General features: G+C 45.2%; 3 protein-coding genes and 1 long non-coding RNA gene across 4 annotated transcripts in view; 2 read left to right on the forward strand and 2 right to left on the reverse strand.

The window, feature by feature from the left end:
* The window catches only part of LOC121835526, a 3,040-nt gene extending 814 nt beyond the window's left edge, over positions 1 to 2,226 (forward strand). Inside the window, exon 2 of the long non-coding RNA XR_006077632.1 lies at positions 269 to 2,226. This is a non-coding gene — a long non-coding RNA (uncharacterized LOC121835526). The remainder of the gene's footprint in view (positions 1 to 268) is intronic.
* A 10,743-nt stretch (positions 2,227 to 12,969) lies between these two features.
* LOC115316344 lies at positions 12,970 to 40,864 on the forward strand. The gene is made up of 7 exons (XM_040207732.1): positions 12,970 to 13,113; positions 22,529 to 22,603; positions 25,207 to 25,339; positions 27,702 to 27,766; positions 31,502 to 31,579; positions 40,037 to 40,169; positions 40,830 to 40,864. Exons 1-7 carry the CDS (start codon positions 12,970 to 12,972, stop codon positions 40,862 to 40,864), a joined length of 663 nt encoding a protein of 220 aa, XP_040063666.1.
* Positions 40,865 to 41,969: 1,105 nt separating this feature from the next.
* On the reverse strand, positions 41,970 to 59,838 carry LOC8036734 (kelch-like protein 10). The gene is made up of 6 exons (XM_040207737.2): positions 59,639 to 59,838; positions 54,616 to 54,939; positions 52,808 to 52,986; positions 51,760 to 51,879; positions 42,110 to 42,253; positions 41,970 to 41,980 (listed from the first exon to the last, which is right to left on the reverse strand). Exons 1-6 carry the CDS (start codon positions 59,836 to 59,838, stop codon positions 41,970 to 41,972), a joined length of 978 nt encoding a protein of 325 aa, XP_040063671.2.
* A 33,872-nt stretch (positions 59,839 to 93,710) lies between these two features.
* On the reverse strand, positions 93,711 to 100,249 carry LOC121837420 (kelch-like protein 10). The gene is made up of 3 exons (XM_042293048.1): positions 99,893 to 100,249; positions 94,076 to 94,225; positions 93,711 to 93,947 (listed from the first exon to the last, which is right to left on the reverse strand). The coding sequence occupies exons 1-3, from the start codon at positions 100,247 to 100,249 to the stop codon at positions 93,711 to 93,713; spliced, it is 744 nt and encodes a 247-aa protein (XP_042148982.1).
* Between the last annotated feature and the right edge of the window lie 37,226 nt (positions 100,250 to 137,475).

The following is a 137,475-nucleotide window of genomic DNA, read 5'->3' on the forward strand; positions in this document are numbered from 1 at the left end:
TTTATCAGCAGCTGTGTTGGCTTTGTCATATATATATACATTCAAAATGAAAATTAAAAACAGCGTAATATGTCAATGTTTACTCTTCTCCTAATTGTTTTTTTAGCAATTTGATTTCCAATTCTGCACGCTGTGTTTCCAGTTGAATTAAATTTTTTTGGTCCTCTAGTAATTTTTTTGACTGCTGGTAGAACTCCTCGGCAGCAGTTGCTGCTGCAATTGTTGCCGTGGCAGCTTGCTTAACCATTTCTGTGCTCTCCTTCTCCAGCAGGAGATTAGCTCCCTCGAGCTGCTGCTGCCTTTCTGTCTCCTGCAAGAAGCGCTGTGAAGCCTCCCGGCACCAACGTCGGCTGTATGGCACATTTGTTGGAGCCCGCTGCACCGCCTCCAGCGGCCGACTCTCGTGCAGCACTGCCGCACTTGCTCCGCTCCCAGAGGGACCAGGCTGTGGATCTATTCCCCTGGAGCTGTCACTGCGACAAATGCATGTGTAAAAAGTGGTCAGGTTTTGTTCTTGTCAGCATGGGCAAAGAGAACACACTGTGCAAAGTTTGTAACCCTGATAAAGACACCGATGCTGCGCCAAAATTCATTCATACGGGTTGGTACAGAGGACAAAGTTTGTGAGCCAAGTTGGTTTATACACTGACGCACAGGCTTGAGGTCGGAGCGCAGTGTTGTTACTTCTTGCACAATTGCCCAGTACATGGTGTAGGAAAATGTGCATTTGGTTGTGAAGAGCATTTGGTTGTGAAGAGCACACAGCTGCATTCTAAAGGTTAGAATGCAGCTGTGTAGCTATGCGATTAACAGTTCATAAATTTAGTGGTCACATGTCCAGTCAAACCACAATGCACTGCACATTTATAGGACAACCTCAAACATTACAGCACATAGCTTCACTGGTATTGATTTTACTCACACAGGTTACCATCATGGGGGTAGTTAACTTCCTGACCAGAATGAAGTTAATGTTTGAGCCAATTTTCTAAGTTGGTAAAACAAGCAACAGGATGGTTGTACTGTGTGTGATCTTTTAATTTGCATATTGAAAGCGTGCTACAGTTAGCATTAAAAAAAAGCCATTGCCACTTTGTTGCATTTAATTTCTATAAGATGGTAATAAACAGCTTTACCACCTGATTTCTCATTGCATGCCGTGTTATTGCATGAATTTGTAGCTTCGGTGAAACTGTTTCAGCCTTGTTGAAAATAATTAGAAATGTGGTAGCGCTGGTGCCTCGTCAGATCTTAGAGTGCACTCTGGAAGACGGTTTCGTGACTTATATTTCGAACCGCCTTTGAGCTTTTGTTGTTGAAATAGAACTGAAGCCAGATTCCCGGAACTTTCTTACGACAAAAAAGTTAGTAGATTTATCTTATGACAAATTTACGAACTTTTAAGTATTCCCGAAGCACAAAGATCGTAAGTTTTGCGCAAGCTACGGATTTCGTCAGAACTTGCGCAAAACTTACAAACATTTTGCTTCGGGAATACTCAAAAGTTTGTAACTTTGTTGTAAGAAAGTTTCGGGCATCCGGCCTCTGGTCTTTATATGAAAGTACTCGGCAGCAATGCCATTCAAATGGCAACATGCCCATCTTCTTATCATCATTTGTCCTCGTCTTTTAGAACCTCGCCTGGAACGACAGTTCTGCATTACTGTGACCGGTTCCTTAAAACCATTTACTCTTCACACAATCGGGTCTAGAAACCAGTCACCTACTCTTCCGTGTCACCTATGGTGGCCTCCAACCCGCACAGGTTGGGCGAGTCCTCGCCGATCACTTCGAGGACGGCCTCGACGAGGGGCGTCAGGACGTGGGGGTTTGGCCCAGCACCCATGAATTAAGGCGTAGTAATTTCGTCTCGACTCTTACTTACTCGAGTTACGAGCAAAAACAGAGGAGGTGGGGTTCACTGTTCAACCAAGTATGTAAATGGAACTTTCATGGGAAAATTAAAATAAACAAATACTGCATGAGACATTCTTTTAAACATTCATTAACTGCTAGATAACACTGCTGAAACTGTGGACTGTGTAATCGTGCAATTTTTACTTTCTTATAGTTTGGCCTGTCGGCCTCTACCATTGTGCTCTCTTATAATCTGTTTTATTATTTTGTCCGAAGTTTTGGGTCTTCCACTGAACTGTTTTACAAGTTCCATACAGCCTGTGCAGAACTTGTACATAAACTGGAATAAATTGTTTTCTGATGCTGTAACACTGCTTTTGCTGCTGTTCAAGGAAGGTGAAAAGTCGACTCCCAGCAGAGGGCAAAGGTGAACGAATATACAAATGTCCACATTCACGTTTCTAGGTTTGGTTGCTCATGTATTATCACTAAAGCAATGCAATATCTTTTGAACTTAAGAACACAATGAACTTACCGGTGCGCTGTTCATGCTTCTTGAATAAGCTGTAGAGTTGTCTAGTCTTTTTTAGGAGGTTTCTCCAGCACTGTTGTAGCTGGTCTGGGGTGCGCAAACAGCCCATGGCTCTGTAAATTTCGTCCCATGCCTGCCTTTTGGTTTGGGTCGTGACCGTAGCACTGAACTTGCCCATAATTTGATATTTCCTCTCCCCCACTGCCCGAATTAGTTCTAATTGTTCATCCAATGACCAATTCCTCTGCCGTTTCATGGTGATGCTTGCATTCGCCTGACTCATTTTAGATTTCAGATTGGTTGTGATCGTCTGCTACGTAATTATGTCTCTCTTTATAATCCTAATAAGACATCTAGTTATCTGAAACAAAATAAATTGAAGAAAGACAAGTGCGAGAGAAAATATGCACACTTCTTTTCCGATAGAAGCTTTGTTTATTTCCCAGTTGTACAAGTTCGCAGACGACAGTACCGAAGTTCGATCGAATGCCGTGCCGGCATCCGTGCTGGCAGCTTCTGTTGAGGTAACGGATCTTTGCTTCTGAGGGAAGTTTTTAGTTTGCATCTTGCCTTCGTTGAACCGTTTCCCGCTAAAGGGGGTCGTCGGTGTTGTGGATGCGCTGCAAATACAAAACACGACGAACTGTACTATAAACCAGACTCCGCGATTAGAGGCCGTTTTTCGGAGAGAGATTTGTTGCACTAACATGCGATTGGGGCTCGAGGTAGGTTTTAAAAGTGAAAAAAAGAAAAGAAAGCTGGACGTTGATTACAACGCAAGTTCTGCTGACATGAAATTTTGATAGCGGTACAATCTCATAACTTTCTCGTGAAACATCGCGGCACTTACCTAGGATATACGTTTTGAAGATCCCGCTGACTGTAGCATTCAATAAAACAAGTCCACTTCAGAGGGCGGTGCGTGATGTTATTCAAACTCGACGAAACCAGTCAGGCGTGGCCCTGCTCCCACAGCATGCTCGCCGTCAACTCCGACAGTAGACTTTGTGTTGAAATGTCCTTTTCGTGACACGAGGGTGACGCATCTTCGTAAAAATAAATGTTCCCAAGCGTGGCGAGCGGCCGTAGCAGCCATATTGGACATATTGTCTGATGCTAGTTACTATTTTACTCCGGCGTCCCTACTCTGCAGGTCACGTGACCTAAAATTCCCCCTCGTAGGGAAATCCGGTTAACCGCGGTTAGTTAACCAGCTTCGAGCAAACGGGCCCTGGTTGTACGTGCTTCCGTCTGATATCTTCCAACTCTGTACAAGCCCAAAGGAGGTGATACTGGTCGACACGAGTGACGGGGTCGTTACAGAAGTTGCAGTGGGATGCTGTGGGTCGCGTAGACCAACGTGCCATGCGCGCCCGTGTGCATGCTGTGTTTGTTACGATCCTCCGGAGCAGCATTGTGTTTCCCCTGTCCATCCCGCTCGGGAGCGGATCTACACAGGGAGTCAAGGCCGCCCTCACGGTCTGTCTTGAGGTTTGTTTGGCTAGTTGCTTCGCCTCCTCGGGATCGTAGTCTGGTTCATCGCGATCTTCACCGAGCTCCGGCGCGAGCGAGTACCTGTTATCTTGTAAGTGACTCTGCACACTCTTCGGCTCGCGGGGGATATCCAGCTGCGCGCTAGCCTGAGAGTGAGCTTGTTCATTGCCTTGTATGTCCGCGTGGGCGGGCATCCAGTACACCTTCATGGTTGTGCCATGAACAAGTAGTTGAGAGGCCATCCGCCGGATCGTCTTAACCCTCTTGTTCGGTGATTGACGGTTGCGGCACTCCGTGAGGGTTGCCGCAGAGTCTGTAAAAATGTGGAGGTGTTTGGGTCGGACCCCCCGTCGTATGATGACGCGTAGCGCAAGTTGGATGGCTTCAAGTTCTCCCCCCTTAACCGATTTACTACCGGGCAATTTCTCCGCCATAGAAAGTTTTAGGCGGGAAATTACAACCGATACTGAGCAAGCCGGCGTGAGGGAGGACTCGAAGGCAGCGTCAATATACACTGCGAGTCTTTCGCTGGTGTCCGTTCATTTTTTGACGAGTTTGGAATGTTGACGCACTAGGCATGCTTGCTTGTCAGGACGGCTGGGTCCGGCTCCCCTGGGTACCGGTCGGTCGTCCCCAATGCAGGTGTCGTCACCCCAGGGAGGATGGATCTCTGAAAGTGAGGGAAGGGCTCGGTTGTCAGAGCCTACCATTTCGAGGATAAGACGTCCGGGGGCTCAATGCTGAAGTCGCTCTGGCTGAGGACGGGCTTCCTCTTCTACGGTTTTTTGGACCGTGCTGAGCCTTGCGTGTGCCTTGAGGTTGCTCAGCGGGGTGTAACGGGGAAGGCCGGTGATAACGCACGCTGCGTTGTTGTTGATGACTTCCAGTTTTTTCCACTGTGTCTTGGTGAGTCTGTAGTGGAGGGCACCATAGCAAATCCTGGATACCATGAGGGCTTTCACCATTCGGCAAGCCACCTGTTCGTCAAAACCACCTCTGGTGCCACAAAGCCTTCTTATGACGTTGAGGGCCGCCTGGCATAGCTGGGTGATCGTTGTCACCCAGGTCTTGGAGGTGCCGTTTTCGTGGAAATAAAGTCCTAGAATTCATACCGAACTCGCCGAATTGGTCTGGCGGCCGTCAAGGGTCAAGTGAAGACGAGAGCTGACGTCTGCATCTCTTTCTCTTCTGGGGGCTACGACGACGTAGGATCGTCTAGTCCGGCGAGGCGGTTGAACCTACGCTTTGAAGGTTACTTACCACGACCTCGAGACCACGCTGAAGGGTCTGTTGTCGTTGAATGTCACCCCGTACTGTCCAGAGTGAGTTGTCGTCTGCGTATAAAGTGTAGCGGAGATTGGGAACCTGTTGGAGTCGACTAGGGAGGCGCGACATTGCCAAATTAAAGAGGAGTGGGAACAAAACAGAGCCAGTCTGAAACCGATGCCAGTCTGAAAACCTGTCTGGGCCGGACCAAAGGCTCCTGCCCGTTTTGTAGACTCGGACTCCGTCAGTACTGTGATGATGTTGCTTTCTTTGGGGGTCTTAATGGAGACCATCTCTGGCTTGAGACCGAGAGGGCACGTGATGGCCTTCATTAGTCCTCTCTTGGGAAGGGCTGTGACGTCGATTTTGCTGCACGGACACAGAGTGACGACGTAGCGCTCACGAAATTAAAGGGCTGGCGAGTTCTGTCCGGTCTTTGGGACTGGATGTGCACTCAGGTGAGCTCTCTTGGTCACATTTCTGGGAAGTGCTGCTGTCCATAGACCTCCAGCATCTTGATTTGCTGCTGTTTTATCAACGTCAGTTGAGAATGCATGCGACGATGAGCCTGCCGTTGCGTCTTCCGACGAAGGCACGCCGACAAAAGTCAGCGTGGTAGTCGTCGTCTTTGGTTGCTCCGTAGTTTCTATGTTTGCGGTTTCAAGTAGAGTAACCACCCGTCCCGCGACTCGCGGGACTGTCCCGCGACTCGCGGGACTGTCCCGCATTGAGGGCTCGTTTCCCGCTTCCCGTAAGAAATACCAAAATGTCCAGAATGCCCCGCATTTTACAGTGTTGTAACGTTCACTATGCAAATTATGGCACTTCCGACGAACAACGGGGCACGGGGAAGCGCAGAGGTCGCTGGCAAGCGTGTGAATCTCGATGGTATGACATTTTTTATCCAAGCACTGCGGGAAGCGACCGTCCGTCTTGCAGGAGCCAGACGCGCATGGCCACTCTGCCTCTCCCCTTGATGGCAAAATATTGCAAGCGAAAATTGCTCGCAAAAAGTTGAAAAATAAACAATTGGAATTATTATCACATCATACTGTGTCATGCGTAAAGCTCTTGTAAAAAGCTTATTATTTTTTTTGTGAAGAGCCTGCAACCCCGAACGGTCGAAAAATAACAAAGAAACACAAGGCCGTAATTTTGTGTAGGAGCACGTTAGTGTAAGAGTAATTATTGATAGGAAACAATTAGCCGAAAACAAAAATTACGGTTTCTTAGTTCCTTTTGATGCATTGGGGACTGCTGCAGTTGATTTTTATGTTTTTAACTTAGAGACCTTCAATAAAATATAAACTATTACAATTTTTCAACACAATTTTACAGTTGTAGAATATGCTTTTGGGACAGCACAGGATTTCGGGGTGTGTGTGTTGATGAATTTTCTGTAATACTTTCTTCTTCAGTCGTGGAAATAACGTCCTCCTCTTTTAACCCCCCCCCCCCTTTCCCTCTTCTCCCCGGGTCAGGGTGTACCGCATTTGGACGGCAGGAAGGTGGTCACTCTAGTTTCAAGTGCTCTAAGACTTCCCACCGCACCTGCGCTTTGCGGTCTTTCTCCTGTTGGTGGAGTTCCCTGCAAGACATTACCATACTTGCAGTGAAGCTGGCGATTCAGCGTAGCGTTACTTCGCTGTGACCTTGCCGTGATGCCCTTCAAAGCCCATTTGGAACGGAGTTCCGATATAGCGCTTTGGAGGCAGGCATGCATATCTGCATCGGATGTTTGGTCAAGGCAGCGGCTTACCACAGTCTTGCACGATTTCAACATACCATGTGGCGGGCCAACAGCTGGCCGGCTTGGAGGTGTTGGTGTGGCAGTGAACACTGCCAGAGCTGGGTCCAGCTGGAACCATGGTGGAGTGGTAGTGGCAAGCGTTGCGGAACCTGGGTCCTATGTTGCGCTTCTTGGACTCCCACGGCGACTATGGAGAAGGAAGTGACGTCAACAATACAGCAAACGCATACTGGATGTTGATTGGTGAAAATCGCTGATGACGAATCTTCAAAAAAAAAAAAAAGCTCACCTTTTTTTTTGTTTTTTTCTGCTAAAATTTGCCACCAGCCACTCTCACCAATCAACATCCAGTATGCGTTTGCTGCGTTGTTGACGTCACTTCCTTCTCTCTAGTCGCCATGGGAGTCCAGAAAGCGCAGCATAGGGCCCCTGGTTCAGCCAAAGATTGGGACCAGGTTTTGCGTAGAGCTGCAGCAAACGTGGCTGCAGCGTTATTTATTATAGCCGATCTTGATTTTCGGAGCGAGCTGAAAACCTATCTTTTGATGCTATCATCATACTTTATTTTTCTCGTCTTCTTGTATATAATTGGAACGTGTCGTGACGTAAATCAGTCTTCCTGAGAGCTCCCACTGGACTGATCGTTCTTGAAACACGTCCCTACACCCGGGGACTTTACATTAATTCCTGGCGACGAGGAGCTCCTTGGACCTGACCGTTCTCCTGGGCAAGCAACGGCTCGGTATCCAGTTTCGTCGGTCGGGCCCCGGCGAGTGATCCTGGTAGACCATAGCCATCTTTATACTGATAACGCCTGCGCAATGGTTGGCTTCCCTATGCTTCGTCGTCATTGCACCTGCTTCACATATTTGCAACTAGAGGCGCCAAAACCTTATACAAAAATGAAGACGACGCTTCTCCGCTGCCCGCTCTTTCAGTCCACAGTGATGCCGTTTGTGAATTGAATACATCCGTAACTTGTGCTACATAGCCAGCGCAGGACACCGTCACTATAGTTTTCATATATAAAAGAAGTCTTAATCTTTCTATACAGCTTTCCCATCTTGGTTTTGTGTCTCTGTTAAAATGTTACCAGACGTCTGGCGCTTGTCATAGCGATAACAGAAATAGTCAATGCTAATTAAAAAGGAGACAGACAGGTTGGCGGACTTTCACGATGTTGAAACAGCGGCCACTTAGTGTTTTTACTGCTTCTGGAGCAGAGCCGCAAAAAGATATGGCCCGCGGACCACATGCAGCAGTCAAGTGGTTTTTCTCAGTACCGCGAACGAGGCCCTGCTGACCGAAAACCTGCGCACCCGTCGGCAGCACTCTGACCGGGCATATTAAAATACATTTCAATTTGTTTTTTTTAAGCGCACAGCTCCTTGATGTTTTTGATTGGGTTCTTCTGGTCCGCACTGTTTTTCACGTATGCAATTCTAGAGCTTTAGGGGACTCCCTAGTGTTAGCGTCAGCATTAGCCTGATGGACATCACGGCCTTTGAGTATCCGCCATAGTGTGTTTACCGATACCTTCGAGGCGGTCGGATGGGCATCCGGCTCGCACCCAAGTTTCCGAGTTTGTACCAATATACGTTGTTACAACTGTTCCTAAAATAAACTCAGTTTTCTATTACAACCAGAAGTGGGATGCAACTACCGCTTACATCGATTGGCGACGAGTTCCGGTGGGTCGTCAACAACAACGCTGCGAAGCCTAACTGCGAACCACGTGTAACGCAGTGAGACCACGAGTGACCTATGATGTCGAGGAAGGACGTCAAGCCCGACCCGTCAGTTCGGGACAATGCTCCGGCCGTGATCGAAATGATGGTTCAAGTGTTTCGCCAGAATCAAGAACTCATCGAACGCCTGACGCTGTCGCAGATGAGTCGACCAGCGCCTTCAGACGTCGCCTTGCGGGTGGCTCCGGATACGTTGGCAGCGGTTTCCAAGTTCACGGGACTTGAGGGTGATATCGTGGCCAACGAGTGGATCACGGAATTCATCCAGGTTGCCTAGTCGGCAAGATAGAACGACGACGAGAAAATCACTGTGGCGAAGCTCAAGTTGTCGGGACCCGCGCGCGATTGGCAGAAGTCCACGGGTATGGCATGCAAAGCCTGGTCTGCCTGGGAGGCCGCGTTTCGGGAAGTGTTCATGCGCCCATCTACCAAAACGAAACGGTGGCGGATCATGCAGCAACGAGTCCGGAGGAAAGGCGAGTGTCATAAAACATACGTTCGCGAGAAAGAAAAATTCTGCGTTCGTCTCGGGCTTAATGTGGACGAAACGAAGGAAGAGATCATCACAGGACTACTCTCGAGAGAGCTGAGTTACGCTATGCGGAATCGAACACACCACTCTGTGAACGACCTCCTGCGTGACATAAAAAGCTACGCGCACTCCGAGAAGAACCGAGATGCGAATTTCGCGTCAACTGGAACCTCGAGACCCAAGCAGTCAGCAGAGCTACCGTCCGTGCCGCAACAGAACAAAACGACAACACGCGGCGTCAAGTGCTACAATTGCCAAAAGCTTTGACACTACGGGAAGATTTGTGACAAACCCCCTCGACCACGAGCGAGCACGAGGTGCGGAGGAGAGGGCCATGATACGAGGAACTTCCCCAAACGTGAGTCGGATGCACCACAAGTGATCACAGTGCGTTGTGAAAACAAGACCTGTTCGTCGGAAAGCTTCAAGCAGGTTGAAATCGAGGGAGAACCAGTGATTGCTCTTCTGGACACCGAAGCAAAAGTGAGTCTCATGAAGGCGCAGTGTGCCAAGCGTCTCAGTAAAGAAATTCAAGGCAACACAGAAGTACTAAGAGGAGTGGACGGTGAGTGCATGTCACTGGGCCAGGTGCGTGTCAAGATTCGCTGCGATGAGCACGAGGTGGATGAGATCACAACGCGCGTTGTCGGAGACAACGTTTTCACTGGACCCGACGTGATTATAGGCACTGACATCATTGACCACACTCACCTTGTATTGATCAGGAAGCATAGACAAACTTCACTGGGGGATGAGCGTCGCTATCCATTTCTACGAAATTTTCACGTGGGGATGGACGACCACAGAGTAGTGCTTCGAGCATCAGAGACTGTGACAGTCCCAAAAAACTGCATTCAGTGGGTCACAATTACGACTGCGAATGAGACAACGGAGAGACCACACGTCCTATCAACGGGTGGGGAAATCGATATTCTCTGCGAAATGAGAGGAGGTAAGACAGACATCCCCGTCGTTGGTGCTGTCGACTGCGACGTCACTCTGAAGAGGGGACAAGCCGTGTCACAATGCCAGTCTTCACCGATGAATCCTGACGTATCTGATGTATACAGCGCGCTGCAGCAGGTCATCAAAAGCGAGCCTGGAAAACGGGAGAAGAGACTCGCACCGATATGAGCAGAAGAGGTCAATGTTGGTCCCACCATAACCGAAGACGAGAGACGTGAGCTGTGCCTAGTCATCAATGAGCACCGAACATGTTTCGTACAGAACGTGACTGAACTGGGACGTACAGATGTGGTTACGATGAAAATCGAAGAAAAGCCTGGAAGTGCGCCTGTTAAAAGGCCGCCGTACCGTGCGTCGTGGAGTGAACGCAAGATTCTGCGCAAGATTACAGACGACCTCCAGGCTAATGGTCTCATCCGCGACAGCAACTTGGAGTACAGTAGCCCTGTTCTCTTGGTGAAGAAACAGACTGGTGAATATCGTATGGTAGTCGACTACAGTCGCCTAAAGGCCCAAACCGTGAAGGACAGCTTTCCACTGCCACGGGTTGATGAAGTATTGGACCGGCTCGCTGGAAACACTCTCTTTAGTGTTCTAGACACGGCCCACCGTTACTTCCACAATTTCCATGGATGAATCGTCCATCCACAAGGCTGCTTTCACAATTCCAGAGGGACATTTCGAGCCCCTGCGTCTATTGTTTGGGCTGGCTAACGGACCTCTTGTTTATCAGCGAATGATCTTAATGGTGCTAGGACCACTAGGCTGGAATGTAGCAACCTGCTACCTAGATGACATCTTGGTACCCGCCAAGGACTGGGCAGAGATGCTGGTTAAGCTACAGCAGGTGTTGGACACAATTTGCAAGGCCGGTCTTACTCTGAGACTGTTTAAGTGTGAGTTTGGGAAGACAGAAGTCGAGTACTTGGGAGTCGTGTTGACACCTCAGGCGATTCGACCAGGAAGCAGAAAACTCTCGGCGATCATCGACATGCCCAGGCCGACCAGTGCGACCGAACTTCGACGTTTGTTGGGGCTCGTGAGCTTCTTTCGAAAGTTTGTACCGCAACATGCAAGCGTCGCCGCACCCCTGCATAGGCTGCTAAAAGCCGCAGCAGTTTTTGAGTGGTGCCCAGAGGCAGATAAAGTCTTCACCAAGCTTAAGGAGAAGCTGGTGTCAGCTCCCGTACTGGCATTATATGATCACCGTAAGAAGACCGAGCTTCACACTGATGCAAGAAACAAGGGACTTGCAGGCATGCTCCTGCAAAAGGCGGATACAGGTTCTTGAAAACTGGTGTACTGCGTTAGCCGCAGTACAAGTGGGACGGAACAGAAGTATCACTCCAGCCGACTGGAATTTTCGGCAGTTGTGTGGTCAGTGGGACGGCTAGGCTGTCTCCTGCTAGGAGTGAAGTTCACTGTCGTCACAGACTGCAATGCCACGCTGTGCCTAAACGCATGGAAATCTGTGAAACCTCAGATGGCCCGCTGGTTCGAAGAACTGTGTGACTATGACTATGTCATACGGCACAGACCAGGAACTCAAATGGAGCATGTGGATGCGCTTAGCGGTGCCCCAAGTGATGAGCGCGGGCTAACAGCAGATGGCGATGAGGACAAAAGTCCAGAACTGTGCATCACACCTGTCTACTACACAGTACCCGTTGAAGAGAAAGTGACTATGATTCAGGCACAAGACGCAGAGATGAGAACTCTACTTGAGATACTGCACAAACCTACAAGTGAGCGTACCTCGTCGGAAAGATGTCAAGTGCACAATTTCGAGGCGCGCCAGGGAATCTTGTACTACCAGCTCCAAAGCGGAACAAGCCCACAGAAGCTTTTCGCGCTCCCACAAAGTATGCGGAAGTTCATCACGGTGAAGTTCCACGACTTTGGTGGTCACTTCGCTGTTGACAAGACTGTGGCTAAAATCCGCGAGGAGTTCTGGTTTCCCGCAATGGTGGCGTATGTGAAGCAGCATGTGCGACAGTGCATCGAATGTTTGTTCCTCAAGCAACCAGGTGGTAAGGTGCAGGGAGAGCTAAACCCTATCGGACCAGGTGTGCGACCGTTCGAAATCGTCCAAATGGATCACCTGGGGCCTTTTGTGAAGAGTACACAGCGCAACAACGTCCTGCTGGTGCTTGTTGACAACCTCACGAAGTTTGTTCGGTTACGTGCATACCCCAGCAGAGAAACAAAGTATGCGCTCAGGTTCCTGGGCGAGTTCATCTGCGACTACGGTGCCCCTCGCCGGATCATAACTGACCGAGGAAGTTGCTCTACCTCAAGAGACTTTGAGGACTACTCTCTGACAAGAGGGATCAAGCACACATTGACTTCCACACAGCGATCTCAGGCAAACGGCCAAGTCGAACGGATCAACCGAATGCTGATCCCAGCAGTTGCAGCACTAACACAGTACCAAACCCCACGTGACTGGGACCATCATCTGCAGAAGGTACAAGCAGACATCAACAACACTGTCAGCAAAACCAGAGGCCGTTCCCCATTTGAACTTTTGTATAGATTTATGCCAGCGTTAGGAACCAACCTCCAAGAACTGGTCCCAACTGACACAGAGCACCGCTTCCACGATCTGCGAGAGGATGCCAGGCAGGCGATTCTGGATTCTCAGGCTACTGCTAGACGGTATGACAAGAGACACCGTGATGCACTCCACTTCGCAGTAGGTGACGTGGTGGTGGTGAAACGAGCACCTGTTTCTACTGGAGAGTCCACCAAGCTGCAGCCTAATTACTGAGGACCCTACACAGTTGTGGAGGTACTTCCATTGGATACCAGCCGCGTAAGCAACATGCCTACCGAACATCCAACAAACCGCCAGTACACGACAATAGCCCATGCAAGTCAACTGAAGCTGTTTAAACTGGCCCCCGAAGAGAAAGCTTCAGTCGAGTTCCCAGACGGCCACAACAGCATGGACAGTGATGTACAAAAGGTTAACCCTTCATACTCCAGCTGTGAAGAAGCAAGTGACAGGGATCAACCAAGTAGTCCCCAGTGTACCTTGCGTCAGTCAAAACGTGCAAAGCGTAAACCTGTGTGGTCAAAGAAGTACGTTAACTGAGGACAGTTAAAGGAGCAGGATGGTCGAGTTTGTACCAATATACGTTATTACAACTGTTCCTAAAGAAGCTCAGTTTTCTATTACACAGATAGCGGCTCGTTGAAGCAGATCTTTTTGAGGTCATGCCTGTCAGTCACGGGTTCGGAGTAGTTTGTGAAAATTGGCCTGAAATACTTAGTACGTAGGAGTTGGAGGCAATTTTTGTAATGATTGACATCTTTCTCTGCCTTTGCGTTTTTCAAGGCCCCATGGTGCATAAGTGTATCCACCGCAGTGTCAATAGCTGCATGCAAAGTCTTTTTCAGCATACCTTGTTTTTTCAGTAAAACATCTACGGAGTTCTTCAGCGCATACACACCCTCACTAGCTTCTTTGATGGATAATATAGACCTCCACTGTCCTGGTGCCTGATGATGGAATTACTGGGAGCCAAAGAAGCCTGCTTAGTGACCAGTAGGAAGCAGTCACTGCAGTTGACATGTTCCTTCACTCCCGTGCCAAGTATCCACCTACCATAGATATGGCCGATGTCTCCGGGGTGGGAAGGAAGAAGTGTGTTCACGTCAAGTCAGCTTCAAGGACAGTCTTTGCTTCCTTGGGGAAAGGATTTGCTTCGTCCTGCCCTGCGCTCTTGCTTCCAGATAGAGGGAGTGTTTGACAGCTCGACGAGTGCGCCACGTTGCTTTCCTTGGTGGCAGAGATTATCCCTGTCTTCATTATTCTCTCCAGGCGAGAAATGGCAGCCCTCATGTCCATCTGGTCGTTGCTGCCAACAGACCTTTTGAAGCCACCCAAATAACGATTCTATGGATTCAGAAGAGAATTTCCGCGTCAAGACGAACCTGAAATTTTGTTCCGTCAGTAGGTAGCGGATGTACTCCACATTGGAGGCAGTAGTTACGTGATCAAGTGACCTATTTGATCGCGTAAGATCACGTTACCGCGTCACCTAACATGGAAAACTTACGCTATCCTTAACGTGATAACGTAGCTTACGCTAGGTACAGTGAACTGTAGCAGCAGACAGCGGGCAAACGTCGTCTGCATTTTTGTATGAGGTTTCGTGCGTCTTTAGTCGCAAATATGTGAAGTAAGCGTGACGAAGACAAAGCAACCATTTGGCAGTCATTTTCAGTATAAAGGAGGCTATAATTAGACCAGAGGCCCTATGTTGTGCTTTTTGGACTCCTATGGCGACCAGGGAGAAGGAAGTGACGTCAACAACGCAGCAAACGTAGATTGGATGTCGATTGGTGAGAGTCGCTGTGACGAATTTCCGCAGTAAAAAACAAAGAAAAAATGAGCTTTGTTTTCTTCTGCGGGAATTCGTAATCAGCGACTCTCACCAGTCAGCATCCAATCTGCGTTTGCTTGGTTGTTGACGTCGCTTCCTTCTGCCTAGTCGGCGTGGGAGTTCAAAAAGCGCAACATAGGGCCCCAGCTTTCATTCGCCCCAGCAACAATCAAGATGGCGGCTGAAGAGAACGGCCTCCACTCAAAGCCATTTCAACAATGACGTCCGGTATATGACTTCCTCAGGAGTTCTAGACAAAGCTGGGTCCTCCGCCCGTTTCACGGGAACAGATTCAGATGTTTGACTGATATCTGATGGCCACCGAAACGTGAGACTACGACGCAGAAGGTCGCCAAGCTCTGGTACTCAAATGTCTCGGTGAGGCTGGTCAACAAATGTTCGACCCCCATGGCTACAGCTTGCTGTTGAACAGATGACAGCAACGTCGGCAGCAGCAAGCGGCGAAGATGCTGTCCGTCAACCTGCGACAGACGTTTACCCAGACACTGTAAAGCTTCTGGAAGTTGAGTTCACGCAACCCACGAACGTAACTCCGCACCAGCTTCAGTGCCACTTCCGGAAACAACAAGCGGGTGGGTCGCTCAAAGACTTCCTGTCGGTGCTTCAAGCACTCGCGATCCTGGCCACCTTTTGGAACCAAACCCAAGAGCAGGTTCGGAAGCAGTTTATTATAGACGCTTTTCAGCAACTGTATATGGACGCCGTCATAACTGACCTTCAGTTTTTGTTTCCACTTATTTCGTTTATTTCACTTCATCATTACCATAGCAGGCAAGGTTATTGCCATATTAGATTCAACTGTGTCCTTTTCTAAAGCATCGGCCTTTGTAGAGGATCGTCAGCTACCGTTTCAGTTGCTCGGCATCTCGGTAGGACAAGAGAAGGTCAGCAATGGCGGCTGCAATTTGGCGCGTGTGAAAAGCGTCTATATGCGTCGCGTTGACCGACATTCAAGACCGTATGGTTCTGAATGCCGCATTCCATTTGACGTGATCATTCGAACAGTTCTGAACCTTGAACGCTCACGACCTGAGGTGCGACAGTGGGCGTCACTAACAACACCGACCGCGAACCCTCAAGCGACTAGCCAGGTCACCACCAGAAATAGGGTATTTGAAGCAAGATCACCGGCAAGATAAGACGATTTATGGTAACTAACTCTGCCGCCTTCAAAATATGAGCCACCTCGAGAGGCTCAGCGCCGTTTCAGCCGTCGTCCTCCTTCCGGGCATCAGCATGCAGATAGGCGAAGATCGTCCTTCCGGAACATGCGTGGCAGATTTTCATCAGCTGCTCCGTCCTTTACAGCCTGTGGCGGTATCGGCCGCGACCAAGTTTCTGGAGTTGGAAATCCAGGTTGTATACAGTCGTCGTACCGCAGAGTGGTCCAGTTCACACCATCAATCTGTTCGCGGCAAGACTTCGCGAGACACCAGTCTCCCCGGAGGGACTACACAAAAAATCATAGGTGCACTTGCTACAATTGCGGTCAGGGTTGGGAAACTTGCCACTTGCCTAGCACGGAACCTTCACTTCACCAACTGTGGCCGTCGTGGCCATTTCGGCGATGTATTCAGAAGTGTGCGCCGAGCTCACGCTCAGTGGCAATAGCGCGAGCAAGTTGAACAAATGTGATCAGCTTTCGACGACGACGAGGGCGAACCAGGGCTCGTAAATCACAGAACAGAAGCCTCTAAAGGCGAGTCTTTTATCAGAGTAGAAGTGTTTGGGACGACGCTGTCGTTCGTGTTAGATACGAGATCGTCCGTCTCTATAATGTACAAGTACACCTTCACTCAGCGATTCGCCAGGAACGGAAAAACAGTGCCACCACCTGTCACACTGTTAAATTTTCTCGCGAACCCATCGACGACCTGGGTGCCTTCATGGCTACAGTAACGTTCAAGAGGCGACAGGCACAAGTCCTGTTCTACATCGCAGAGAGAATCACGTCGCTACTTTGCGTAGACGCTGTAGTAGCACTGAACATCCAAATGAGTGGAGCAACTAGAACGTGTTTTTACACGGAGGTGGACGAACCTGACGAACCGTTATTAAGCCTACCAGAGCGTTCTTTGTTACAAACGCAGGCTGACGATGTTATAGAAATTCTGCAACCAGAATTGTCACTATGATCAACAAGCGTAACGTTACCAACGGATAACTTTTCGGCAGCGCTGGAGGAAGAGGGGGCGGCTCGTCTACAGCCGCAAGCACCAGCGACAGTTAGCCACCTGCTGCAGCTGCGCCGGCAAAGCATGCTTCTTTCTTTCCAGCCGATGCTTTCTCCGCGTCTCGGGCACTTCGATTACCTGTTCACCCCTGGCCTGGGTAGAGTCAAGGGAGTCGAGTGCAAGGTGAGGACTCGTCCTTTAGTTCCACGTGTCAAGCATCGCATGAGGCGAATTCCATAAGCATCGCACCAACCCGTTTCGGGAGAGATTAATCGAAGAAGAAGGGGTCATTGAACGCTTCAATGCCTAATTATGGCTGTCACCTATTGTGGTAGTCCAAAAGAAGGACGGTACCATTCAGATGTGCGTTGACCTCCGATGGCCAGAAAGCGGTGGTTATTGACAGTTACCCCCTTCCACTCATCGAAGAGCTAGTGAGCGCGCTTCACGGCACACATCACTTTTCAACATTGCACTTTGCTGCAAGTCTTCATCAAGTGCCATTCCATCCGAACAGTCGTGATATAACAGCGTTCATCACACACGAAAAGCTGTTTTACTTTAAGAGAGTATGTTTCGGCTCGGCCTCCGCACCAGCAAACTTTCAACATAGGATGTCCAAGATCCTGCATGGGTGTCAAGGCGTCTTGTTTTACCTTGACAACGTCGTCGTGTTCGACAGGACACCACAAGAACATCTGGAACGTCTGCGGGAAATGCTCCAAAGCATTTCTGACGTGAGCCTGACGCTGAACAACATGTGTGCCTTCGGCGTCACAGAACTTTCTTTTCTGGGACACAAATTAGTGGAGCCGGAATCGCTCCTTTGCAGCAAAAGGTGGATGCCCTACAAGCTGCTCCCATTCCAACAGGTCTGACGCAAGTGTGATTTTTCTCGCGATGCTCAAGTATTATTCTCGTTCCCCACCTCATCTTGCTTCGGAGGTGGAGCATCTGCGTAGGCACCTCCGAAAGGACACGCCATTCATTTGGGACCAAGATGCGAATCAGAGCTTCTGGCGCGTGAAGAGGTTGCCCTCATCTGCCAATATTCTCAAGATGTTCAATCCAGGCCTGCCCATCATCGCAGCCCCCGATGCTTCTATCTATAGACTTGGAGCAGTGCTGCAGCAGCTTCACGGCAAGGAAGTTCAGGCTGTCGCCTCCGCTTTACGTAGACTGACTCCGGCTGAGCGCAAGTGCACGGGAGAGTGAGAAGCCCTTGCCTGTTCGTGGGCGTGTGAGAAAAAGTGCGCCTACCTGTGGGGTCGCCGTTTCACCTTACGCAATGACTACCAGCCTCTCGCGTCCTTGCTGAGCACGCGAGGAACTGAACTTCGTCCACTTCTAATCACTGGGTGGTGGACACGCCTTCTAAAGCATGACCTCATTGTGCAATACCAGCGGGCAGCGAAAATAAAATAGCGGACGCCCTTTCCAGGCTTCCTGTACCAGATGACAAAGGTGCCACAGATTTCGACGAAGAAATCGTCTCTTGCACCGCGCTGGACGACGAATGCATCACAAATGCTCAGCTTCAACAGGGGACAGCTGACGACCCCAAACTGACTGCCGTGATGTCCGTTATCACCTCGGAATAGCCACCTTGAAGGAGCCGTCTTCTGACGAAGCCATTTTCTGCAGCATCAAAGACACTCTCTGTGTACGATAATCTACTGCTGCGGGGTGATCAGTTCGTAGTTCCTGCAAGCATGAAAAAAAAACACTGATCTCGCGAGCGCACGAAGGTATCCCTGGCATCATCAGGATGCAAACTCATATTCGTGGTCTCCACTGGTGGCCACGCATGAATGCAGACGTATGCTCACTCAGCGATTCGCCAGGAACGGAAAAACAGTGCCACCACCTGTCACACTATTAAATTGCGCCGAGCATACAGTGTTTGCAGAAGAGCTGTCAATAGCGCAAAGACATCGCCGACACCCTTTCAACCAGTCTCACTGCCTGAATGCCGTGATGAAACGTCGGTATCGATATTGTTGGTCCTTTTGAGAGAGCACCACCGGCTTTGCTCTACGTGACCACGATGGTTGATTACTTCTCCAAGTGGCGGAGGTACAGTTCTAGCCTAACGTCACCACAAAGACTGTGACAAATTTTCTGCATAGTCTTTACACGCGAGGGGTATTCAGACAGTGTCGTTTATTGACAACGGGCCCAAGTTTATTTCCGAATAGTTCATGAAGTTTTTGGCCTATCGCGATATAAAGCACCAGCTAGTCTCAAACTACAACCCGCAAGCCAGTGGACAAGTGGAAAGATTTAATCGCACATTCAAGTTCTATGTACAGTGCGCTGCACTCGAAAGCTGATCGCTGCAAGCCGCTGTCCTGGAGTATCCTTTCATTTACCGGTGTACATCCCACGGCACTAACGACTTTCTCGCGCTCTTCTGCTCCACGGTCGCAAGTAGCGCAAAAGGCTGCACATTCTAGGACTCTCGCACACGGAGTTCCTCAAAAACCCTATTGGGGAAATGCAGCGACTCTACGACCACGTACGGCAACGACAGAAAAGCAGGCGCTACACCGACGGAAGAAGGGCGGCGACACAACGCGTTTTACAGTGTGCGATCTCGTTAGAGTAAAGAAGCCTGGCCATATACGCAATGGAAGCCCATCGTTCATTCATATGCGGACGGGGAAATGGACGTACCAACTTGAGGAGGACAGATATTAGAACACCTGAAGGTTGTCAATCCTTCCAGAGCATGAAATGATTACTCACGAACAGAACAGGCCAGCAACGAGGAATGATACACTTGAACAGCCCACTTCAAGTGAAGCCAAAAGAGTTCCCCAAAGCGGAACCCCTTCCGAAGGTGCAAGATGTTGCCACCATGACTGGCAGACATCCGCTGCTACTCACACGCTGTGGCAGCGAAAACATCACCAACCACGTACACAGCACGCCGTTGCCACTCTGATGCAGCGGCAGCAGCATCGACCACATATACATCCTTTAATGGCTAATTTGATATGGCAGCAAAGGCAACAGTGCCGACTGTATACTGTATACACCGCCTCCCTTCGAAACCCTAAGACGCCCGCGTGAACTCAGGATGGAGTCCTGTGCAACGCCGTCGAGACTTTGCTCGGCACAAAGGAGACAGTCACCGGCCGGTGAGCCATTCCTTTCCGTTAGAGCAGCACACTCTCCAGACGGTGCTATGGAAACGCCCCGGCTGCCAGGACAGAGAAGGCCTCAGCGAAACCGCCAACCACCATTGTCGTACGACGATTTGTTTTTAATTACCGAAGTGTAAATTTAGCTCATGGAATCTGGGAATAGGAGTAAATAGAAATTGATGCGTGTGAGTAAGTCTGATGAGTTTTTATATGTCCTGGCCAGGAACAGGTAAGTCTGAATTATGTGAATGCATTTTGACGTAATAATTTGAGACTGAGTTGACATGTGTTACTGATTGTAGGTTGTCATTGTGTCTTAAACGCTTTGTCCTGTTTCTTATTCTTCTATTTCTTTTTCAAATGTATTCTATTCGTTTTTCTTTTTGTTTACTTGTCGGTCAAAAAAAGGGGGGGATAAAATTGTGTTGTTCATCATATTTGGTTTTTACTTTCTTTGCTTCCCTATGTTGTCCAATCTTTTGATGCTATCGTCAATATTTTTCTTCTTCGTTTTCTTGTATATAATTGAAATGTCTCGGGACGAAAATCAGTCTTTCTAAGAGCTCCGACTCGACTGGTAGTCTTTGATAAACGTCCCCACATCCGGGACTCTGCAATGTCCTTAGCATCCAGCAAAAATGGCTCAGAAACAAAGCAAAACATCTTCGCACTATTTATCCACACCTGAAACTATTTGAGTATTAGTGAATTCTGCTTGGCCTGGAAAGAACGCCTGCCAATTTTTAATTGTTCATGAACAACGTATTTCAAGGCGTTATGCGCACGCGTTGTGGCATCGATGAGATCATGATTGCAGGTAGAGATAGGGCGGAGGGCAGCCAAACACTGGGACTGGTTCTGCAAAGGCTGTTTGTTTATAACTTATACTCAGAGAGGAAAATTGAAAGGAATAAAAATATTTGATAATACAATTTTAGTCATTTTGTTAGTACTAGTTTTTCGCTGATTGAACTGTATATTGTGGACCAGAAATTTCACTCTAATAAAAGCCAGTGCATCGATTTTCCCGCACAACACTCGGAGAGCCAATCACCGCAACTTGCGGAGGCAGCTCAGCGAATGACGACGCCGAAATATATATTTACCCCCAAAACGCACTGTCTTGTGACATTAAGCAATGCAAAATGTCACGCTTGCATTGCTTATTGTCACCATTCAGACTGCGTTTTTAGGGGCGAAGCTCCTTAGGGGCTAGCACGGTGGGGGCTCGCCATGTCCGTATGTCCGTCCGTTGTCGGGTGCACGTGTGCCTGCTCGTGAGCTCACGCGCTCACATACTCACGCGCATGTGAGCAGGTGCTCCCGTGGTCGTGTAGGGCAAAAAAAACACAAAAAAACAACCGCTTCTCCACGTGGTGAATGATGTTGATTGGGGCGAAGCACTGGTGCTGCTTGTTTGCGTAGACGGTGAGCCGCAGCATGCGGAGCCTTTCGTTCGTTTTCATCAATGCCAGAAAGAGAATGTGTGGTATGGAACGTGGTTATATACGCATTTGAGCATTTGAACGCAGCGTGACATGGATGAAAACGAACGAAAGGCTCGGCATGCTGCGGCTCAGCGTCTACGCAGACAAGCACCACCAGAGCTTCGCCTCAATCAACATCATTCACCACGTGGAGATGCGGTTGTATTTTACTCTCCGCTCTTCCTGGTGAAATGATCTCTAGCTGCGGTCTCAAACTTAATTGAGTGTAAGGGCCAGATGGCCCACACCCAAAAGGTTGAGGGCCAACTGGGGGCGAAGGGAAATATTGTTATTTTGGGACAAAGAAAAAACTAAACAAGCAGTAGTGGTGTGTCGCGTTGCAAAGCAGCCGACTGTCCCAGCGACACTCTAGTGCCTTGCACTGGAGTGTCGCTGGGACAGTCGCTCACCGTTTTGCCATCTGCAGCTTTTGGTTGCATATTCGATTACTTTTGACACACCCTTATGCTATATAATTTAAAACGCCAACATACTGGTAGTTTTCAAAAGAACGAAGCAAGTTGGTACAGCATCACATTAGTACGAACTTCTGAAGAAAGGACAGCATTAAAAATGTGACTACATATGGAAAAAAAGCGTTCGAAGCAACAAAATGTTGACTGTCCAACAACTAATTCACGTCATATTACAAAAAAAAAAAAAAAGTTCTTAGGGTGGCTTGGGAGGCATCAACAAAAGGTCTGAGAGCTGTGCCGTCTCAAAATATGTCATATGGTGCACAAGTAGCACATTAGAAACTTGGCTTTCAGATAGACAGCCGTAAAATTAGTCAAGTTCTGCTGTCTATCTTATATCTGTAGCATTCTGCTGCTAGCCTAGATCTAACAATCTATATTTAATTTTGCATCAGTTATGAAATCTCTGCAAGTGTTTTGTATAGCAACCTAAAACGGTGTTCATGCAGGTGACCAGCTCACCTGCAGGTTGCAGGTGAGCTGGTTAAGAACATATTTTTTAAACCTTAGAGCGTGAGGATACAAAGGGGCAGGACAACACGAATCGTGTTTGTGTTGTCCTGTCCTCCTGTTTCCCCACTCTCCAGGGCTGAAAATGTCACTAAAATGATATATATAAACAATATTTTTTTTTTATAAAACAAAAATCTGCATTTGACAAGATATTCTTTTATTTGTGTTTCAGGTGATAATAAAAACTCAGTGCAATAAAACTTGCGATGGAAAGCTCGTTTATGCGGAGGAAAATGCATTGTGCTTTGTAAGTCACACTAAAAATAGAGCCCTTATAACACCGCTTCATGAACACCCTCTTTTCGCTATCTGTCCGCAACAAATCATGTTCCTCAATTAAAAAAAAAAGATTGCTCTTGATATGGCAGCGCTCTTATGTTTAGAAAGAAAATGAATATTCCTAAATAACTTCGGTTATTAATCTTACTGATTGAGGGTGAAGTAATGAATTCGAGAATGTAGCAGTTCGTTAAAAATAATAACTTCGCAGCTTCAATACCTTTTTCAAATCTGTTACTTTTAATGGTTGTTGCTTTGTTGGAAGGCGTGTCTAGAAGCTGTGGTATAATAGATTGTGGTCTAGTGGGAAATTTATTTTCCCCTTTTATGAGTACATCCAGCGGCTTTCTATTTTGTTATTTGAATCGTGTGAACCCTGACACTTTCATCGGCCCAGACGTACAGTTACTTCTATAATCAGAACACTCTCACAATGAGTAGTTGGTTTTGCAAAGGGATATCAGTGGCCGAGTAGGCTAGCGCACACCAGCTCGGAGCACATGGAGCGAAAGCTCGCGCTGCAGAACTCGAGAATTCTGTGTTCAACCCCCACCCCTGTGCATCCCATCTGGATGAGCGTCATACCGGTACAATGTACTAGAATAGTACCGGCGTGCGGTCGTGTATCACTACGGAGTGGTGCACCTTAAGACGCCAGGCTGGCAGTTTTACCACACTGGCTTAAATGCTCATCTACGGCTGAGAGACAAGTCAACCGTTAAAGCAGACTAAGGTCAGACTGTATAAGCGTACACACAAACACAATTGATTGTGAAATTGCGCAGTCGTTTAGGTATTGTTAAAATTTTTGTTTCTTTCTTGCTAGCTTATTTCGTCTCGTGTAAATATGCTTCTTGGCTGTTCAAAGAATTAACTCAATCCCTTCATAAATATAGTATATATAAAATTGTGTTGTATTTTCGTTGCTGTTTTCTTTTTATCCGCACCATGAATATGAGAGCGGAATCCAAGTCTCAAACTCCCTGGGAGCGCTTACGGTGCAAAACTATCGTAATATTTATTAGACCAGTGGAAGCGCACTGCTCTGTTACACTTGAAAATAAGGAGAGGGAAGAAAGTATCTTACGTCCAAAGAAAATATCATTAATGAAGTCAATGTGATAAACGCAACTAAACCAAACTACGAGAAGAATCGCACAGAAACAACGAAATACACAAACAAGTTCAACGGGTGATAGAAAGTATTTAACAAAACACTGAATAACATCTATTACGACGCAGATCACGTAGATAAGGTATTCACATCGCTCGCCACAAAATAATGGCGCCTGCTTTTCCTGGGTTAGCCTCTTGAGTTGAACTAAGGCGATAAACGTTTCTTTATAGATATGCCTTTTGGAGACGATTGGGTTTTCTTTTTACATATATTTAAAACTGACATAATTATGAAGAGAAACTAAAAAGGACCAACAGGACGAATAAAAAAAAAAAAGACCACTAAACTTCTCAAGGTTTTTCTTCCCACGCAAATCGCTCACGAAGAATATTGTTTATTGTAGATTGTTCGCCACCTACGTTACGGAGAAGCAAAGAATCTTCAGGAAAAACAAAATACACTCTGCATTACATTAGATTAAGCATGTTTGATTAGAAAATTTATTTCATTCTCGTGATTTGCTAGAGTTATACATCATAGGTCCAAGAAGCAGTTCAGTAGATGCTCTGATAGTTTCAACGCCACTGCTCCATCTGAACATAAAAGCACTGTTAAATATTTAAAAAAAAAAAAAATACAGAAACAAACGAGGTGCAGAATATAGTGTAAACATTATTCAAATACGGCTGCCTATTTGTTTATTTATTTGGACGCTAATGCGACTCTTAACTAAGAAGCAGCCCAGGAAAGGCACGATTCTTAGATACTTAAAAAAAAAAAGAAAAAAGAACACGGAAAGTACGGTCTAAGAAACTATATTGTTAATTGTTCAAGTAAAGCTAATGAGTAAAAAAAGCGTTACCAGGATACCTCTGAAACAGATGTTTATGATAAATGGCCCAGTGAAATGTTCGAACATTTGTAACAATTATTGCTAAACCTGAAGTGCTTAACTTGATCTCGTGTATTTCATTCTTGACTAACTGGTGTTTAAAAATGGTAGAACATTCGACAGTGGAAGTATTGAATTTTCATAAAGAAAGGTATACAAATCGGTGATATTTCATTTATAAATGCGCTTGAATCTAACGTTTTAGTATTTAAATGTGCTATCCTAACGTGTGTTTCCTGATTGCGTTAAGTGAAAATCTTACACGCCCCCCTTTTTGAACGTTATTTTAATTTCTCATTTTATAAGACGCGTAGGAAATCAAAGAGGCTTTTAACGTGGCAGAAACACTGTTTGAAAAGGCGAGAGAAAAAAGTTGTTCCGAAACTCATATTTACACTAAAGTTGTCTTCCTATTTCTTTAATGAAAATTTAAATGTTTCTTCGTATTGAAAGAATGGGGTGGATTCAAAAAGCACAAAGTGCAACAAAAGATTCGCTTTCTGCATATAATAATAAAATACATATATTGAGAGCCAACTAAATTTTTTTTTCTTATTTTTAGTTGAGATTTAAGAGTATTTACTGGACGGCTACAATTGAATCTGGAAAGTGTGTGAATGGGGAATGCAGAGAAACGAACGAAAGCGAAATCTACAAGCGAGAGCTTCTCGAACCTTTGTATGATATAAGAGATCGTAAGTTATTTCTGGATATGTATTGTTTTACGCGTAACTGCTAATATACAGAAAAAGTACTTCTCTTGTGTAATTTTAATAAATTAGGTGAAATAAAATGTCTTCTGAGGCATTTTTTTATTTCTAAGCTTCACGTAATACGTCTAAGATTTTATATTGTTTGAAATTCAGTGACCTAACGCTATTTATGCGTCTGCCTTTTCTAAAAAAAAAACAATGTTTTATCGCAGGTGCATAGAAGTGCTCTTCTAAATCTGGAAATAAATATTTTCATTCACCAGTAATAAAAGCCGCATTTTTCTTGAAAGTCAAACCACCAAGTAGATAGTCAAACCAAATAACTCCATAAACAGAAATAATCGAAGTATACAGCCGTTTAGTTTTTTATTTGGAAATTATGCTCACGATTGGATACAAAATAGTGTTTTTTTATCTTCAGTTGCAAAGGTGTGACATCAAATTACCCGTAGATTTATAGTCTTAACTGACCATCGCCTCGATTTGTCTCACCGAGAAGATTTGCCCCTTCACCTGCGGTAGCTTTGAAACTCGTTATTAAACTCGTTTTAAATACAAAAAAAATGCACCGTGTTTACCGGCAACTAAGCCTCACCTATGCGCGGTCAGCCCGGCGAAACGGAATTAAAAAGCCCGCATATGTGCATTAAGATCGCCATATATGCGCCAGCGAGACTACGCTTCAATATTCTCGTTACCGAATTGAAGGAGAAATTACCCCCGTGGCAAATGTTCCCAGTAAAGGTGCATACATTGACTGCGGGAAAAAATTAATATAAATTTTATTTCGCAATCGGAACACTGTATATGACGCACCGACGGAAAGTTTGAAAAGACACCGGAGCTTATATCAGGGGAAATTATGGTATTTTAGTATGAACTCTAAGGTTCAAGCGAAAAGGAAATGAAGCATACGTCTAGCTTCGATGCGTTGTGGCGTCATCTACTCCTTTTGCCTCCCCCCCCCCCCCCCCCCCCCCCAATATTGGCCTGAGAAGCATTTTGGAGAACCTAGAACAAATAAATAGCCAATACATAAAAATAATTAACCCCAACACAATCTTACTACCAAGACCCCGATTGAACGATCAATTTGGACGGCACAGCATATCGTTAGGCGAGTGTATCAACAAATAACTTGCTCTTTCCCGGTTTCCGTGTACCAAACACGTCACGGTGTCATGCATTTCATACAATGACATGTAGTTCTGCATAAGTTTGAGGCCTTGTTTGTCTTATTCGCTCAAAACTCCGACATTTTCAATAGTGTCACAATGAGATTTCTTCGAAAGAACTTACCATTTTGTGTAAACTGAGGCCGAAAACCAAATAGACGGTTAATGAATCAAATAATGTTGACTCGGGTGTAACCTTTTTATGAACTTGCAAGAATAAGAATACTTTAGTGTTTTGTTCTCGCATCCATATGAAAGTTGTGAGGAGAGAGTAGATGTGGTTTTTAGTAGCTTTTATTTGGACGACCGCCAGAAGGGCGAGGGCGAACGCACTTTCTGATCTTTAGTAGAACCAAACATCCGCTCTATCCTTGATGATGAGATCCACTTTATTTTAAAACGAATTATGACTATTTAATAAAACAATTAAGCATAAAATGTACGTAAAATATATTATTTGTCGCACCTAGCGTAAAAAAACAGAAAACTAATCACTTTACTTCTTGATTTTTAAGCCATCGTTAAAAAAAAATCGCTTCAAGTTCCGCAGTGTTCGCACATTGCCACCTCTACAAGGCAGCAACGCAGTACCTGTAAATTACGGGAACAGGGATGTATAAAGGCGGTAATTTTCTTAGGGGAGCCTGATTTTTGCGTGTTGAATTTTCCTGAATACGGCCTTCTCTTATGTCGTCCGCGCCATTCTCAGAAAATGATAACTAATGTAATGTGCGCTCTGCGATGGACCATTATTATTAAAGAAAGGAAGGGAACGAGATACCCTAATAGCTTGACCATACCTAGTCTAGCTTGCGCTTAAGGGCTTAAACTCGTGAATAGGCAGCTCGGATACATGTACGCAGGTGGTATAGAGCGGGTTTAGTTCCTTCCATAATTACTGAAATTATCAAAACTATTACGCTCCTAGTGTTTTAAAAATTGGTAGGAAGATACTTGACCCTGAATTTTGCATTACCGAAAATGTTTGTTTTACGTAGCTAGGCAGATGGATAAATTCCTGCAGTAGAATTGAACAGAGGAAGCTATTAAGGTTTGATAGCCATTCAAATGCATACAATAATAATTTCTTTCAAAATGACGGCAAATGTACTTTGTAGTATTAATTTTTTTTGCAACACAAATTCAGGTACTTCTTAACAACTTTATAGGTACACAATTGATAAAATGGCCTTTCAAATGCCAGTTCACTAATATCCAGGATAAAAATGACGCGGTAAGTATTTCGCTCAAATAACAGTAAAATTTAGATTAAGAATACAAGATCCTGAAAGGGAATACTTATAGGTCTTTGAAGACAACTTCGAGCGTTGCGTTTAACAATTAAACTTTTGTGATATGAATATAACCATCCCAAAATATTTTCTTAAAATTTGTGAAATTTTTGGGTATTTCCTGGCCTGATTGGGGCCAGTGCGTAATGTATTACTGCATAATTATCTGTGACCTATCAGAACGCAAAATAATTTGGTCATTGCAAGAAGTTTTTTGTTTAATAAGAAAACATATTTTCACTGACAGAATAAGAACGGAAGGGAGCGTTTTTCGATCGCCTGGCCTCCTGCACGCGCTCTATGCCTTCCGCCATGCTTCGGCTGCGCGCGCGTTCGAGGTGCATGGTACACCAAAGCGTTGTGGAAGATAAGAAGCTCGGCCTGGAGGAGGTACTATAGATTTATTACGCTGTACTCTGGAGTTTCAACTGGCGCTAGTGTCTGCGCGACTGCTGGGATGCAAATTGAAGCAGATATACTTCGTTTCACCTTATGTTGTGCCGCAGCGAAGGCCAGAAGCGCGAGCTCATATCGTTGGCAGCCGCTCTTAAGTCACGAGAGCTTGTGCCGCCGTGATGTGCCCCAAAGCAAGGAGCTCGCGCTTGTAGCCTTTCCTGCGGCACATCATAAGGTGGAACAGAGTATAGTAGTCTACATTTTCGCTGATCCACTTAAATCTTTAGGGAAAAAAAGCGTGCGCGCATTTTCCAAAAAGAAAAGCGTGAAAAAACCGCCGGCAGATCATCGAATTGCAGTTTTCGGGGTGTTATGTATGGAACAAGGGGTGTAAGTACTACACTCCCTGTTTTTGAGAGAGTATATTAACGCACCGAAGCTCAGAGAACGTACGTGGAGCAAGAGCTCATCATGCATAACTTTGTGATGCTGCGCTTAATTCCAGTTAAATACACATATGCATTGGGAAGGCCCCCTATACCCTTGGACAACTTATCTTCTCATCAATTACGATATAACACTCCGCGCAATGCAAAGCTCTCGGGGCGGTGGAAGCTACGCGCTCGCGGACGAATCAATCGTTTGCCTTTCGTCGCCTGATCCCGATTTCTAAGCGTGAGTAAGCGGACAAAGCGTGGTCACACGGTGTGAGACCGACGGTTGACTTTTCCAATGAGCGTGTTCTCTTGCCCTCGAAGGTTACGAGAGCCATCTTGCTGGTGCGTCCCATGGGGCGTGCCCTGGGGCTTGTGGGTTTCACTCTCTAAGTTCAGAAACATATTATGTGTCTTAGTTTGCGTCGGTGCCATATATGATACCTCTTACCTTATCCCGGGCTCTGATCGGCAGGTACACCTGGCCAGGGGTGGTCTTGGTAGATGTCAAAGTCTCCTTCAGGTTATCGAAGAGTTCGACTGCATTGCTCCATTTGTCGACCGCGATAGCGTTGCTTGCTCTGCGGCCCCTGGTCCCGGAGCCGTCGTTATGTATATACCCTTCCTTGGCTCTCTCCGCACCACATCTGAGATCTCTCGGCGAGAAATCCTTTAGCCGGATTCTCTCCTTGGGTATCAGGATAAGCGCAGTAAGCAGAATTTTGGGAATTAGGCTCTTGTGTGCCACTCGAGGTTTGGGATCGACTGCTTTTTCCCACCTTTTTTTTCCCCGCTATTTGCATGAATGCATTCCACTCCTACTTTTTGTCCGCGTCTGTCGGGTCCCAATAGTTCCCCGTAGTCTACAGATCTTCTGCAAGATGATGTCTTTCTTCACTGTCTTGTTAGGCTTTGCGTTTTCCTCGTGCTTGTCTCTCGTGCTTTTAGGCTGGGATCTTTTCTTGCATTGTTTTGGCGTATTGTGAAGTATGGCATACTTCGGTAGTAATTCAATTACTGCAATTCAATTACTGTAATTTAATTATTTTTGGTAATTTGTAGTTGTAATTAATTCCAATTGGCTAAAATAAATTGTAATTGTAAATTAATTACTTTCTAGCGTCAGTAATTGCAACATTTCAGACACAATTGCATTTACTTTTGCAAAACTTTGCGGCGCCGACGAAACCTCTCTGAAAGCCTCGGTGCTCGCACAAGCGGCCTACCTCTCGGTGAAATACTCTCACACACGCACAACATAAATAGCGTCGCATTGTTTGTTATTTTGTTGCTTACACTGCGGGCTGAGAGACAATCCACTGGAGCCTACCTCAACGGCTTCCTGTAGCGCCGTCTGCGGTGCAAGAAGAAAACAATAGCGTAAACATGCCAGAATATTGAAAGAAAAAAATTGAGCTTCAGCTTTGAGCTGAGGTTGGGAATTTTAGTTGCCTATGAAGATATATTTCATTTTTTTGCAGTTTTTTCTCACGCCCCTTTTCCAGTACTGTCGAATATGTATATCTTTCTATTATTTTGAAGTTCCTTTCATGTTGGTTTTACTTCGGATAATATTTGCATAAGCGCTTTGGAGACTGTCCTCGCACCTGTGAATATTGTCACCAATGATTCAGGAGCCCCGATTCGGTTCTTATATATTTCTAAGCCATTATAGCTTACAATACGATGATGTTTGTATGTGAATGTCATCGTATTAGCGCGTGTGAATTTTAATTTATATTAACACTTGTAAAATATTTTTATATGACTAAAATTGTCACATTTTTATTTACTGGCTAACTAAAGTCTGTCAACACAATTTGTTTTAGCGATCTGGCGTCTTGCAACATATCAAATAATTTATTATTTACTACAATGTAAAAATGTAGTACTTCATTTACGCGTACTGTAAAGTTCTGTCATGAAATTAACAAAATTCATAAAAAGAAAGTACAACATGTGAACATTTGAGTAAGGAATGACCGAATACGTTGCATTCTATACAACTCGTTTAAAGTAATATAGTAGTCGGGTCATTGCTTTTTAAAAGTAACTTGTAATTGTAATTAATTACTTTCCACGTAGTAGTAATTGTAGTTAAACTACTTTTGAAGCAAAGTAATTGTAATTGTAATTAAATTACATTTTGGAAGTAATGTACCGATGTTTGAGGTATGGAGAGGTTTCCACTCGACTCGGTTGGTGTTGTATTGTCCGTGAGGTCAACGTCCTTACCCGCCGTCTCCAATTCGCCTTCGACTTGACCAAAGTCTGTCTCTTCGACGTGGGTCATTTTACTTTCAACGCCCTCGCCAGCGGGTCCGGTCACTCGTAGACTTGGTGGTCTTAATGTGGAATTTTGAAGCATCTCACATTTGCCCTCTTAATCTGGTACCGCCGTAGCTGCCGAAGTTGGGCTCTCGATCTCTTTCCCGCGTCTGGAGGCGCATCTTCGAATCTGGTAGCCATGCCATGCCGTCTGTTAGTCGTAGCACGGCGGTTGGTAGTGCTAGGTTTCGGTCGGACTTCCTCTTGGCCCTGGCTCTCTGGCCCGATTTGGGTGTACGAAGGCTGTCGGTGATACTTCTGAGCTCATAGTGCGCGTCTAGGGTGACTAACCCCCGAAAATGAGGCGTTTGGGTGAAATTGACGGTGCCTAATGCGAACATGCCTTTACTCGCCGCAGCCCCCTTGCGCCAACCCGAATCCCCCTCATGTTTTAGAAATGTATTTCGCTTTTACTCTTTTAAAAGATAAAATACTTCGGTACATTTTATTTCGGCATTTTTCGACGTGAATGTAAACTGAATTTGTCACTGCACGTGAATGACGTTGGTACTTTCGCAGGTATTTCTTTCAACGGAGTGTAGCCTTTATTGTGACAAAAGAACAGTCAAGCTGCGTGAAGACGGAACACCATGCACTGTAAGTAAAAAAAAAAAGTACAAATGTTTTTTTTGTGTTTCATAAGCATTATAACTCCACGAAAGCCACTTAACCGTAATAGTGGCTATTTACTCTCTGCAAATGACATTTGCAACTGAGATAGAGATTTCAATAGACCCTTTTCTAGTAGACCTTCGCGCACGCGCGCACTCTCGCCAGCAGTGCCCTGCCGCCATTACCGAAGGGCAACCACGCCGTGGTAAGAGGAGCATCTAAGCAGCACGTTAGTTTAAGTCTTGTCGAGTTTATCGTGTTTCTCTGCAGTTTGCAGGGGCTGAGCGCCTGACTTGTTTCTGTTCATATCGTTCTGCATTATTGATGACCCAGTGAAGCATCAGCAGAGTGATAGCTTTTCGCGTTCAACGGCTTTCGAAGCACATCATGTAATGATAACATGCCGCGATACCGTTCTCTTGCTCCGCAGTTGGTTAATCAAATCAACGGAGGAAATATAATGTTAATTTATTTTTCGCATCTTGTCACCCAATGTAGACATCGATTTTTAACAAAATTAGTAGATCGCAGCTGTTCGTCTAATGAACCCCGAGGTTAAACCTGGCAGCCGACGAACAATGTGTGTGGACAATCAACAAATAATATCCTTAGCTTTTGAAAGACATTTCATAGGGAAGATAGCGCAAGGAAACGTTGCGGGTGTGGTACCCTAAAAATTCCATTCATCAGCCGTTGTTGTTCTTCTTGTTTCCGAAGATTCTTGTTTTTTTTTTTTTTTTTTACCTCGAGTTTTTTTTTAGCGTGTGGTGAACAAACGTCTGCAAAGTAGGTGTTGACACAAATACTGACGAAGTAAGAAATGGCTACTAACCAAATACTTCGCTTAAGGCAGGACGATTATAAAGTAAAAAAAAAATGTAATTAGAAAAATATTATAGAAATCGCTTTGTTCTTGGCAAGTGCTTGGCTTGTGAAGGCGCGAGAGAAAAGAACACGACTTAACCATTAGTTGAAAAAAAAATAGTACGCTAATCAAAGTTAAAATACCATACACAACTCAAGGAAAAGAATACCAACCAGAGCGATTGGTTGTGTATTTTTTTGCACCCTCGATTTGTAGTTGGCAGAGAAGCCGCTAGACGGTTCTTGTTACTGGAAAAAAAGCCCATTGCACAACGCATAGGAAAGCTGCCGAGGCGTTTTGACTCCGGATTATTTTGCTTGCTGAATTGTTCAGTGCTTTTAATGCTCTGAAACTTGTTAATGTATAAACTGAATCCCAGTGCAACGTATATTCCCTGATTCAGACAGGTATACATGATATTGATTGCTAAATACGCTTCCAAACAGACAAGGGAAAATATTTTTAGCTGAGCACAAATAAATATAGAAAATTCTTGCATTGTGCAAACCGCAAAATTTGAGTGAATGACTCAGAACAAAATTTAATTTGCAGGAATTGTCCACATGAGCCCTGAGCACTGCAATGTGGGTAGAGGACTTGTGGAGTGTAGGAATGAATTAGCGGATTAACTGTGGAAATAATTGTAGAATAGTCGCTGTCGTCATCATCATCATCATCATCAGGCTCGGATCGCCTTCTCATTCGCTTCTTGTGCTCTTCCTGCCAGTGAGCTGGGAGTGCACCGGACAAGGGCTAGTCAGCAGCGTGTGTGGCTCGCAACCGAATGGTCGTGGGTTCGAATCCCGCCTAAGATCCTTTAGGGCAAATAGGTTACAAGTGAAATCCTTTGAGGCATGCGGCGACCTTTAATTCGCATGAGATGTCATGTTTTAATCACTTTCATTTCAGGCGTGACGTAATGTTTCACGTGAGCGTTGTGGGTTGCTTGAAATGTCCGCCAGAAGTCACGCGGCTGTTACGTAAGAAAGATAGAAACACTGCCAAGAAGTTTTGGGAGCACTTCAACTCACTCGGTGAAACGACGCAAGCTAGACAGAGGTTCATACTCTCACATCAGGGAGATCAAGTAGAGGGAGATGATGCGATACAATATATAGGAGCAGTGATGGAGGAGAAATTTCGGGAACGGGTACATGTGGAAGATAGGAGAATTGAAGGAAGTAGCAGCCCAGTTTGTGACATCGCGGATTTTGGACAAAGAGAATGGGAAAAGGCGGAACGTCGACAGGCACAGATGGTATCCCTATCAAGCTGGTGAAGAATTTGGGTCCTAAATCTAAGGCAAAACTAAGGGAGGTAGTGAGTACCATGATAACAAAAGGAAATATTCCAGATGAATGGAGGCTTAGTAGGATGAGTATGATATATGAGGGAAAGAGAGATAAGTCTGATATTAGGAATTATCGTCCCATAACCGTGACACCGGTTATTTACAGGTTGGTAATGCAAATTATAAAGAACAAACTGGAGGGTAGGTTGCGAGGGCATACTGGCCGAGTTACAGAACGGGTTTAGGAAACAAAGAAGGTTGGAGGACAATTTATTTTCTCTAACACAGTGTATAGAAATAGCGCAAAAAGAAAACAGACAGCTCTGGCTGGCATTTCTGGATATCAAGGGTGCCTATGACAATGTGAACCAAAGGAACCTGTGGGACATAATGGAGAGCTCAAACCTAGATGAAGGACTAACAGCACTATTAAGGAACATTTACAACGATAACAAGGTGATTATAACATGGGAAGGAAATGCGACAGGGAAAATAGAGATAAGACGAGGCCTTAGGCAGGGGTGCCCGTTATCGCCTTTGCTGTTTATGTTGTATCTGAGAGGATTGGAGGAGAGACTAGAGAAGAGTGTGCTTGGATTCGACCTTTCTTACTGTAAGCTAGGCCAAAAAATTCAGCAATCCTTACCGGGATTGATGTACGCGGATGATATCGTACTAATGGCTAACAACAGGACAGAGTTGCAGGAATTAATGAGCATCTGTGGTAGGGAAGGAGAGTAATTAGGTTTAGAATTCAGTAGCGAAAAATCAGCAGTCATGATTTTTAACGAGGATGAAGTTGAGAGGCTGAAGATACAGAATATTACAGTTGAGAGAGCTAGTAAATACAAGTATCTAGGAGTATGGACATGTGATGGTGCAGAATACCTCAGAGAGCATGAAAAGTATATAATTGGTTAGGGCAACAGAAATGCAGCTGTAAGGAAAAATAGAGCACTTTGGAATTACAACCGGTATGAGGTGGTGAGAGAGATTTGGAAAGGGGTCATGGTGCCTGGCTTGACTTTTGGAAACACAGTGCTGTGCATGAAATCCGAAGTGCATGCGAGACTAGAAATAAAACAGCGCGGAGTAGGTAGACTGGCTTTGGGGGCACATTGCAAAACGCCAAACGAGGGAGTACAAGGAGACATGGGATGGGCGTCATTTGAGAGCAGGGAAGCGGTGAGCAAGAAAGAATTTGAGGATAGGTTGAGGCAGATGGATGGAAAGCAATGGGCACGAAAGGTTTTCAGCTATTTATACATGAGGAGTGTAGACACAAAGTGGAGACAGCGCACTAGGAAATTAAGAGGAAAGTTTTTGGGCTATAGCGAAGATACGGAAGAGCAAGTCTCAGTTAAGAAGAAAGTTAAGGCCACAGAAAGAGATCGGTGGCTAGAGGGAATGCAGAAAAAGACTGCTCTGGAAAGCTATAGGTTAAACAAAACAGTTATTGCCAAAGAAAGCATTTATGACCATTCTAGAGGAAGTTCATTGTTCTTTGAGGCGAGGACGGGTGTTCTGCGAACCAGAACATACAGAGTGAAGTACCAGGAAATGGATACAGTGTGCACTGCTTGTGAAGAGGAGGACAAGACGGCTGAGCACTTGATACGCTATTGTAAAGGGCTTCACCCTATGCCTACCGAAGACAACATAGATTTAATAAAGTCATTGGGTTTTAGAGACAGCTAAGGGAGAGTGGATTTCAAGACTGTAGAGATTACCAAGCAAAGATTAAGTGAATGGTGGCATAAATCGAGAGAAGACTAGGTATTTTCTTATTCACTGATGGCAAGGGGGTTTCATAGCCTCACTTTCTTTGCACTGCGGAGTGAATATAGATTTCACATTTAAATATTCTAAGCTTAAATGGTAAAACAAAATGGCTAGGTGGCGTAAGCTACCGCCCGATCCAAAGGGCTCAGCCGTATTCATCCATCCATCCACCCATGACCCTATCGACCAATCAGGAAGTCTTCGTCACGCCACCGGAGTTTCTGCCACGCCACGGAGGCCGACTTTTCTGCTACAAGATCTCCTTAACGCTATTGTGTTAAAATGAATATAGAAAATATTACTTTAATAACTCCCTCCGCAAACAATGCTTTGGTGGATCTCGCGCGAGCTGACCGTATTCTGGCAACGGCGTCTCGAGTTAGTTGGTAGCGAAGGACGAAATCATTGCAGCGATAACAGAGTTCAAGCCGTCGACATTGTTGCACTAAACGCTGAGAACGCTGCCAGATGCGCAATGGTGACACTCTCCCCTCACGCACATCGTTAACAGACGAAGGCATCGTTATAAAGCTAGGGTTTTGTCTTAACCAGTCTCACTTTACATTTTATAGACATGTCTACAATTAGATTGAAGGTTGTCCAATGGGCAGTCCGGTTCCTTTGACTTTGGCGACTCTGGTCATGGAGCACGTGGAGAAAAGCGCTCTACAGCGGATTGTGCACCCAGTAAGTCTTTATAGGCCTTACGTGGAATACCCGTTCGTAATTCGAAAGAATGACCATGTTAATGACCTTAATTTAACTTAGAACAGCCTTCAACCGTCAATTCAATTCACACGTGAAGTTGAACAGAATGGCACGCTGCCTTTAATTTTAGATTTTAATGTATACCGAAACAGCACCGGACAGACGGAAACAACTGTGTACCGTAAAGCCCGCGACACAGGTAACTTCTTAAACTTCAACTCACATCATCCTGTTAAGCACAAAACTGCAGTCGTAAAAACCCTGTTACATCGGTTCGAACACAATTTTCCTAATGTGGAAGTGCGGAAATCTGAAGATACAGTTATTATGGACTCGCTGGTGAAGCATGATTATCCTACACGTTTAATAGAAGACATGCGCAATCAGATGGGACAAGAAAGACGTTAGGATAAAAATAACATTACCCCTCTAAGGTCGTGACCCCTTCAGGTCACGTGACCCCTTAGGTCACGTGACCTTTGGGGGTCACGTGACCTTAAGGGGTCACATGACCTTAGAGGGGTCACGTGACCTCAAGGGGGTCACGTGACTTCAGGGGGTCACGTGACCTCGGGGGGTCACGTGACCTAGGGGTGTCACGTGACCTGGGTGGGTCACGTGACCTCTTAGGTCACGTTACTTCTGGGGGTCACGTGACCTAGGGGTGTCACGTGACCTGGTGGGTAACGTGACCCCCTTAGGTCACGTGACCTCAGGGGGGTCACGTGACGTCAAGGGGTCACGTGACTTCAGGGTGTCACGTGACCTGGGTGGGTCACGTGACCCCCAGAAGTCACGTGACGTCAGGAGTCACGTGACCTCAGGGGGTCACGTGACTTCTGGCGGTCACGTGACCTGGGTGGGTCACGTGACCTCGGGGGGTCACGTGACCTAGGGGTGTCACGTGACCTGGGTGGGTCAGTGACCTCGGGGGGGTCACGTGACCTCGCGGTTACGCCGACGCCGATGGCTACGCCGACGCCGCTCAAGCCGGAAACGGGCCCCTAAGAGCTGCGCTCTAAAACAAACTTCACACTCAGTATTATTTAAATAATGAACCACTAAAAAATGGCGGTAAAGTAAAGTCAGTGGGGTGACCTTATTAGCAGACTGCAAGTGGAATGCGCAAATTGACGATGTCGTCATGAGGGCGGGACGGGCACTCGGTTTTATCCAGCGTAATCTAAAAAGGTCTGCACAAAAAATAAAAGAACTTGCATACCTTACCTACGTTCGACATCTTACAGATTATGCTTGCACTGTGTGGGATCCTGCTCAGCAAAATCACATAGACGCTTTAGAGAGGATGCAAAATCGTGCGGCACGCTTCGTCCTGGGGCTGTACGACCGCTTTTCGTGCGTCACGGACATGAAGAATACATTAGGCTGGGATTTGCTGACATTCAGGCGGAAAAATTTGCGCTTAAAATTTCTATATAGCATTTATAATAAACACACTGGTATTAATGGTTTTCATTACCTTCTACCCCCTTACTATATTTCCCAACGTAAAGATCATATCCACAAAATACGCGAATATTCCAACAGGACGGAAGTGTGCAAAAATTCTTTCTTTGTTAGGACCATTAGGGATTGGAACAATTTAAGTGTTGAAACTGTTTGTGCCGCAAATGCAGAAATGTTTTTTTCTATGTTGTTCGCCCCCTGCAATAATGCCTCAACGGCGCTGCAGGAGCTACCTGAATAAAGAATAAAGAATAAGGGGACAGGGGCAAAGGGGGTTCTGAGGCCAGATTCATAAAAAACCTCTTACCTACGACATCTTAGCTACGAAGTTCGTAAAGTTACGATCATTATAAGATGAGGCGAAAACGGTATTCACAAACGCGTTTTTAGGCGAGAGGAGGAAAGTTACGACCTCTTACGGAGAAACGACGACTTCCGGTGCTGCTGCTAGGGCGACGGCGTCTTCGGCAACACGAACAACCAATCGAAGAGCTGTGCATAGTTCGAAACACGTGGACTTTTAATAACAAACACAGGCTAACTACCTCGCTGATAGTCAGCTCTTTGTATGTCTTGTCCTGTCTGTGTGTAAATTTTTAGTGTTCAAGCTGTTTCTCATAAACACAGGCGGCCTTTCCACCACCGCTTGTCTGGGATTCGTGTCCGTGCAGTGATATATCGACGCTAACACGATTTAAACGCTTCGTTGACTGCTACAAACTCGATCGCTACGAAGTCAAAACAACGGTAATCGTTGGTAAAAGCTCCGTGCCATTCGTTTGCCAAGCGACGTAGATAGAAACGAACTGCCACGGCGTTTTTTGCGGCCTCAGAAATACAGGAGCAAGCCGACGTTAAAAAGATACGTTTGACCTACGAGTGTCAGCATGTCAGCAAGAGCCAAGCAAAGACGCATTTGATCGAGGTGCTGGATTCGCTCTCTTGGACGGCGTGTTTTAGTAAACGCTTCGGGAGCGATCTTTTACGATTCCAACTCGATACTGACGTGACACTCGGCAAAGAAAGGTTTAACGTCATGGCGCAGCTCCCACGAACTCTTATAGCTCTACTGTGACGTAGCGTCGTGTCAGAATAAAAACGGCACGCTAATAACAAAGTGTACATACCGTGTTGGGAAGGTAAGCCAGACGGCGTTTTTTAAGCTATATATCACACAAAACAAGGAGATAGAATCAATAAGAGTCCCTTTTCGATGACAGCGTTCGTCACCGCTGCCTCGGAAAACAAGGAGATGACAAGGGGAAGAGATTGACCTCTTAATCTAAAATTGAGCTCAATGATCAAACTATTAATACGGGAAGGGTTCAGAAGGGTCACCCGGGGATATTTCATTCAGCACGCCAGCCGGTCGTGGGCAAACGGTCTCGGACAGGAACCGTCGGAGCAACACTGCGTCGGAGCAGGTCGGAGTGCCTGCTAGGCCTATATTCTGCCGAGCTCGCTCGGTCGGCGGGAACGTTGCCTTTGCTGCTTTTCCTAGGTGTTTGTGGATCCAGCGTTCATGTCCGTCGTGGTCGATTTCAAGTACCTTTTCCTTTTTTCTTGCCGCTTGAAGTCGGGACGCGCAAGAAGAGCACGTAGAAAAATAAATGTCCGTTGGTCGTTGCGACCAAGTAACTGAGCGTCGCAGTCGGCCATGTGGATTTGATCGTAAAAAGTGCGTAAGACAGCTTCAGAGCTGTCGTAGGATTCTGTCGTAACCTGGGCGAAAGTTACAACAATTTCGTTTTGAGAATACGGATTTTCTCTCAAATTTGTCGTACGCACTTTTTCCGTCGTAAGTTCGCTTTGAGAATCCGGCCTCTGAAAGCCGGGGATTTTGAGGACGGGGGAGATAAAGCGGGGAATTTGAAGCGGGGAATTTGACACAGGTGTTTCGGGTTCGAGTTATTTCGTGCACCACCCTATGCGTCTGATTAAATTGTTATTTGTGTTATGTCAAGTCGGTGTAGTTTGTTTAACCATGATGAATCCCGGTTTCTGCAACAGGTTTCCGAACGTATTTTTATAACGTTTTAGAGTCATTTTTTAAATGAAATATGTTAGACGAATTTTGATTACGTAAGCTAAACAGCCACAGTGGTTCTCCCAGGATGAGCGTGACGCAGGTGGTTGAGTCTATTTGAGAGGAGTGTAAAAAAAGACAGTGTCTAGACACTAACTTCGTCATGCTTTGGCAGTTTTAGAACTTTTAAAATATTTGACCGGATTGCTCATGGCACATCTGATATTTATGTTTTATATTATGCGTATTTTGAATTCGTAACACTGTACTTGAATTCACACTGAATTACGTGTCTCTCTTCAGTTCTCAATAGAATTGAGAGATGTTGATAGTGCTATCATCACCCCTGGAGTGTGTGATGGTGGCAAGTGTATGGACAGAAACTGTACAGCAGTGGAAGTTCAAAAAGAACTAGTCTTCAACCCTTACGAAGAATGTAAGTGCATGCCGGACAGCAAGAATTTATAAAATTGCGCCGATAAAACTTTCACTCAATTTTGCTTGCTCTATATAAGCGCGTTGTTTCATTCAGGACCATTTGTTCACTTAACGAGCCTATATATTTAGTAGAGTCTTCATAAAAGTTGTTTTGTGATAATTAAGTTTAGTACTAGGCAAGGACGAAAAGGCGCTTGCTCATGTTGTACGTGTCCGCGACAAGTTAACCTAACAAACACAGTGCGCAGGGAAAGGAGCGAAAACTTGGAGAGCTGAAGTGGAAAAGGGCAAACCACCTTTCCAGAACAGCTTTTCTTGTCTGCGCCATTTTGCCCCTCGCTCTGTATTCATTAAATTGTATCTGACGATAGTTTGCACTTTGTATGTTATAGCCTTCTTTACAAATTGGGCTAAGATTTATGTAACATTGTAAACTTCACCTGCATTAATATATCTCAGATTAATATACTCATATAGATTTTTATTGAGCGTTAAAGTATTTAAAAAATACAAATCGCATTATCTATTTTTACACTGCGTGTAATGAACAGGTCATATTAAACTCCATGTTTAGAGCGGCTAGTTTGTCTTGACTTCGAGTATATTAATGTATGAGCGCACACGTTCCAAAACCGTTCACATTTCTTCTATATTCCAGCCTATGGAGATTACAAAAAAAGGGGGCCCAAATAAGGTTCGCCTCAAGTTACTTGGAATGAAGTTGAACCAAGTGCATTCACACTTCGATTTCAACATGCCGCAAATATTTGTAGAAATCGCTTCGTTTTGAGCTCATCAAAGTTAATAAAATTGGTATGTTGTGAAAAATAAAATTTTGTTCGTGCTGGAAAATTGTGCAGAACTACTAAATTTGCAGAAAAGGTAATTGTTAGTGAACTATGACCAATCAATTTTCACGCTTCTCCGTCCAATTTAAATTATGCGCCTAAAAAGAGCGCCGGAGTCCTTGCGTACAAGGACGCAGAAAAGAGTGACGTAATAATTTCAGTCACGTCGTCACCGGTGCCGTCGGCGCATTGACCAAAGACCTGCTGCCGAGATAGTGACGACATGATTGAAATGCTTACGTCACTCTTTCAAGCGTCGTCTTGGACAGGGCACGCGGCGTAATTTCAAAACGGATTTTAAGTCGCGCGAAAGAGAAAAATGCGAACATATATCCTTCAGTCTCCTAAAAGTAATACATTTTCGCAAAATATTTAAATTGGTTTTGTTTCTCTTATTAATTGCCGTCATTGTTGGAATTCCAATATGACCTCTAAACGAGTAATGAAAAAGTTATTTAACCTAATCTAGTTAATTAGTCAACTTACCATGCCGCTGATTCCCTCATGTAATGTCCGGCGAGCTTTATACATGTATATACAGACGGCACTCCTCCAAATCTCTCTTTAAAAGAAGAAATCTTATTGAATTATAAGCGAACAGTTTGCAATAATCCCCTTTCGTCAATAGAACGGGTGCGCCGAATCCGGTTTCATCTGTTATACAATTTTGAATACGACCAATATCAAACCGGAACATACAAATCAATTGACAGGTTAACAGTACACATTAACTAAGCATGATGCGCAAACCAACACTACAAAAAAAATCTTTAAGAGAGAAGTTTTAACAGCATTTCCGTGAAACTCTCAGACTAAACAAATGACAAGCCGACATATACGAGAGTTGGATTGTATATTGTAAAAATATGGCGCCTTTGGTTACAGCTCCTTGGAATTTCCAATGTCCAATGTCCCTGAAAGAAGGCGTAAGTCAATATCAAAATTAAAGACTAACCCATAGCTAAAAAAAGAAATTCCTATTTAGTTTATCACATTTGTATTCATTGATTAACATTTCAGTTGTTACTTTTTATGAAAGGGCCGAGTCAGTTTTGTACGGCAAATGAACTTCACAAAGTGTTCATCTTACCTAGAACCGAATATTTCCTGGCATTAGGCAAGTTCTCAAGTACACAAGCGCCCAACGCGCTTCGGTTGATGTTCATGTTAGTCACCTTGCGCCAAACTTGTTCATCCACATTGTAGCACTCGACCAGCTGAACAGTCGTATTTCCTATTGTACAAAAAGGAAACACCGCACACATTACAGAAATTGCAGTTATTGCTTGAAAAAAAGTACTTCCCAAAATCTAGTTCACCTGTTGGTGTTGCCTTCTGCCCATGGTTCCAATGGTTCATAAAAATATTTACGTTTTTTTACCCTGAATGCTACGTATCCTCCATAACAGTCAACTACTGTAAACGACTTATATTTCGCAAGCTCAATATTTCGCAATTTAGTTCGAAGCTGAAGTTTGTGAATAATTCGCGGGTCCTAATTTTCGCCTTATACAATCTTGTGCGCAGCAAGGACGAAGACAAAAAAAAAAAGAACCCCATTGAAATATAGATTTCAATGGGTTTACATTTTAGCTGAATTGTCCGCAGTACCTATTTTTCGAGAATTGTAGGCGATTCCGAAATTCGCAAAAATCATGTTGTTGAAAAATTAGGTCGTTTACAGTATATTAAAATAAATCATTAATCAAATTTAAAAGAACCCCGGAATTCTTGTTTCTTTTTCTTTTCCCCTGGAGATCAGAGTGGTTCTTATGCTAGTCTAACGTTAGACACACGCTGTAAGGTTTAAAATATCTTATGTACTAAAATAAAAAGGTACACGGTATGTGTCTATTGGTACAGTTTGGACGTTCGAATTATGTCAGTATAAAAATTTCGGTCGCAGTCCCTGTGTTTACCCTTTTAAACCTGATCGCTGTTCACTCAACAGAAACAAAATTAAACAATGTTTCGACTTGTGTGCTCCACCTCCAGGCTGATATTGCCGCGCGCATAACCGAAAAGGACCGCTTCTCTTTTCTTCTAGAACGGGGGTCTCCAAACTTTTTGGCTACGGGTCTACGGGACTGTGGCAACCTCGAGACCAGAAAATATTTAAGAATATATAAATAAGAAAATACTAAATATATAAGCTTAAATGAGCACTTAAATAACAAAATTTATTATAGAGCAAAAATTCTAAAACAAAAGTAAGGTAAATGAATACATACATTTTACTTTTAAATGTAATACTATGTTCGAATCATGACATTACAAAAAATTGTGAACCTGAGAACTTGTCAGGCAGAAATTAAAGCGCATAGAAAGGACCTTTGGCATATTCGCAGAGAGAAGAAAACCAATAAAAATGGTGAATCTGCTGATGAAATATGCAGGAGTTTTAACACAGGAAACTAAGCCCGACATACATTAGAATGCTAAGGAATTGTATCATAGTTACACAGACATAAATCAGAGAACTACGAATAGTCGTGCTGGAACTGACAGTGTACAATATTATGGCGAGAGATCTCAAGTTTTGATGTAGGTTTCTCTCACTATTTTTAACATCTTCAAGAGCGCTATTACACCGCATTCACTCTCGCCGTTAAATCACGTCACAAAGAGGTGGCGAACACGGTTGTTTAAAGATCCTGTACAATTTTACCTGTGTCTGATGATGAAAACTAACGGATCTGCTTCCCGCTTGCGTTTCGAATGCCGATGTGAGTGCACCTTTGGTGCGCGTCGCGGTGCCACTTCTTTTTACGCGCGATAATTTTTTACGTTTGTAGCTGATGGCCGCGGGCCATCAATACGTCAATAAAAGTCCGCGTCTATCCGTGCGCCTGCCGGAACGCCTCCGCGGGCCGCATCTGGCCCGCGGGCAGGGGTCTGGGGGCCCCATGTTCTAGAAGTTTCTAGTTTACTCTTACATCGTGTGCAAAAGATAAGGTCAACTTGACCTTGTCTACTCAGTGTCGTCCTAGTTCACTCCAGAACATTATGGGTCGGATATTTGAGATACCGAGTGTGGTAAATAAGGAGCCCAGCGTGGCCATGCTGACTCACTCTCCCACACCTACCGGCCACTTGGGCTGCGTGGGCTCTACCCGAATGACCGGCGCCCACAGTATGGTGAGCGCCCACGAGAAATCGACGAATATCTTCACCGTCCACCCCCTCCTGCTCCTGCTTCGTCTCGAGGAGCTCCCTCGCCTTCACCGCTACACCCTGCATCGCCTCTTTGTTGGTCCCTGCGGGAAAGCCTGTCTCCCATGTCTCGCCGGAAAAAACTAGGTGCGGCAATACAGGATGGAGGTATTGCCGAGGATGAACGACGCAAAAGTATTCTACAAACGTCGGAGGGGGTCTCACTCTATCAACAAAACGCATCGAAACGACGCTCCCGTGAAGGTGTCAAATAACCTCAACGTGGTCACCGACGGACACGACGCGACAGCGCTCGCCGACACCGGAGAAGACTATTCCATTCTGCGTGGGAAGCTCTCGCCACCTTCGAAAGGTGATGGCGCCATTTGATAGTCCACGAATTTGAACCGCCGGGGGACACCTCATCACGCCAGTAGGGAGGTGCACGGCTCGCGTCAAAATCTACGGTGAGACGTGCCTAGGGAAATGTGTTGGACATGTCTTTTTCTCAATGACTGTGCTAGGAACGGCATTCTCTGAATGGAATTCCGGTCTGCATACGGTGCCGTCATCGACCTGGGAATAAACGAGTTGACGTTCCGGAAACCTCTCTTAATTCCGGATGATTCTGAAACGACGTCAGCCGCCGACTAAATCATCACCGACAACCTGAAACTTCCGTCGCGATCAAGTGTTTTCGTAGCCCCGACGTACCCACAGTTTACAGTGAACGGTCATTTGGTTTACCTTCGGGGCAATTTATTTAGGGTTGCGTCTGGACGATACACTTTTAAAGGGGGGAAGTAATGCCGCATGCATGACCGAGAAGGAACATTTCTCTGTTCTTCTAGAAGATTCTAGTTTACCCTTACCCCGAGCGTAAAAAATTAGGAGGTTAACACGACCTCGCCGAGTCAATCTCGTCTTAGCTCACTCCCGAACATTCTAGATCGAATATTCTAGATACCGAATGTAGTAGATAAGGAGCCCAGCATGACCTTGCTGACTCACTTTCCCGACGACGACACACTCTCTCTCGCACTCTCGCTCCAACCAGCAGTCCCACCGACGCCGCGACGTTTTCTGCTGCTGTTTCGACGCTCATTCTTTCTTTTGTTTCTGGCACAAATTCGCCGATTAAACCCGTATTATCAGTTTACACTCGACGAGCCTTTTCACTCCGTGACAGTATCGTGGTGTATGCCGAATATGTACGTGTCAATTTATATAATTTAAATTTCCTGGTACTGTTGCGCTTCACTTTGGAATTCCGTTACTGAACAGATTGTTGAATTCCTTACGAAAGTACTACAACGTCAGTTTGCTTGTATATCTTCATTTTAGAACGATAGCTCTGCGGCCGACATTTGGGGTATTTGGAGCTCGTCGGCTGTTGTCGCCGCTATGGAAACACCCTTTTTTTCTTCCCTCTTGACGCGAGAAGAAAGTTGGGTCTTCCCGTTTTCCGCGCCGCACGAAGAAAAAAAATGAAAGCCGTTTACAACTCACTGTAACGCCGAATTGGAGCGCAGCTCTTGAGGAGGAGGAGGGAAGGATACTGAAGGGAGGGTATATTCCTCCTCCTTCCTCCTCCCTCGTGATCATGGCTGCTAGTCCTCCTTCCCTTCTTTTTTTGGCGTGGATGTTGTTCATCACGTGTCACGTAACCTGGAGGGTCACGTGACCTTGGGTTGCATGCAACCCGCCGCAGTCGCCGGGTTGCACAAAACCCGGCGCAATCGTGGGGTTGCATGCAACCTGTTGCATCTTCTGCGTGATTGCGTGTTGCATGCAACTCAGGTTGCATGCTACCTGGCTTATTGCTGGTCAGGTTGCATGCAGCCTGAGTTGCATGCAAAGTGAGTTGCATGCAACACGCAATTACGCAGATGCAACAGGGGTGCATGCACGCCGTTGCCTCTTGTAACCTGTTTCATGCTACCTGTTGCATGCAACCTGTTGCATGCAACAGGTAGCATGCAACAGGTAGCATGCAAAAGGTTGCATCTCCCCTGAGTGGCTGCATCTCAGGTTGCATGCAACCTGTTGCATGTAACGCGCGGTTACGCCAACAGCGACGGCAATGCACGCAACAGGTTGCACGCAACCTGTTGCATGCGACAGGTGGCATGCAACAGGTGGCATGCAACAGGTTGCATCTCCCCTGAGTGGTTGCATGTCAGGTTGTTAGCCACCTGTTGCATGCAACGCGCGGTTACGCCGACGCCGACGGCGACGCCGACGGCGACGGCGACGGCGACGCCGCTCAGGCTGGAAACGGGCCCCTAAGAGCTGCGCTCTAAAAAAGGGAGATTAGCGCCCTGCCAGTCACGGCACGAAGAAGGGAGAGTCTTCCTGTCGTCTGCTTTAAACAGTTGTTTTCAAAGATCACACGCGGGATGTGGGTAATGTTTCGTCATGTTTGGCAGTATCCAGTTGCTACCCGTAATGTTGCATGGTTTTAGAAAGTTTCACCACGTTCGATTTCCCTATAGCATCTCTACTTCTCGAAACCAATTCGAAACGAAAAGCTGTTCTACTAAAACTCATCGCCTTGCAGCCGCTTTTTCCGCAGAGCTTCGCCTTATTTCTCTGCTTGCGTTCGCTCACCAGTCATCTCTCAACTTGAACATTACCGCCCTCCCTTCACCGGAGACAGGGAAACCCTACGCTTTTTCTTGTGTCGCCACAGACGCGCACTCTTCGTAATGGCGCTGGCGGATTGAGGCTGGCGTTCTCCAAGCAGGGGCTCATTCGTCCCAGTTCCCATGCGTCCACCGCTGTGAACTGAAACGCGCATGCAGTGCCTGGTCTTACTTCACAGATCACCGAGCACTCGTGACGGTCGTCAGAGGCATCCACAACGCCAACCACGACGGCTATGAGAACTAACCCCGTCGCACCCCCGTCCTCAGGTAACGTGACGGCACCATTTCACCCGCAATGCGCGACTGTGCTACAGCTATCGCTTTTACTTTACTAAAATGCAACAATTCAGTTAAAATATTGTAGCGGTGCTGCTGAGGCGCGTGCCAGACCCACCGAAGACAAAGACGAAGCGCGTGCAGACGGCGCGTGACACACTTCTAATCTGGTCTAATTTGGCTATGGACGTCCTTTTGTAAATTAAAAACGTAACATTTGGTGTCAGAAGTGGGATTTCTGACATGGCACCTCAAGTTACCCGGAAAGCTCCTCTCGGAAAGATTATCCTCTGCAATATGGTCAGCGCCGGCGTCTCATGGAGCCAATGGCTGGCGGCTGGATTGCCTGACGCGGCAAATCTTCATGCCGGGACCGTCACGAACAAGTGACGCAAGTGACCACTTCGCCATGTTCCCTACGACCATTCTGTGGCCGTGAAATGGAGATCCTGCGTTGGCATATGGCCACATTTGCATCCCAAAGCTTCAAGGCATTGAGGCGCGTAAGTGCGCGCTGGACTTGAATGTTTTTTTGACTGTTGTTCTGGACATTCGGCGGATGAGGTCGTGAGCATAACGTTCTATCTTCTGGACTTTGGCCTTACCGGAACATTTCATTTTCGGTGTTGGTTTTCAAAATGCGCAAATGTGCAGTGATGCTTTGCACCGATATGATATGTGCCGGCATCAGAGTTCTGATCAGACATGTCACCAGGGGTGACGAAAACAGAAGCTAGCGGCGGCCAAGTGACAAGTTTCCGGGCATCATCTTCAAAAAGCGCCAATGTGCTGGATTTTGGTGTTGCGGAGGAACTGTCGCAATGAGCATCGGCAACGACACCTGCAAAAAGAACTGTCTTTCTTTAATAGAACGTGGCGATGTTAAGCAGAATTAACCAACCTACGAAGAAACATCGCTAAAAAACTCGGAGGGGAAATAGTGTAGCGGTGCTGCCGTGGCGCGTGCTAGCACCCACCGAGGACGACGACGAAGCGCGCACAGACGGCGCGTGACACACTTCCAATCTGGTGTAATTTGGTTATGGACGTCCTCTTGTAAATTAAAAACGTAACATTAGAATGTAGTGTTTGAGGGGCTATACTGCATTAGGATATATGCGCAGGAAGGCTTACGGTACGACGACGATGGCGTGGAGGGCAGCGGCGGCCCGCGGCCAAGCGGACACGCCGAAGGAAAAAGGACACGTCCAGCCCCGACGAACGCTGCTACACTTCTTTATTCACGCGCACAAGGGCGATTAAAGGAAAAGGGGCACCCTGGTGGCGATTCATAAACTCAATTACAACATTTCTCCCTTCATAAAGTAAAGCAAAAGGAGAGCAAAAAGAAACGAAATCTATCAGGCTACGAAAGGTATTTACAACATATCATTTTCTTCCTTCCGTAAAATAAAAAAAGAGAGAACATGAAGAACGAAATAAATCTGGGAACCAAAACTATTTACAACACATCCTATCCCGCAACGTTTCATCATGAGCACACAGGGCACAAAAATTCATTCAGCACACACATAATCGCAGACATAGTCGTCGAGCCAAGCTGGTCGTTGGTTGGGTCGCTGCGGTCGGGCTGGGGGACGTGAAGCTGGATAGTCATTCATCAGCCCACCAAGAGGAATGAAAGAAGGTTGCTCCTGTTCGATATTGTCATGATCCGGAGTTGGTGAAGCAGGGGTGCTATGTTGCGCTTTTTGCACTCCAAGGAGACTTGGAAGAGGGAAGTGACGTCTACGACACAGCAAATGCAGATTGGATGTTGACAGAAGAAAACGAAATCAACACCCAATCTGCGTTTGCTGTGTCGTTGACGTCACTTCCCTCTCCCTAGTCTCCTGGGAGTGCAAAAAGCGCAACATAGCACCCCAGATCTCGCAGAGGTTGATGCTTCGCTGTACTCGGTAGTTCCGCTCACTTCCGGTGACGACTTTGCGGGGGAGGACTGGTCCAGATGGCTTGGTCTAGGGGAACTTCGCTCTGATTCTACAGAGTGTAGACCAGGCGGAGGAGGAGCACTGGCGGACGCTTCACGACCAATCACGGAGGGTGGTTCAGTGCCGAAGACACCAGGAGGTGGAGGAATTCGTGAAAAGCTGACGGGAGGAACGGCAGGGCTTCGGCGTCACCGGCGCATTTCATTTTCGGTGTTCATTTCAAAATGCGCAAATGTGCAGTGTTATTTTACACCGATATGATCTGTGCCGGCATCGGAGTTATCAGACATTTCATCGAGAGTGACGAAAATAGAAGCTAGCGGCGGCCAAGTCACAAGTCTTCGGGCATCAAATTCAAGAAGCGCCAATGTGCTGGATTTCGGTGTTGCGGAGGAACTTCGACGGTGGCGTGAAATTCGTGAGCGTGGAGAAGAGCAACGGTAACGAAACCAACGAAAAGAACTGTCTATCTTTAATGGAACGTGATGAAGTTGTTTAGCAGAATGAACAAACCTAGGACAGAACATCAGGAAAAAAACTCAGAGAGGAAATAGTGTAGCGGTGCTGCTGAGGCGCGTGCCAGACCCACCGAAGACAAAGACGAAGCGCGTGCAGACGGCGCGTGACACACTTCTAATCTGGTCTAATTTGGCTATGGACGTCCTTTTGTAAATTAAAAACGTAACAATATGGAATGGGGATAGTTAAATGAGAGGCCAAAAAATTGCCTGCCACCTTTTAAACTTTGATGTCTGGTCATGTGTAATTTGTGGCATTTGCGTGACACAGCGAGCGGAAGAATGCCATGCGCGACGTTTTTCCAGTTTGTTTCGGCGAAATTTTCACATACGTGAAACTTTGTCTTCTACGTTGATGTCGAGAATAATGAGTCTTCACCCGATTTGTAGTATTATTTATAACCCTTCACTCAGGGGAAAAAAAAAAACGAAAAAAAAAACGAAAAAAAAAAACGGACGTACATGGACATGCCAATTATGTTTCTTTGATGTAAGTGCTAAATGAATGTGAAAGAAAGAAATGCTTTTAAAATAAATAATTGGAAGCTATCTATAATTTCTATTTGCAACCCTATTACCTTCCAAAGCGCGCCTCCGCCGGGAGAGCGAAATATAGTTTAAAACTAGTTCAAGAAAACCAATTCTTCGCAACAATAGTCGCAGTTTTTGTCTGAATCATTTTCAATCATGTATTTACAGATTTTAGCAAAAGACACTTTCCTGTTTCCGTACATTTGTACTTTTTCATGAAGCGATAAGTGAAGAAACGATTTTGCGTGCACCGGGAAACCAGCACCGCTATTAACCACTCCGGGTTTATATTGTCACGGGTGGTGACCAATAAACAAGAAATAAACAGGAATAAATAAACGTTTAATGTCGCGAACTTGTGCCAAAAATAAAAGGGTACAAAAGATAATAAGAGAGCGTCGCGGGCGTCGAAGTCGGCGAAAGAGCAGAGTCGAACGCTGGGGCGAAACTGACTCCGCTCGCCTTGCGGAATCCCTTATGTACCCCGTGGGTTTCTGGATCCTTCGGCGTAGAAGGTTCGGTGTGTAGAACATTCTAACCTCGAATCAGCAAGACGGTTCTCGAATTCACTAGAACATCAAATTACACTGTCAACAAAAATGTGTAGTCGCAGCCAGGAATCCAACCCTGGCCTTCTGCGTGGGAGGCAAGCGCGATAACCGTTAGGCCACGCGCGCGCTGCCTACTTGGTCAGCTGCGCGCGCGGCAATATGAATCTTAATGCGAGATCTTGATGGGCTGATTCATTTTAAACTGTAATATTTATACTAAGGGAGTGCTACACAGACCCAGCTTGCTCGTGTTGGTGTCGGCCGCACGTAGCAAGGGTACGGAAGAGAGTGGCAGCAGCGGAGCACAGCTGTAGGCTTGACGTCCTAGCACGCTTTACCAATGGCATAGGGCCGCGCGGAGGGAGAAAGTTGGATGTAGTATTGGGCTAATTCTCTTTTCTATTCTTCACCCCTCTTAGCTGCGTAGGGAAGGAGGCAGCTTAGTAGGATAGGAACTGGGCATTAAAAAAAAAGTGTATAGTGGGCGCGCGTTTCCGGCTTGAGCTTGAACGTGACCTCAGGGCAGCCACGTGACCCCCCTGAGGTCGCGTGACACCCGCTTCAGGTCACGTGACCCCCTGATGTCACGTGATCCCCCTGATGTCACGTGACTGTCGTCAGGTCACGTGACCCCCCTTAGGTCACGTGACCTTCCCTGAAGTCACGTGACCCCCTTCGAAGTCACGTAACCCCCCTGAGGTCACGTGACCCCACTAAGGTCACATGACCTCAGGGAGTTACCTATCCCTCAGTACCCTTCCATCCTCCCTTTCAAAAGCTGGGCTCTAATCCGGCGTTACAGGGAGTTGTAAACGGCTTTCAGTTTTTTTACCCTGGAATTTGATTTACAAAAAAAAAACATCAATCGTCAAAAAAATTATTGCACGCCTTTTTGTCATTTGAAGATATGCTTACGCCAGGCGATTTTTTATCATGTAGGCGATTTTTTATCATGTATTCTGCCAAGCCTAAACAATTTCAATGATGCTAAGAAAAGAAAATGAAAAGAACACGTTTTAGGCTTCTGCCGGTGGTAAGCTTCATAATTCAAGCGGGAATCATATCAGCTACGCCAGTGTTTGTAACTCAAGGGTGACCTGCGTTCACTCACCGTTGAAACCGCCAATGACGTAGATGGTGTCTTCCAGCACGGTGACGGCGAAGTTGCTACGGGGGCAGGTCATGCTTGGAACGTCCGTCCAGCGCTCTCTTTTTATATCGTACTTTTCCACTGTGAAAACGAAGAAGCTTTAAATGCAATCTAAATTCCCCAGCTCCGAAATACAATTTTTAACCAAATTATTATCAAAATGGAAATGCGTGTTTCACTCTGGTTTACTGGCTTTTGATATTTCAAGCCATTATAGGAACGCGATAATTCCTCTAGTCTAACCAATTCACAACTACGAATTTTGTAATATCAGTTCCCCATAAAGTTGATGATGATTGGGGTTTTATGGCGCACAAGCAACTTAGGCCGTATTGCGCCAGGGAAAGCCCTTAAAGTTGGTGCAGCAAACATGCAGAAAGAGATAACCAAACATAACATATTATAGTGCATCAAGCGCTGTAATTATGCCGATTCTGGTCATTCGAGCTAAAGACATAGAATATTATTGCGGCCAGTGCCAGCGAATATTTATGCAAAAGTAAAAATACCCAACAAAATTTAATTAAAACCAATTGGAGACGAGGGTTTAAAATATTGCATTCTAGTTTTCTTGTCCTTCACTAAATATGTCTTGAGATTTCAAGCACGGTGTTCTTTCCCGTGTTATTTATTCTTGCAGGCTATAGTCAACACAACCGCATGCTTTAAAATTTAACTTCACGTTACAGGGGCGTATGTGCATCTATGTTCGAAAATCTGTGCAGGACTTTTGCATTGCGAAGACAGCTTTGCTTTGGTTTATTACAAGAGAATACTAACAAGCCACGCGTAAAGAAAAAAGGCAGAAAATGACACACATTTATACTTCGTTTCACCTTATGTTGTACCGCAGCGAAGGCTAGAAGCGCAAGCTCATAGCGTCGGCAGCCGCTCTTAAGTCACGAGAGCTTGTGCCGCCGAGATGTGCCCCGGAGCAAGGAGCTCGCGCTTGTAGCCTTTCCTGCGGTACATCATAAGGCGAAACAAAGTATAGATGTGACGACCTTACCCGAGGAAAGACGGTTAGTGCCGTTGAAGCCACCGATCACATAGAGCTGTTCCCTAAAGGTCATCACCCTCACTCCGCTTCTTGGGCTGTTCATGGCCCGGATGGCGTTCCATGTGTTATTCGTCGGATCGTAGTACTCTATGGTGTTCAGCACCTCTCGACCCGTAAATCCACCGACTCTGCAAAAACACCTTGATCAGGCATAAAGATCACTGGGATCGCTGTTGAATCTACCTAGTTAGTTGAAAAACCTTAACATCCCGATAGCCTTTATGCTCGCCCAGAAGCACGAAGCTTTGCGATGACCCCGTGGGCACCTTCGGAGCTCGGATCACAGCTTGTAAATTATGGAATGGCAGCAGCACCGTTTACGATAGAAACCGACACCGTGAGGCGAGTGTGTGCGTTCACTCATGAACATATCATAGGTAGCCAATCGCTTTAGACAAATATATGATCTGAGCAAATGACGACGCTCAGAACGCGAGTAGACATAAAGAAGTACAAGGGGGGACACCCAGCAAATGAAACGTCATGAGCATTATCGATGCACAGATAGTCTTTTTCTGGTCCACTCGTAATTTGAGCTTCATCATTTTCTTATATTGTTGCGTTGTTCGCCGGAATTAACAACCTACGTGTTTTGTGTAAATGCGAGCACATAAAATGTAATTTGTAGCAAAACCGAAGGATCATTGCGGTGTTCAATTCACGCCGGTAAAGGCCTGTTCACACAGTTGTGTTGGTTGCGCTCGCAGCAACCGAAATGACAGGAACGACAAAACCCCCAGGACAAGTGTTCACAGTACACAACGTGGCAATCGATACAAAAGGTGGTTTAGGGAAGCAAATCATGAGTCCCCGTTGTTCCTCTCTTTTGAATGTTTCTGTTTTGTTCGTGAACGCCACCGTTGCAGGTGTGTGAACCAGCCTTAACTGTTGTCTTTTGGGTGTGCGCCCTAAATAAATGAAGCACTGATCACTGCAGCATGATGAAAGTCAAAGACCCAGATTAGCATTCGTACTTACTGCATCAGTGATCTACCCCTTCCCTTTCTCCACACACACAGACACTCATCTAACGCATCCCCAGGCTAATTCTACTCTACCCTCCCCCACACTCTCCCTTGAAATTTCCACAAATCATACTAATCGGGTTAATGTAAAGGCGCAAACGAGTTGGTTTAGATTGAACATGACATAAACCCCGAATCTGAAGGCAAAAAGCGACCTTTTAGTATTCGTGTCGTTTTGTGCTTGAAGTCCCGGGGTTTATGTTGTGCTCATACTAACCTATAGAAACGTCTCCTCAGCCCAGCACGAGCATGTTCGCCGCTTGGCAAAGCGAACAAATTGCGCGCCGCACGAACACTGAAAATGAATCCGGTCACTGGCCCTTCTTTGGAAATGTCTATGAAGTATTCACAGGCGGCCGTAGCTGTGTGCTCGACTGTTGAGCACGTGCTGATGGCGGGCTTCCACAGTTCTTTTTCAACGTGCATTCTGCGAAATCAAGACTGCTGTTCTTTGCGACCTATGAATGTGAGCTCGCTCTGAGCTTGCGCCCTAAACTTCGTCTTCAAGTATGGCGTCCAGATACCCTCTATAATACAAAAACGCTCCCCCTTCTCCCCGAGCCTCTCCCAGAAATTTCTAGCCCTCTTCCCTGATTTATAATCTTGGATTAACCCCTGGTGATGCATTTGCTGAATTTCTTCCAACTGCGGAGTATCACACGCCATTGTGAAGCTAATAAAGAACCCAGAAGAATCTCAGCGTTTTCGCCTTGAATTTGTATGAACACGTACACGTATATACGGTCGAAGGCCACTGCAGCGCAGGCGTCGCTACGGGCCTCGTGCATGTCGGCCACCAGGGTCCATTGGTTTTCTGCCGGGTCGTAGCGCTCGGTGGTGGCCGTGCGGCGCTCTCCGTCGTAGCCGCCCATGGCATACAAGGAGCCGTGTAACACAGCCACGCTCACGTAGCAGCGCGCGTAATGCATGCACGACTTGGCGCACCATTTGTTCTCCTGCGGCTCCATGCAGATGACCGAGTTGAAGCACTCGGTGCCGTCGAAGCCGCCCACCACGTAGATGAGGCCGTCCAGCACCGCCACGCCGTGGTAAGCCCTGTCACACAGAGCCCTATGGGTGTTCTCGGAAAAAATCAATTGCAATTTTTATTACCGTCAACAAGTCATCCACACTGGTTTCTATAAGCGCCGCTAATTTCCACGGCGGAAAAAAAATATTCTCCTGGGGCCCTAAATTCCTGAAAGACAAAGGAGGAGACAGTTCGCGGAGCGCGCCGATTGGACGTCGGCGAAAAAAGCGCGAAGTCGTCATCGTGACAGGCCAATCGGTGCGCTCCGTTAACTTCGGCCCCAACTTTGTGCTTGACGAGTTTAGCGACCCTGATAGTTGACATAAGGTACTCAAAGCACGTACCAATGTTAAAATGGTCCCCTTAATTGTAGTTAATTAAGTAACCTTCAACTACTGCTACGCGCCACAGAGTTACCACAATATACTCTCGGATAGCCGTTTCAGAGTAGGTGAAAGGTGTGCCTGCACAGCTTTGATGGGCAGTCAAGATGTTCAAGTTCATGTGCGCGCCTAGCTTTGACTGCAGAGACGCAGAAAGTTGTCCGCGAGTATAGCGTGATAACTGAGGTTAAGCGCAAGTTCAGTAGAGTGTTGCCGTGTAACAAGAGTATTATTGCATCTTTAATTATCTTCCAGACATTAAAAATCCGTTTTCAAAAAAAAAAAAAAAGAAATTTTCGTCAATATAACTCGCCAAGAACGATATCAGCTGTCAGGCAGAATGTGTGAAAACAACCACGAAAGATTATTGTTAGGCATAAAACAAGTCTGGTAGCCACATCGAAAAGGATACGAGTGCCTGCTGCGCTTTGTAGCCCAGCGTTTGTTCCGGCCCAAGCAAACATGCGCTGCCACAATGCCAGAAATTATGTTCGAGGAAATAACCGGCTTCGAATCCCATGTTCCAATTGCCAGCGTCGGAGTTTTTTGCAATAATTGCAAAAAACTCCGACATCACGGGTCGCGCTAGTTCAATAAGGGTTCGTATTGTCTCCGCTAAAAGCCGCCACTCGCTCTCTTGAAGTTCGGCTGTGGCGGCGGTATTGGAATGTATATTTGAGAAAGAAGGCATTAAATATTATGATCACGTTAGGAGATCTGTCCAAACAAAAAAAGTTGAGAACTTGATTTCTTGTAGAACGCCAAAGAAGTTATAACTAGTGCCACTAAATAAGCTACGCTTCAGAGTAACGACACTTGGCCATATTGTGTCTTAAAATCATGGTTGCCAGTTATCTGAAGCTTTATCTGAAATCACAGGAAACGCCTTTCCGCCCTCCACAAATGTTTAAACAGTTCGTAACAGAGCAAAGCAATATTGCGTGACCTTCTTAGCAACAAATCTAAATCTGAGGAAGTCGCACTTTTGAATCATGACGATCGGCAGTTGCGTCTGCTCTGCATACGAGCCAAAATGGCGGCGCCCACAACAATGCCGGGGAACGGAGTGCCGATACCCTAAGCGCAGCTCATTTAGCGACTCTAGTTATAACATTAGCGAGAAACACTCTCAGTCTAATGACGCGTCACCGCCCTTTAGGTGTGGCTAATAAATTTATTCCAAAAGTCGAAGCGCCTAATTGCGGCGTTTTTCTATGTTATGAATTATGAGAATCACTGGGGAGAAAAATCCATACCCGCTCGGCTCCCGGCCCCCAGGTTCCCAGAATGCAACGTGCGCGGTGAAAGAGTTATGGAAGCAGTCTATTTATTTATTTTTAATATTTCTATATTTCAATATTCTCATGGCCCAGGGGCATTGCAGAGAGGGTGAAACTACATCATAGGTTCAGTAATACATTCAAACAAAGAAGGCAAGCAGTGAGAGAGTGCAGGCGAGCTGGTAATCAATCGTAATCTTGTAAACCCTGAGATGGGGAACGATAAAAAAACGGACGAACACAACATTTTGTTGTGTTCGTCCGTTTTTTTATCGTTCCCCATCTCAGGGTTTACAAGATGACGAAAGAAGGCAACTTGGTTATAAAAGCTAGTCCGTCATATCCGTAGCATAAGTGAGTAGTTAGTGCCCTCCTAAATAAAATAATTCGTTTAATTGTTACTAAAGATGCGGAAAGGTGGTTCCATTCATATAACGGGAATGAAAGAGTCGATGTAAGTTGAAGTTTCAAAATGAGGTACGTATGCCAACTTGAGGACTGATCGATGCGGGAAGAAATGAAAGAGGCGCTAACGATTAGATTAGATAAACAATTCCGACGCAACTTATTGTGTTCCAGAAATCTCAACAATGGCTGCTATGCTTTGTCTCATCGTACGATGGACTAAAGGCCAAAGCCACAGTCCGCCAGGTCCAATCACGTTCCACGCTAAACTATGGCATGCTTAACACTGATCATAGGTGGACAAATAATCTTCCGAATCAAAAAGCGCTGCATCATGTTTATAGCTTCGACAGTGCAAAGAGCTTGAATGTCGTGGTTTTCTTTGCAATGAAAAACTGATGAGTCACTTAGCTCTATTCGATTCGAACCACCCTCCGCCCATCCCCAGCAGTGATCCGAGACGTGGGCACGGATAGGCTCATCGAAGCGCAGTACCACGCAATTTCTTTGTGACACGTGATTGGACCTGGCGGTCCATAGCTTTTGCATTTAGTCCATCGTAGGGTGAGACGAAGTATACATTGGTGGTATGTGTCCCCATGTTGACGCCACACCGCGGCGCGGTTAGTCTCCGTGTTGTACATACCGCGTTTACTCGAGTAATAGACAAAGTCTATTAACAAGGGCTGTGGGTCCACTATCCCTCGGAGAACGCGAATATGCCATCGCCGCAATCCACAGAAAGATGCCATCGATTTACTCGACAGAAATGACGTCTTCACAAGAAATTGCTACATTTCTTATGCATAACGCTGTAATTGACTCTTCCACATATTTCCTGCAAAAAAGTAGACACGAGGGCACTGTTCATAAGTATGTTTATTACTGGAGTAAAAACGGATCAAAGCGCCGTCACCAAAAGCGTATTGAAGGATTTTCTAGAATCATGACAACTGAATGATCTGCCGCCGCGATTCAACTCACGTAAAATGGGAATCCTGGCAAAGATTGCTTCACGCGCAAGCTGTACGTGCATGCACGAGTGCCCCACCACCAGAGGTTTGTATTTGGTCACCGCGAGGGCGAGGGCGAGATCTAATTTGCCTCTCGCAGAGCGAGCTATGGTCTTTTCACTGTTAAGCTGATACTACAGCCAAAGCTACAAGTGCAAGCTTGTCCGCGTTCCTGGCTTTGGGACGTTCATTTCTAGCGTCATTGCTCGTTCTGCGGTAGAACGCTTCCAAGGAGTGACCTAGAGGCTCGTGATTGTGGTATTGGCAGCAGCATAGCCTCCTATACACTGAAAAAGCCTGGCAGATTGCCACGAGAAGCGGCAGCTGAAATGGAAAAGGTGGAGCGGCAGACAACGGATTAGAGGAGAGCCACGTGACTGGCGCCCTGCTGCGGCGAGACGCCGAAATACACTTCTCCCGAGCGAACAAGTGTTTTTTTTCAGTTCCTCGTGGCTGCAAAAGCTGTGCCCTGACGTCCAGGTTCCTCGAGAAACGGCTCTTTGATGCTCTGAGCTACCAGACGCTCGTTCTCCAAATCTGCGACTGGGAACTCTATGACTCCGTCGTTGAACTGCCAGGCTATGCGAGTATGTAGGAGGCTAGTAGACGTCTGGTAACGCGAGCGAAGAACGCTCGCGTTACCGCGAGCGTTCTACGAAGTGCCATTGGCGAACGATAATAAAACAAGAAAATCACGGTCTGTCGCCTTCTAATACCCTTGTTACACGGGCACATTTAACTGCAGTTACGCTAAGCCACAGATAGCGCACAATACTTGCGGACAACATTCTGCGGCTATGCAGTCAAAGCTATGAGCGAACGTGCGCTCGAGCATCTTGAGCATCTATCGAAGCAGTGCGCTCGCGCTCTTCACTTCTTCTGATATAGCTGTCAGAGAGTATAGTGCGGTATCTGTGGTGCCGCGAAACAGCAGTTAAGTTGAGTTAACCGCGGTTAAGTGTGCCCGTGTAACAGGGGTATTACATACCTAAAAAAAGGTAATTGTCGGTTAAGAAATGAGCGCCGCGGCAAAGTAAGATCGTACGCTCGCTGAAGCTGTGATCGTTTGCTATATCATGTTGCAAACTACTGGCAACCCGCCTGTTTTCAAATCTCAAATTATTCTCCTGCCGTAGAGACGCTGATATGAGCTTGTGAACGAAGGCATACTTAGGGGAAGCACATCAAAGGCCACGAGACCTCTCTCGCTATTTGTATGTTTGGTGAGACGTTGGCACAAAAACATTGCCCAATTGTGAACTTGCGAACGCTTTAGAAATGTCTCGCCGGTTGATTACGCGAGAGTTGTGGATCCACGTCCTATTCTCAATAGTTCACTCAATGCACTCTCTAAACCTGTGAGGCCCCTGTAACATATTAGTCCTACACCGCAATAAACCGGACTTGTAGAGCGGCGCAAAAGCAAATCGATTTGAGTAAGATATAAATTATTTTGAAGCTATTTTCTGTTGTTGTAACAACTACCTCCAATGCTTTCACATCGACGTTTAGGTTAATTGTTTTAGCTAGATGGTAGTTGTCTTTTTCTAAATTAAATCATATAAAATAAAGAAAACGGCCTCGCATAGCACACGATTAGTGCCATGTTGTATGCAGAACAAATGGATGCTCAATGTAAGTTACCTCGGCTTGACCCCAGTGTCGCTGGAAAAGATGAGCCATCGGTCGGCCCGGCAGTCGTACGTCTCAATGAGGTTGATGGCACTGCCGTTGCTCCAGCCGCCGATCACGAACAGCACGTCCCTGGGCACTCGCGGTCGCAGCCAGGGTTGCTCCGGGTTTACCAGCTGGGGACCTCCTTCCCAGCTCTCCAGCTGTTCCATGAGCTGGCGACAAACACACCCCAGTTTTTGTTACGACGGCTCCTGGAACGCTTTATCGACTGGTTTGTTTATCGTCCAATTCCGCCCATACACCAAGAAAGGCTCCCTATGTGGCAACATATGTGACGACACGGAAACGGGCCTGTCATGTTGTCGGAGGTCGCGATCCTGGCGGTTGGTGCTAAAATTTCCGGCAAAAAGTATACTAGCCATCGCGAGTGTCGCTGTCGTCACGAAGTTGAGGTTCGTGGCTGCTGAAGCTTCCGTGGACTGTCACGTTGGAGAGCGAACTGCGGCAGTCAAGGCATCTGCTACATCCACCTTCGCTGCTGTGACGCCACCAGGATAGCGACCGGCCACAGGATGGCACTTCTATGACGTCATCAGGCGGAGATCGAAGGATCACTTTTTAGGACGCGGCATTCCCAGCTCCAGCCCTCCGCTCGCCCTCTTGAGGACGAACGAAAAAGCAGAGGAGCGGGGACGGCTGCACAGATGGTAGCCGGGAGTGACAGATTTGGTGCTGCTATTACCAGGTGGTTTTTGGCCGTCCTGTTCGTACACCATGCAGTTTTAACAAAAAGAAAACACAAAACGTGTGCAAATTATAACTGTGGCATTCCGCTTCGTAAGAGCGTTGTATAAAGGGACAGGGAAGATGTCTAATTTAATTAGAGAGTTTCGTAGATCCCATAGGCTATAGATTTTGGGTCCTGCGGTCGCCAGCTCAATCTGTGCTCAACGTGGCGACAAAAGCTCCCGCTGTACTGAAAAGCTATTCCTCACAATATGCTAGAAATCTAGAAATCTATTCTTTCCCAAAAGTAGAAAAGAACTCTTCGCTCATCGGTGTGTCGAGCGATTGAAAATAGGAATCTGTTCACGTTTTACTTGGCGAAAGGCAGTGACACGGAATTCGGCCATTCGCTCCGAGCAATTCCAAAAGACAAATTGCGGATAAAAAAAACAAAAAAAACTTGCAGCATTTTTAAGCGCGTCTGTGTAAGCCAGCAGTTCCTGACTACTACTTAGAACCGGCAGTTTTGGCGAGGCAGGTGGTGACACTTGGAATAACACGGTACACAGGCGTACTATAAAAATATTCTAATATTTCTTTTTAAAGAAATACATAAAAACCTCAATTGCGCTTAGGATGCAGTTCTTGCAGAGCGTTACAACAGTATACCATGGACACGGAAGCGCTCCTGTCACGCGCTGCAAATCATGTTTCAAAGTTGCAGCGCAAGAATCCGGTTGCAATGTCGCATCGTACGGTAGCCTGCGTTCAGGCTACACTAAAAAGGTCTACTAGTAACCATGGTGCAGGTCGATAACGTGGTGTTGCAATGCACTATAATCGCGACGGTGTGCACCGAGTTTTGAGCCTCCGGCACAAAGAAATCAATGTGAAGCAATTGGTCCTCCGCGCTTCGACGAACAATCTTTGCGGGTCACTTATAGAGCACCGGTGACCAGGTACAGTGCAAACACCAGAATATGTACATCAAAATCAAGAATCTTTTGCCACACACAATAACGAGGCCGGTGCCCCAAAAGCGCTTCGCAGCTTTTAGAATTTAACATGGAACTGTAGTTTCCGCACCTTTTCAAAACTAACATGCTCGTTTTCCTAACGACGTCAACATCTCCTTCACCTGTGACATGCTCATGCCCTGATAGCTTCGCATTTGTATTCAAATAAATAATTTAAACTCGCTGACCAGCATCAGCGAGCAGGCGCACGAACAGTCCTGGAAAATGCATCCACGTCTCTTCCGCCATCTTGGAACTACCGCCCCGGAGTTTTGAATACGCTTCAGGGAGTTTCGAATACATTTCAGTCGGAGATGATTTGCAGGTGCTATACAGCCATACACAGTCATTCCATCACAAACTGGTTACACGAACTCTACGGCAGCACCCACAAGATTCAGTCACGTGGTACAAAAAAACTAAACATTTTATATAGTAGTTTAGATATGATCGTAATTAAAGCTTGATTCCTGTCAGGTCTGTGTGGAAAAACGGCGTTTCACGGCGGACCAAAATAACGTTTACTCTGCATTACGCACATCTTTCCTTATATTTAAGCTTGCATGTTAAGTAAAGTGTCAAAATTAGAGAATTAACCTTATCCATGCCGTACAAATGGCGAAATAGCACCTTTTTGAAGACGCAGTCACAACGAACTGCCAAGATTCGTCTTTTGGTTCTAATTAAACAAAATGCTATTTTTTTGTTTTTTTCTTATAAAAACCCTTACATTTTACTACAAATGAAACATAAAGCAAATATTTATTTATTTTTCAAAATTGATTTGAAATTTGTTAGATTTTCGAAATACTCGTTCATTGAAATATATATATCATATTTTCCTTTCATATAGTACTACATTTAAATTAAATGAAAACAACTTTTTTAAATGTGTGGTGATGACAAAATCATTACAAGACCAAATAAATCACAGGTATGAGCGTGCCAAGCTTTGCCAGAACTCATCAACGGATCAGAAATCATCAATCGAACCTTCCTAGAAATTGAACATATATTTTTTTTCAGTTCAATAAGCATAATAAAAATGCTTTAGACTGTCACAAAATGAATTTATTGAAGTGTTTTGAGCAATGAAAAAATAGCAAGTAGTCACAGATGTGATTCCCAACAGGTGGGAGGAACGTCAGTTTTCACATTGCCCGCTTCAATGGCATATTAACTGGAAAAAAAATATCCACAAAGCTTGCCGTTTGCTCGCTCTTTCATCGGACGAGTGCTTCGAAAATATGTAGTATTTCTGGTACCAAAACTAACAATTCGACTCCGAAACCGAGCTACAATTCATATAAGAGCCCCCTTACATATATATTAAAACTTATTTTTTAACAAATAATAAACAAAACGAACGATATTGCTTTCCAGATCATGCGAAATCCACGGAAAAAAGCAAACCGGGAGATTATGTCATATGATTGTTGGGACCGAGGAGTTCCTGAGGCAGCCTTAGGCAGGGCCAGGCCAGGACCGGAACCGCAGGACGACTCCGGCAGGAACACCAGGAGACGGGAGGGTCTCTCACGTTGAACTCTGTTTAATTACATATATAAAGAAGTATCTAAATCGTTTGAAAGTACCCTCGCGACCTATTGTTCGCTCCTTTTATCGGGTCGCTTTTCGGTACTCCAGTGGTTGGCGGCCAATGGTGGCCAAGCTGCCAACAAACGTCATGTCCAGGATCTGGCCCCACTCATCCCCTTGAGCACGGACACACACACGCATACTGCAGTTGCGGACGGGTTTCATATTCTGGCATCGAGGCACTCCCGCCCGCGATAAGCCGCGCCGAGGAGTCGACGACGGAGGGTCCACTGTCAGCCCGTGAGATGTTGACCGTTATGGTGATGATCCCTCAATTAGGCGGCGTCACGGCTCAGGAAAGGGTTTGGCGGGACAATCCGCAAGTGGCGCCAGACGACAACCCGAACCGAACGAACCCTCCCGGAAGTCCCGCAGCCGGCGTCGTCACTCGCAATCTTCGCTCGGCAATCCACCCGGTTCCTGCGTCGACTGACCCCTGCCTCGGGCCAATGGAATCACAGCCAGGAGGAACAGTCCAGCTCAGCTCAGCGCCCAGGTGTGGCGATGTCGACACGGCGCCGAGCGACGTTGTCGGTCAACGACGGCTCAGACGGCCGGTCGCCGACCCTCAATGGGGTGGCTAAACCCCATCGGGCGGACAAAGAAGGGGGGGGGGGGGGGGAGTGGGATTGGCGAAGGAAGGGACGAGGCCTTGACCAAGGCCTATCGTAACAACACTTCCGCCGCCAATCAGCCCATCAGAAGGGCAGCAGTCCAACACTGCTGTGCTGACTTGAATAGTGCCTTGATGTATGATGTATGGGGAAAGGATCCGGTGTTCGTCGCCTGCCTTGAGACGTACGCGAGGGCCGGGTCCAAAATCTCCGGAGTAGCGGATCTCAACTCAGGTTGCAAGAGGAAGGCATTGGCGAGACAAACATAGCTAGTCACGATCCCAGCACCGGCAAGTGCTTCGCTTTACCCCTTCCCCTATCCGCTAAACCAAACAAAAAATGAAGACAACCTTACACCTACTACCTAAAATATCCCTCACTCGACACTCCAGCTCAGGCTGTCACTAAGCCCCTTAAAGTAAAACATGCCTTAAACCTGGCAAACACAAACGAATGTTACGGTAGCGCGCTTTGAAATAAAAACACAGTCACAAAATCAAAATGGTAACATCCAAGGATTGGAAACGAAAACAAAAACGAATAAATTTGTACCATCCGATCATGGAGCTCGCTCACGTCTTAGAAGCTCCAGCATAGGCCATTAGCCTTTTCTTTTAGCGGTGCCGCATTCTACTTCACCCCGGAGACTCTACCGTGAAGCGAGGTAAATTTAAGCTTGCCAACACAACGTACTGCAGCTCAACGAAATGCAATAAAGTCGGACTCTCATATCCCTGGATAAGCCGACTTCAAGAAAATACATTTAAATTAACCTTTCCTCTTTTCCGGCGTCATCTGCCTCGTTCCTTTCTCTCGGAAATCTCTCACCAGCGAGGACTTTGCGCCCTAACGTTCACCCAGTCTGTTTTTGGGGCCACTCTCACTAAAAATGCCCTGATCCCTAGGCTCGACAGTCTTCTCGAAGCCACAGTCGGAAAGGTCGGACTTGATTTTTGGACAACATTGAGGATTTTTCCAGCAAAGTTGCTGCATTCTGTCGATCATCTTCTCCTCTTGTAGTGGAAGCCTGAGACGAATGTGACAGCTTGACTCCCGACTTCCTCCCGCTGGATGACTCCTTGCAGCTCTTGTTCCTCTCGTCGGAGCGGCTCTGCCTCAAAGTTTCCGCATACAGTGTGAGTTTGCTGGTAACCCCTCCAGGTCTGTTGCTCGCGTTTCCGCTGTCGATCGACAACTCCTTGGGATAGGTGGCCTGGTGTGTTTTTCCCCGCAGCATCGAAAAAGTCTTCCTGCAGTTGCCGGCACTGAGCGTCCGGTTATGGTGTTTATCCGGAGCGTTCGAACCAGAACGGAAGATTCAGCGCCGCCTCCTAGAGCGCCGCTGCCTCGGACGTCCTTACTTGTTCAGTTTTGGCTCCCTGGCGTCACCGCTGTCGCCTTGCGCCTCCAGCCGCTGTCGCTTGATGCTTTCGTGGGGTGGATATAGCCGCGATTTCCGTCTCCCAACCCAGACGACAGCTTCCTTTTTCTGGAGTTGCGCCTCTGCAGCCTCTTGTGACGTTGTCCCCTCAAGGAGTTCGAGTCAGATTGAAAGCCACTGACCTCGCGCAGCCTTTTCTTATGTCTTCTAGCCTGAACGAACGTCCGGCGTCGTTGTGGGACTGCGAGGGGGTTTCCGAGTAGCTCCGGCTCGGATTTTCCTCGTCCAACCAGGTCTCATTCGCGTCTTTGCTGAATCCCGTGGTCTCGAAGCCGCTGCGGTTGATGAATCCTTGGGGTGGACGTCGTCGCGCTTTTTTTTCTTCGGTCTCAACAACAGCTACCGTTGGCTGGACATGCCGTCGTCGAGCCCACGGTATCGTTTCCCATCCGAAGCATTTGTGCCAGTTCGGAGGACGCTGACCTTGTGCGACCTCCTCTCTTGTCCCCTTTATTTGGAAGGCTGGCCGTAACCGGACGACCTTCCTGAGAGCCCCTGGCTTAGATCTCTCTTGTTTAGCCTGGTTCCCTCCGTGCTTCCCCTGGATTCCTTGCTTCTGCAGCCGCCGCTGTCCGGCGGATCCGTGGGATGGATTCCTTTCTGCTTAACTTGTGCCGACCTCGACGACAGCTGGCGTTGGCTGGACATGCCGTCGTCGAGCATCTGGCGACGCTTGTCATTAGAAGCGTTCGGACAAGGTCGGACGACGCTGACTTCGCGCTGCCTCCTCTTGCGTTCCCCCTGCTTAGAAGGTCGGCTCGAACCGGGCTTGGATATCCCTTGTACAGCCTGGGGTGCTATGTTGCGCTTTTTGCACTCCCAGGAGACTTGGAAGAGGGAAGTGACGTCAACGACACAGCAAACGCAGATTGGATGTTGACAGAAGAAAACGAAATCAACACCCAATCTGCGTTTGCTGTGTCGTTGACGTCACTTCCCTCTCCCTAGTCTCCTGGGAGTGCAAAAAGCGCAACATAGCCCCCCTGGGTTCATCCGTAACTCCACTGGATCCTTTGGTCTCGCAACCACCGCCTGCAGATAGGTCCTTGGAATGGGTCTCTCCTCTTTTCCCCTTTTAAGGTCTCGACAACTGCTGCTTGTGGCTCGACCCGTCTCGCCTCCGGTGACGCTGCTCATCAGAATCGTTCGGGACAGGTCGGAGAACGCTGACACTGCACTGCTTCCTCTTCTGTTTCTTCTTCCCAGAAGATCGGCACAAACAAGACGCTTTTTGCGAGCACCCTTGACTTGGGTCTCGCTTGCCAAGGTCCGACTTGATAACAAAGTTCCACGGATGGCGGCGAGGGCGACCCGATTGCTGGTCTGCCTCCCTAGCCGCTGATTTCTCCGTGCTGCTTTGCTTGAGTTGGATGGACTTTCAAGACGGCATCACCAGGTTGGCCTTGTCTTTGTCCCCGAGTAAGCTGACGACCGGTGCTTGAGAGGCCTCCTCTCTCTCTTTGACGGGATCGCGATCCCCTCCAAGTTTCAGCGCTTCAGGTTTGGAGTCGGTGTTGTGCTGAACGACATCGGTAGTTTCGTCGGGAGAAAGATCCTGGTCGTAGGTTACATCGGACCCTTCATCTTACACCTTTTTTTTCTGACCCACCGTTTCTGCCGCTACCTGACACGTTCTAATTCTGCTCGGCGAGACTACTTTTTCCTCCCTGGACACAAATCTTTTTCGGATCACCCTCGTACGTGAACCAGTGAGGAAAGGCCCTTGCTAGGTACTTCCAGTCTATAACCTCCACTACTACCGTTTGCCTTTGACACATAACTTCCTGCCTCAACGTTTCAATCTCGAGCCTTTTCTGCGCTAATTCACGAGCCCGCCTCTCGTGTTCGCGTTCGTCCTTCGCTCTTTCCTCTCGCTCTTGCCTTTCGGCCTGCGCTCCTACGTCCCGCTCCCGCTTTTCAACCTTCGTTTCTCCTCCCGTTACCGCTCTAGATTCAGCTCCCATTCCTCCTGAAGCTCCACGTCGGACACTTCCTCTTTGCGAAGGAGCTCCGTAATCGGCTTCCTTCGCTTTGCTTGCCCCACGCTTATGCCAAGCTCCTCGTATGCCGCCACCAACTCAGGAATGCGTAGCTTATTGACATCCACGATCCCGAGCGTCGCAGTTTCCCTTTTCTATCTAACTCAGTCAGCTTGATCTTCGACTTTTCTAAGTCAAAAAGGGCAACCCTACACTCGTGTGCCTTAGAGCAAGTAAAAGGTCTGGCAAATCAAGAGAAAATTGCAAAGCACTCACCCGCACCAGGAACCATGAGCAGGCACGTCATCCCGCCGCTGCCAATCAGTTGTTGCGACCGAGGGGTTCCCCAGCAGCCTCAGTCAGGGCCCGGTCAAAATAGGAACCGCAGGCCGACTTCCGGGAGGAACATCACAAGACGGCAGGGCCTCCGGCAACAAACTCTCTTTAATGCACATATACAGAAGTGTCTACATCGTCTGAGATCACCCTTGCGACCTCTTGTTCGCTCCTTTTATCGGGTTGCTGTTTGGTACTCCAGTCGTTGGCAGCAAATGGTGGCCGAGCTGCGAACAAACATCATGTCCAGGCCTGCCCCCCCCCCCCCCCCCCCCTCATCCCCTGGAGCACGCATACGCACACGCATACACAGATACTCCAGTGGCAGATGGGCTTCACATTCTGCCGCCGAGGCACTCTCGCCCTTGATAAGCCGCGTTGAGGGGTCGACGACAAAGGGTCCGCTGTCAGTTCGTGAGACGTTGACCGTGATGGTGATGATCCCTCCATTCGGTGGCGTCGCGGCTGAAGGAAGGATTTGGCAGGACAATACGTAAGTGGCGTCAGACGACAACCCGAACCAAACGCACCCTCTCGGAAGTCCCACAGCCGGGGTCGTCACCCGAAATCTTCGCCTGGCAATCCACCCAATTTCTGCGTGGACTGACCCCCGCCTCGGGCCAACGCAATCACAGCCAGAAAGAACAGTCCAGCTCAGCTCCGCGCCCAGGCGTGGGGATGTCAACACGGCGCCGAGCGACGCTGTTGGTCAACAACGGCTCAGACGGCCGGTTGCCGACCCTCAATGGGATGGCGAAACCCCGCCGGGAGGAGAAAGAAGGAGGGCGGGGGCGGAGGAAGGGACGTGGCTTTGACCAAGGCCTATCGCAACACCAGCATCTTGGCAGTACCAAGGTCAGAAATTTGCCATCTGGTCGCTACTTTTGAGAACTTAGTATTTTTTCGTAAATTTACAAATTATCATGAAGGAAAGTTCGGAGCACACAGCTATGAAAAAAAAAACTTAACTTAAAAGGGTACTGCGGCGATAATTTGAGCTAGCCCAACTAACCATATTCTCGGAATGCTCGGCCTTTACCTTTTAAGTAAGATATTTAGTATTGCAAAATTTAAAATAGTTGCCTTGAAATTGGCAAGCGAAAATGATCCCCAAACAACATTCAATATACCCGCGCTTTTCGGTGCCCTGACGTCAGGGGAAGGCAGGCGTGCAGGTCGAGTGTGCAGTCTAAAAATTGACTAGGCCGAGCGTTTGTTTTCTGCTGCTGAGTGGGTGCTGGAACAAGCTTCCAAAGCATTCATTTGACACCATGAAATGCTTGTAATCAGGTGGTTATAATGTCTACTGCCCAAAGAGAACCCCTGCCTTCCACTGACGTCACTTTTTTGTTGTTTCAAGTAAAGACTTTAACTTTGGAAATCATGGTGAAGACCAAAATTGTAAACTCAATATCTTCATGAAAAAAAACTTTAGGTTATTTGGGTTACTAGTTTTGCGGCGTTTTTCGGTGTGTTCAGCAAATTGTTAGGCAATTCGGGGACATGAAGACAACGCCGGAATACACCTTGGGGGGATAGGGGTCGCTAAAAGTGTTTTTTTATTTATTCGCATATCTCAACAAAATTCAATACACATGTTCATTTTTAAGGCTGATGTTGAAACTGAAATTTAATTTCAAATATATTTTTCAAACGAAAATATAGCAAATTATATCATTCTAATTAGGTCAATTGCGCGGTCGTTAGAATGGTTTCTCAGCAAATAACTTTTATTTTAACCACATGTGGAACTTTTCTAGGGACCACTATACATTCTAAATCCCGATCTAATATTTATACAATACTGTAGATCATTTTGAATAAATGCCAATTGTGAAAAGAAAACAAATGGGGCTATGATTACATCAATTTAAAAGTAATTATATCTATATAATAAATCTGGGGCGGAAACTAAAACTTTATGGTGTATAGTCCAGTTACTTTAGAAAACAACAGTACCATGTTCATTTAAATTCGTATATGAGGCCATTTTGAAAGCATTGAGAAGTTAATGGGCACTTTACCAGAAAGGCAAAGCTAAAAAAAATCGCATCTCCACGTGGTAAATGATGTTGATTGGGGCGAAGCTCTGGTGGTGCTCGTCTGCGTAGACGCAGAGCAGCAGCATGCCGAGCCTTTCATTCGTTTTCATCCATGTCACGCTGCGGTCAAATTCTCAAATGTGTATATAACCACGTTCCATACCACACATTCTTATTCTGTCATGAATGAAAACGAACAAAAGGCTCGTCATGCTGCGGCTCAACGTCTACGCAGACCAGCACCCACCAGAGCTTCCCCCCAATCAACATCATTCACCACGTGGAGATGCGGTTGTTGTTTTATGTTTTGGCCCTATGCGAGCACGTGAGCAGGTGCTCACGTGCTCGTGAGCACGTGAACGCGTGAGCTCACGAGCAGGAGCACGTGCACCCGACGGCGAACGGACATACGGACATGGCTAGCCACTAAAGGGGTATTCACACGAGGGAGAAATCCCGGGGATTTCTCCACGGCACACGAATCCCCCGACGACAACGTCGGGCTTTGCTATGTACAAAATCCTCGCGTTTAATAATAATAATAATAATAATAATAATAATAATAATAATAATAATAATAATAATAATATCTTCATTGAGCTTGAAAAAAATACAGGTGTAAGCGTGCTGGCCCGCGAAAGCAAATATGCTTGTATGTCAGACACCGGCAGCCAACAAAATACCGCGACACAATGAACACTGGAGAAACAAAACAAACAAACAACAATAATGTAGGATTTTGGGCAACGAATGCGCGCTAAGTAATTATATAATTATTATTGCGCGAGCGTGAGGCACCATTCTCTTACATTCCGTTTTACCGCACGAAAGGATGATAAGTTCAGCAAAGACTCTGGCAAACTGTTGAACATCGAAGGGACATAGTGTCGTTTTAACTTCCTTCCATAATATTTTTGTATTGTAGGGACCTTAAACCTATCTGTACGCCTCAAGTTTCTTTTTTTACCTCTTGTTTCAAAGTTATACTATGATAATTACTTGTTATTATCATACATTTATGAAACTGATTAAATGACAATACTTCTAAGGCGCGCATTGTTTCTTCAATGTCTAGTTTATCGAACACTGACCCGGAAGAAATATTGTTTACACTATATTTTATGATTCTATCAATTCCCTGTTTTTTGTGCTCGGAACAATTCCCATATATCGTACTTCTATACCGTAAAACTGATTCTCCTAAAGATCTGAAAATAGTTCTTCGCAAGTTTACAGAACATACACTTTTTAGCTTGTAAGGATACGCCGATACCACCCGTATTATTTTAATAATATATTCGATTTGTATTTATAATATATGCGATATTCATCTCGTGATGGGGGCGCGCCGGGAAGAGATCCCCGAGATTTCTTCCTCGTGTGAATAACCCTTTAGGAGCTTCGCCCCTAAAAAATCGTTCTGAAAGTTTCACCCACGCTTTAAATCCCTCCTCTTGAGACTTGCAATTGAGAAAATAAACCTGCAGAAGGGGAACAAAGGGGCTAAGGACAAACACAAATTTTCAAACACAGCTAGGTGACTGGTGTGTGGCCGAAGAAATCCGCCTGGCCATCGAACCAAGGACGTCTCCATTTCCAGTGGAGCGCTCTACCAACTGAGTAACCCAGGAGTTGGAGGTCTGTAGAGCAAACGGGTTTTATCAGCCGCCAGCAATCTAACACCGATAAGGGTGAACGGCTTGAATTTTCAAGGCCATGCTTGATAATGCAAAGCCCAGAGTACTTCTTCACAATATATGAAACCGACAAACTTGAACTGCCCTCTGGGGCCCCAAACTCGTCAAACACAAAGTTGGAACCGAAAGTTCGCAGAGCGTGCTGATTGGACGTTGGCGAAAAAAGCGCGAAGTCATCGTTGTGATAGACCAATCGGTGCGCTCCGTCAACTTCGGCCTCAACTTTGTGTTTGACGAGTTTAGGGGCCCTGATGTAAGTACTTCCTTCAGCTCTCAGAAGTTACTTTAACTGAAGAAAACATATGAAGACCGCATTCTAACTTCTGCAATCCCATATTGCGGTAAAACTATGCAAGATTCAGACGAATAACAATAATGCCGCAGTCATATCAATGTCACGTAGTTAACTTTGGAAACCCTACACAAATATAAGACGGCGAGGGATATAGCTTTTTTGGTAGGTAGAGTACTTCTTTGTTTTTTTGTTTCTTTTTTAGAGTTTGAAGAGTAAAAGGAAAGACATTTACGCTGTCACCTGTGACTGGATTGCTCTCGATTTCTTGCATGCTGGCAGCTGTTCCATTATGATGATAGAATAATCAGGACTCTTCTCCGTATCTTCTTATAAACTTTCTTGGTCGAACACAGTATTTTTTTTCTAGATTTTCTGGCGTCGCCGTAACGAGTTTGTGCTGGATTTTCATTTGTTTCAAATTGAAACAGTCTATTCGTTAGCGTATTGTACTCAATGTTTTAGAAAGTGCACTACACTATTTCACAAGCCCGGCTCGAGCTCAGGAAGAATGCGTTTTACCCGGCTCGGGGAGGCCCTGTCTCGTGCACGGCTACCCTATTGAAAAAGTCCAATAACGACGTGGCTATAGGGAGTATTCACTGGCGGCCATAGCTGTGTGCGCGAATGGTGAGCGCATGCTGATGGCGAGCTGCCACAGTTATTTTGCAACGTATATTCCGCACCATCAAGAGTGCCGGTCTTAGCAGCCTATTGAGGTGAACTCGTTCTGAGCATGCGCTCTAAACAGCACCCACAAATATGGCGTCCAGTGAATACTCCCTATTGGAGTGATCGTTCACCCCGAAATGTTAGTTGTAATTGTTTTAATGTAATCAAAGTTGATTGGCAAACGATAAACCCAACGTACCGCGATACAATTCGATGTTGCAACATAAAATCGCAATACAAGAAGAAACTATCGGTGTTGGAACAAAACGTCGAATACGATATCAATACGATGTTACCGGTGGTGGGATACAACATTGAACACGTTATACAATACGAAGTTATCGGTGTTGGACGCAACAACGAACACGATTTACAATACGAGGCTACCGGTATTGGGATCCAAATCGAGCGCAATACGTGAAGGTGTCGGTTCGCACCATAAAATAATGAGGGTGAATAGGTTTGACAGGTCACGTGCATGTAGTTGCTTCTTACGTGCACATTTATCGATATTGACCCACCTTTCTGGAAAATCCTACGTCGTACACAAAATTCACGACTACATGCGAGCAGATTTCACCCACCACTCTTCGTCGCCTGTTTCGCCAGATTCACACACTGTAAAAAAATGGCGTGAAAAATACGGGCATTTGCGCCATCAAACGATACGTTGCAGCCTCGTTTTTTTTTAGAAGATGAGTTTCCATCGTCCTCCCGCTCGCGCGCCAGCTCGAGGTTTAAAAGGAGCTGAGCAGAGAGCCTGCGCCGCAGCCGAGCCTAGTCGAGCATGCGCAGTGGGCCCCCTTCGTCGCGCGACCGACGGATCAACCCAGCCAACGCAGCGATGCAGCCCCAGCTCTGTGGCTGTGTTGACAGTTCGTCGCGCTCTTTTCTCGTTGGGTTCCAAGCGAAACCAACACACTTTGAATCGCTTTGAAAGGTACGTATACTCGACTTTATTACTTGCAGCGTTGAGTGGTTCGGTATACATGGATCAAAGTAAACACCTAACGACAGAAAGCAGACATGAAATTTTCTAAACACAGCGTATTTGAACGCATACGTCCCCTGTTGAAAGCCTCCAGCTGTGCTCTGTTGCAGACGTCATTTCGACTGCATGTACTCCAACGTAGCGTCAGTCAGTGTTCGTACTCGGCTAGCTACTCGATCTTATTTCATGTGCGAAATGAGGTTAACGTAAGGACCAGGCCGCCGCGCCTCTCGGATATTCAGCCTCCAGCCCCCGCTTGCGGTGTGCTTGCCGCCGCAACTGTTCTACGCATTGGATGCGCGGGCTTGTTTGAAAAGGCGTTGTTTGAAGCTCACGAGTCTCCGAAGTGTTCCCGGAGCTTCTCTCTACGAAAGTCGCGATAAACGCTCGGCTCTGAGCTCGTACTTTTCCCAGGTAGACCATGAGTGCCGACCACTGACATGTGGTGCCGACTGGCGCCGAACGAATTTGGGAAACGCTAGCGAGTGAGTCAGATTTTAGTGAGGCCGCTCAACTGCCCTGCTATCGGCTGCGCAGAGCGAAGGGTGTGAAGAAAACGGCACACGTTTTCTTATGCTCCCGTCGGCCATGTTTCACCTCAGTCAACGCAAAGTGAATCGCGGCTGTACGTCGGTTGACTCCCGATTACTGTGCCAGGATTGCAGACTGTCTGACTAGAACGGAGCCTCTTTGGTGTGATATTATTCTAAAATTCGTTACATCTCGCTTTTTCATCTTGGCTGCACACTTCTAGGCGACCTTCTACACATTGCACTCCTTGTTGACATCTCGGTGGTGCTTGAGAGAAACAAATTGGAAGTTACTGTTTGCTCACTCCTTGGTGCACATATTTCATGTTCAACATCAGGTATCCGAAGGAGGCACCAGGCATCCTGGCGTTTGTTCAAAGTTACCTCAACATACTATATTAGAGTGCCGTTTTGTGCGTTGTAGTTTCATACAAAAGCAAATTGCACTTAGTTTGTAATATGCCCTATAACTGTTCACTAAAGTTAAAGCTGCAACGAATCATTGGCCACAGGAGGCGATTCGGCCAACGTGGCCAAAATATTCCTTGCATATTTTTTTCTATGGGTCATTTTGGATGTTGACAAATTTTCTCATGAATAATGAGTGTTATGCACATATGTTTCTTCTACTTTTCGTACTGGGACTTTTGTTACCTAAACCCCAGCAAAGGCAGCAAGACTATCATTGGGCCTCACCAAGGATAACGGCATTCCTGCTCGTGTCACGAGTCTTGTTAACAAACTTCACTGATCATAATGGTACATTCCCTTTCCTTAACTTTTCCCTTTGAAATTTGTGTATTTTTTATTTTTATTTTTATTCTTTTTTTTGTAAAGAGGTAGTTCAACGTTTAAACACCCGAACGCTCCTAAATAGTTCCTGTACCGGACAACAGAGTGTCTTAGAGAACTGAATTCAAGGACCGTAGACTCTGGGTTCTAACCCACCTAAAAATGTTTTCTTTTTTTCGTTTATTTTTTTTTTGGGGGGGGGGGGGGGTTTAGTACACACACAGATATATATATATATATATAAATTTTTTTTAAGTTTTAATATATGGACGCGTAAATTACACACTACTTCACATTCAAAAGCGCTTTTATTCACACTGTGTGGCTCCATTGTGCTTGCAGTAGCTTCCCGGTAAGCTATTGCAAGCTCTGCAAAGGGAGGGACAACTTCCCACCGTTTGCAGGCTGTAAAGCTGTGGCTTGCACAGCTCTAGCAGGTCGCGCCTCGCTCACTGGCTCCGTTACGAAGCATAGTTGCTGCATGAGTCGCGCCACGCCGTAAGGCCAGATACGGTCGGGTCGCAGCACCTGGGACCATTCATCACTGCACTCGGCTACGGTATGGTGGCAAGCCCAGAGAGTATAATTAAAACGCTCGTAAAGGTGAATTAGCGTATAAATTATGTGTATGTGTCCAAAAACCAAAACAAAAACAACAACAAGATAATTATAACAAGTAAGGACACAAATATACACCAGGAGGACTTAAACTGGAACCACCCAGTCTGTAAGTCCGAAATTTGACACCTCAAACCACTCGGTCACCAGCCCAGTCTTATTTCCAGGTCGTTTATTGAGGTATATGAATTTCGTTTGCAGCTGTCGTGCTCCAAGAGAGATTGCCTTATTTTCATTTTTTGACTATTCCCACCAAATATGACAAGTGACCAAGAATAGAACCTCATTTGTCGGCCGAGGCACTGTGCTTGCATCAGGGCGAACTAGCCTGGCTTGCTGGGTTTATAATTTGTTTCATTACCCGTGTGCCCTTCTGTTGTCGCTCATCAAAAGAAAAATGAAAATTGTGAGTAAGTCTGACTTGTTCTTGTGTGCAGGTATCCTTGTCAGTAAACTCTGTTGAATGAGGCGAAATATATTTATATTTTTTAGCGAAGACGCATTTTTTTGGTAAGATGGCCCACACTATTTGACTAAGGTGAAATAGATAACGAGACTTTCCACCTGGATCTGTTTTCATCTCTCGCAGACACTTTTTCCTGCTTTCTTTGGTCTTGTATCAGGCTTTTGTGCGTCTGTCTGACCAAAGCATCTGTGTTAGACTAAGTCTGGGTTTTTTCGGATATGTGCAGGTATTGTTAGGAGCAAATGACTGCCTATCAGAAACACGAGTTTGTTCTCGGCCACCGAGAGTTAAGTATATTCAATGTGAGCTATTGCCCGCTTATATGAGTTTTGTGTTTCATTCCTCTTGGATGCGATTTCCTATGTGTAATCGGCTTGCATTGGTATATGATTGTCTCTCCTGCAAAGGCACCCAGGTTTGACTAAGCCTAGGTCCTTTCTTATACATGCAGGTCTCGGAGGCAAGCGCTAGCCAATAAAGGCCGGAAGTTAGATTTTTGCCGCTCATTGCAAGTGTTTTTAAGGTGAGTAATTGTTGCCTATCTATGTTGTGTGTTTCATTCCTCACAGACAATCTATTTTCTGTCTTTATAGTGGTCTTGTGTCAGGCTTTTCTTACTCTGTCCGGCCTAACTATCTGTATTAGACTAAGACTGGGTTCTTTCGGATATGTGCAGCAATTCTTGGCAGCAAGTGGCTGCCAATCAGAAACACGAGTTTGTTCTCGGTTACCAAGAGCACGTATTTTTAGGTGAGCTATTGCCCGCCTATATGAGTTTCAGTATTCGTCAAGGGGAGCTAAATCAAAGCCCGGGGGCTCCATTGCCAAAATGTTGACTCGGAAGCGCGTAGGGAGGAAGCTTCACAAAAGTATCCCCCTGCCTCACCAGGTGAAACCAAGACTAAAAATGTGGGTTCCATAAAAAAAAAGTATTGTCAGCCCGAGTAAACTCGGGGGCAGCAGGGAGCGAACAAGCCGCGGTACAAGTACACCTTGTTCGGTTTTTTGTAGGGGTGGGTGATGACTCGGTGTTTTCTAAAAAAATATATATATATATTTTTTTTTAAATTGGTGTGGCCGATTACTCGGGTAAGGGTATTTAGTCGGGATGTTACGGTAAATATTTCATCCACGTGCCCGGATTCGTGTGCCTTGTCCCCATATTTAGGGTACTCTCTTGCAGGTTTAATCCTTAAATCTCTGTTGCGTTATGTCCCCTAAGGTATGTATATATTACCAAAATTAGGCACCGCCTTTCGCATTCACTAATTGGGTATCTTTCGGACACCTTTCTCACAGTACTCGAGGTGAAAGCTGGGGCTGTAACTTCGTTGTTTCAAGAGATACGAGAGCGTTTCATATTCTGCTGTATGATTATGAAAAAGGGGTAATGAATTGAAATGAGCATGGTAGGCAGTTTGTTTTGTTTACTTCGCGGTGAACGACCCACTGAACCTTGATTGAAGCTTTCTAGTTCTAATATGCTTGCTTGCGGACGTGTGCATTCTGCCCCAATGGATGGCAAACTTTTGTAAACAATTGGGAACCTGTCTTGCTAATGTAGTTTTGATATTACTACCTAGCGACTCTGATTCCTTCCATACACACTGATCGTTAACCTTTTTCCGCAGTTCCCATGATGAGACCACAAGTTAGCCTCGTCCTGTTGAAAGGTAAGTACTTTCTATTGCACCTTGAGCACGAAAGTACAGACTCTAATTACTTAACATGTTCTTTCAGTTTTTATCTTAACCTTTTAGCACATATTCAATACCTTTTTTACTTCAGTCCAGTCTTCGTCTCATCATTGGACAGTTCCACTCTTTTTGTAACTTCAGAAACAAAAGAAACCAGAACCTCGGCATTTCTAAGAAATGTGGCTCGGAACGTGATTTTAACATTAAGGGCAATTGTTAATTAGGACTACCAGTATTGGTAATCCCAAAAAGTGCTCCTTGGGTTTACCCATATCGTAAACCAGTGCCTATGGCTACATTATTGGTAATCCCGATTACCATGTTGATTTCCATAATACGCTAAAATACAATATAATACCCTTATTGGGGTAAAGTAACTGCTTAGATTCTAATCTAAATAGCACTTATTGTATCCCAAATACAATTAACTATATTGTATTAGTTTTACAATTTTTATAATACGATATCTAATTGGACCTTTTCAATAGGGAATTTCAAAATTTTCAGTTGTAAAGAAAAATTAATTCTTGCCGCTAATGACACTATAGAGAGTCCTTAAATATATATATATATATATATGCTAGGAAGTATGGCTTGTAAAAATTGACTAGTTTTCCGTAATTCACAGTGTAAGGTGTGCATAACTTGCGGAGGGGATAGAATTCCCCATACCTGTCCTAGAGAAGCCACTATGTGCTCGCAGTCCGGATTTCCCCAGATGAAAGGATGGTTGATGACTTCGTCGTAGCACCTGATTGAATTGGAGACACGATTGTATCAATACAAAAATATGAATAATTTACTGTTCTTTAATTGACACATATGTCGAAGTAAGGTCTACAACAACGTTACATGCATATGTTGCATATTACATATATATAAATGATAATGAGCTCCAAACGTTAGCATTACTAACTCATCCCCCTCCCCAATAACCGAAACAAACGCCGATATTGATACCACTATACAAAACACTCTTTGTGCAAATGCATACGTGCAGAGGTACAACTTGCACCAATATCTTTGCGGGAGGCGGCCATTGTTTCTAACGCATTTGCCTTAAAATTGCGTGCGCCAAAAAAAAAAAAAAAATCCAGATGCGAGATGCTTTGCGCATAGTTTCCACGATTATGCTTCCTTACATTTTTTATATATTTGTATACACCCAACTTTTATACTCAACCAACAACAACCTGAATGTGTGGTATCCACGGGAGGTTTAAAAAAATATTGGCCGACGTCAACCACTGGCGAATAATTTACGCTCTTTTAATAAATCTCGAAAATTAAACACAAATTTAAAAAAATAACGAAGGTTGCATTTTGGGTTTTTGCTATCACCGTTGGATTTACATCTTTGACTAAATAAACATAGACCAAGAAGATATCTTGAAAACGCTGCTTTAACAAGTTTCAGGGTTCAACAAATTCGAGATAGTACTTCTTTTTGTACGCCTTAAACTAAAACAACAACAATAACAACAACATTTACTTTTAAACAAATTGCCTTGTTCCTCATGAAAATAACTTTGCCGATTCGATTGAACGAACGCTGACTTTAATATACAAGGAGTAGCAAAGGGGCAAAAATTAATATTAAAATGCCGTGTAGGTGTATTCTACGAAATGTTATAAAAATTTATTAGCTTTTCGAAGTATAAATAGTTAAGAGTTTAAATGGGTTAAGTTTAGTGGGGTACAAGACTACTTCGTGTCGAAATGCAATTTTTTGTTATTTCAAATAGTTTGTTCTTAAACCACATGTTAACTATGGTGGAATCACTCACTCAAACCACGTGGGAGATGTGCTTTATTAAGCTCTTAGAAATATTGCCACGGAGGGAAGATGGTAAAAGAATGTAAAACCTAAGATATATGTCTTATGAGTCGAACTTGTGCCTTCAAGCGTAAGTAAGTAATGCACATCTTGCGTCAGCGACGGAAGGGTGACCGTTTGGAAACAGGGTCCTACCGCTGCTCAAATACGCGTGGTACGTTCAGGAATATTCTAAACCAGAACACATGGTCATAGCTGAGAATTGGCTGTAACTTTACAGAAGCATATAGATTTATAAAATGTATGAGAAATTGCTAGGCAATTGTGTCGCCAACGTGAAACGTTCTAGCGTCAGAGACGTTGAGCAAAGTTTGTTTAGCTGCACGTTCAGCCTGTTCAGCCAGCACCTACGTTTATGGCGTTTTTCATCCGATAATTTAACGCGTGGCATGTGCACTTTATATGATAAAACTGGTGGTCTTCGAGAACCCTCTATCCCACTCCTGCTCTCCAACCTTGTCTCCAAGCCTACCTCTCCTCCTCATTCCATCCCTGGTCACATGACCTCCGCGTTAACCATTCAGCGCCGAGCACCTCACTCCTCTCTAGTAGTAGTAAAAGTGTACACGATCAGCTCAATATTCAATCAATATGAAAACATGTATTTCCGATAAGAACACATGCTTCTGATATCGATATGTTTTCGATGTCCGACCTGTTCGGATATCTAGTTTCTGATATCGATATGTTTCCGATATCCAACTTATCTATTCGTATATATAATAGCGTCTTTCGTTAGGTTTACGGGTGCGCATTCCGTGCGCACCGGATGGCTATCGCATCCTTCATTGAGCTCGCCGCCTCCACTGGAGTCGCACTGGGAATCTCTTTGGCGGCGCGCACGGCACGCGTGTGCACGGATGTTGCACGGAGAAAATCTTCAAGTTTTCAGTGTCAACAATGCGGCGGCATCCAGTAAGCAGGCTTTGCGGTTGGTGCTTTTGAATCATCAATCCGAGAGCAACAGTGACAGCGAGGAGAAGGAATTACTGGCTGCGATTCAGAGGCAAAGTGGCCTTCAGATGCCCGTACCCAGTGGCGTAGGCAATGGGGAGAGGTTCGAGGGTCCAACCCTCTCCCCTAAGGTGCCCATTGGGCCCGCTCGCTACCGTGCTCACGCAGTCGGTTTTTCACGGGGCACGGAGCAAGGGGGGAGCGCGGACTATCTTCAACTTACATCCTTACGGGAAGAATGTTTGTGGGGTAGAAAATACTTAAATAAATAAAATAGTCAATACGTCTTCATTCATGTTTATTGTATGGGATGCGGAACTTGATCTCGGATATTCAGACAACGGATATTTCGAAACATTTGTGTAGTGAAGGATGGCGATTTCAAGGCAAAGTATAACAAACCATCCTGACCGAAATACATAGTTAAATCAAACTAGAAAGGACATAATAAAACGCACAAATGGTGAGAGTATAACACAACGTCAGCAATGTAAGAAGTATAAAATTAATTGTAAAAACAATTGTACTCTAAGCGACGGGTGGCGCTGCGCTCAGGCACTCCGTGTGTACTGATCAGAAATACGTACTTCGGACTAGAAATTACTGCGAATAAAAAAGTAACTGTGACTAGTTATTTCAGAAAACAATTGACGGTCTCTTTTGATCATTTCGTTTATGCCAAGCGCCAACATATTAAGATGCAGCCGCCTGCGTTCACGAAAAACGATATCCAGGATGTTCACCGCTTGAACCTCAATGTCGCGGTAAAAATCAAAACCACTAACTAGACTGAGCAGTCGCTCATTGGAAGTGGACGCCCTCAGGTATGTTTTCAGCCGTCGTATTGAAGAGAACGAGCGCTCAGCTTCCGCCGTTGTTACGCGCGGAGCCGATAGGGGTTTGGGAATAGGGCCTCCGGACAGAGGGCGGCCGCCTGTGGCGCAGACGTGACGGGCGTTTCATGTTTCCCTCTCTTTAATTGGACGCCTAAAATTTCCCCTTCCTCGACGACGAAGTTTCCCTCACTTCGTGTAAATTCCCTACATCGAGACGCTCTATGGTCGCTCACGGATGCGATGAAGTCCGTCTTGCTTTCTGATTTGCATGTCGAGGTGGCATCCGATGCAATTCGTTATTTGATTAATCTTTTCGTTTCATGGAACATTAGAAACTACGAGGAGCCTTCATATAATCACTGATCATAGGCGCAAGGGTATTCAAGTTCGTTTTCGCGTTCGGCGTGTGGTTTGCGTGGTCTGTCATGTCATTTCTCCGAGTGACGAAACAACGAGTTCCGACTCATGATTTCTCATCACCCCGAAGATATGCTGCTACTGTCTTTGGACCACGCTGCAAGATAAAGCGGCCTAGCAAAAATAATACTCTCTTTTTTTCCGCATCTTGTTCTGTATCACAAACTTTTTAAACCTTTAATGGATAATAGATTTCGGTTTCGTGATTGTTCAAAATTACCCTTGCCCTATATATGGAACCCTAGTGTTTGTGCGAGGACGGTTGTTCTATTTTTTCCAGCGTCGATTTTGTTTTTGGCTGCATAATTTCTTGTGACAGTATAGCCTGCCGGTAACAGCCAGGTGGTGCAGAGTGAGAGCTCAAGGTAATACCCTGCCTCGGTGTAACCTGGCAAAGGGTGAACGATAAGCCCCCCATTGCGTGCCGACGGCTTCGATACCCGGTATGTATACGAGCGCAACTCACACATATTGGAGCATGACACAGCGAAAATCTTGATACTTCTTCGCAGTAAAAGCGCACTCCGGTGATACGTAGTCACGTTCTGATTGGCCCGCTTAGCCGCAGCTTCCGCCGTACTTGCATGTTATGCGATTGCGACTTCCTGGCCTACTCAGTATTTCTTGCTTCAGACACGAGGCTATAGCGGCACCACCAGAGTAATAGCTCACTTTTGAACAATGCAGCTGCCACTCCCAGGCATACCCAATGTTTCTTGCTTCAGTCGCTAGATAGCTCCAAACCAAACAACATCGCAGGTTGCCTATAGACCAGTGTCCGAAATCCTAGCCCTCACCGATAAAAATATCAAACAACAATCCCAAGCGCAGGCTCTAGTGAAGTAAGGGGCTGCGCATTAAACAAGGTTTTTGCTCTTTACAGCGCTCCAGGCATTGGTGTTGTTCTTGGAGCTTGGTGACTCCGCCATTCCAGACGTTCTTGCACTACGATATGTTCGAAGGTTTGTACAAAAAAGGGTGCCTCGCAAAAGGCACAGCCCCCCCCCCCCCTTTTTTTTACCGTGTCATTGCGTGAGCATAAACAAATATGGTGGCGCCCATAAAACAGAGCCTTCACGCGTTGTGGCCTTCACGCGTTGGTAATGCAGCGCTACCTCTAAAAGCGGGGGGAGTATTGTGCCGTGAGGAAGCTTTCAAAGTTGGCGGGCCGCTACTACGACGGAAGTAGAGCAGGGAGCCACCACGCCCGTAATCCTGGAAAAAAACCGTGCTCCGTTTTCAAAAACGACAATGCAGCTTTGCCCGTTTTATCTTAACAGCGCCTCACTAATCTTTGCGTGAGCGTCTGTACCGCCGAGCTCACCCTGCTTCGCCATTGTGGAGGGGGGGGAATTCATACCATTAGATCTTCGCCCCCCCCCCTCCCCCCCCCCCCGAAATAAAATACTGGCTACGCCACTGTTGTGTGCCTAAAATTATATGCTATAACGACCTTGCCGTCCACCACTACTCGGACGACGTGGAGGTATGCTTCGAGGCGCAAAGCCTATTTGCCGGCTTCTTGGTCAGTGGCCGCTCGCTCACCAGATTTTACTGGGTCGGTGGTACTGTGCTCGCTGCCTTTGCGTGAGCGTTCGTGGGAATGTAGCAGTTCGATGAGCTACGTTGTTGCGCTGTTGATGGCATCGCTGTACCTTTTTACAAAACTAGGATAAGGTAACAAAGCGTAGACAAGTAGCCATGAGCGATACATGCGTTGCACGAACGGTAGACACGCTCGAACACTGAGGCTCACTATGTTAACTACTATGTGCTGTGAAGGTCCGCCGTGCATGAGCCATTTCGACGATCAAAAGCTCTCACGCGACAGGCCTAGACATGCCATTTTTATTATTGTCAAAATAAGCGAAATTCTTAGAAACCATTTTTCGCACGAACCTTTAGTTTCAATATAAAGAAGACTGGTTCTCAAGTAGCTGAAACACTGATCAGTCAGCACTAAAGGTGTCAGTAAATTTCCTTTAATAAAGTTCCTTAACTTTATTTCGAAAGGTCCTTCCTGCGACAAACCAACGGTTCAACCAACGGTTCAAAACACGTTACCAACGGCGCGCGCGCTGGATTGGTTGATTTATAAAGAGCTCGCTACTACGTCACACCTTAAAACGGGCAACCAGTTTGTCATATATCCGAACAGTTAGGTTGGAGAACAGAAACGTATCGACCTCACACTAGATATATCAGAGACATATGTTCCCATCGGAAACACATGTTTTATACTGATTGATTATTGAGCTGGTCGTGTACACTTTTACTACTACTCTCCCCCACCCGTCAACCAATCAGTGCAGAGCCTCGCGGCCACGCTTTTATCCAGGCTTCACTTTTAGGCTTTACGAAAGGCCGAACACCTAGCCAAAGAACCTTTCACGTTGAAAAAGGGCCGTGTTGAGTGGGATTCGAACATCGTTCTTCTGTGTGGCAGCCGTGCGCGTTCCCAGCTTCTTCACGCACACGGCACTGTGTATAAAGTATAGTCTAAAACAGTAGATGCTGCTTTAAAGTTTTTATTTCCCCTAACATAAAATTTGAAGTGCTATTTTTATTAGAAGAAAAAGCACAAACGTGGAACCGTTCCAATTCCTTTAGAGACTTTAAGCTGGAAAATCGGCATGAAAGTCGGCGGGATATCTGACCGCCGCGATTGGTCAGCGCCAGGGTCAAGCGCGGCGCTGGCCAATCGCAGCGGTTAGATACCTCGCCGACGATCTCGCCGAGTGTCCAGCTTAAGGGCCCTGATATAGCAGCTGACGTCACCATGGGCAAGCCTCTGGTAATAAATGAGCATCGGAGGGCTGCGCTTCACCGTTTGACATCCCAATAAAATGTCTCGGCAAGTCAGTTCACGTTTGTGCCCAGATTGATTTTTTGATTTGATTGATTATTTCTTTCTCATATAAATTATTACCATGTCGTCTAGGAGAGTACCAGAAATAGTAATTTAAATAAATTATTGTCTTACAGAAAGACATTACAGGAGCCATCTGTAATGTATCGTATGACCATCATAGCAAACCTCTTTTTAAGGGCTTGAATATGAATAAATTTTGAATCAAAGTTGAATCATCCTGTGAAGTTTGTATGAAACTATTGACCGTGCGTGCATTTTGAATCATTCGTGCAAAAATGGTCATAGTTATCTTGAACTTGCGACCCTAACACTAAGACTGACCACTTATCCCACCCGAAACACGGAGTACTGGAAGGCTCGAAAATGACAAAAGCAACGTACGGTCAGAAAATGTTGTCAAGTACACTTCCTAAATTACTTAACTATTTTGAAACCCAAAACATATATCTCCCTACTTCATCAGCACAAGATCACCGAGCATTTTTTTTAAGTATGACTTTACAGTAAATGCATAATGGCAATCGTTGAAACCTTGTTTGTAATAAACGTGTTTTTTTTTTTTCGTTTGCACTGAACTATACTGTGCCGGTATGTATATTTGTGGGATGCAGTACTTTTTTATCTTTCTAATTTTCTTTAAACTGTTTTATGTTTTTTTTTTAATTGCCACGTTTTCCTGCGTTTTGTGTTTAGTTTTTTGTGTCACTGCTGCGAAATGTAAGGAAGAAGCCCCCCCCCCCCCTCCCTCTTTGTTGCGAGGGCTCGTGCAGCTTCTTTTCACGGTCTTCCTCCGTCATTCACTGTTTTGACGGAAAATAAACATTTTTATTATTATTTTACGTTTTTAATTAAGACCGACCTGCGGTCTGTGATCCACCGGAGTCAATCACGCAGTGACAAATGTACATCGTCAAAGTGCTCGTCTTCTTTGTGTGTTTGATATCACCGGCTAAGCCAAACAACACGCCCGAAAAAAAGCGCAGATTCACGCCGCGTTCACTGCGCGTGATTGGTCTGGCTGCTATTAGCGGCGAGTTGTTTTGGTGGCGCCCTCCTATGGTTCCCCCTTTTGACGTCATTACCTTGCAAACAACAAGTTCGATGGTGTTTGTAAATAGCATACACTCTCAACAAAAGGGTAGTCGTAGGGTCCTACATTTGGGGTAGTCAGAAGCCGTGACAGATATCGCTACCCCCCATTAGTAATACTAACGACCCCATGCGTAGTCACGCGGCATGAAATCAACAGGTAGTCACAGTGAGCACCCCCGAAAGCAACATGGCGGCTGGCAAGCGACAGTGGAGCAATACGTGTAAGGCCTAGCGAGCTGGACTGCTTTTTGCTAAAATACAATTCTCAAGTGCGCATGCCCGTTTGCTGCCTTCCGTGCGCACTAAAACACTCCAAAACGCGCCTCGAAGCACCGGCACCGCACTTATTACGAGTAGGGGCGGCGATGTGAGGGGGGGCATTCGAGGGGGTTTGTCCGCGACTGCTTTCGCGCGGCCGGCTGCATTTACTTGGCGGCCAGAAAACATTCAAAGAAGGAATCGTATAGCGACAAATGAAATGATGTCTTTGTTGAACAGAGAATCTGCTTGCTGTGCTTGCCGCAAGTGATCCGGCGTTTTCGGTTGACAGTGGCGAGGCGAGGCATCACCGATTTAAGTGGCGTCGGTTTCGATCGTTCAACGCTCCTGCTTACCTGTTAGCATTTGTTATCCACTTTCAAGTCCCTGGTAATCCCCACCGCGTCTGTGCACGCACTATTCACCGCACGGAACACCCATTCAACTGGCTATGGGACTGATCCCACTGGGACGAGAGGCCGAGAACCAAACCCATTGTGGCTGCTCCGTGGAGCTATGCAGCGCCTCCATGCTTTTCACTCAAATAAGTAGACATGAACGCGCGACTCCTTGAATTGGGCGGCGACACGCGCCACCTAACGGACAGTGCTCAAAGTAAGAAAAAAGAAACCAACAGTCTTTGCTGTGAGCGCCTCGCCTGACGTGCACATACTACATATTCCACACCACACTTCACACATACGCGATGTGCGGACACCATACAATATTCTACATGAACGCGGTCACCAACAGCATAAGGTACAACATGAGATTTTGACACTCTACATTCCTATATACACGACTAGTCGACACCACCAGCTTATATACTGCTGTATTTTTTGTGACCAATTAGGATGGTGGACCACTGTCATATTTTGCATAAATACGAAAAGACTGTGCAAGATTTATTCGTATATATTATTTTCCTCTACTGCCCTTCGGAAAACGCTCGTATCTCGTATGTAATTCATTGAAAAAGTGAACTGCAGCTTATAAATCAAATTGAATAGTCGCTACACGCCACGTTTTGATCAGTTTTGTTTTCTCGCTTGCCTACACTTCAAGCATACAGAAGCCCGTTTAATTAATTGTATTAATTATCGAAACCAATTTCAGCTATCATAACTTTCTGAACACACTGATGCATTTTCTTTTCTCTTTTTACATATCCGAATGACTTCAGCGGCGGTTGAGTAAATGTTGAGTACACTGAGCGCGCGCAGGTGATTATAGCGAAGCCCGTCCGCCGGTCCTCCCCGAAGCGTTGTTTCAGTTTTCTTCTTTTAGCTACAATAGACCGATCTCACCAGCCAGTTTGACTACGCCACCGCTGCCGCAATGCATCGAGGGAACTTTAGTCTTTCTGCGCGTGCTACAACCTCGCTGGAGCTCTGCGCGTGCAGGGCACGAGCAGTCTCGTGCACTGCCGATTGCCCCCTGTGAACTAAAGTTATGGCTGCCTCGCGCATGAGTCGAACGCTTGGTGAGATCGGTCTATTGTTTCTGCTCAAGCGCGTGTCATTCAAATATGCGTTCTATGCGCTCGCGCTCACGCCAAGAGGACAGTGCAGAATTGCCGTTTTCGGGCCCGTGCCTTCACCTACAGCGAACGCGAAATACGTATGCTAAATGATCTGAAGCCTGGTTCAGACAGTTGCGTTTGACTGCGTTGCGGCAGCGAGAAACCAGGACATCCCTGCTGCTTATATCTAGGGTGACCACCCCCCTGCTAGGGGGTTAGAGGAATTTTTTTAACACGCACACCACGAACCGAGGCTCTGTAACACATTTAATATTCTGTTATGTTTATACATCTGCTAACTGTATTACAGCAATCAAGCTGAAATAATTTTCAGACCCAGTGATGTACCTTTTACGCTAAATGCGTTCCTAAATGTGTCGAAGTTGAAAACATAAAAATTGACTTTAGCAGAACGCAGCGCATCAAATGGAAATGAGAAACAGTAAATCTTTTTCGTCAACGCTTACTTTCATCAAAATGGTCCTACACAGATTTTTAACATTATGTAATTCTTTTTCGACCGTTGCAATTTTGCACGCTTTATGCCTTGTCGAACTGTCTTCACTAAAAAAAAAAAAAAAAAAAAAAAAACAACACCAATCATTTAACATTGACGCAGGGACTTGAAATAGTTACAATATTTTATATTTAAACTTTTGGCGAACAATTTTCTCTTACAATATTTTGCCACTAAGGGGAGCGGCACGACAGAGCATGCGCGTCGGGTGTCCTTCAAGAACGACGGTCGCTTCCGCAATGCTTGGATAGAAAATGGCGTATCATTGTGATTCACACGATTACAAGCAACCTCCGCGCTTCCCCGTGCCCCGTTGTTTGGCAGCACCTTGAGTTGCAGAGTGAATCTTACTACAGTATAAAATTCGGGACATTTTGAAGATTTGGAAATTTCTGGCGGGACGCGGGACACACGCCCTCAATGCGGGACAGTCCCGCGAGTCGCGGGACGGGTGGTCACCCTACTTATTTCGCGTGCCAAGACGATTCCTTGAATAGGATTCCACGCTTCATACGAAGCACAGATGTGCCGGTGAGTCGCTTTCGGTTCTCGACGCAACGCTGTCACACGCATTCAAACTCAAGTGTCTGAACCGGCCTCAAGCCTCAAAGAACGCCGAGAATATAGTTCTCTGTGCTGCACCTACTGGTTTCTGCAGCAGTACTTTTTCTAAAAAAAAAAAAAAAAATCTAGACCGAATAGCACGTGTATGTTTGCCAACGCCTTATTTTTGGAATTTTACTTGGAATCCTTTATATAGGTAAAAGGAACGCGTGCCGAAAGGCCTGAAATCCTAGTCCTCTTCAAAGTACTCCACCTTGGATGACACACACTTGTTTGAAGCATTTTTTATCGAGTATGCTCGATGAAATGTGCCAAATGAGCCAGTGAAGGCGAATCATATATCCCAAGACAGAGAAATACTCAAATACACAGGCATGATCCCAGATATCTGTGTACTAGAGTGGGAAGTTGGGCTAGTTGGTAGTTATTCATCTTGGTTTTAAAAGCGCACAAAAGACGAGGACAAAGTAAGAAACACAAACGACGGACGAGCGCTCACTCGCAACTGATAGGTTTTATTAGAACCTCAGAAAACACAAAAAGCATCCCGCCCCCCCCCACCCCCCCCCCAGATCGCTCATGCGCACCGCAGCTCCTTGTTGTCAATCTACACATCTTAAAAACTGTAAAATCACGATGTTTACGTGCTGACACGTGTCGTTGTCTTTAGAAACGCCAACTCGGCCTCAGTCAATGCAAGGGAGGGTTGGCTTATGCATCCCTCTCCCCGAGAAGCTATCTGAAAGGCCCGAGAAGCTATCTGAAAGGCCTCGAGAGAGATATTGGAGGCCTTTCAGATAGCTTCTCGGGGAGAGGGATGCATAAGCCAACCCTCCCTTGCATTGACTGAGGCCGAGTTGGCGTTTCTAAAAACAACGACACGTGTCAGCACGCAAACATCGTGATTTTACAGTTTTTAAGATGAGTAGATTGACAACAAGGAGCTGCGGTGCGCATGAGCGATCTGGGGGGGGGGGGGGGGTGGGGGGGGGGGGGCGGGATGCTTTTTGTGTTTTCTGAGGTTCTAATGAAACCTATCAGATGCGAGTGAGCGCTCGTCCGTCGTTTGTGTTTCTTACTTTGTCCTCGTCTTTTGTGCGCTTTTAAAACCAAGATGAATATCTGTGTACGTTCGTCCTGTCTCGCCTCAGTCGTGGTGCTCAATGCTTAATACTTCACTGCACTTGAAAGCAAAAAAATTGGGTATGACAGGCGTGCAAGTTCGGCAGAACCGAGGAGGCCATTTCCAACTGATCTGCACGGAGAACTGACCGATCACACCTTTAATGAGATCACGCTCTTTACTGAACCGCACAATAAAAGACGACAAGAGTATCTCGTCCGGCGAACATTCCAGTCAACTCACGCCTGTGCGTAGCTTCCTGTGCTTTTCTAGAGATTTGGGATTTGGTTAAATTCCTCGAGCACGACGCCAGCTGCCAACCTAGCAGTGCATCATGGTAAAACCCGCGACGGAACCAAAACGGACAACCGCGATACTTTTTATCTGCCTCGGGTTTCAGTAGGTGCCTACCAAGGTTGCCTGTACTCTTTCGCATGTTTGTTTTCTGTCAGTTTAGGCGAACTGAGCCACACGCCTGTTTCGAACCGGTTCAGATTTGAATAAATGGTAACCAACGCACAAAGAAAACAAGTTTCAAGTACTTTTTGAGATTTTTTAAGTGACTTTTACTATTGAACGGCTGCATGTACTTGAATGTTCAATTCAAGAGTTTATAAGACGTGACTACCCCATGCTTGTCACTTGCCAACAGGGTGGTAACGCTCAATGGCTTGAGCCCAGTGGGTAGTTAAGTAAGCCTGTGGGGTAGTTACAGCCGTCAAAACGCATGATTACTAGAGGGGGGGTGCTCTCTTTTTCTTAGAGTGTGGTGGAAGCTTGAAATCATTGCGCTCTCAAAGGAACACTGCCAACACCGTGAAAATGAAAGTTCTTTCATTCCTCTTATTTCCGTCGATGATAAATCCTTTTCTGACGTCATAGTCAGTGTTCAGCCAATCGTGGAAGGCCGACCACAGCGACGCTTTCGGTCGCTCACGTCACCAAAGCCACCAAGACAACAAGCTCGACGAGCACCATGACAATACACTGTTGGCGCTCTTTGACTGACTCCGTCCGATCGTGTACTTTGGCTGAGGTCAGACTTAAAGGAACAATGAAGGCCCTTTCGCATATCTTTTTGGCGATTGAACTGGGCTCCAGGCACGTCTCAGGCCACGTTGCCCAAATTTCAGCCGATACCGGTGCTTGTGTGCCGCGCAAATCAATTAGACAGTCGCGTAATAATCGTACCGGGATCGACTGGGGCGACGGCCCGAGAGTTGCGGGAGAAGCCAGGAGAAGCGGAGCTCACGTGACTGGTGCGGGGCCAAGGAGCGCGACGTCACAAGAGACGCGTCAGCGTCGCTTGTGACGTTGAAACGAGAGACGTGCCGAAACCAGAGACGTGCCCTCGGTCACGTTTTGGTTCGCGATTTTTGGGAATACTGTTCTAATTTCCGCTTGAATAGCCACGAAAAGTATAAATCGGAACAAAAATGATTACTACACCGTAAATAAAACAGCATGATTGTTTTTCTCTTTGCTACGCTGGACGCGAAACGGGCAACGAGCAAGCATGGGCAAACAACGAAAAATAATAATAAAAAAAGAACACGTGGGAGACGTTTGGTTTTGGTTTGAGATGTCGGTGTCGTGTTAACTTTGGGAACAGGGTACTCGAAGGACTCTGCAAAATGGTAGTCATGCCAGATTTGTGCGCTGTAGATGGCTGTTCTAACGGTCGACTGGAGACCAGTGACGACGAAAAAAGGCCGCCCGACTTCGGTGAAAACTAAAAAATGGTGCTGTTTATTTTCCCCTTCTTGGGGAGCGTCCCGGAACAGCTTGGTCGCTGGCGCTTTCCCCTCGGCATCTCCCCCGCTGCGTCCGTGTTACTTCTTCATCTGGTCCTCGTCTTTTTTCGCTGTTTTTAATTTCGAAGTATGCACCAACTTGCCCAAGCCTCAACTTTAGCGCGTCCTTGTGCTTCGGCAACGCGCCGCTCTCGTCTCGCCCGCGCGAATGTTTCTCACTGCTTCGAAGCCTGCGGACCGCTCGTTGCCGGCTGGGCGGTCTCCGTCGTGTGATGGCGAAGGCCGCCACACACGTACTCCCGTTCCGCTGGTGTTAGGTTACTCAACGGAAGCCCGAACTGCTCGAACTCGCTCGCGAGAGCGGCATTGTCGTCCATGTTGACAGATACGACGAAACGATCGCGCCACCGCGCTGGTATAACCCACCGCGGTAACCACGAGAGTCTCGTTCTCTTAAATACTACCGGTACCGACTATTCACACCTGACGTCACTCCCTACTTCACCTCCGTTTTCAGAGTCCCAGAAATGAGAATGGAGATTGTCCAGTTTCGGTTTCTTTACTTCTTTCCTAGGCACAAAAATACGCGTCACGAATGTCTACAAAAAATTGGGCAGCATGCTAGGTTCTCAAGAAGCCTAAAAACATCATTTAAAAAAAAATAATAAAATCATCTTCATTGTCCCTTTAATGTGAACCGGAGTATGGAAACGTGTTTTGCTAGATCATTAGAGATCATTTCAGGAAAATAAGATAATTAAAATGGCAAAGCGCGCCCTCGGTGCCAAGACTTTTTTTTTTTTTTTTTGGATAAGACGAGGAGCTTATAGGACCAGTGCCTGCTCTGTTTTATGGGCGCCGCCATGTTTGTTTATGCTGACGCCATCACACAGTAGTGGGTCTGCGCTTTTTGCAAGGCTCCGCTTTTTTAGAAACCTTCGCCCATATCGGAGTGCAAGAACGCCAGTAGAGCATTAACGAAGCTCCAAGAACAACACAGATACCAAGAGTGCCGTAAAAAGCAAAAACCTTGTTTTATGCGCAGCCGCTCTCTTCTCAGCCTGGGTTTGAGATTGTTATTTCCCATTTTTTATCGCTGGAGGATCCTCCAGCGATAAAAATATAAAGCGCATATGATACGAACAAGGGACTGATCCCTGGTTCACATGTGATCCGATTTTGCTCGGGATTTTGCAGTTGTGACGCAAAACACGTCAGCTTCCAGCACGCTATTTTTGCCGCACTGGGGATGTCGCGACTGCAAAATTGTAGGCCAAATCGCACTATGGGAATATGTCCTGATTCACACGGCGCGATTTTACTTGTGATTTCGGAGTTGCGGCGTAACTCATGCGGCAAAACAAAAAGGATCGATGGAAGCTGTGGTGCTGACCGCCGCACTTACGAAATCGCTAGTAAAATCGTACCACGGGAATCGGGCCTGAGGCATAATGTTGTCCGGCGGCGTTCGTTCCAGTCGCGGATTCAGAGCAGTAGCTGTGGTGCCGCGAGCAAAGCGAACGTGCCGCCGGGCGAAATTCATTGCTGTTCGTAGCATGTTCGCTTTAGGATGACAACGGCAGGGCGTTATGCACCGCCTCCAGCCGCACTAGTTGCCTTTCGCCGCGCTTCGGTTGCGAGCGCACGCGTGTAGCCCCCAGGATGCCAAAGCGTTATCGAAGCTAGGAAGCTCGCGCTGGAGGAGGGTCAAATGAAAGAGCTCCCTCTCGTTTTCTTCTAGTACGTGACTATAGTCCAGCTTCTCAAGCAACAAAGCCACAGCGTCAACGGCTAGTACAGTGCCGTCAGAAGGTTGCTCACACGCAGAGGAGGACTCTGTCGCGCGCTGCCACTTAAAGTCAAGTCAAGTCAAAATGTGTTGTTAGTTTCAAACAAACCGCTAATTCATGAAATATTTATTCAGCGGGGTTTGCAAAGATTTCAAAGAAAACTGTTTAATGGACCCTTACGTAGGATTAGTTAGCGATTCAAGTTCGGCCAGAATTTAACATCAATAAAAAAAAAAAAGAAAACAATGTAAATAAAGGAGAACAAAGTTATACAAGGTAAAAAAAATAACTGTGGTACAAGAATGCTTTTCCTGACGTCTGCGCGCGTTACTTATTTAAGAATACTCCATGGGAAAGCATACTCCGAGGTCAAGCTATCGCAGCAACCTGTGACTGCTATTACTTGTATTGCTGATTACAGAAATACTAAAAGTTGATATTGTTGCAGGTTTTAGACATTGCCGTAGCAAGCTGTGAAAAGAGCTGGCACGAGCAGCCGTAAAATTGTATGGCCAACTATAGTCTTTGTGTTTTGCGAAAATTGCTGTAGATCCTAAATTAACGCCCGCGCGTATGCCGCAGATTTGGTATGTTATCTTTTTACAGAAAACGAATTAAAACTTTACCCTAAGAGCAGTACTTTGTTCCAGAGGTATTAAAAGCAGCGTTATCTCGAAAAAAAACGACTGCTTAACATTATACAAATGTACTGAAGTGCAGCTTTACAATTTTTTTTTATAATATTATGGGAGCGTCAACCACCACCAGCATCGTATCACAGAACACAATAACGATATCGGCAAAGAGTAGAGTTTTAGCAGGTCGTTTCGATGAATTTGATAACAATACCCGATAGCCCGCTGGCCCTATCACACATGCGTCATATCATTAACGGGTGTCTTTCTCGAAGTAATTGGGACGATCTACTAGAACTCCTTACTGAGCGCACGTGCACAAAGCGGCGCTCACTCTCGTTAATATTGCCGCAGAGTTTTGATAAGGCGCTGGCAGGTTCGCCGGTTAACATTCGCATGCTATTAATATAAAGGTTGGAAAGCGGTATAGAAGCACCTGCTTTTGCAAAATCCAAAGCGAACATGACCGAGTAATGCGGCTAGGTCGGCCTGGTGGTGTTCGCTGTTCGCCTCCACCCAGCGCATGATGGCTCTGAAGGTGCCGGAAACCTCGTCGACAACCTGCAGCTCATCCGACTGGACAACGCGGATCAGCTCAGTAGAGCTCAGAGTAGTGTACGCCGGAGTGCCCGTCCACACCTAGGAAAGAATCGTTAAATGGTTTGACCTGGTGACCTTACCCACTGCGTGGTAAAATATAGAATCATCGGTTAACGTAATGAGTTTTCTATTGTGTGGGACTTTCTGGTTTTGGCAGGAATAAATACCTTATCGAAATTTCGGACAATGCAGGTGAGCGCATCGTCAGCGAGTTCTTGGTAGTGTTTGCCGGTTGCCAGATGTAAGATATCCACACAGTTAGAGTAGTCCAAGTTGTTTCGAAGGAATCTGATGCAGTGCTGCAGCATTTTTGGTATCTGCACAAAATAAAATAATATAACAAGTGATGCTTTAAGGTTAACCTACTGGAAACTACAGAGGCAAGGAGTATATCGCTCCTTCGTGCTGTACCACGTGATCGTGGGACATCCTGGTGCTATCCTTAAGACGATTAAGAATATATCGCTGATTTGGAGTCTTTATCAGACGCTACCTCAAACGAAAAGTTGCATGACTCCTAATTTTAGAAATTCATGTCGAATTCCCCTCAATATTCTGGTTGATAATGATGATGATACTGTGTCTGAATCGGGCGGTTCTGAAGCAAGCTTGTACCTAGTCATTCGCCCCTTAAACCCTCTAAACGGATTTCCTCGTAAAAATTTCGTATGAACCTTAATTCTCCTGAACAGCTGTATGAGGCATAATATTTCACTGAAGAATTATAGACAGCAATAATGCGATAGTAAAAAATACAATAATAATCTCAGAACTGTACACTTTTTTAATCTTAATTTTTATGCCTGTCGTACCTTCTTGCATTGAGTTCTATAAAAAGAAATCTATTTGAAACTCTTGCCTTTCTGCTGACCAGAGCGAACAAGTGCAATATTTTCAAGAGTTGTATAGGGTAGCAGTCACATGCCAAAATTAAAATTTCGCTCTTGTCATAAATGTTTGTTTTACTCCAAATAAATTTTTCTCATTGACCATAATTTTGGCACCCATGAAGTTAACATTCCAAAGTACGCCGACGCACTAAGGTTAAACAAGCTTTTCCAACGCTCATGTTCATGCGATTGCCTTGATGGTATGAGACATTTGTAGCACCATTATCGCATAGACACCACGTGCGGCACAGCAATGAAGCTAAAACTGAATGTATTGCAATGTTGTTCACGTTCCTCATTATCAATATAGACGTTTATGAGAAGACGTGTTTTGCCAAGCGATGACACAAACAGCCGATTTGTCGTACACGACGTCATAAAAAAAGAGTAATACAACCAATTATTTTGCAAAAAATAGAGAAGTGTAAGCAATTTGTGAAATTGCCAAAGCGGTTTACTGGTAATGGCGACCACGGAAACCTTGGCATGCTGTATTTTTAATGTGATACACGTTTAATGAATGCAGACTCGATATTGTACGGCTAAACTGGAAGGAGGGGCGTTCGTACTAGTAATATTCGATCATTCTGAGTCGCGCTGGGTCTTGGCTTTTGAGAAATATTTTGGCCAAGGAAAACGAAGACAATAACCAATAATAAAAAAAAAGGGAAAAAGGAAGGTTGCAAGACCGTTGTAAACCGTGAGCCAGTCTGTGAGGGAACCTGGAACTCTTCTTGTCATTTATCACAAAGCTATACTTCTGCTTCATATGACTGCCTGTTAAAAAAATTCCCACCATTTATAATTATTTTGTCGATTAGCCTAATCGTATTGCCGAATACTTGGTGAATTTCAGCACAAGCTCATGTTGAACAGAAACCGTGTTAACAATGGACTGCTTTTTAACAGTCTCACGAGAAGCAATTATGCGCTGCATAGTACAGCATGACGCAGTTTGAAATCTGACCATCTTAACCACAAACAGGGTATTCTTTATAAATGGATTAAGGAGTGTAAGGAGTGCTTTGCTTCACGGTTCGCTTGAAATTAACCTCAAGCAAAATAAATAAAATTAAGAGCCATGCATCGATCTAAATGTATTTGGTGTTTTTTTATTCATTCACAGTGACTGTATGCTATCTGCATACCTCCTCATGCCTTTTAGTTCTTGTTTTGTGCATTCGCGGTGTTATCTCAAAGAACCGCGCATGAAAGAATATATCCCCAAAACCCCAAGATACGGTAGAAACCGGCGAACTTTTTGCAGGGCCCTAATCAAGTAGGCATACTTGCATGGGGAGTGCCGTAAAAGAGAGTTACAACGACGACTTCTGAGACAGTTCGCCATAGGTATGTTGTCAGAAGAATAATATATGTGGTACTGAAAAAACATCTCTTAAGAAGGGTTGGCCCATTCTAAACACATGGTTTTGCTTTATATCCCAACACGGAACTTCTATGATGTCTTTTAAACTCCAAGCATCCTCTGGAAGAGAAAATAAAATAGAATCAGAGGTTTATTATTTTACGCGTATAATTTGGTGAGCTGTCAAGTTTAGAGGCATGCGATTGTATTGGAAGCCCAGCTCCGAACAGTTCACATTGAAGGGGGAAAAATTCGGACTTGTGAGAAAAAAGCGCTGTAGGCAGTCTTGCGAACAAAATGTTTTGAGGAACGTCTACGTTATCCATTACCTCAAGCCAGTGATTTCCCTACACCCGCACCTCCCCCTAGGGTGGGTGTACAGCCCCTCCCCCCCCCCCCCTTGTGTTCCTGAAGGCACCCCCTTAATTCACAACGACTCCTCTATTTTCAAAGCCACCCCCCCCCCCCCCCCCCTAAAAATTTAGACATCTCCCCCTAATTTCTATTCCTGGGGAAACCCTTGCTTCAAACAAATAACTTAAAGAAGCACTAAAATGGATTTTGTGATCGTCTTTTTATGTCGCAAACTCAATGCATCCACTCGAAGTATCATAGAAAACCCAAAATTACTGTCATATGTAACTTTGTTTCCTTATTTAAAGCGCGACCAAACACCGCGACAGTTCTTTTTTAGATATTTTAGAAAAATGGCGTACCGCGATGCTTGGTCGCATTTTAGGAAGAGAAAAGAACACGCGCGATCATAACCTTGAGTGTTTGTAGGATGCTTAGGGTGCGTAGATGAGTTCGCGAAATAAAGAACTATCTTAAAAACGACCTTAGGGCCTCTTTAAGTACGGTATCCGTTACTGTTTTGACGTTACCATAGAGAGTACCGCGTTACCGGGAACACCTATACTTAACACCCGTTACAGCTAAGACAAAACAAAAGCTAACTTTAACACCCCCCGCCTTCCCCCTCTTCCCCCCTGAACTAAGGGTATAAAAATAAAATTAGAAGGATCATTCAAACATTGACTACTGTCGAGAGTTCATAATATAGCTTGATTCGTATATATGTTTTATTGCCGCGTTCATTTGTACAGCGCGGACGTCGTAGGGACGTACTATGTGAAGATAGTTTGGACATTCTTCCAGCCCACCAGAACGGCAGCGAGGAAAGTGCGGTGCACTCCGAGGTGTACGCAGCAACTCGGTTGCCCAAATATTGGTTTGTGGTGCTCACTAAGACATAAGTAAGTCACCCGACCAGCTTCGGTGTGTTTCCTGGACGAGGCACCGATCAGTGAGTCAACATATCAGGTAGTTCGACCTTTAGCCAAAAAAATAGAGCATAAATGTACCCGAAACGGGCCATGCCGTTGCGGCGCTGAATTTGCTGTGACTGTAAACAAGCTGAAAAGCGGATGGGCTTTTCTGCGCGCGAATATATGAGTGAATCACTACCAGCGCTTGTTCTCATAGAGGTGGTAAAACGCGATAGTATTTACCAAAACATGTCCATTCAATTTTAGCCATACCTAAATAGAAGGTTCTAAATTAAAATAGGTGACATCCACTGGCGGCCATGGATGACCCCGTTGCTGCTGAGTGTGTGCTTACAATGCGCCTCCAAAACGGTTTCACAACGCTTCTACAACGTACATCACGCACCACCACAATTGTAGCTCTTTTTATAAGATAAAACGGGAGCTTGTTCTGAGCATGGGCTGTGACCATCACGTTCAGATATGGTGCCAGGTGAAGACCACCTATTGGTCGCTTAAATGCTTTCGACAGTGAAGGCTTCAGGGAATTAATAAATTCGCATAGAACGCGAACATCACATTAATCAATTCTGTCAGAAATACCACGGTAGCACATGTCCCGTGCCTTGAAGCCTAAGACTACTGCCGACCGAGGTTGAGCTTTTTTCTGCTTTCAACACAGCGTCTCGTCATTTTTTGCTGGGTATAAGTAACAAAATCTAGTTCACAATTATTTAGTGCTGTCCCACCAGAAAACATGCGGCTATGCTTAAAGGGGTACTCCGCCGATTTTTGAGCTACCTCAACTAACTATATTTTCTGACTCCCAGGCCTTTACCCTTTCTGGAATGCTATTTAATATCGTGAAATTCATAATAGTTATTGTGAAATCGGCAAATGAAAATGATGCAAAAACAGACATTCAAATATACCCGCCCTTTTCAGGGCCGTGACGTCAGTGGAAGTTCAGCTTGCCAGTCGGGCGAGCAGTCTAAAAAATAGAGTATGCCAATTATTTGTTCCGTGCTGGAGCCCGGGGATTGGAGCGAGCTTCCAAGGCATTCATTTGACACCATGAAACTGCTTCAAATCAGTTGGGAACAAATTCTACAGTCCAAAGAGTGAACCCCTGCACTTCCAATGACGTCACTTTTTCATTGTTGCCAGTAGAGACTTTCAGTTTGAAAAACACGGTGAGGACCAAAATTGTAAATTCAATAACTTCGTGAAAAAAAATTATTTTGATCTAATATTTGGGATACTATTTTGGCGATGTTGTTTGGCGAGTTTAGCAAAATTTCAAGCAAATCGGGGACCATGAAGAAATCGGCGGAGTACCCCTTTAAACGTAGCACTGACACACACTCACTACGCACAAACAAATACATACATACATACATACATACATACATACATACATACATACATACACATACATTCATGAATGCATGCATGCATGCATGCATGCATACATACATATATGCATACATACATACATGCGTACGTAGGTACGTATGTACATACATACATACATACAAACATGCATACATACATACATACATACATACATACATACATACATACATACACACATACATGCATACATGCATACATACATACATACATACATACATACATGCATACATACATACATACATACATACATACATACATACATACACTAACCTCTTCCATTTTTACTGCCGTGCCAAGGGCGCTTCGCTCTCATCGTTTACTCGGCTGCTCTGAGCCAAAGAGCATGCGGCCCCTGGAACGTATTCAGTACGGTTTTAACATGTGGAATGCAGTAACAACGCAGAAGGCAGATATTTTTGAGTGTGAACATTTTAGCATGCGAGCACTGACCAGGCTTTTTTGATGAAATGTTTCGTTTGATGGTACTTTCGAAACAATATAGCCAGGGGACAACCTTCTACGCATCAGTTTCTGCAATGTCGAAGATCACTTTTTTTTGTTATTACACATGTCAACTTTAACTAGGCTTGTTTTTGCATCAGTGCTGTTATCAAGCATGTAAACTGTTTTTTTTCTAGACATGGTTTTGTAATCTGTATATTTATGTTTTTTCTTTGATGTACGAACTTTGGTGCACCCTCTTGTCGGCTCTTGGGCTGCTGAGGGGCACTGCAAAAGTAATACATACATACATACATTCATACATACATACATACATACATACATACATACATACAAACATACACACATCCATCCATCCATCCATACATACATACATACACACATACACACATCCATCCATCCATCCATACATACATACATACATATATACATACATGCATGCATGCATACATACACATATACATACATACATACATGCATACATGCATACATACATACATACACATACATACATACATACATACATACATACATCAACCAAATGAGATTGATAAGGAGAAAACTGGGATCAGTGTCCTGTACCTTGTACTTCTCGGCAACGCCCAGGATGTACTGCACGGTGTCCAGGCGGACTCGCTCTTCCAGAGGGACCCCGTAGCAGAAGTCAATCAGCAGTGCCAGCGTCTCTCTACTGATGTCTGTGAGCCAGTACTCGTGCATCTCCTGGCTCGGGGGCTCACCAGCGCCAGCTCTGACGTCGTTGCTCAGGTTGTTCTGGTCTGCCATAAAGAGTGCCTTGAAAAGCGGACACGCAGCCGCAAGGACCAGGCGGTGCACCTTGAAGACGGTGCCATCGTCGGTCCTGAGCACGGCGTCAAAGAGTTTCTCTATGCGTCGCAGATTCTGGAAGGTCGCTATCACCGAGGCCGGGAGATCCATTGGGACCTCAAAAACTGCGCACAATCAGTTCAAAATGTTCGTTTTGGCATCTTCTTTTTCACCTTTTTCCGCACAGCAAGACAAAATAGAAACCCTGTTTTTTTTTTTTTAATATTTAGTTCGAGTTATCTTTTTAGTTTCCAGCGATATATTTTTTTTTTATTTCTAGAGATCAGACTTTCTTCGCCCTGCTACAGGCATTCGTGATTATAGCTGGGTTAGAGTGAACTAGAAACAACTGGGTGCGCGAGCTACAGGCTCCGCTCATGCTTTCAGTTGCACCTCAAAATGTGGAAAGCGATCAGGTGGAACCACACTGGAACAAACATTTAGGTGATGACTCTCTGTCCGACGCGGCGACCACATTACGTTCGGCGCACCGAGCGCTTCACTCGCACCGAAATAGATGGCGTCCAAGTAGGGTGTCACAAAAGAAAATTTACACGGTCTTTTCGACCGCAAAAATAAACTAGGCATCGCCGAACTCCCATTCTCCGCCCAAAGGTAGAGCTAGAGGTCACAACCAGATGCCAAAGTTTCAGCCCGATCCGATTACTTAATCAAAAGTTATAAGTGATTTTCTGAAAAGTTCAATGGGAAAATGGAGCCCATTTTTGCCTGTCTTCGGTTTCTGGTGCCATAGAGTCACATGTGTTTGAAAACTCCGTCGGCCGCCATTTTCCCATTGAAATTTTCAGGAAATCACTTATAACTTTTGATTAAGTTATCGGATCAGGCTGAAACTTTGGCATCTGGTTGTGACCTCTAGCGCTACCTTTGGGCGGAGAATGAGCTTTCGGCGATGCCTAGTTTATTTTTGCGGTAAAAAAGACCGTGTAAATTTTCTTTTGTGACACCCTGTATTGTGTACCTCCCCAACCGACCGCTCCAGTTGTTTCTCCCCCGCCCCCCCCCCCCCCCCCCCCCCAGCGGTGGTCCCGCATTTCCTCCCTTACCGCTTCTTTTTGTACTTCACCACTGCCACACCGCCACCAAGTCGCCAAAGTCCATTAATCTGTGTTCTCTTCCTTCTTCTTCTTCCTCTTCTTCTCCTTCGAGTTAAGGCTCACCTTCGTGCACGATGGCCACACCTGTGACCGACACACACTCTAAGCAAAAAATCGAGGAAAAAGGTAGCAACAGCGTGTCTTCCTCCCTTCTACTGACGCGCCCCCAAGCGGATACGAGGAGAAGGGAGGAACGAGACGTTTTTCTCCTTCTCCGGGTAAACGGGAGAAAGCTTTCGCCCTCCGGACTCATCTTCTTTCGGTTTCGTTTTTCGAGCACGTCGAGCACGTTGTTTAATAAATGTTGTTGAATTGAATCAGCTTCAGCGGCAGCGAAGGCCACCTGTAATTCCGTCTTCTAGTCCAAACGTGCAGAACATTTCGGTTGCATGAACGTTTTTTACCACTAATTTTATCAAACGAGCAAACGAAGCCTCTAAAAAAAGCCAGTTCCGAAGCAGTGCCAGCAGTGCTACATACACTGGGTAAGATGGCCGCCTTCGGTTTGCGGGACCCACGCGGAATTACAATAGTGGAACCACGCGGAACTGTGTCGACGTTTTTGACGTTATGGAAATCGCAGGAACTGCGTCCAAAACAGGCAGGTTTCGCTGACGGCTGCCTGTGTGCTTTCCGTGCTGAGTTCGGTTCTGTTTTCGCGTGCCGTGTGCCAACCGGAAATCAACGTGGTTCTGTGTTTCTGCGTGTCAGCAACATAATAGCAACATCGTGATGGCAGTGTTGTGCGTTGTGAACAGAACACTGGAATTATCGCCGATGTCACCGTGTGTTTGCGTATCAGTGGTGTAACAAGATGAGATGGCGTAAGCTGTCGGGCATTGATGCCGCTGATCGGGCCGTGATCAGAGGGGGCGGTGTGTCGGAGGTTGACATTCCGCTTTACATAACATTAAAGAGTTTAAGACCAACCACTTGAGGTATTAGGTGCAATCGATCGAAGTGCGGATTGTCATGTTGGAACGCTGGTCTGAACGGTAAGCTCCTATCATACAGTAGCCAATGTGACTGTCGGTCCCCGAGAGCGATTGCGCTCTGGGGAAAGGACTGAACAGTACGAAATTATGACGGAAAGTTCGTATATTTACAGCGGAATTTTAGTGTTACAAAGATAGTAGCTAAAATCGAAACAAAAGCAATCCTTTATTTTGCTGTTTAAATATACTACGGTTCCTGGAGAAACTGCCTTCCAAGTGGCGCGCTGGGATCAGCGATAAAAGGTTTCGAGCTCGCCACGGCACAGCTCCGTACACTTAACACTTGTTGCAAGTCGCGGCTTTGTCTGCATTTAAAAGCTTGGTCTGCTGGGCAAGTTGGTAGTGGACATTCATATTAAAAATAGCGCAAAAGAGACGGGACAAAAAGACGAAGAAGCACACAGGACAAGCGCTAACTGACAACTAAACTTTATTGAAAGCCTCCAACTTTGCTATCGCCATGCACGCGCTTAATCTCGTATCAACAGAAACAGGGCGTACCGCCAAATCCGCACATTCATACCGCCCACCGCCTGGTCCAAAAAGTCAGCAAAACAGCTACATCACCCCGCCGCACAATCCGAACGAGGAAAGGAATAGAAAAAACGCCGCGTTAATATTATCAAGTAAGATAGTGTTAATAAAACTGTACTCATTCGGCTGCATATACACCGATGCGACGCTTATGCAAACGTCTTTGTCACAATCATGTATTTTGGCCGCCTCCAGCAACTCTCGTTCCCTCCTTCCTTTGTTACGTCCCTCCACCTGCGCACCGTCCAGCCTGGGGGAACAACCACAAGTTTTACAATGCCCCGGTAAGTGGGAACCGCAATTGTTGCCATGAGAAGCCGCATGCTCTCGAAGTCGATCATTTAAGCAACGTCCCGTCTGCCCTATGTAAACACTACCACACGTTAAAGGAATCCTGTAAACCACCTCAGTGGCACAAGGCACACACTTTGTCACGTGTTTCTTGCTATTAACAGGTTTCTTCACTTTCGGCCCGCTCACCGTAGCACACAATTTCGACAATCTGCACGGGGCAGTGAAGACAACGTCCACGTCAAACTTTGAAGCTATCCTTTTCAGATTGTGCGACACCTTATGAATGTAAGGCAGCACTACGAAATTTTTTGGTTTCCTTTTAGGTAAAACGGAAGAGCATTTCAACTTCTTTAGAAGGGATTCCGCAACTCCCTGTATTAAAACTGAGGGAAACCCGGAGTGTTCCAAGCGAAGTGTCTGGAGGTCAAAACTCTCACTAACTACATGCGGACAGGACTTCAACAGAGCCGACCGGAGGCAGAGCGAGGCGATGCCCCTCTTTATCAATTTAGACTGGGCTGAGTCAAAGGCTAAAAGGGCCTTTTTTGTGCGTGGCCTGTACATCCAGCACACGTGGTCAAGGGAGTTAAAAGACAACCGAACATTTAAAAACTGTAAAAAACCTTCCAACGGAAGTTCGTAGGTGAAATGAAATGCTTAGAAGATTTGCTAAAAACTTCCAGAGTAGTCTCGACTAAAGAGATCAGGCTTCGCTCTGCAGGAACACTAACAAAAATAATAAAATCGTCGACGTACCTACAAACCTTCACAACGGGGATGTCAACCGACTCATGTCAACCATCTAACTTGATAATATTAACGCGGCGTTTTTTCTATTCCTTTCCTCGTTCGGATTGTGTGGCGGGGTGATGTAGTTGTTTTGCTGACTTTTTGGAACAGGCGGTGGGCGGTATAAATGTGCGGATTTGGCGGTACGCCCTGTTTCTGTTGATACGAGAGTAAGCGCGTGCGTGGCGATAGCAAAGTTGGAGGCTTTCAATAAAGTTTAGTTGCCAGTTAGCGCTTGTCCTGTGTGCTTCTTTGTCTTTTTGTCCCGTCTATTTTGCGCTATTTTTAATATGACTGCATTTAAGTTGATCGAAAAGCGATTTCTCTGCCCTTGAAGCATCACTTCCAGCTGAGTGAATATCCGCTCTACGGAGATTAATTCAAGACTGCAATTGCAGCCGTGCGCGAACAGCACAAAAGGAAAAACAAACACTACAATAGAAATACTGGCTACGATGTGCCGTGCGGGGAAACAAACTCATGGCTTGGAACTGCATTGGAGCGGCTCGATTTATTGGTTTTCAAATAATTACGGCATAATCGAGCGTTTTCTCTTTATTAATAGATTCATCCCCTGAGCCATAAAAGATACTCGCAGAGGTAAGACATTGTTAGAAAAAAATCAACATGCTGGGAACAGTTTTTATTGCTTAGCCAGTTACCGAGAAATTCCGTACGTTCAAAACGACCAGTATAAACGACGGAAACGCAGAGCTCGGGAGTAGTGATCGAGTTAGTGCGCTGTCGTATTGATGTTTGTAAGTGCGATGCATGTGTGCGCGCTCAATGTATGTTGAGCAGATGTTTTGTAGTATGCGTAATGAGTCTACATGTGTGGAAAATAGAGGATCCCGAAGATCCCGGAGCGCAATGGTGGCGTGAGAAAATAAACATATTTTTTTCTAAAACATTATTCGGGCTGTACTTAGCGCCACCTAGCCTAGCTACTTGCGATTACTTTGCTTGACCCCGCCTTCTGGGCCCGTTTGCTCGAAGCTGGTTAACTCTAACCGCGCTTAGAAGTTAACCGCGTTGCCTTACGAGGGGGGAATTTTAGGCCACGTGACCGGCAGAGTAAGGACGGCGGGGAAACATGGCAGTGCCCCGGTGAGTGAGCGCCGCTCGCTTTGGAACTAATGAGTCGTTGCAGCTGCAATATCGGGCGCGTTAGTCAGCAGTGAATAGTTCAGAAGGCTTTCGCTCTGCCTGACTTAACTTGAATCGCAAAGCATGAGCAATGACCTCGCCTCATTTATTAAATAGTCTTTCGATTCTGGCCATTCCTAAGCCCAAATGAACGCGATAACTGTCGGCATGGCAACATCTTCGGAAAATGGATTGCCTTGACTCAATCGGCCGGGTATTGATAGAACACAGAAGCAGACAGCGTCCCAAGCACCAAGGTGCATGCTACAACTGCATTCACAAGCGCTGCACGTGCTGACGTCTGCAGTAGTAACTGTTCTAAAGCAAAAAGCCTAAAACAAATTTTGCCTTCCACGCGCGTTCTCAAAGCCTTGTTATGATTATTTACTTCAAATCTTTTATAAGGGGAAGGCCAGGGCGCGCGGCTCGTAGAATTATACTTCCAGCGTTCTCCTCGATGCTTAGGTAATTTACCAATAGGTATTTTTTCACTGGAGCCAAATAAGCAGGTGTTTCAATTTATGATGGTGTTATATACAGTTCTTACATGCTGGCCAACCATGCTGCCGGTGTACCGCCCGCCTTTCCCTGCTCACTTCTTCCTTTTTTTTTTCTAGGACTGAACTTCGTCGTCCTCTTTCCAACTTGGAAGGAAGTTTCAAAGAGTATTGTCTTCAATTCAAACAGCCAAGTATTTAGAAATTTTCCGAACAAGCGTTAATTTAGTTTTACCTTACACAATAGCTGTACCACAAGCAACAAAAATGTTTCTTGAGCTCAAATGTATGTCGCGCTGCGTCGCGAAAACCCGGTAGTGCGCGTTTTTGTGACCCCCTTTTCGGGAACTTTTTCCACGGAAGCCACCTATATTCGCTACAACGAGTAGGTGCCACCAGCTACCACCCCATAATAAAACACGGAGCTATCGCTCATCCAGCCCTCGTCAACTTGGCTAGGTACTTGTAGGTACCCATAGTGCCACTAAATAAGCTACGCTTCAGAGTAACGACACTTGGCCAATGTTGTGGCTTAAAATCATGGTTGCCAGTTATCTGAAGCTTTATCTGAAATCACAGGAAATGCTTTTCCGCCCTCCACAAATGTTTAAACCGTTCGCGACAGAGCAAAGCAACATTACAAGACCTTCCTAATACCGAATCTAATGCTGAGGAAGTCGCACTTTTGAACCATGACGATCGGCCGTTGCGTCTGTTCTGCATACGAGCCAAAATGGCGGCGCCCACAACAATGTCGGGGAACGGAGTGCCGATACTCTAAGCGCAGCTTATTTAGTGGCTCTAGGTACCCAGTAGTACACCAGTAGGGAACGGCGGTGAACCCTTAACCGTGGTTAAAGTTATGCGGCGTTCAGCAAACGGGCCCTGGTGGCAAGCGACTTAACCTCCTATTACGCTACGCGGCTACGCCATAACTTCGTGTTGCCCTGCTGAAATGAGCCAAGAGGCTGTTTCGGATTTGCTGTCTTTGAGAGCAGCTTTTGGTTTTGCAGGCGAATGGTTTACCACTCCTCCGTGACGTGCGGTTGACGAAGGAATTATGGCTCGAGGTATAAGGAGTATTCACTGGGCGCCATATTTGTGGGTGCTGTTTAGAGTGCATGCTCGGAACGAGCCCACATTAATAGGCTGCTAAGACCGGCAATCTTGAGGGTACGGAATGCACGTTACAAAAGAACTGTGGAAGCTCGCCATCAGCACGCGCTCAGCAGTCGCGCACACAGCTATGGCCGCCAGTGAATACTTCCTATAGCAAAGGTAAGACAAATGTGCGCGCAGTAACTGGGTTCCGGTTGTCTCCGATTAACATCGCCGTGCTGACGATGAGAAGACTGAGTGACGTCAGGCTTTCAAAACGTAAGTTTCTTAACCTGGAGATGATAAAATCGAGTCCGTGTTACCACTTAGAAATATTATTATTAGGATAAATTCAGTTACAAAAAGTTACAAGATGAAACAGCAATTATCACGAGAAAACTTGCACGCACCTCGCCAGCGTAGCCCGTGTTTAACGGCGATACAGCGTTCGGTGCGCGCTCCAATCACAATATGTTTCGAGCACAGTCGAGAGGATGGCGTTGAGGAAACGTCTTTTTGGTTTAGGGACTCAACCCACTGCCGCCGAAGATCGGAATCATGTGGAAAGCGATGGAGACTGCAGCGGCACTTGCCGGATTCCGTGCAAGCTACATAGGTCCTCGCACAGTATTCGACGCTTTCTGTCGTTATTCGTGCACCCTATGACTCAGCACTGGTGTCCCGATGACCGGGGGATTGTCGCCCTCCAAGCCCGTGGCTCTAATTAAGTTTGAGAGCTTAAAACAGAAAAGAAAGCGCGAACGAAGTTCGGACAATGCATACAGCCGAAACCGGTGAAGACTGTCATTCGCGACTTCTGCTCTTTCTACCGCTCCATCAAGGGGGAAAGCGCCAGCAGCACTTTCTCCTCTTGTCTCTCGCACTAAAAATGGCGCTACCCAGGATAAAATGGTCTATAGTTCGATCTCCTGCGAATACCGTCTCAAATGCCACCCGGTAACTGCAGCTGTCTCGGCGCTCGTTCGCTGACCCTCTCCTTTGCTACAAGGGTCTTTCGATTCAAAAGGGGCATTGGCAGCAACTTCAAAGCAATATGGATAGAGGCCATAATGAGCGATGGCCTGAGGATCGATCTCTACTTCATGGTAAGTCTGGCAGCGCTCCGGAGTCTCACGAATGCCGACTGCTTTTTCCGACCGGTCTGCGTGGAGGGTTCTTGCTGTCGACTAATTTTCCCCAACACACTGAATGACTCACCTCACACAAAGGGGGAGACTGGGGATCGGCTCCCAACCTTTCTCCATGGATCCTCGCAATAAATAATCTCGGTGGCATGCATGCACTTTCAGAGAAGAGGAATCTGCATTATTCTCTCCCTCGACGCTTATTCTACATTTTACCTTATGACGCCAGTCGAGCGCGGTGAACGTAACACGTGACAAGGTGGCTCGCGCGTTGCTGCATGCATGCCAAAGGTCACGTGACACTCACACAACGTGGGATTGGCTACGAGGACGTGTAGAGTCCTCGGCGGTTCATCGTAAAGTAAATCGGGCTATGGAAGAGGCAACTGGGACGTGAACGGGAGCCAAACTCTTCAGTAAAGGCCTCTTCACACATGGAGCGGCGCGCTGCAACCACAAAGCTGACCTCGCTCTAGGCACGTGCGGACGGGATTCTTCACCAGGTTTGTATCGCACCGTCAAACCTGTTGCTCAAGGCAGACGATAAGTAGCTGACGACACGTGAGCAGCGCTACATCAGCTCTTCGCTGCATGTGAGAACCGGCCTTTACGCACACCAGTTACATTCCTTCTGAAACTGCTCGTTGCCGATCTTTGTGAGGTGATGTTTTTCAGGGAGTTGGGCGCCATTCAAATGGTGCCACAAACTTTTTTTTTGTTTGTTTCTCGTGTCAATAAAACATTGTGTTTTAATCTACAAACATGGAAGCCCACAAAATTTCACATTGATATTTTTCGACCAGTGTTTTAAGTGTTACCGAAAACAAGTGACGAAATACGTTACTCGTTACTTGCAAATAAAAGGAACGCATAACACACTTATGTTACTTTAAAATAAAAGAAATGCAAACCCATCGCCGTCAAAAAAAAGGAGCGCATGTTGCGTTTGCATAACATATTATTTTTTTAAATAAATGTTCTACTTTTTTTAGGTTGCAGGCGTGCGTAAGCGTCCTGTTTCAAAAATAATGTCCATCCAGAAACTTAACATAATTACCTTATATTCTTAACGGTTCCACCTGAATACGCACAAATAGAAACAAAAACGCAAAAAAAAGTACAATGAATATTGCGACAATAAATGATGTGACTTACGAGTAACGTAAGTTACTCATTACTCAGAATGCGGCGGATGCGATTGATGCGGCTGATACGGTTGACGAGCGTAGCAGACGCTCGTCAGCCGCAACCGCCATCTCATAAGCGGCAGCACGCGCCCGGTTCTGGGTTGGCGCTGCGCCGCAGAATAGCGGGAAAACACTCATGCTTACAGGCACAGTAGGACGCACACGTGCTTTTGTGTGATTTCGAAACCAGGCGACCCGCCTGCAGATTACAGAGCAATGCGTTTGAGTCGCAGATCGCACGTCCTGGGGACTTTTGTCCCCGACTGTATATGGATACCTTTGATAAATCTAGATTTAAGCGCCCTCCAAACAAGCAAATAAGCTAATAAACAGTGTCCAGTTGGGTCGTGAATGCATATTAAAGATGCACAAGAGCGCGGGCGCCAATAAATTGAGGTAACATTTACAATAACACCAAACGGCAAGTATAACGTTCTGTTCACAGCCACGTCCCGAGTTCTGTGGGCAAAGATATGTTATAAGAGTGTCACTCTAGCCATTGTGTGCATGGTGCACGTTCGTGCTTGTACAGAAAGAAAAAAGTATGACGTGGCTGCAATTTATCAGCCTCTAAATAATGACATCAATTTTTTTTTTTTTTTTTTTGTGGGAGCAAATGTTTTTGCTGCATATGTGCTTATTCAATAAGATAGTTCTTTCAAATGAAAGGCTTGCATAAGTTCGCTTCATATGCCCCATCTGTTCAAACACTTTCGAGCCGGCAACTCAAACCAACAGTTGCACCTAAAAAAGAAAAATTATAGGAAAATCTATTGTTTGATTCTTAAGGAATGCGATAGCATGACTCTTCGAAACGCCGCACACGTCCGCCTTTGGAAAATGTTATTCTTCTTACGTCTTAAATTTGCAAGAGAATAACAAGACGCAGAATTTAGTTGTCAGAAGTTTAACAGCTAGAACATATTTCGACGACAAGTTAAACATATTTTATTGGGACGTTCTAGGGTGAACATTTTAAAATCTGAACGGTAAATTTAGACAATTAATTTTCTAACTTTTAGTTCACACTCGTAGCATGACGTCTGCTGCGATTGATAATGTCAACCCGAAGGAATTATTTCCTTATTTAAATTTCCTTATTTTCTTTAAATGCCCTCAGTCGTTGGTGAAACACCTTGTGTATGGGAGTTATTGTATGTGGTTAGTGGTGCCCTGCATATCTATTCAGTGACGATGAAGCTAAACTAAAGGGCAAAATCTAAGTTTGCAGTGGAAGAGTAGCGAGAGACATTTTAGTCTAGTTAGATTTCTTCGTAATCATAGAGATATGTCCGCTTTCACTAAATCGACAAGGGGAACAAAACCGATGGTGACGATTACCTATAAATCTAACTGCAAGCCACTTAAGTTCTTCAAGCTTGTTAATATATTTGTAAACGCACTTCATACAGCACATGCGTTGTCTAGCTGAGACTCTGTTTGTATAAGTTCGACATGAGAAGATTTGTATTTAGACTCTCGCCTCACCAGACCTACCTTACAACGTGCAAATGCACCGATATGATAATTGTGTATGAACCATGATAAGTTGGCATTTTTCACACCCAGATAATTCAAACTGTCAACCGGAGAAACGAATGTATCTCTGTAAGAATGTTATTACTCTCGGGGAAGATATTTATTATGCACATAAACTCGGCTTTCTTTTGATTAAGTTTCATTTTCTTGAGACCAAACTAATTACAAAACGAATCCAGTCTTTTATTTGGAACAACTTGATGGTTAATAGATTTAAAAGGTCTTAATAGGAAGCAGTCATTCCCTAATACGCGAATTCCCATTTTTAACAATGCACGAGCTCGAATCGTTGATGTAAATTCACAGTAAAATGCATACCCCCAAACAACGCATCATTCTTTTTGGGCTAAAAAGAAACACTGTCGATTAAGTTCTGCTGATTCGCATTCTGACGTGACTTCCGACACGTTAAACACTAGGTCTGGGCACTGCATAGATTAACCTATTGATTAACCCATTAACGCTTTAATCGCATTTATTTTTTAACCAGATTATCGGTAAAAATATTACTAACAAACAAGAAATAAAAAAAAAATGTGATGCCTCTACCACGCACACGTTAACGAGTACACCTGTATAAAGGCAAACTATAGGTGAAATTTTGACCTAAAGTAAACTGTAGGGGCGAGATTGTGACTCCAAAACAAGTCATGAAGGTTATACGTGTAAGCCACTTTAACGCCGTGCGAGCGTCTGTTTAGCGCAACAGACTACTGTAAACAATCAAAGAAGTTCGCTATTGCCGGAGAATATGAGCGAACCTCTTTGCCTCTTCGGCTGAAGTAATCATTTGTGAGTCTTGTATTTTGACTTCTCATCTACACATCGAGTTTGACTTAGAGGGATGCTGAACCAAAATTTTGATTTCGAAAAATAAGACCGCAGAGATGTTGAAAACATCACACATAAATCGATATATCAAACGGATGGCCGTAATTTTAGAAAGGAAGCGCGCTATCGTGGGAGGACTATAACGTCACGATTCTCCTGGAACAGTTGAGTATGAGGGGAATCGGCCTCGCTTCTCAGGTCCTCGCTTCGGCCCACCAGCTCGAGGGGAAAACGCAGGGGAGCGGAAACGAGAATCGTGACGTTAAATGGCTCGTCGGCCTCGTCGGCAGTGTTCAATCGAGCACTTCTTTTCAAAGGATACGGCCATCCGTTGTTATAAATATGCTATATGAGTGATGTCGTTTGGGGTTTTGCAGCGTCCCGCCTATCGCTTCAGCATTGTTCATGAGCTCCGAATTTTGGTTCCATATCCTTTTAAGTTTTGAAATAGTACGTTGTAACGTTTGTCACATATTCGAAAAAAAAACGCAATGTAATTTTGAATAAAAAATTTTATTATGCAGGAAAAAGAACGAAACCGATTAATCGATTAATTATTCGAAAAAAAGGTAACGTATAATCAAGTTACTATTTTTAATCGACGCCCAGTTATATTAAACACTGCAACACCGCATACAGTTGGGCGAGTTGGTTGAAACGGGAAAAGTGTGAAAATAAACGAGAGACGAGAAGAAGAGGTAACGACAGACGCGGCTCTGACTAGCAACTGAAAGTTTATTTGTGCACAAAACACGAAATAAACAGGAAAAAAACACACAAACAACCCGTCAAAACGGTTCAACGCACACGCTTGTCTGCGATCAGACGAACTCTCCACAAGTCACGATAAAGTTCACCTCGTCACTTTTTGGAGCTAAGGACGGCACACTGATGCACGCTTCGTCTCCCTTCACAGATAAAAAAAAAAGAAAAGCTTCATCAATTTTCCTCACGGTTTTGTTTCTGCGGCGGGCTAAAATTCTTATATCATGGAAACATCACTCACAGCCTCATCGGCTACAATGAATTGCGAGGAGGTCAGAGTGGGAGGAACGGAGGAAAGGGAATGTTCTCTCGCCCTCACATTTATACACCTGCCCGTCTGTCCTATGTAGACTCTGCCGCACGAGAGAGGGATCTGCTAGACAACCCCTCCCTACCGAAAAATCCGGTATAATGTTTCGCTATCCGGATTATGGAACCGGAAATCTATCTGGATTCTATCTGGACTTTATCTGGAATTTAGTATTTCAGAAATTATACCTTTGTCTGCAATCTGGATTTCGGGTTTCCAGAAAAAAAATTTCCGGTTCCATAATCCGGATAGTGAAAAGTTATACCGAATTTTTCGGTAGGGCTGTGGCTCACGTGACGTAGGGGGTGCGGGGGATGACGTCACAGGCTACTTGAGGAGAACCGCGTCTATTCACAGGGGTGCACAGTCGGGGCAGCTTACGGGCGCAGAGAAAACAGCGGGCACATCAAACTTATTGGCGACGCGCTTAACATTGTGGGACGGGAGGTGGAGATATGGCACAACAACTGGCCTCGACATTGGTTTTTGTCGGTCATCAGAACCAGCTGGGCTCCTGAACTTTTTTAGCAGGGACTCAGCAATGCCCACAATTAACCCCAAAAGGAAGCTTGCTAAGATCAACCTAACAAACGGCGCTACAAGACTGCTCTCGCACCTGTGGTGACACGACATAGTGGGCAGTTTACGGGGTGCAGAGAGAACAACGGGCACATCGAACTTATTGGCGACGCGCTTAACATTGTGGAACAGGAGGTGGAGATACGGCACAACAACTGGCCTCGACATTGGTTTTTGTCGGTCATCAGAACCAGCTGGGCTCCTGAACTTTTTTAACAGGGACTCAGCAATGCCCACAATTAACCCCAAAAGGAAGGTTGCTAAGATCAACCTAACAAACGGCGCTACAAGACTGCTCTCGCACCTGTGGTGACACGACATAGTGGGCAGTTTACGGGGTGCAGAGAGAACAACGGGCACATCGAACTTATTGGCGACGCGCTTAACATTGTGGGACAGGAGGTGGAGATACGGCACAACAACTGGCCTCGACATTGGTTTTTGTCGGTCATCAGAACCAGCTGGGCTCCTGAACTTTTTTAGCAGGGACTCAGCAATGCCCAAAATTAACCCCAAAAGGAAACTTGCTAAGATCAACCTAACAAACGGCGCTACAAGACTGCTCTCGCACCTGTGGTGACACGACATAGTGGGCAGTTTACGGGGTGCAGAGAGAACAACGGGCACATCGAACTTATTGGCGACGCGCTTAACATTGTGGGACAGGAGGTGGAGATACGGCACAACAACTGGCCTCGACATTGGTTTTTGTCGGTCATCAGAACCAGCTGGGCTCCTGAACGTTTTTAGCAGGGACTCAGCAATGCCCACAATTAACCCCAAAAGGAAGCTTGCTAAGATCAACCTAACAACCGGCGCTTGAAGACTGCTCTCGCACCTGTGGTGACACGACATAGTGGGCAGTTTACGGGGTGCAGAGAGAACAGCGGGCACATCAAACTTATTGGCGACGCGCTTAACATTGTGGGACAGGAGGTGGAGATACGGCACAACAACTGGCCTCGACATTGGTTTTTGTCGGTCATCAGAACCAGCTGGGCTCCTGAACTTTTTTAGCAGGGACTCAGCAATGCCCACAATTAACCCCAAAAGGAAGCTTGCTAAGATCAACCTAACAAACGGCGCTTCAGGACTGCTCTCGCATCTGTGGTGACACGACATAGTGGGCAGTTTACGGGGTGCAGAGAGAACAGCGGGCACATCAAACTTATTGGCGACGCGCTTAACATTGTGGGACAGGAGGTGGAGATACGGCACAACAACTGGCCTCGACATTGGTTTTTGTCGGTCATCAGAGCCAGCTGGGCTCCTGAACTTTTTTAGCAGGGACTCAGCAATGCCCAAAATTAACCCCAAAAGGAAACTTGCTAAGATCAACCTAACAAACGGCGCTACAAGACTGCTCTCGCACCTGTGGTGACACGACATAGTGGGCAGTTTACGGGGTGCAGAGAGAACAACGGGCACATCGAACTTATTGGCGACGCGCTTAACATTGTGGGACAGGAGGTGGAGATACGGCACAACAACTGGCCTCGACATTGGTTTTTGTCGGTCATCAGAACCAGCTGGGCTCCTGAACGTTTTTAGCAGGGACTCAGCAATGCCCACAATTAACCCCAAAAGGAAGCTTGCTAAGATCAACCTAACAACCGGCGCTTGAAGACTGCTCTCGCACCTGTGGTGACACGACATAGTGGGCAGTTTACGGGGTGCAGAGAGAACAGCGGGCACATCAAACTTATTGGCGACGCGCTTAACATTGTGGGACAGGAGGTGGAGATACGGCACAACAACTGGCCTCGACATTGGTTTTTGTCGGTCATCAGAACCAGCTGGGCTCCTGAACTTTTTTAGCAGGGACTCAGCAATGCCCACAATTAACCCCAAAAGGAAGCTTGCTAAGATCAACCTAACAAACGGCGCTTCAGGACTGCTCTCGCATCTGTGGTGACACGACATAGTGGGCAGTTTACGGGGTGCAGAGAGAACAGCGGGCACATCAAACTTATTGGCGACGCGCTTAACATTGTGGGACAGGAGGTGGAGATACGGCACAACAACTGGCCTCGACATTGGTTTTTGTCGGTCATCAGAACCAGCTGGGCTCCTGAACTTTTTTAGCAGGGACTCAGCAATGCCCAGAATTAACCCCAAAAGGAAGCTTGCTAAGATCAACCTAACAAACGGCGCTTCAAGACTGCTCTCGCATCTGTGGTGACACGACATAGTGGGCAGTTTACGGGGTGCAGAGAGAACAACGGGCACATCGAACTTATTGGCGACGCGCTTAACATTGTGGGACAGGAGGTGGAGATTCGGCACAACAACTGGCCTCGACATTGGTTTTTGTCGGTCATCAGAGCCAGCTGGGCTCCTGAACTTTTTTAGCAGGGACTCAGCAATACCCACAATTAACCCCAAAAGGAAGCTTGCTAAGATCAACCTAACAAACGGCGCTTGAAGACTGCTCTCGCACCTGTGGTGACACGACATAGTGGGCAGTTTACGGGATGCAGAGAAAACAACGGGCACATCGAACTTATTTTTATTACTATTAAACACTCTTAGATTTGAAAATAATCACCCTTCCTCAATTTGTGACTCGAGCTACTAGGTTCGAGCTACTAGGGCAGCTCCACGCAAAGTAATGAAGTCTTAAGTTGAGCACTAAAACATCCAATTAGGATTTTCTTCCTAACTCCCTGTCTCAGATCGCTCGACCCACGACAGCGTTTTGTAATTACCTCTGCGTCGTTCGCTTTTATTTAGAATTCTCGAAGCGGAGTTTTGCAGAACCATTTAATTAAACATTTTTTAGAGACCTGCAATTAAGATGTGGCGTCAAATTGCCTATTAGAAGTTTTGCGTTTTGTAGCATGAGAACGGCTTCATCGGTAATTATTTTCGTCGGCTCAATCTTCTCACATAATGCGTATCACATTATTATCCTTCGTTCTGGGAATGAATAAAAAACAAGCCATTTACAATGCTTATACTGCTGAGATTTTAAAGTAGCTGCCGACATGCTGCTATAATTTCACTGCATGCCCTATTGCAAAATCTACAATATTAATTTAATCTAATGTTTAAGGGGGCAGTCGCTAACAATTATTAGAAGAGGCCGCAATAGCAGCGTATGCTAAACCTTTTTGCCCCTATGTGCAAAATCTGATATGTCAATATTTATATGAAAAGAAAGCAAAAGAAACCGCTCCATAAAATAAATTATGATAATATTAAGAAATAATAATATTAAATAATTAATAATAATAATAGTAATAATGCTACTGCTACTATTACTACTGCTACTGCTGTTACTACTACTACTACTACTACTACTACTACTACTACTACTACTACTAATAATAATAATAATAATAATAAACGCTCCAGGATAATGAAAATTTTACAGTTTTTAATATAATTTTATAGATAGCAAAAAGTTTATTTGCACTGAAATATGCCGGTAATTGTGAAGCCTCCGCCATAGAATGGCAAGTTGACAAGTGTGGCTGGACTGTTTACTTCAAGGTTTAAGCGTGCTTCACTGATAATGCGCCCAGAAATTGGGAGAGAGGAAGAGATGAAAGCGCGGGGACGTCAGAACGACGAGCTCTGATTGGAATGATTAGTGGGTAGACCTAAAGCTATACACTCCGTGCGGGAACTATAGGGGGCGCTTTGAAAAACGCGCGTAGCGCTGCCAGCGGAGGAGCTGGCGTTCGACAGTGAGGCGCGTTCGGCAGCCTGCGGCGCCTTTTTGCATGCCAAGCTGCGGCGGTGGAAGGGCGCACGGGCGGAACTTTTGCTTTTTGAGCCGATGCGTCGAGGGTGACATTGCATGAGTGCTGGAGCAGACCTAAGAAGGGCATTTAGCTGTTCTCCACTTCTTATATATTGAGTTTGAGTCGTTATTAGGGGTAATTTCTCTATTTGAGGCCAAAAAAGGAGTTGGAGCAATTTTCTGAAAAGCAAGACGGCCGCCACCATAATTGCTCTGAGTGGGAAATTTATTTCGCTCGTCGCTAAAAACATACGACTGCTGGAACGATGATATTTGTAGGCGAGTGAGATGTTCACCAAGTTTGTGCACGAAGTGTGCCAAGTTTCAACAAGACAACAGGAGTGAAAGTTAAGGCCCGTTCACACTCTTGCAACCGAGTTAGACCGAGAGAGACTAACCGCCGAATTCAGAAACCTCACTCAAACTACCCTCAAACTGAAGGGCCCCTCCACTTCCTCGAGGAAGGCGCGAGGGCCGGCGCTGGCCAATCGCGACGGCGGATCCGTCCTCGCGATTGGCCAGCGCCGGCCCTCGCGCCTTCCTCGAGGAAGTGGAGGGGCCCTTCAGTTTGAGCGTAGTTTGAGTGAGGTTTCTGAATTCGGCGGTAAGCCTCTTGCGATCTCTTAGAACCAGCTCCGCTGCAGCGGAGCTGGTCCTAGGAAGTCGCAAAAGGGTTAAAAACCGGTCTGGTCTCTCTCTGTCTTACTCGGTCGCAAGAGTGTGAACGGCGCTTTATGTTTCTAACGAATAAAGAAATAAAGCTGTACGGGATATCCAATACCGGGACCCAAAAAGGTTGTGTTGTAACCGGGCTGTGCGAAGTGTAGATTTGGGCACACAAGTGCTTCGACTTGGCAGTAACATTACACAGCACTTATACGAAAAATAGGTGGCATAGGAGAACCAGGTAGAAATTTGGTTTGGGCGGCATAGCTCAATGGGAGCCGGTTTTGACCATGAAAGCGCTGTAAGAGAATACCGCTCTTCTTGGGAGGTGGAGACTTTACAGGTAGAAAGGGACTAGTGGACTGTACTTCCAATTGAAACAACTTTAAGAAAGGGGGTTCCAAAGCCGAGAAAAAAAAAGTTGTCTGTCAACAAATGGTTCAGCTTCGGCCGTCAAAGGCTTTTGCAGTCAGCTGTTGTGTAGTAACCTGTTGTGCGAGGTGCTGATTTTCGGCACACAAGTACTTTGACATGAACGCAACTTGACACAACACTTATTATACTAAAAAGAGGTGTCACAGCGAAACCAGGTCGAAATTTAGTTTGGGCGGCGTAATTAAATGGGAATCGGTTTTGAGCGTCAAAGGCCTGTCAAAAGAATACCACACATCGCGGGAGGTGCACACTTTAAAGGTAAAAAGGGACCAGTGGACGGTACTCCCAGATCGAACAGCTTTGCGATAGGTGGCTGTAAAGCCAACTATAAAACTTTTTGTCTACAAGACTCGGGGTGTCAGCGTTTCCACATCCGAAAGGACGCTGATAAAAAAAGAAAGCACATCACATAAACTTCCATACTGAAACGTGGAATGTCCAGTAATTCCAAATGTCAGTGTAGTTCCTTAGATTCATATTTGTAAATTTGTTTACCGTCCGAATATTTCTTCATGAAGTACAGACTGTGTGCCACACTGGTCCGGCAATATCATAGAGACGTACGATGGGGACGAAACGTCTTTGGAGGGCATTCCTCCAACGAAATAGGCACTGCATACCTGCGAGTGTGGGATGGCATTTCAGTTCGTCCCATTGGCGCTAATACATGCAGGCGTTACTGGTACGAAAACAAACGCAGAGCGCAAAGCCGTACCGACACAGTGGCCGACATGATCGGGAGACCAAATTTCTCGCGTCGTACGGCATGGGCCCATCGTTGTCCCTGTCCCACAAAACATCGGCTTGGTGAAAAACTGTGAAACTTTGGCCCCGCAATATACGACGCATAACTATTGAAGTACCGGCAGCACTTGATGCTGTGAACGCAGCGCAACCGCACCGCTCCAACTTCAATGCATAGATGCATACCAACGTACGCGGCGTGGTTTCGGTTTCGTTTGCTATGGCGTTCTCACTGCCTCCCTTCGGTAACGGCCGCGCGGCAGCGTGCCAGTCGCGTCGCACGGAGTGTATAGCTACCTTTGTCTCCACTGCACGCGTCAAACGCGTTTGAATGCGAAAGCCAAACACCGGAGTGCGGAGTTCCGCGTTCTAACACGTTGGTCGAGTGCAGTGGAGACCAAAGCAACTAGCTTTAGGTGTACCCACTAACGGTTCTAACAGAGCTTGGCGTTTTGACGTCCCCGAGCGCTCTTGTCTTCTCCTCTTCCTTAGGTTCTCGGCGCGTAGTTAGAGAGAATTAGAACGGCAGGGAGGACTTTCAGTATCCTCGCCTCCAGCGCGCGCTGCTAGCCTTCGATAAAGCTTTGGCGTGTCGTAAGCCTCGAGCCTCCCGAGTCATCTTAACTGAGCCCAAAGCTCCGTCTGAGTCTCTATAGGTAAACTTTATATCCCCCGATTTTGATTTCTTTGATTTCGATTGTATAAAAAAATATTCCAACGTCTCTCTTTCTCTCCTTCTCTAAAAGAACAAAAAACAAAAAAAAAAATCATTTAAAGATGAAAACAATGTGTTTGCGAAAATCTACTTCCATTTTGGGCTCTTTTTCCATCCACGAAATTGAATAAAATTTAGCCGCGACCGGATTTGTGGTTATTTATTTTACTTTTAGAAACCCCGTTGTAACTGGACAGAAACGTTTGAAAACAAACAAACAAAAAAGCTATACTCCTGAGTGCCTTTACTAGATATATTACGCTGAGCTGCTTCCGTTTCTCGCGGCACGTATCAAAAACAAGAATGTCTGACTTACATTGAAGCAAATGCATTAATAAAAAGAAAGTACACTAGTTGGAACTAGCAGACAGTGTCTAAAAAATAAATTGACGTTTTAAAAGAAATATATATATATATATATATATATATAAAAGAGGAAAAAAGCCTCTTAGATGATTTTTCTAAATTTAGATAACCCAAATGTGCTCAACGTATGAATGTAACATTTATTTATGAGACATTTCATGTTTAGAAGTAGTATTTATCGTTTAGGCTTTCCATTCAGGCAAAATGAATTCTGATTCAAGCGTTAGCCCAAGGTTCCATTTCTTCATAGAATTCAGGAATGGCCAAGGAATGGCCTATAGACCCTAGAATTCCATCAAGGCTCATTGGCAGGAGAGGTTTCTTTGAATTGTTTCGAACATTTTTATTATACCTCTGTCAAGATCAAAAACAAATGTTCTGGTCACAGTAAGCAGTACGACGATGCTTCTGTTTTTCCTTTTTTCTTGGACGATAACTTTAGGGGAGTTACGGAGCCTTCGTTTAGACGTAAGCCCTGCGTATGTTGGGATTCCGGCCGGACATTATATTAATAAAATCTGCATGAATATATCGTTTAATTCTTGAAAATATAAAAGCGCCCCGGTAGGTGGCATTGAGATTTTGTTTTCATAGGTGCATACACAGCAAAGGCACTATTCCAATATAAAATATCATACTTTAATTGCGGATTTCTTGCTAGAATAGAGGCACAAACGAGGTTTGCTGATGCTACACAGTCTACGGATATAGGTTGAGATAAAAAAAATAAACTTCTTTCTTTTCGGGGTTCTTGTAAACGTAGGAATCTGTAAATTTGGCGGTTTCGTCGTAAAAGCAGCTCACGACACAACCAGAAGTAAAGGACCAATGAAATCTAGAAGTTTCTTCGATTGTTTATAGGCGTTCAGTTTATTGGTGCTTTCAAGTGCAGATGGCGTGATCGTCATCCACGGGAAATAAAAGCATTTGGGGAGATAACAGCGTGGAGTCAGCAGAAACAATGGTGCTTACGAGTCGTTGCCTAGAATCGCTGAAGTTGCAAGAACGGCGGATGCCATAAACGTCATCGGCCAGGCGCGCACAAAGGGGCCATCGGCACAAACTGCTCGCCGTTCCAACGACACGGCCATTAATGCTGCGTCAGCCCAATGTGATTGTTTATTCCTTCTTTGTATAGTCGTCGACGTGCCAGTTACTGCTTTGATTATTTTCTTTGTTAGCTGGGTCAGTTCTCGCGACTCGGCAAAGTTGGATGTCTTAAAAATATGGGATACAAACAATGTTCAAACAGCGTTCTATGTGCTCCACAGCAGCTTTGTTTTCAACTGCCCTTAGCGAAAAGTCGTTCAAAATCAGTACACTTGAAGTGTACTGAAGTATACTAAAAGTATACTTTCAGTGCAATCTTTGTACTGATTGTATACTTTAAGTGTACTTAAAGTATACTTCCAGTAAATATGGCGGTGGACTGAAAGTATACTCGTCCGTACAAAACTAGTACATGTAGAATCGTAGTGCCTGCGGTAAAAAGTAGTTCAAAATCAGTATACAGAAAGTGCCCTTAAGTATACTAAAGGTCTACTTTCAGTGCTTGCAGTCGGTGTACTCGAATTATAAAAACGGGTATATATATATATGGGTGGTTTCATCTCAAATCGTGCAGGCAAAAAGGGTCGAATTTTTAATTTTGATGAAAAAAATATATGTTATGGCGCCGTTTCTAAAACCACAGTCGACACAAACCGCAAGTTCGTCTGATTTTTGGTTCTCGACTTATGAATTCTTAAAGAGGCCGCGGCGAAAAGCAGTGTTTTTCACACCCGTCGTAGGTCGGATGTTTCGCTTGATCTCCCGCCATGGATTTTCAGTCCACATTATATTATCTTTTTTGAAGCACTCTGTGGACACATTTAAAAGGCTCCAATACCATGAAATAATTTTAGGCCTTTTGCTTTTTTTCTGTAAAAATGTCAAAAACGCCTCCTCGGTCAATTGTTGACGAACTTTGACAATTAATTACTGGAGATCTACTTGGGTTACACCGATATTTTTTATGTCCACGGAGAGCCCAAAATACGCTCTTTTTATTTATTATAAATTTCCTTGGCTGTAAAAAATATCCTTTGCGGTACGTTTACGTTAATATTATGCAAAAACCAAAAAGTACCATTTTTGAAATTGATTTTCTCAAAAAACCCATTTTTTATTTTTTTATTTTTTGTTCAAATGTAGATATGATAGTTGTCTACACGAAAATCAAGCCTAGAGAGTGTATATTTTGTTTGCATGTTTTATATTTAGGCCTCAATATCGGAAAAAGACGTTTTTGTTTTGCAAGACCTAAGTCAGACATAGCGACCCATGCGTCTCTATGAATTGTGAAAAAGTTTTCTTGAATTTTCTTCTGCATTTTGTAATCAATTCTAAACAGATTTTGTGGTATTGAATATTTATGTGTTTTGATAAGAGCGGGAACCATGAGATACATATCTAACCAAATCAGCAGGCCTAGTAGACTTTCAATAACCAAATGGGACAGACGTTGTATTGTTTCGATTTATAAACCTTTCAAAGTAAACTAGCACGACTAGCTATTTGCTGTCATATTACTAAGACAAAGAAAGTCACCACATTGTCGATATATACAATTCTTTACGAAACCAAACACTGGGGCGCTCGAAGCTAGGGCAAACAGGCGGTATCGTTTCACGCATGCACGGATGGCTGGTTTCAAATTCCCCCACATTCCTAACGAAACCGGCCCATCTTCGTGTGTGCGTCTGTGGGATTTCTGTCTCGCGCCGCCGGTTTTAGCGCGCACGCGGCGTTGTTTTGGCTGGCAGAACAGTTGTTGACCGTCGACATTGTAAGGCCCTGGTGTCCTCATCCTTTCAGGCAACGATTCCTTTGCTTTCCCTTGTGCAATACTCTGACAGACTCCTCCTTGGTGGCTGTCACTGCTCGCCGCGTCAACGACAGAATCGTACCATTTCACTCCTCGTGACACAGGGTGCACTGCTCGCTTTACTGTCACGGGCCGTCCCATCTAACACAACGAGCGCGAAAGGTCGTGGTCATCTGCTGGCTCCGAAAGGGCGGGACGTTCATGCAGGCCAATGAGGGCCCCGAATCAATAAGACGTCTGCCGACTCCTGCACGTAAAAATTTACGACACCTGCTGCTCTGTTAATAATAATAATAATAATAATAATAATAATAATGTGTTTTATTCCCTTTACAAATACATACAAATAATGCTGGCCTACAAAAGCAGTATTCTGCTTGTGCGTAGGACCAGACAATCCAGCGTCAATAAGTGTTGCTTTCTCATTTTGGAACGCCTCCGATGTAGCTTGCCGCCTATAATAAAATTTAAATAATCAAGAAATATATCTGGGTGGAAATACTGTATTTCATTTTTATGTGGGAACGTTGAAAAAAAGAAAGAACTATTTCCAAGCTTGTGACGAGGCGCAATTCGCAAGTCCATTTCGAGCCGTAAAAACACGTTTCCGTACGATATTGATGCTTAAATGTAGAACATACAAACAAAATATACACTTTCTAGGCTTGATTTTCGTGTAGACAACTATCATATCTACATTTGAACAAAAAATAAAAAAAAAAAAAATGGGTTTTTTGAGAAAATCAATTTCAAAAATGGTACTTTTTGGTTTTTGCATAATATTAACGTAAACGTACCGCAAAGGATATTTTAAACAACCAAGGCATTTTATAATAAATATAAAGAGCGTGTTTTGGGCTCTCTGTGGACATAAAAAATATCGGTGTAACCCAAGTAGATCTCCAGTAATTAATTGTCAAAGTTCGTCAACAATTGACCGAGGAGGCGTTTTTGACATTTTTACAGAAAAAAAGCAAAAGGCCTAAAATTATTTCATGGTATTGGAGCCTTTTAAATATGTCCAAAGAGTGCTTCAAAAAAGATAATATAATGTGGACTGAAAATCCATGGCGGGAGATCAAGCGAAACATCCGACCCACGACGGGTGTGAAAAACACTGCTTTTCGCCGCGGCCTCTTTAAAAATTCATAAGTCGAGAACAAAAAATCCGACGAACTTGCGGTTTGTGTCGACTACGGTTTTAGAAAAGGCGCCATAACATATATTTTTTTCATCGAAATTGGAAATTCGACCCTTTTTGCCTGCACGATTTGAGATGAAACCACCCATATATATATATAAAGTGCGATTTTTAACATTGACACACTAAAGACGCGATAGATAGGCCAATGCCGTTTTCACAGAATATTGGTGGGGCTCGGCGGACATTAGATGAGTAATTAAACGTCCCAGTACGTTGTCTAATTATCTTTTTTAATTGATGGTGTAATTGACCATGTTGAATTTTCAATTTTAAAGGGGCTATGAATAAATTCTAGCCCAACTGAAACAATTTGCGAAAAGGTGACGAGTTTTGGGTTATTCATAGCTAAAACTCTGGCTTTCGTCGCCTGATTAAGAACAGCGCGCTGGACAGAGCGCAGGATGCTATTCTTACGTATTCCCTTCAGTCGAACCGTTGGAAGTATGATGCTGGAGCATCCACCAAAGGCACGCTGTCAAACGTGTGCAACTTCGTTCATGCTGAATGCGACAGCACTTTATGAGGGTTGTAACTTCACTAGAAAATTAAATAATGCATAGAACTCCAGTATGAGAAGTTCTCGTTAACACAAACAAACATGCCATCACCGATATGCCATGTGAAAACCGCTAAGTCACTCTCCACTCTGCCCGCCCCTGCCGCGCGTGGTTCTTGAATCGAGGACAAAAAAGTGCGAAATTTGATAAATAAATATCTGAAAGACCCTTGCTGTTTCGTGAATAGTTTTGATTGTGTTAGGCTCTACTAAGGGCTGCCTCTGAAACAGCAATAATAAAAAAGTAAATTTACGGATTTTAATTACTTAAAAAAATGTTGCCACGGTTATTCACCCATGTAATGTCCGCCGAGTCGCACGACACACATGAAGAGTGCATCAGCATGACAGTGAGCCCCCAATTTTCCTGAAACCAGTTGATTAAAAAATATCACCGTATTCTGATATGTTGTTCAATGTGCACTAGTTCCTATTGGAACGATTTATGTACCCCACCTATGTAATACCCTCTCACGAGGGCCTTTAGGGGTAATATGAATAAATAAAATAAATAAATAATGTGATAAACGGATGCTTCGTTTCTCATTTCACTGCAGACCACGTGGTCCAAAAGTTCCTCGGGGAAACGACCGGCACTGTCATAGCATACTTACGCCGCAAATGCAACATGAACATTACGCCTTAAAAAAAAAAAATAGAAAAATTAGCTACATTGTACGCCACGGAATGTAGCGTTATCTAACTTGTCAATATTTATTTTAGCTAGTCATTTCTATAAATTTAGCAATTGAAAAGTCTACTTTTATTGCAAAGATAGCTTTTATTTTGCCTGAGCTGTATTTGTTACCTTTATTGAAGAATAAAAGTTTACTGTAAAAAAAACTGTTAGCACTATTCGGAAGCTAGGCGATCGAGGGCAATCGCACCAAGTGTTTAATGCTGCTGATGAAAAAGCCTGCACATGACTTTGTTTTCAAAGTGCACCGCCACTTGCGTGCTGCCTCATAGGCTAGTAAACAAATTACGTTTGCAGGATAATCCGGTGTTTTTGTAATGCAGGTCTCAGCGCACTATACGCTGTTTCAGATATCTGCATCCACAGCAATCAAAAGGACAGGAGGCAAAGGAAACCACGGTTAATAATGGAGACATAAGATGCTCCACCTTGCATGGTCGCATGCAGCGCAAATCAACTTCTGAATCGCGTAAGCGAAGTGGTGTTATGAATGGAAGCTCGCTCTGAAATTGGCTGGAGAAATCGGCGCCTTCATTTAACAACCTCAAGCTTTCACCGAAAGTGTTTCATGGTGTAGATTTATCTTGCAAAACTGTAAGACATCTCAATTCAAGTGAAAAGAGATTGAAAATTGCAACAACGAACAACACCGTCCATCGAGAGTTCCACCCTGTAAAAAATCGACGTAAATTTAACGTGTCTTTCCCTCGTCAAAAAAGACGGGCACGCTCATTGTTTCAAAACACGAGGTTGCCCTCAATATTTATGTGGCGCGAGAGCCGATCCTTCCAGAAAAGCCGAACTCCCAGCGGTGCAAGCATGCGGTAATGAATCAAAATAGCCTTGGCGACAAGGGAGACATATTTTGAGATAGTTTCGGTTTTACACTGAAAAAACGAAAGTTTAGATAAAACCTAAGATAGACTAAACGTTTTGTTAATTTTTTACGAATATAATAAAGTGACATTATTATTATTATTAATATATTGATTTGCTTAGTTTTGTCTTAAAAAAAAAAAACAAAGAACAAAAATAATAGATGCGCAAGACCATCGCTATTGCGATCAGCTTCCGTTCGGCCGCCGTTGGAGTTCTGGAGGGCTCGAGCATCGCTTCCTTTTTACGTTTTAGCCGTTTTAGCGGATATTTTAGATAGCTTACTTACGAATACTGTGTTCAATAATAGCAAGCGATTACTGAAAGCTGTGAGACGCAGCGTCGCAAGTGGCAGACAGTCAATGCCAACTGGTGCAACGAAGGTGAGGAAGTTTCTTTTGTTTCTGCGAAGTGCGCCCCTGTTTCAAACTTTGTCTTGTACCGTGTGCTTGCTAAGCTACGCTTGACTCTCACTATGCTCTACCCGGTTTTATTTCGTTATCTGAGAAGAGCGTATTTTCAAAATTTATGGCTCTCTCTACAGAGTGAGAAAGATTTGCGTGCGGCGGAACCGGGGCCCAGCCTAGGGCCTGTCCTGGGCGCCGTCCCTACGACGGTCGCCCGACGACGCTTTTGCGGAGCGTTCAAGTACAGTCTGACGGCAGTTCAAGCAGTCACAGGTCATGCTAGTTCTGACGTGTGGTCCCAACAGTCTCTCGCCAACGATTTGTTTCATAAAGCGGGAGCGAGAAAAACGTTACAAGAGCGAGCAGCATGATTTCTTGGCCGTGCTGATGCCTGTGCGGTAGGGACGGACGATCTCTTTGCGTATGCCGAAGCGGCACGCTTTCCAAGTTTGCGATTGTGTGTTGTGAATAAACTGAGTTTGGATGTCACGTTTTTTAGCGGCGGCGAAAGCCGCTACAAAAGGCAGAGCAGTTAGAAAAAGCAAAAACATGAAAAAAATGTAAAAAGGACCTGAATATTCGATGGATTTTAAAGACTACCAACCGTACCAACTCGTCCAGCTATTCTTTGTCAAAGAATAATAGCCAATACTAATAAATTAAATAAATGCCAACTTTTAATTGGTTAGAAACTTATAATTGATGCAGTACACCCCTACCCTCCTCTAGCGCTTTTATGATATCAGATAATGTGTAAATATATAGGATAGTTCATAGCAACCATTTATGTCCGACTGATTATATTGAATCTTTTCTCTAAAAGCTCGAAGTTATATATAAAAAAAAGTGCTTATCATAAATTAAGCCGCACCACTGAATGTGTAATAGCGTATGACTTGTATGTTTGTTCTCAGCAAAAGAAAAGGAGGCATTAAAAAAGGGCAGTCATTTTGTTTGCTCTGTGTTAGAGCTTCTTTCAGGTACACGCCAAATGTGGTTGTCTACATCTAAAAAAGTGTAATTGACATTCCCCACAGGGCTGCAGGCCTGACTCAGTTGGGCTAGCAGGTTGCAACCTATGGGAACCTGCAGAGACCTGCATCACGAGAGTAAAAGTGACGTCCGCCCACTGATCTGTATTATGGGTGGCTGGATGATGCATCGAGCAGACAGGTATGAAGCCACCGTAAGTAAGCGGCCTGTCCCAATAGCGAGCGCTTGACAGGCCTTTCAACTCTCCTAGTGCTGGTTCGAACAGCGTTCAGGGCGTTGGGTTTTTTCTTGTCATCCCAAGAGAGCCTGCTTGTTGCGGAGTAACAGTGTATCCGGACCCAAAAAGTCTGCTGGGAAGCCATTCGACGTGAACATTTTTAGATTCTATTTTATCAAAAAGTCTGTATGTCCCCCTATTCTTGGGATTTCATCCAGAACTAATTTCTGCAGCGCCCTGGCATATGCGGAGAAGCGCACTGAACAAAGCAAATCTATCGCAATGGTGACTTGCGAGCGCTTTGAAAGGTTTGAATGGCATAAACGACTTTGTTTGCGCGAGCTCAATATTTCATTCATTTTATGAAGTGTTAGTGTTGAGAATACTTTCCAGGTACAAAATTTTGCAATCAGAAGTAATGTTCAGTGCATTCGTATCCATGGGGTTACTTTTTTGCATGACCAATTTTGAGCAATTTCGATGAACTCGCAAAAACTAAGCCTTCGCGAAAATTAGGTCGTTTACAGTAGTACAATTAGTCTTGGAACCAATATCGAATACCACATTATACTAAACTTCTTAGATATAATTTTATTATTAGCACACACAGCCCTGAAATTTGGCCATTCTCAGATGTTTTCGTTGTGCCCTTCATCAATCCATGTGCTTAAAATGTAGAAGCTGCAACCTTGAATCTTTTTTTTTTTTTCTTGATGGTGTCTAAGATTTGAGGTAATAAATGTAGTGCCCTGCAATCAACACTATTACCTGTAGCATAGCCCTGGGCATGCAAAGAAGGCAAACCACCAATGTCTGACACATCAGGCTTTCAGAAACGATATTGTCCGATTTTCCTCACACTTTTATTAGGATGAAGATGTTACTATCTTGCCTTCCTCCCATAGTGGTCCTTTGAGCGAATTATGTGATGTTATATCCTAGAGTGGTATAGGGTAATTTTCTCTTCTCTTTTTACGCAGGATGTAATGGCATACCATCATCACAAAGGAGAGTGTACAGTGAGGCAGGCTGGGAAACTTGAATAAAGTGATAAGTAGGATTTCAATTTCTGTCTTATCAATTACGTGAAGAACACTGATCATAATGTTTGTAAGCTACACATACATACTTTCAGTTGAAAAATGCAATGCACCTCTTTATGGCTTTTCTCACACAGTTTCAGAAGACGCCGGTACGTCATTCTCACGAGGAATAGAGCTGCCAAAGATTTCCTCGTTAATTTCCTGACTCATTCTTAAGAGTGCATCTCCCGATCGTGGCGCCTCTGCATTATCATCATCAATTGAGTTGTCAACGGCGTTTCTTAACATTTCACGAGAATGGAGCTATATGACATGAAATTTCACAGGTTGGAATTCAGCCGTTCAAAGAAACACCTTTGAAAAGTCTGCTTTTTAAATGCAGGCGCCGATTTTTCTGGCCAATTTGAGGCCGTTCTTTAAATTCAGAACGCCCGACATACACGGCGTCCCAGATAACTTGCACCATACTTAAAAAAGACCGGAGGGCTCTGCAGGAGTGAAATCAACTGTCGTTAGCAAGCGTCTTGAGGAAGTGCACAGATTTTTTAATGCGCCTAGTTATGTAAATAACTAAGGTTAATGAGCTAACCTTTCAAATATTCTTTTAAGGGCCAAGATGTCAATTCTAAAGTTGCAAGGCGCATTGAGAAACACCCAATTAAAGTGTTTGAAACATAATACGTTTTCGTGCTTTTTTCCGGCCTTCAAAGAACGCACATTCGCGGTGCGCTCGCACGCCGTGATTGGGGAAGCGAGTTGTCAGGCGGTATTTATTTTTTTTTTGTATTTCGCGGGCGTTTCTTTGAAGGCTAGGAAAAAGGAGCATGCTAAGTGCACCTTGTTGAAAATGGTTTCATTGGGTGTTTCTAAATGCCCTCTACAACTTTTCATTTCACACCTCGGCTTTTAAACGAAGATTTCAAAAGTTAGCTTGTTACTCTTAATTAAATAAATAGGCGCACTAAAACAATTTCGTGCACTTTCGCAAGGGACTTGCTAACAGCGTACAGTTGGTTTCACTCCCGCAGAACGCTCCGTTTTGTTTTGTTTGGTGCAAGTTATCTGGTACACTCCGCATATATGTACTGGTAGTGTACACTTAGTACACTAAAAGCATACATGTAGGGTACTAAACGTGCACTTATAGTATGCTAAATGTACACTCGAGGTGCACTTATGGTATACTACATATGTACTGGGGGTGAACTAAAGGTATACTATTTTGTTTCATAAAAGTGTGAAACTAGTACGATTTCAGTACATACCCCAAGTTCCCTATTAGTATACTTTCAGTATACTGATTTTGAATGACTTTTCGCTAAGGGTGTCTTTATCAAAAGTCTTCAGGAATACATTTTTTTATAACTTTTGTTTATACCTCTTTTATGTATGTAACATTTTCGCACTTGGCCATAAAACAGATTGGATGCTACGCTTAATCGAGGTTTTCTCGAACGTAAAGGGCTGTTTATACTTCGACGTTGAGCGCAGTGAACGCAGCGTTGCGCAGAACGCGCGCCTTTCTTTGGCCGGCAACCAGGAACTCGGTATCTGCGACCAATCAGTATCTGTGCGCGCTGCACTACGCCGCGCCCTTCGACGTTACGTTGGAGTATAAACATACCTTAAGATGAAGGGTTGCTTTTGTCTGTTGTAAAAAGTCTGAAGTAGCTCCCAAAAATATCCAACACATGTAACTTCCTTTCCTCTACCCCACCGTTCAAGGTAGCCCATCCCATAGACCTTTTTCGCATAACATCAAACCAGCGGGCTACTCACGTACCCTCCACCTGATGCACTTTTGGATTGCCCGTTGGCACAGGGTATGCAGCTGCCAGCCGCCACGGGCGTGGACGAAAAGGCAAGAAATCAAGAAATCGACGCCGGCTCTGAGAATTTAATTTTACCGTGTTACAATTTCCGAAAATCTACGGTTGTCTGACTATCACTGCGTCATCGTCGGGAGCGCAAATAAATTTAGTTAGCATAAGAGTGATCCCGGAATGTGTGCGATGAGCAGAAGAAACTGCAGCGCGAGTGTGGCTGCAATGTTATTGGGCCTCACAGTTTCCCCAAGAATCTTTATTTATGAAGTCAGTCGATTGCGAGCGTGAATAGCGGGGGCTTTGTAGCAGACTCGTCTTCACGTTTATTTTCACAACCCCTTCGTCTACCACAAGAGGACCGATTCCACAATTAGGTTAGGTTAATTAATCACTACATGCCCCATGGCATGAGTAGGGTACGAAAACGCCGAAGTGCCACCGCTCAAGATGCAAATATCAAATACCGCGAGCTTACATGCATATACTAGATTAAACTGCTCATGTATATTACGTTGTGGAAATTCAATCCAACCACCCAGCCATCTTCGTCCTTGTATTTTTCGAGGAGGCTAGGTGATTGAGTGTCATTAGCCAACTAGATTCAACCGGATAAGTTCCAGCCAAGTTATTGCACCTCACCATAGCCACGTCCAACCAAGTTCACCTCCCCCACTACCCCTATCCACCCCGTTGCCTACCCAGATAGCTGTGCTGCCAGACCAGCCGGTATTTCATGTTTTCAGCCTCTAGGCTATGTCGTCGGCGCCGGAATTCTCAAGGTAGTGGCGCCCTTAGAAAAAAGGTCTACTGTCCCTTACAGTTTAAAAGTAGCAAGAAATGGCCGCCCCTTCCCCCTTAGGCTCTGTGCTCTCCACGACTGGTAGTTTACTCCTCTCCAGCGTTCGCTCTGTTCAAGTGGAAAGAGTGGGAGACTTTTTGGGAGGAGCCTATTGCCCTTCCATTCTTAACCTGCAACAGACTAACCGAGAAACTGAGGGAGATGAGGAGAATAGAGCGCGCGGGGACGTTAGAACTCTGGTTCGAATGGTTAGTGGGTAGACCTAAAACGAGCTGCCTTTGTCTCCACTGCATTAGTAAAACGTTTTAGAACGGAGAACGCCTTCGTCTGGAGCTTGGCTCTCGCATTCGAAAATGTTCTACGAGTGCAGTGTAGGACAAAGACATTCTAAATTTATGTGTGCCCACTAATCGTTCGAACCAGAGTTCGGCGTTCTGACGTGCCTGCGCACTCTCGTATCCTCCTCTCCCTCAGTTTCTCGGCGCATATACGAAACACTGTTCACCCTTAAGCTAAGACTACAGTGTGAGCTACGTGCCCGCTAGACCAATCAGCCGCCTTCCTCTCATCAACTTACCCTGCCATGATAAAAATGCAATTAATGCAAAGGTGCGAGTGAGCTGTACAAGAATAACGATAATAATCCCTGGAGAAGGGGAACAAGGGGGACAAAGGACAAACACAGCAATGCGCCCACGCGTAGGTAAGACCGGGTGCGTGATGACGGGGCGAAAGAAATGCGTATGACTGGTCCAACGAGGACGTAGCTTCCACTGCCGTCTTAGCTTAAAGATGAACGGAGAATTGCGCCCGGGCTCTCTACCTCACACGAGCACGAGGCGTACGTTCCATGAAAGTCGGAAGCCAGTACAGCCTGCAGACTAAAAGCCCAACAGAAACTCCGAGAATTTGGTTTACATACATTTTGTTATTATAGTTTATTAAGAAAGCTGTTTTTATTTAGAAATATGGGCATCCAATTTGAGCTATAGTTTACCAGCTATACATTACAATGGTTGGTGACGGGTGAATGGCGTATTCGGGTAATAAAACGACGGCGACCTTTTTGGCAGTGGCACAGGCAACCAAAAATGCGTCGGTGGCACTCCCAAAAACAGAGCGCTGGCAACTGGCGTTTTTGTTTGCCTGAATCGCGCGTAAACTTCGGTAGCCACTCCTCCCATTTTTCGAAGGGACATCGAGCAGGTTAAACCAGATTAAGATCAAAGAGGAGGGATCTGTTTTCAACAGTTTAGATGTGTGTGAACATAATAGGTGCGTGTTTCACCATCTTTGCTCGATATATTGGCGTTACCACAGCTCGTCCCTCACAGCTTATAAGATTGTGAATAACAAAATTAATAAGATGGAAGATTACTAAATGTCATGGTGCCATCCAGATACGTGTCAAGTGTCAATGCATCCTCATGAAACTCTTACCATTTCACTAGTTTCTCAAAGGAGGCTTTTCAGCGTTGCTATGTTTATTTTATATTATAGTTTTTTTTTCAGATATTGTCGCTAATGACACTTGATCAGGCGACGAAAACTGAAGCGAACTAAACGTTTAAAGGGGCGAACTTGTGCCCAAAACAAGAAAGAGAAAGGCTAGCGTCAAAGGCATCGATGGCGGCGTGACAGCGGGATCAAGCGTTGGGGCGTGACTCACACCGGCTCGCAACGCCGAGCCCCTTATGTAGATACGTGGACTTCTGGAATAATCGGCGTAAAAGTTTCGGTGCGTAGAACATTCTAACCTCGAATAAGAAACAGTTTTTTCGAGCTTACCAAACCGCGACGTTACAGACAGAAAAGTGTATGCGCGGCCAGGCATCGAACCTCGGCTTTTCGTGTGGGAGGCAAGCAGGATAACCGTCAGGTTATGGGCGCTGCCTACTAGGCCTGCTGCGCGCGCGGCATTACTCCCCCCTTAAAAAGCGCATCGCTCTGGTGCAACACAAAACAAGACAAATAAAAAATAACGGTAAACTAGAGTCATTTGGAACGCATAACGTCTACAGTCCTGTCGAGAGTAGAATCGCTTGAGTGGAACGACGTGAACGAGCTTGGGTCGCGGTCGGCATCGCGATGATACGGGCGTTCCGTCGGGCACCACTTGGTAGTTGAGATCTCTAGTTGAGGCCACGACGTCGTATCGGTGTCCACACCCACACCCGGTATCCGGGCCGAAAGTGAACGTCCAGACGACGAAGGCTGTTGCGGCCTTCGGTGACACGGTGCTGGTCTTGGATCCGGACTCGGGTGAGCTGGCGGACCTCGCTCGTTGTTCAACCACCTGGGCATCGTCCCTTCTGTCGCCAGATGGCTCGTGAGGTAACATGGCGTCAAGCATCGGGGTTACCGTGCGCCCATGTACCAGCTGGAATGGTGTAACACCAGTGGCCTCCTGAAACGCTGTGCTGAAGGCGAACGTGATGCGACTTATGCGCGTTTCTTCTTCCTTCAAGTATAAAACATTAACTGTGCAAATTTTCTGCGGGGCTATTTCAATATTTTTGTTTGATTCGTTGACGAGAATGATCGTTGAAACTGGCTCCCTCTTGTGCATATATCGCGACCACAATACACATATGCAGGTTTATCAATCAGACTTGTCGCTCTGTCCTTAAACAAATATATAAGTACGACTTATACTATGCAAATTCTTTGTGCGAAATGACCAGTTTATAGAGATGTCTAAGATATGTGACTCATACAACAGAGGCCCCGAAACCGTTTGGGCACTGCTGCTGCTTCTGGGGATTTATACGGGCATTCCGCAGCTTCTTGATATTATAACTATTACAAGCTTCTATTGTGCGTCCACATTTTGTCTTCTGGTGTGTGGACATGTATGTTATGTGGATAATAGAACACATAATGATTTACTGGCCGCTAAGTAACTGATGTAGCCTGACCTTCGATGATGGTGATGCGATGATGATGACGATGATGGCCACACCATCATTGTCTTCAACCTCCTCTCAATTTACATGTTTATGCCATGTGGTATATGTTATATACACAATGATTATGTTTTTTCACAGGTAAAGAGGTTGATGAAGAGATCTTTCTATTCTTTCAGTGGGAATAACTGAGGAATTGCTGCCTATTATAAAATTGCGAGTCAAGCTCCAGAAGCTGACTGAACAGTTGAAGGAAGCGAGGCAATGCATTGAACCTAAATTAAACTTTGAACTTCATTTGTTCCCTCAGATTTAGCTGATGTTTGTGACCGAAGCTCCAGCTGAATCGGTGGAAATTGCAAGGTAGTTTAGTCATAAAGATATAGACTCCTATAATTGTACCCGCTGTATACAAAGGCTCAGTGGAATAAGCAAACTGCTCCATTAACCTCAGTAAAATAGGATACGAACAAAGTTTGTAACAGCCTTGGCAGATGACATTCTGAGTAAAATGGAAAGAGCAGCAGTATTGCCAATCTTTCCCTTCAAATTGCGAACTGTAGGCGACGTTTTCTTTTTTTTTTTTTCAGAACACCATATCGTTCATAACAAGATGATGTCATGTGCGCCTTCCAAGCAGGCTACTCATTCCTGCTCGACTCAAATGGAGGCTAAGGTTAGGAAAACGTTTTTCTTTTATTCTGATATTGGTATTGCTCCTATCCTAGCCTGGTACATGTATTGTAGCAGATTCACTGTAGTCCTAGTAACTCCCATTGTAACATTTACTGTGGCACACCCCATTAACAAAGTGAACAAAGAGAGGTCACTGCTCACAGAACTGAAGGAAGCTGACAAGAACAATGGGAAATAAGGTAGTGAAAGAGAGTAAAAGAAAGAACTCCCCCCTCGTTATTACATCTAAGAGAGAAAATGCACTTGGGTGAGTTTTTTTCAACCTGACTTTGTTATTAGAAATTATAAAACTAACAAGAAGAAACAGCGGGACTTTACTCAAATATAATTAGTCAGTTAAATGTAGTTTGGAAATGTCTTAGTTACTTTTTTAAAGAACATATATAAGATATTGTAATGGTGTGTCTGGCCTGTTTCTAAATGTGGAGATACGCAATGTATTTAGTTCCACTGCGCGACTTTATTTAACACTACGATATAGTGAGTATGTAAGTTAATTATTTAGCACTAGCACCGAGGATTTCAATTACAATTTCTTACATAACATGAAATACATTTCCCAGGATTTTTTATTGCACATTACTTTGGCCTTCAAATTTCATTATATCTGTACGGTATTGTATATTTTAGGTTTCACACCATAACAGGAGATGATGACAATGGCATTGCCATTCATGGAAGGCTGTGGCTGTTAAGTGCTCCAATGCTGCGCCAAACGTGGGACTTCGGCTTAGCAAAAAAATGAAACGTCCCGGGCAAGGAAAGTATTCATCACTGGAAAGACCACTACTAAAGTTACTAAGCTGTACCTGGCCGTCTGCTTTCCAGAACTGGCAATTTCAACATCGTTTACCATGAAAAACTTGAAATTAATATTTTATTAATCCGCACTACAGCTGAAATATAGGTCAATTTTTAGAGTTTAAATTTTCTCTCCGACTGGCCTCAGTGGACATGCAACCCTACACTGCACAAAAGAAAAGGGGGGAGGGGGCAGGACGACAGTATTCTGTTCTGCTGGCCTACCTATTTTTCTGCTTCGACACCTGGATATTTGTCTCAACCCGCCCCATCTTCAAATTGATATGGTGGACAATAAAACATACCTTAACATGAAAGCCGTAAGAAGTTTTTTCAAGTTGCTTTTTGTGTTCTTTTGTAAGGTGTAGTTAAAGGGTGGTCCCAAAATAAGAGCATGCTTGATAATGTGTTATGGATAAAAGTAAACGTAGGAACATGTGGCCACTACTTTCTTGAATCCGAAATCGCCCTTGTTTCAAAGCGGCTCATAATAATCCTGTAAGGTGTTTATAAGAAGCTTTGTATCACCAAGGTTATCGAAGTTTGAACTTTATGTCCCTTTGACCTTGAAAGTGTTTAGTTTGTTTACAGTATAGTATAATCTAATTACTGGTTGCTCTAAATGAAATAATGTTGCATTGTTGTGATAATCAGACCAGGAATAATTTAGTCTCCAGCTGCAGCAAGAGCTCTATATCATAAAACCCCGTTGCCTTTTTATTAGAGAAAGAAAGACAGTAGGTGACCGGCTTTAACCGACAGCGAAGTACCACCCTTTGTCTCTGTGCATTCAACAACCGAAGGGATTCGAAGAAACATGAACAGAGAGGCAAGCGGCAAGGTTAATTTGCTTTTCTTGCGCTTAAACCAGGTGCATAAATGCCCGTTTGATATTTTGTACTCTATTTAATACTTTAGCAGGTCATAGTCACTTGTTCAGATCGAACCAAATCAATGCTATTTAACAACATTATATGGTTTTGCAGTCGGATAAATATATTTGAAAGAGTGAGGTGAAAAATTTGTTTTGAGCACGACCATTTAAAATTTGATCAAGAACTATGGTGATGCATTTTATAATTATTTAACGAGAAAGGGGTATGAAGCAGAGACCTGCCATTTGTACTCAAGGGAGAGGTTCTTAATAGGCACCAGAATGTCAGCCCATGCTTTGCTAAAGGTATCCTCTTTATGGCTTGGAAAAGGCCTTGAAAAAGCGAAGCCAATCGAGTAAACATGTTTTCTTTGGGTGCACTTTGAATCGACAACACATAGTTGGGCATGTTGGAAAAATTTTATATTGTATGTTTACATTCCAAATTCACAAGGGTTGTAAAGCGGCATTTACAAGAACTTTTATCATCATCATCATCACCTGCTTGAAACATTTTACTGCTTAGTTCGCTTTGTTTCCATTCACATTGAGCGACAATTTATGTGCCTTTGGAGTTAACAAGAGCTAGTGAAGTCGTGCGTTTTTATTTTGTTTACCTTTCGGAGATCAAGTAAAGATGATCTTTCCTATTTTCTCTGTCCAACAAGTAACAGGGTAGACACGGTAATCCAGAGCTTTCACAAATTTTCTTTCTCATCAGCTTGGCTGGTTGATTAACCGTACTTAGACCCAGGTCAGCCACCAACTTCAATAGGAAAAATCAATCGAGGAAATTTATCTGGCTGTTGAGCAGGGATAAATGTGGTTATGAGATAAAGTCTATTTGCTCTTAATTAGTTTTTTTACTTCTATAGAAAATATAATAAACCTTGTGTTCTGTCCCAACAAAAACACCTCTTGAATTATAGTACCATAGCTGAGGTTAATAGTCAATAAAACAATGCACTACGTTTTCAACTGTTTTTTGATGGTGTTTCGATCATTCAGGTACTTGTAATTATGAAGAAGTTCGGGCTTTTTTTTAGATCCGCCTCCAACCCAACCGACTGCTTTC

The sequence above is a fragment of the Ixodes scapularis genome, unplaced genomic scaffold (genome assembly GCF_016920785.2).
Source record: "Ixodes scapularis isolate PalLabHiFi unplaced genomic scaffold, ASM1692078v2 PGA_scaffold0__279_contigs__length_252992795, whole genome shotgun sequence".
NCBI lineage: Eukaryota > Metazoa > Arthropoda > Arachnida > Ixodida > Ixodidae > Ixodes > Ixodes scapularis.

Coding starts and splice junctions, on each gene's coding strand:
- LOC115316344 (XM_040207732.1), top strand. CDS start 12,970: ATGCCTACCGAACATCCAACAAACCGCCAGTACACGACAATAGCCCAT. Junction 22,604..25,206: donor AGGAAAATGCATTGTGCTTT/GTAAGTCACACT, acceptor TCTTATTTTTAG/TTGAGATTTAAGAGTATTTA. Junction 25,340..27,701: donor TTTGTATGATATAAGAGATC/GTAAGTTATTTC, acceptor ACAACTTTATAG/GTACACAATTGATAAAATGG.
- LOC8036734 (XM_040207737.2), bottom strand. CDS start 59,838: ATGGAACAGCTGGAGAGCTGGGAAGGAGGTCCCCAGCTGGTAAACCCG. Junction 54,940..59,638: donor GACACTGGGGTCAAGCCGAG/GTAACTTACATT, acceptor TCTGTGTGACAG/GGCTTACCACGGCGTGGCGG. Junction 52,987..54,615: donor GCCTTCGACCGTATATACGT/GTACGTGTTCAT, acceptor GTGTTTTTGCAG/AGTCGGTGGATTTACGGGTC.
- LOC121837420 (XM_042293048.1), bottom strand. CDS start 100,249: ATGGATCTCCCGGCCTCGGTGATAGCGACCTTCCAGAATCTGCGACGC. Junction 94,226..99,892: donor GCGTTGCCGAGAAGTACAAG/GTACAGGACACT, acceptor TATTTTGTGCAG/ATACCAAAAATGCTGCAGCA. Junction 93,948..94,075: donor TTGTCCGAAATTTCGATAAG/GTATTTATTCCT, acceptor ATTCTTTCCTAG/GTGTGGACGGGCACTCCGGC.